Here is a 144179-nt window from a genome sequence, read left to right on the forward strand (position 1 = left end):
TGAAAATTCTGTTTGTTAATACATTAATATTGGTATCTTATATCACAGTTAAGTCAAGTTAAAAGCAATGACGAGACTATAGATTATAACGATTAACCAGTCACTCTATTGTCTTATAAACCAATAACGGCAAATCTCTTTGATCTGGGGGTATATTCTATGCCTGGAATTACTTGCGGTCTGAAACTCGGAGGCGGCTTTGAATATATACAGGGGAATTTGGGGTTATTCTTCTGAAAGTCTTTCTTTAAACCTGTTACAGGTTAGGTTTTTATTTTCCATAAGAAAACATGAAATAAGGGTTTTCTTACTGGAATTCTAGGATATTCTCATTTTACGTACATGTTATGTGGTTGAAGAAAAACTTCAGAAAAAAAACCCCGGCCTCGGTTTTTTCTATTTCTCGGGTTATTTATCTTCAATCTTTCTTTCTCCAGCATAATCGCAGCCTCGTCCTCTATCCTATACTAATTGTATGTCAGTTTGATTAAAATCTAATCCGATTTCGTTTCGTTTTTGTTTTGTTGTTTTTGTTTCTAGTTAAAACTTACTTTCTGTTTACTTGTCTTCACTACACTAGGAATCGTTCGTTAGCTTTGACACAGGGTAATATTGCAGACCAGAGGCGGGTCAAGGCTCGGATGGGATGTTGGCATCTCGACCTGTTGGGCTGTTTCCAAAGCTAGACCGCTGTTATGCTAGATTCCAACTATCAGGACTCGCGCTACGATCGAAATCGTGACTTTAATCGCGGTGATCCTATCAGGTCTGATCATATTTTGAAGTCAGTCGTAGCAATCGTGTTGACCGTATTGAAACGTATCTGTTCATCGAGGACACAATAGGGACTTTCCTATCGTACAGCATCACACGACAGTGGGACTATAGGATAAATGAAATCCCCTGTAGGTGTACAGAAATACTTTATTATATCAGTCGTAACTCGTAATAAACCGGGGGTGGGGGGGGGGTGGCTGAATGATTAGCGTGCGCGCGCTGTATCATAAAGTCTGTCATTAAGTCAACTGGCGTGGTTTCGAATCCCCGGTTGTTCGTGGCAAGGAGTAGGGTCGCCTGTCCAACATCGTGGATTTTCTGCGGGTCCTCCCACTGCTAAAGACCCCTACGCACAATCGAATTATTGAAATAAAATTAAACCATGTGTTAGTCCCGAAATGACCTAGTTTGTGTCGAGTGGACGTTAACCTCATTTCTCTCTCTCTCGTAATAAACCAATCTGATTAAAATACAGATCTTTATTTCGTTTCGTTTTGTTTATACTTTCGATAGCCTTCACTACATGAAGATCTGACAGGTTGTACTCGAAGGTCGTGTCAGGGGTTGCACGAGCGGCTTTTGACCCTATGACGTCAGACATTGATTAATCAATCAGCGTTGGCGTTCCTAGTGGTTTACCCACAGTTCCGTGCATGACATGCCAAGAAGTCGCCGTATCAGACTGTTTCATTGGCTTATCCCTCCCTTCAACCAAAACGTCGGTAATATAACAACTCTTCCAGATCCTAGTGTAGTAAAGACAAGTAAAACGAAATTTTGAACTATAAAAAACGAAATGAAATATGATCTGGGATTTAATGAGATTGGTAATAAACAGAACGTCTATTTCGGAAAAAACGAGAATCGCATCATTTCGGTCATGAACCATGTCATCTTCAGCTAATATCTAAACTCAGAGGTCCCGTGTACACTTTGGAGTGCACGTAAAAGAACCCTTGATAAAATTACCCCCATAGAACACTATATGGCCCACACCCGTCTTCATTAGTCCAGTCGGTTCAGTTTATTTCTAAGTGCAGAATTTTAGGCGATTTCAACCCCTTGCAGTCATCAATGCAGTCTGTTTTGCGAACGACATTAGCATGCATTCTTCAGTCCCATATTAGCTATTGAACTCCTGGTGGGGCATTTTCATTAATTGTAGACGCCAAAAGGACCTTAAGCTTGGCGCAGACGGTCAACTTTTCGTCGCTTGTTGCTGCAATAGGAAACTACTGGCAACTCCGAGCAATTGGCAACTCGAGGTCTCCCGTGTGGGCTGACTGGCAACGAGAAGCAATTTTTCCCCGGATGTATCCGGAATGCCGATATCACGTGATCATTCAAAATGGCGCCGTACATACAACACATGACAGTAGAGCGCTCGCTGATTGGACAGTTAACCAGTTGCTTGTTGCCTGTTGTCGCCTACCGCCGCAGACGAGCAATTTTGAAGCAACAGATGAACAATTTCTCGGCGACGAGCGATTTTCTGTTGTCGAATATCAAACATGTTTGATATTTGGCAACGAGAAGCAACTCGGAGCAACAGCAGACAACTATTGTTGCCCGTTGGCGCAGACGGGCGATTTTTTCTTTCAACGACCAGCGATTTCACTGTTGCCTGAAAGTTGCTCGAAAAAGTTGCCCGTCTGCGCCTGGCTTTACGGTCGAAGTATTTGAAACATACTAAGACATTCGACCGACATATTGGAAAGTGAGATAAATGTTGTGAGTTACCTCTGCATTAGGAAATGCGACCTCTACATTAGGAAAAGCTGTCTCTACGTAATGAAAGAGCGACACAACCTGTTTGAAAATAAAAGCAAAAATCGCTTAACCGGATATAGAGAGTGGCCTCCCATGCTCAAGTTGATCGATCACATGTAGCTTATCTAGAAGGCAAGTGCTAAATGATTAGGGGAAAGCCGTCTTTAAAACAGACAGTTGTCAATTTGAGCGACAGACTTCTCAGCCCCCTAAAAATGAACATTCTTGATAAGGGCGACTGTGAAACTACAGAAGAAATCAAAACGTTTAGGCTAACAAGAGAAAAATTCTGGATTGACAAATTGAAAACAACAGCTCCCCTAGGTTTGAATATTCATACGGCCAGCGAAATAGCCCCTTTTGTAGTTCCATCTAGCGCAACAGCAGCAAGTGCATCTTAAATCATCAGAAAACACTTAACTGATCTCCAGGAAAATCACCCGAAAATATTCACACAGAAACTTATTTTGCATATTCTAAAAATTAAAATCTGAACGACATCCTAGTGCACAGTACATTAGATTAAATAAGACCAATCCCCACCGTAACCCAAAACAAACCATATATCAAATCCAAGCCCTAACCGTTAGTAAATAAAATCAACTAGATATAAGAATCCCTAGCTCTAACCCGGTGATATGGAACAAACACATTTTTAGAAAATCCAATTCGTAGTAGATAACACACTAATGTGGCTCTCCCCCGAGAGCCTCAAATTTATTCTTTTTTCTTCAGAAACAAAAATACCAGAAGCACCACCCAAGGAAGACCACCAACACCAAAAAACAGTGAAATCAGCTTTGTACTTAAATCTAATGTATTGTATGTAATTTTAATAAAACTATGAAATATCACGAACTAACTTTGCATCATCCTAAGTCAGTGCTTATGTGGAGACTTAACCTCTCCCTCAAATTCTTAAACCTAACCTACAATCTTGCTAACAATCACGTGCCATAACCTTATTTACACGTTAGCGACCTTGACAAAAAATGAACTGGCCTAACAAATAGATTTAGCCCACCAGGATCGCGATTGCACGGGTCGTCCCTCGTAATGCCTGATCGATTACACCCACGAGAGATTTGCGAAGCATGACACAGTGATGTGAATAAGTAAACATTATGCAAGAACTAAATCTGCCAATTGCAGGTCTTTCTTTAGGCCTGAAATGTTATCTTAATCATTAATTAGCCATTAATTAAATTATCCAGACCATAATTAACTTTCGATGGCATCGCTAGCCTGCGATATTTACTGGATTAGAACCCGGTCTGCTGCTTCTGATTAAATCAAAAATGGATAATCGCGACTATGTTTTGTTATCGTACCGACTTTAGTAATGATGATCGGGGCTAGGCCCAAAAATCAATCGCTAAATACTCGGTTCAGGGTGGATCAAATCCTTTGAAACTTTCAGCAAATTCCCTTTACATTATGTAGTTTTTAACTATTATAGTGAGAACTACCAGCTCTTTATCTAATTTCACATAATGTATCTTTAAGGTTTAAAATGTCGTCAAATCCTGTTTTTATTCCTTTTTATCGATTGTTTGCTTGGACCGTAGGCAGCTGCCTACGTTGCCTATAGTGTCATCCGTCTCTGTGGCAGACACTACGCCAGGATCTGGAAGAGTTGTTAAATAACCCGGGTTCTGGTTGGTGTGAGGATTAGCCAATCAATAGTCTGTTGAGTCGAGTTCTCCTCGTGTGGCGCGCGGAACAGGCAGTGAACGAAATCAAAACAAAGCACAGGTTGAATTTGGAACACCGACGCTGATTGGTTAATCGAATGACTGACGTCATAGGCCCAGATTTTAATGTAGTGGAGGGCATCGAAAGTATAAAAACGAGATGAATTCTAGATCTGTATTTTAATCGACTACAATGGTGCAACAACAATTTGTTATTATGTGATCGCCTTAAAGGACTTCATTGGTGTCAGTCATTAAAAAAAGTCCGTGCATTACCATGTTTTTATTAAGAATGAATAAAAACAGGAGAATGCACGGGATTTTTCTTTTTTTCTCTTATCTAGTGACAGCCAATTCTATTTTTCATTTGTGAGATATCCTCTCATCGTCTTATATAACAACTTTCAATCTTCAACGGAATTATCAGTGAAATGAAATTCGCCTGTGTGTCTGTTATCGCTCGTTACTTCAGTCAGTTCGCCACTTCCCGTTTATTCAAGTGTTTGTTACACATCTCCCGTAGCAATGATCTCTGTGTTAAAATTATATTTGGAATGTATTTAACCAGTTTTATCACATATGTAATAATGACTGACACCAATATTGTCCTTTAAATGAGAAGTAGGGTCACGTGTACCTTATCCCATTAAAAAAAGGTTCCATCCTTTTTTTTCAGTTTAATACATTAACAAATGAAATGAAATGAAATGGGGTTTAACTGTTCTGCTCCGACTGGGCTATTGAAGCCTAAGAAGAAAATTACATTAACACGCAATATTAATATTAAAATGATAATTGTTTCTTCAAAGGAAGGTGAATTTTGGGGCAGTTTGACACAAATTACAAGTACACCAGAACCTATGTATGATATTCATGGTGCGGTCTGTTAAAGGGCAATATTGGTGTCAGCCATTATCACATATTATGTGATAGAACTGGTTAAACACGTTCCAAATATAATTTTGACACAGAGATCATTGCTACGATAGATTCCCTTGTTTTATTCATTCTATACCTTGTAAAACCATGGTAATGCACGGACTTTTTCTATTTTTCTTTCGTGTTCTCTTATCTAGTGACAGTCAATTCTATTTATGAATTGTTAGATATCCTCTTACAGTCTCACACAACAACTTTTGGTCTTCGAAGGAATTATTAGTGAGCAGAAATTTGCCCATGTATCTGTTATCACTTGTCACTTCAGTCATTTATATGATATGGGATAACTTGTGTTTTCCTTTTGTGTTCGTCACTTCCGATTGTTGAAACCTTCATTACGTATCTATCGTAGCAACGATCTCTGTGTTAAAATTATATTTGGAACGTGTTTAACCAGTTCTATCACATATGTGATAATGATTGACCCCATTATTGTCCTTTAAATCATCAAGCATTTCCTGTGCGCCGTCGTTGACCTCAATGACGCGTACTGGTTGACCTTTACTACGTGTACTGGTTGACCTTTACTACGTGTACAGGTCTTAGTTTAATGACTTGATTAAATATAAGCATGAAGTTAATTTCATTAATTAATTGTAAAAAGGATGAAGTTTGTCTGTATTCAAGTGTTGCATAACCGCGTTATCTTATTGATTGGGGTGGTTGGATGGCCGAATGGTTAGCACGTGGGCGCTTTATTATATAAGGTCTGTCATTGAATTCAACTGGCGTGGTTTCGATTCCCCGGTTCTACATGACAAGGAGTAGGGTCGCCTGTCCAACCTCGTGGGTTTTGTTTTCTCAGGGTCCTCCGGTTTCTTGCCACTGCTAAAGGCCCCTACGCGCAAGTGAATTATTGAAATAAAATTGAACCATGTGTTGGTCCCGAAGTGACCTAGTTTGTGTCGAGTGGACGTTGAACCCCATCTCTCTCCCTCTTATTGATGCATTACAATCTAAACTAAAACAAACAAACAAAAGTAAACAACTAAATAGAAAATAAAACGAAATTAAAAATAAATATATGAAAATAGTCATTGATGAACATGCGCTGCCTACATATCAATATATACGATTGGTATTTTAACTTATCTGAAATCGGAGCCACGGTGGCTCAATGAGTAAGGAAATAAAATGAAACGAAATGAGTTTAACGTCCTGCTATTTTGCTCCAACCGGGCTAATGAAGACGGGCATACGTCATACAGTTTGCTATGGGGAAAATTTTCTACGGGCAGCGACACTACGGCCTACTCCAACTATCGAATTCCAACTGCCTAGGGATCTTTTACGTGCACGCTAAGGTTTACACGGGACCTCTGTTTTTCTTACCATCTAAACGACTAGACATCTGTCCTTGTCAGGAACTTTGTCCTGCACCACTAACAATGGGGAAACCATGTCTGAAAAACCTGATGAATTTTCACGGCCAATGCAGGGATCGAACACGCGACCTCCAGACTAGCGAACCAGCATCCTGCACTACTGACAAGGTCAAAAAACGTGGGAATATCCCGATGATCTTTCTCGGCCAATGAAGGGATCGAACACACGAGTCAGCGTCTTACCCACTTAGCCACGTGGCGCGGTAACGAATAGCGCTGACACATACATTAAAAACACTCCGCGCAGCTGGAATCTGGAGAACAAATAGTAAACCGTAACGAAGCTGAATGGACAGCATTTCCGGCATCGGACAATGTTTGGTGTATGTGGGTTCTTAATAGATGTGATGGCACAGAATAAGTAGGACTTTCAACTCTGCCTTATTTTCATTTCATTGCCGTTTTAATTCCTCAAGAGGCGATAACACTGATAAATATTATGAAATATTATTTCGACATCCACTGACATGCAATTTATAACTTGGGTCCATGGAGAGAAGGCAAAATTAAGAAAAATTATATTACGTGGAATTCTTGAGATAAATAAAAGAAAAGCAGGAACGAACAATCCAAACCATCAGACAAAATCAAAGTCCTAAAAATAAAAGGTTTAGGCAAAATAGTGTAATCAGCAAATGGACTGTTCACCATGTACAAAATACACGACAAACAGTGGTAACAGGTGCCCGGAAGAGTAAGCTTACCCTGCCTGGCACGTCTTAATTGTCCGGGTTATTTTCATATCATTAGTAAAAGTAAGTAAAAATGCTTTGTCGAGACATGGCTCTTCTTGTAGCATATTCGGTCCTTTTGAATAAAAAAAAACACCACATTTTAACCCCATACTTATTATATTTACAGTTGGGGTGTTTCCGGGTCTTCCGGTTTCCTCCTATTGAAATAAAATCCAACCATATGTTAGCACCTAAATTATTTAGAGGTTTACCTCACCCCACTTTCTCACTCAAGGTTCACGGGTTTGATTAGGATGTTGCGCGGCGAGACAACCTGGTTTCCTCTTGTTGTCAGTGGTACGTGACGGGGGGGGGGGGGGGGCTTACAAGATAACGAGTCTATTCGTGCGGACGGGACGAACCACCGAAGTCCACCTATGTATCCGTTGGCGTACTCGTTTAAATAACCGTTGAGGTTAGAATTCATTTCTGAGTAGGGTAGGTGGGAAAAGAAAAAGTAGGATGTTAAACCCCATATCATTTGATTTGATTGAGTTTGACCAGATGCCTGAATCTGCGTACATAGAGAGGGGGATAAACGGGGTTTAACATGCTTTCGACACAAACTAGGTCATTTCGAGACTAACATATTGTTCAATTTTATTTCAATAATTCGATTGCCGATAGGGGTCTTTAGCAGTGGGAGGGAACTGGAGAAATCTCGCGAGATTGGACAGGCGATCCTACTCCTTGTCATGATCAAGCGGGAAATCGAAACCACGCCAATTGACTCAATGACAGACCTTATGATACAACGCGCACACGTTAACCATTCGGCCATCTGAAAGAAAATATATCAAAATCAACAATCATGAGGCAAGAGAAACATCTTCTGTTCAAGATTTGTAGGACAGCTATTGTTTATTTTGTTACCATTTAAAAGTAAGTACACGAGAAACGCACCATCCTCAAATAATACAAACACGCGGACACGACACACCCAAAACTGCAAGCAACATATAATTCAAGTATTATCAAATCAGGTGATTGAATTGTCTGAGACACCACCACTATTGTGGGAACAGACTTCAAACATCCACATGCCCTGACAGTAAGAGTAAGATGAAAAGACACTTTCAAAGCAACATTTCCCCCGTCCTTGCGTTCTGAATGGTGTGTTTGTGTGTGGGGACGACGAATGATTAGCGCGTGCACGTTGTATCATAAGGTCTGTCATTGAGTCAATTAAACGGCGTGGATTCGATTCGAAGGTTGTACGTGACAATGAACAGGGTCGTCTGTACAACCTCGTGGTTTTTATCTTGGTCCTCCGGTTTCCTCCTATTGCTAAAGACCGCTACGCGCAAGCGAATTATTGAAATAAAATGGAACCATATGTTAGTCCCGAAAGGACCTAGTTTGTGTCGAGTGGACGCACGCTCTCTCTCTCTCTCTCTCGCTCGCTCTCTGAATGGGAATGGTGTGTGAACGTCTAGATTCACCCGATTAGATTTTATTACATACTTCGAGAAGGTATTTGTTGAGTAATAAAACCTTCTAGTAGTTTATCGAGGGCTGGCCGTCCTTACCGCACGGTACAAATATTATCACCACTAGAAGCAACAAAATCCGGAACAAGCCAGAACTCATACCAAAATGGCCGCTTTATACAAATGAGTATTTAGGGGAATACTAACCCGAACCCTAACCCGTTTAAGAGAAGTAAAAACTAAATTAGACCCAAGTTCAGTCTTTTAAAAAGGGTTAGGGTTCGGGTTAGTTATCCCCAAAATTCTCATTTATATAAAGCGGCCATTTTGGACTCCGGAAACACCCGAACCTCGATAAACTACTAGAAGGTTTTATTACTCAACAAATACCTTCTCGAAGTATGTAATAAAATCTAATCGGGTGCTAGATTAGCCTGGCTGGAGCCAAACAATTCAAGAGTTAACCTTCAATTCATTGAAAATTCGAATGTCATGGTAAGATATTAAGTGTAGAAAGATGGATACATTTGATTTTTATCATCTCTGTATATGAAACAGGACCTTTGTTTACTGATTTCTGTGATTAATGTCAATAGTCATCCATATCAAGCAATTCCCTAGGGTTACAGTTAAATATTTATCAACAAAACTCTTAGCTCGAGTGTATTGGTTAGTTGTATCGTAACATTCAACAACTCAACTGTATCCAACCAGTAAATACATTAGTTTAACGTCCTATTGTTCTGCTCCGAACGACTAGACATTAATTGGCTAAGCACTAAAATAAATGTAATATTATCCAATCAAATTACAAATATTTGTATTTTATCTTAGCTAAAATTTCGATGTTTAAAGGAGCTAAATCGCTAATATTTGGGACCTAGAAATTGACACAAAGGGGTCGCAAGGCATATAATAATGCAATATGAATGTATATAAACTGTTTCACATTCAATCGTTTCGGTTTTCACTCTAATTTCAAATCAGTTATGTTCGGCGAAATACGCCGATCGAATGGCAATCTATAGCGTCTGGTTATTCCAGTCTACACCGATAGTATTTATTGCGCATGCTCTCCAGATTCTCCAGATAAGAATATGACGTCACCGTTTGAATGACTTCTGGAATATGTCAATCCTCATTCTTTGAGTCCCGTGTTACAAATTGGCGAAATTGCGCTGTAATGCATTATGGTACAAGATTCGTGTACTCATTGTAAGATGTTTATTTTGTCTTAAATATTGGATATCAGACGCCCATCCATCTTTTCCCGGTAAGGTCACAACATCAATGTTGATTTAAATTGACATATAATTCGTGTTTTTAATGTTGAAGACTTTGGGTGATATTTAGTTAGAGACTTAGCTACTTTAAACTGATGGAGTTTAACGTCCTAGCTGTGTGTCATCAGTTGAACCTTGCACGAATGCCAGCAGTAAGGGGTTCTTTTAGGTGCACGACAACGAGTAGACGGGGCAGATAGGGGGCTCGGTATTTCGCCCCATCAGAACTAGACTTCGTTTCCTTGCAAGCCCTCTCGTCTTGTAACACTGACCACGGGCATACGTCATGCACAATCCCCCCCTGCTCTTTATCGAATTCCAACTGCAAAGGGTTCCTTTACGGGTTCTCGGTTCAATCCGAACAACACCGCCCTGCTTTCCATCCAAGCCTTTTAAATCCCGAAGAACAGGTATCATATCCAGGAACCCCTGATTAGTGTATCAGCCCCTAACTCACCGAGCAACCATGACTCTGTATAGCTTACATGAAATTAAAATGTTTGTAAAAATACCATTTTATAGGGACAATGTTTTATGATTCTGGGCTCCAGAATATTATACATTTAAACAGATTCTACCTGGCGGTCCTAACCCACCGGGCACTGCCCAGATGTCCATACGACCAGTCCGCCACGTGATCCCAATTGAGTATTCACTGGTATCTACTGGTAAGTTCATGGCTATATATTTTTCTGTATTTAGGTTTGAGTAATTCTATGTTTCTATGACTAATATGTATCTACGGTTGTATACCGTCTATGATTTGCCATGTTCTTATTTTGCAAAATTCAAATATTTTTCATATATATTTAGCCAGGTGTGCCGCTGTTTTTTCATGTGTTCCAAAGTGTGCCGTTTGCAAAAAAGGTTAAGAACCACTGGATTACTCTAAATCATTTCCTGAGTTATCTTTCCTTCCGTTATGTTCGTACAATGATCATGTCATTACAGTTAATTCAGATTAAGTATTTGTTTTGCCCTTGCGCTATTATCGTATTTGTACTAAGCACTATTACCACGCGATTTTGTCATCGCTTATAATCTTGATTTGATATTGACTGTAACCGCCGACGCTTCCACTGTACCCTCCAATCACTCAATAACCCCGCTGCATTGAATTCTCTCAACTACAAAATTGGCAAGCAATGTTTTTTTTAACAAACTCATTTGTGTTCATTTCATCAATTCGACATTTCCATTTTAAACGCATAACAACAATGAACGATAAAAATCGCATCACAGATCAGGCTAAAATTATGTCATGACACGTATGGCTAGGAAAGGGGGTTGATTGAGTGAAAGCAGTGCTAAAGAATGGCGTTCAGATAGGCGGTTGGATTCGTTTTGAAAACGTTTGCCATGGAACCACAAGTAACTCCCAATCAATGCAGTATCTGAGGTGCATTTACCCGGGGAGCTACGGTGGCTAAGTGGGTAAGACGCTGTAGCTCTCAATCATTGTCGTATCTGGGTTGAATTTACCCGGGCACTACCGTGGGTAAGACGCTGTCTCGCTAGCCTGGGGGTCGCGTGTTCGATCCCTGCATTGGCCGATATGGTTCATCGGGGTTTTCCGACGTGGTTCCCCCTTGTCAGTGATGCAGGACGAAGGACCTGACAAGGACAGCTTCTAGTCGTTCGGATTGGACGAAAAACGGAGGTCCCGTGTATACGTTGGCATGCACATAGAAGATCCCTTGGCAGTTGGAATTAGATATAAAAGTAGGCCATAGCGCCGCTGCCCGGTAAAATTTCCCCATACAACACTGTATGATGTATTTGTTGTCTTCATTATCCCAGTCGGAGCAGAACAGTAGGACGTTAAACCCCATATCAGTAACCAGCTCCGCGGTTCGATCCCGGTTTCGACCTAGAGGGTATCCCTGGATTTTACATCGTTGGTTACAATTGTCAGCGGTGCAGGGCGGGGGCCTGACAAGGATAACGTCTAGTCGTTCGGATATGTATTGGTGTGTACGTAAGAGTATACCGTAGCGCCACTGCCCGGGCAACATTTCCCTCATAGCCCACTGCATCGCTTATACTCGCCTTTATTTACCTTTATTTAAACCCCATTTCGTTTCATTTTATGTCTACCGACTTCATGATCATACAAAAGTAACGAAATTGCGTAGACAAAAAATTACTTTCATTCACACCCTACGCTTCGTCATAGTAGAATCGCCTGTCTAACCTCGTGGGTTTTCGAAGGGGTCCTCTAGTTTCTCTCCACCCCTACGCACAAAATGACACAATCTGCGTCGAATGGACGTTAAACTATCTATCTCTATGCTAAAAACTCCTACGCATAAGCGAATTACTGGAATGAAATTGTACCATATGTTAGTCCCGAAATGACATAGTCTCTGTTGAGTGGACGTTAAACTCTCAACTCGCTCTCTCTTGGTCGAGGGTCAAACAATTCGGGTGGATCCCACCCACCCACTATGTGTTAGTTGACGTTAAACACAATTTGTCTCTCTCTCTCTCTCTTGAAAACACCTGTAATAATTCCGCGTGAACGTCTACCGTTAACACAAGTAAACGTTCAGACATATATACATATACAAAGAACTAAAACTCCCCACCTGCCCATCACCGTTATACTGTATCACGTGACACGCAATACTCTCCTCCCTACACAAAATGGCATGTTGTATTGATTCTGTGCTTCAGTTGCTGATGGAATCTCTGACAGTGAACTTGATTACCACTATACTACTGCACGGTACTACCATACATACATTGTAACATTTCATACACGGAAAGCCTACCAATTAGCGGCAACATGTGTCCGCGCAAGTGAGAAACTTCGTCAAGTTTTCGCGAAGTTGTTAAACATTGTGGAGTCCAGCAGCCACCTGGATTTAATAGGTAAGCTCCTCAAACACATTAATTCGTATTTTTCCATACATATTTTAAATCTGAAATCCAGCGCACGTTTTAAAAACGTATGACTTTGTGACACATTTCAATTTTCAGACGTAGATTTTATTTTTTCATTTTGACTGATATTTTTATACGCACATCTTGACTCTGCTATGGACAAATTTCTTCTCTAGCATTAGTTGTAGTTTTAATAATCTTCAATTATTTTTGAATATTTTGGGTGGGTCGGGTTGGGAGAAAAAAAAAAATACAATATAAATTTTCATATAATTTGAATATCCTTTCGGTCAATGGAACAATTAGGCCTACGCTACTTTTTGAATAGGGGTGGTGTTAAGAACATACAATGATCGTCCGGCTATTTGTTTAAAAATTCAAATTATACAAGAGAAAATTGATGATCGTTCATGAAAAGGTTCATGAAATGAGGAACATAATCCAAAAAATATTGTCAAAATGTTAATTGATTTAAATTTAACTTGCAAGATTGTGATGGTGTTCAATTTGTTAATCTGAATTCTTTGAGTAATTTCGTAGATTGGGGCGGCCAATTTTGTCGCTTTATTTTTGTTTGTTTAACACATAATGTGTGTCGATATTTTTTTACTTTACCTTATTTGGACATTTTAAAACAATTTCGGTGGTTTATGCTCGTTGCTGGACATTTAACCATTATCGGGGTATGTTTGAGCATAGTGCAAATTTTGCGCATTATATGTTTTTAGACCGTGGAAATGTAACGTCCCACTGTTCTACACCCACTGGACAAATGAAGACGGATTTAAGACCGTGGAACTTGTCAACAGTACATCGACTTTAGACTGGATTAAATTTTACGGTCGCGGATATAGGAAATTAACATCTTTGTCGAAGTTAAATTTCTGTTTTGGCTCTTAAGAGTGAATAATTTTGTTGGAAGGAGCTTTGGCATTGACTGCGTTAAAACAAATTGTAACAGAAATGAAATGGGGTTTAACGTCCTACTTTTCTGCACCGACCAATGAAGACGGAAATACGCCATACAGTGTGCTTTGAGTGACATTTTGCCCGGACAGCGGCGCTACGGCCTACTCTTATATCGAACTGCAACTGTCAAGGGTTCTTTTACGTGCACGCCAATATGGAAATTGTAACAGAACAAAAAACAAAACTTTAAATGACAAACCTTAGAAACTAAAAAAAAAAAGATCACGAAGGAAAAGAGAGTTATAGATTTTTATTAGGAAATGTTTTGTCTTTCAATTACATTCTAATCTCTGGTGATATGACCGAGATTGCGATTATCGACGAACATTGAAAATCATCATGTCGAGTCGCAAATGGAGGATTTATTGATGTGATCATATCTGAAAGACTGTTGAAGGACATGCTTTAATATCGGGGAATCAAGGAAGAAATAGACAAAAAGGTTGGTTCGTTTAGAGGTGTGTCAAAACACTTATTTTATCGTAGCTATTGTTCTTATCTGAAAGACCACAAAAAATGCATGTTAGATCTCGTAGCGGGGGATTGGATGATCTTCAATTGTTTATAAGGTCTGTCAATGGCGCCATTTGGTAGCAAATTGTATACGCGTTCTGTGGAACAATCAATTTCATGTAAAAACATTCAGAGTCACATCGAACCAAGGCCATCCATTACCCTTTATTTACCTTAATTTGTCTGAAAAGTGGAAGTCAGTTGTTGTACTGGTAATTATGATTCGTATTAAACATCATTTTGAAGTTGTAATTAAACCCACTCGTTGTTAGTTTCGCGTCGAGCATTCTCGTACAAAAATCTGGTTTGCCCCTTATGTTTTGCCTGGACTCTTCGCATGTATGCGCCCGAGGTAATGAAAATCTGAGATGTGCTCTGAAACAATAAAGAAAAACAGACATTAAGATTGGTTCATTTCGAAATCTGTACGCTCAAGGGGTCAGCGATCTGAACGTATATTTGTCAGCAGATAAGTTTTATGTCCTAAAAGTAGGTATGAAAATTCGTTCATTTAGGAATATGTACGCAGGGGTTTTGAAGATCGGGTCCCGAGTACACTAAACATTCTCAGACTTACATTAAGTTAAGAATTTACTCAAAATTGTTCACCTTATTTTAACTAAAATATAGCCTTTATAAAACTTTCGTTGTTTTAATGTATCAAATACAGCAATAAGAAACTATGTGCAAAGTTTTGTGTTTCTGAATCGAAGAATTTTCTCATAAATAGTGATTGGAAGTTGGGTAAATTATTAACTTAAGTCTGAGAATTCTTTGTGAACTCGGACCTGAACGTATATTTGTCAGCAGATAAGTTTTATGCCATAGAAACAGATATATTAAGTTTGTTCATTTAGAAATCTGTACGATTGAAGTTTTGAAGATATGAACGTAATTAAAGAACACGGTGGTCCAGTAGCTGAGATGGATATAAAGTTACTTGACGAATTCAGTGAAAAGAGTCGATGAGTTAAACCTCCTGGTGCTAAACTTAAGTACGAAAGATTTTCAGCGGATGAGCTAAAAAAAACAACCTCTATTCGGAATGCTAGAAAACCTGAAAATCAGTTGATGTCGATACATTTTTTAAATCCGTTCTTGGATGATCTGTTTACTCTGTGAAGTTTGTTTTGCTCCTTTCAGTGAATGAAAACATTCTCATTCTCAATCAAACTGTTTCTTACTTTCTTTATTCCATGTTATGGCTGTTCTGTGATTCTCTGTTGCTCAGTGGTTGTAAATGCCAGACAAACTTCAGATTTTTACACCGGTACTTGATTATTTCCCACTATGGCGCTTTAGCTGCATTTTTAACGTCATCACGACCCCAGAAAACCATATGCCGGATATATATTACACGGCATATCCCATATAATATTAGGAGTAGAACGGCAAAAACAATCATATTTTGGTCGCCATATTAGACCGAAAGCCACACATTAGGTCGAAAATTACAACGGATTCAGCATCGAATTGCCCCTAAAGAAACACTTGTAGTGGATAAAGAAAATATGTTTACCCTACCCTAATTTAAGATTCAAACTGCCTAATAATCCCTTAGGGAATTTAACTGGTTAATTATTAAACAGCTTTTCTCTATATTAAGTCAATCCTTTAATAAAAGCGCTGATAGACTCTAATGGAAATAGCGAAGACAGTTATTTATTTTATCTACTGACTGGAATAACCTTCCATGAATACAGAACATCGTCGTTTTCAGTTACTTTGATCTATACAGCAGAACTCATGAAGAAATGTTGTTTTTTCTTGTAAATAGTTTTTTCTCTCAAAGATTCTCTATACTGCAGAACTCACGAAGAAACTTTTTGTTTATTTCGTGTAAATATTTTATTTTTTTGTATATGAATTTGGTTCATTTCTTGTAAAGAAAAAATTCTTAAGAATTTTCTATACTGCAGAATACACGAGGGAATTCTGTTTATTTCTTGTACAAAAAAATATATTTTTTTTTTCTTTCAAATAATCTATTTTTCATAAGTATTTTCTATACAGCAGAAGAAATTTTGTATATATTTCTTTTTTTTCTAAAGGATTTTCAATACTGTAAATATATATTTTTTTTCTTGAGGATTTTCTATACAGCAGAAATTTAATTTATTTATTGTAGTTATATTTTTGTCTTTCTTAAGGATTTTCTTTTCTCGAATTTCTATTTTTCTTGAGGATTTTCTATACTGTAAATAAATATTTGTTTTCTTGAGGATTTTCGACACAACAGAAATTTAATTTATTTATTGCAATTATAATTTTTATCTTTCCTACGGATTTTCTTGTCTCGAATTTACAGCCTCCTTTACGCTCAAATCATAAATGATTTCGACTTAATTCAATTAACGTTTATTCATTATTAAGTTAATATTTCCATAAGCATTATTATTTTGGATGTGTCATGATACATGTCCTTCAAGATGTTAGAATTAACGTCGTCTAGCTATGAAATACGTTTTAATGGACTGTTATTGCTCCCAGGAGAATGAATATACATTCCTTGTCGAAGGAAAAAATCCATGTATTCTATTAACTCGCGCCGTTTTCCCGATGGAAAAAAAGAATAAATTGTATTAACGGGTAGACGGGGAAAATAACTCTGGGCGCAATTTTTGCCTAAAATTTATTTTTATTATCTCACGCAGAGTACAGCGAAATGCAACACTTTTTTTTATTATCAAGCTAGTAGCTGCTACGTCAATAAAACTATTAAATAGAATGTTTTATTAATTTTTTTAAGATTTAATGCACGCCAATATGTACTACTATGGATTATGTGATCAAAATTTAAGTTATCAACAGTAGATAAACTCACGACTGAGAATCAGGCGATTAGAAATGGGCCTGTCAAAAGATAAAATGAAATGCAATGTGGTTTAATGTGTTCTGCTCCGAACCGGGCTAATGAAGACGGGCATACGCCATACAGTGTGCTATGAGGGAAATTTTGCCCGGACAGCGGCACTACGGCCTACTCTTATATCGAATTCCAACTGTCAAGGGAATCTTTTACGTGCACACCAATGTGTACACGGGACCTCGGTTTTTCGTCCCATCCGAACGACTAGACAGCTGTCTCTCCATCCTGCATTACTGACAAGGGGGGACCACGCCGGAAAATCTGGATGAACTTTGTCGGCCAATGCTGGGATCGAGCACCCAACCTCCAGACTAGCGAGCCAGCGTCATACCCACTTAGCCACCGTGGCCCCGCCTGTCAAAAGAATTTCGAGAGAGAGAGAGAGATTAACGCCTACTCGACACGCGTAGGGGTCTTTAGCTGGGGGGAATACCAGAGGACCCGGAGAAAACCCACGAGATTGGATAGGCGACGCAACTCTTGTTACTTACAGGTGCGGGGTCGAAAACGATTGATTTAATGACAGACCTTATGATCTAAAGCGCACGCGTTATCCCCTCTCCACCCCCGGATTTACGAAACACTCAATGCTGGCGCCGACTTGTTTATGTCGTCTTTCGAAGAAGCAAAACGTTCGGAAATATTCACATATCTTTCAATACTAAACAAAAAGGAACAAATATCGGGACTGATATGTCGTACAGAGATTCATCTTTGGATTTGGATTACCCAATCCCCCCCCCTCCCCACGCCCCGCCTCCAAACTGACGGTCAGTGACTTAGTAGTTAACATTTTATGTTTCAATAATTATTATCTAGCCTACGAGATATTATGATACCCCCGTTAAAAAGTACAGACATGTTGTCAGAACCAATTCAAACTAATCTAAGTATGATAAACATGAAATATGTAATGGGATGACACGTCTTTATAGATATTTAACATCGAACAAATCAGGACCAATTACAATCTTCTATGGGTGATGGTGGTGTTCAGTCAACCCCTCACACCCACGCATTCTCGTCTTGACTATAATACATAAAAAAATATCACAGAATATCACTGACACAATCAGGGATGTGACCATTCTACGAGTTTTTTTTTCTCCACTTGACTTTTGATAATCAATTTAAAGACCTTTTTGTTCCCACCTGGGAGTTATTAAAATGGGTCCGTCCGTCACACTAATCGAGATAGAATGTTGACAGCTGATCTCGGTATTTCGTACCATCCGAACGACTATAGATTGTCCCTTACCAGGCCTTCTGTCCTGCACCACCGACAAGGAGGAACCACGCCTGAAAATCCTGATGAACTTTCCCGGCCAACACCGGGATCGAACACTGAACTTGCAGATTAGCGGGCCAATGTTTTCACACACCAAGCCACCATGCCCCCCCCCCCTCTCCAGTTGGATGTTTTATGTTAAAGGACAACATTGGTGTCATTATCACATATTATCTAGTGACATTCAATTATCTTTTTTGAATTGTCAGATATCCTCCCACAGTCTCACATAACAACTTTTGGTCTTCGAAGGAATTATTAGTCAGCAGAAATTCGCCAGTGTATCTGTTATCACTCTTCACTTCAGTCAGTTATATAGAAGGTAAACTCGTTTTTTCCTTTTGCGTTCGTCACTTCCGATTGTTGAAACCTTCATTACGCATCTATCGTAGCAATGATCTCTGTGTTAAAATTATATTTGGAACGTGTTTAATGAGTTCTATCACATATGTGATAATGACTAACTTCAATATTGTCCTTTAAATCAACAAGTATTTCCTTGTTGACCATCATGACGCGTACTGGATACATATATTTAAAAGAATGCCGAGTTTCTTGAAAGGACAGCGCCTTGGGCTGCTTTCGAAGGGAACAAGACCAAGATGAGTGGGGATTAAAGACCGGGTCCAAACATGAGAAACGTTAATCACACTTCAGTTTAATGTCTGGAATGTTTCTTGGGATGGTTTTCTAAATCTGAAGCGAACTTCCTCGTTGAATGTCTGGAAAATTTATCTCTGGAGGATTGCTTGTGTTTTGTTCGGTAATATGGTTAAATGAGAAATTAAAACCAAGCCAAGAATTAATCACTTATGTAAGGCATGTCGACAGTCTTAATATAGTCAAGAAAGTATCTTTATTTAGAAGTTTTGTCCGGTCGGTGATTCTCAATCAGTGTGCAGCGAGGTCTTCCTAAATGCGCCGCGAAATTTTAAACGGCACTTTAAGAAAATTTCTCGCTAAAGAAGCCAGCTATTTAACCGATTTTAATTGATGAAATTCGAAACACTGCAATAAAGTAAGTTCATAGCTGTGTATTTAGTTTGAGTCATTCTATGTGTCTATGACTAGTCTCTGTCTACAGTGGTATGCCGTCTATGACTTGCCATGTTTTTATTTTTCAAAATTCAAATATTTTTCATATATATTTAGCCAGGTGTGCCGCTTTTTTCTGCATGTGTTCCAGGGGGTGTCATTGGCAAAAAAGGTTGAGAACCACTGTGTCAGATATTCGATTTTAAAGTCTTACTGTTCCTCGCCAACCAGGAAAGTGAATACAGACACTCGCCACAGAGTGTGCGAGGAGGGACGTTTTGTCCTTACAGCCCATATAATTTTATTTTCAATGGTATCATGAGACCCGGGTCTAACCACCTAAACAACTAGGTCCCTGCCAGGCCCACTGCCCGGCACCATTGACAAAGGGGGGGCGGGGTGGGAGTGGTCGGACCAGACTGAAATCTCGAGGAACTATTGAGGCTAGCATCTGGATAACCTTAGAAACAAATACCGGAAGTTATTGTCCTCAGTCACTATTTCATTTCTTCATTAAAAAAAACATTCATAATTTAAATGCAGGATAAAGTTAAGTTCATCGAATTTCAATAATTACTTTCCGAGTTATGGTCCTTGGTCATTTGGAACACCTTTTGGAACTCACACGGGTTTTATATTCAAGCGACGACAAAGCCCATTGATTGTCGTTGATATGCAATATTCACGCCTAGAGTTACTCTCCTTGATCATGTTAACCAATCTTGTGGACTATCTACAGGCTATATTTATCCTTCGAATGTTCTCAAATTTATACCTAGCGTGTATATTTATAAGTCGAAGAAGCCTTTCCGAGATTGCTATAGGTCCGGTAGCCATCAAGAAATTGAAGCCGTATTTATACAGAGTGCTGAAGAGATTTCCAGGTCCTGTGGCAATCTAGATACTGAAGTTGTAATTTATACTGAGCGTTTATATTTCTATCTTGAAGAGATTTCTAGAGATGATAAATGGAATGATTCCAAATTGATGATAAATCTTGTGAATCATCTGGGGACAAAGCGTATTGTCCTGTTAATTCCAGGTATTATATTGCCCTTGATATCTAGCGTTACGGATGGGACGAAAAACCGAGGTCCCATGTACACGCTGGCGTGCACGTAAAAGAACATTAACAGTTGGAATTGGAAATAAGAGAAGACCCTCACTCATAGCACATTGTATGGCACATGCCTGTCTTCATTAGCCCAGTCGGTACGACAAAGTAGGTGTTACCGTTGCGACTATTTATACAATTTTTTTATGTTGATGATCATACACCGAGATTATCATATTGCGTATGATTAAAACTTTTAAATAATAATAATAATGACATTTTATTCTGAGGGAACATATTTAGCACATGAGTTGCTAATTTAGATTGACTTTCTGATCTTAATGTCATGGTAGATTCGGTAAATTCAGAATTTTCACAGAATGTGTTATATAAATATGATGGTAATTTGTCTCTTAGAATTTTGAAGGTGAGCATTCCTTGAGATTCAGTTTTTTGTGAATAAGTTTTTTCATCAAAAATACTTCTTCCCGCACGCTTTTGAAGTTTATACGGGACCTCTAGTTTACCTGTATTGGCATTACCCCAAACTGTGGAAAAGTAATCTAAGTATGGTAAAATATAGCCGTTGAAAAATAAAATTCTAAGATGGTGTGGTAAATAAGGGTTTAACTTTGTCAGCAGGTAGATTTTGGAGGATATGATTTTGGAAAATTTGTCTTTTTGGAGATTCCATTCCAAACTAAATTTTGGTCAATCAACAGTAAGTCCTGATAACACTGCTTGAGATACAGATTCTCCATTAATTTTTAATGATAAATGAAATGAAATGAAATGGGGTTTAACGTCCTACTGTTTTGCTCCTATACTGGGCTAATGAAGACGGGCATACGCCATCCAGTGTGCTATCGCCTACAATTCCAACTCTTTTACGTGCATTCTAATGTATACACAGGGCCTCGGTTTTTCGTCTCATCCGAAGGACTAGACAGCTGTCCTTGTCAGGCCCTCCGTTCTGCACCACTGACAAGGGGAAACCACGTCGGTAAATCCAGATGAACTTTCTCGGCCAATGCAGGGATCGAACACCTGACCTCCAGGCTAGCGAGCCAGCGTCTTAACCACCTAGCCACCGTGGCTCCCAATTTTTAATGATAAGTTGTTTGTGTTTGTTTGGTGTTTTGAAGCTAATGGCATGGCGTTTGTCGTTTTAGCATTCATTACAATACCATTATCACTACACCAATTAAATACATTTAGTAAATCCTCTTGAAGGGCAATCTCTATATTAGCTAGATTGTTGCTAGATAAATGAAGGATGCTGTCATCAGCAAAAAGATCAATATGTTACGTGATTGACTAATGTGTTGCCTTATCGCTTTGAGTTGAGTTATGGTAAATGATTTCAAATACGTGTGCGTACATGGGTGCCCATAGTACGTTACTTCATATTGTGTTAAAGGAAATGTTTTTAAATATGTAAGCGAGTGACTAGTGTTGCTTCATATTGGCTTTAAGTAGAATAGTATAAGCGATGCTACCTCATATTATGTTAAAGTAACATATGCACTTATAAATACGTACGTGGGTGACTATGGTGTTGCGCCATATTAGGTTAAAGTAGGATACGTACGTGGGTGACTAGGGTGTTGCTCCATATTAGGTTCAAGTAGGATACGTACGTGGGCGACTATGGTGTTGCTTTATATTAGGTTAAAGGAGCATTGTGGAAGATTAGATAAAGAGCTGACAGTTCTCACTATAATAGTTAAATCTAGATAATTTAAAGGGAATATGCGGAAAATTTCAGTCACATTGCTCTAGCGATTGAATTTTAGCCCTAGCCTCGATCATCATTACTAAAGTCGGTAGGATAAAAAAAACATAGTCTCGATTATCCAGTTTTGCATTTAATCATCAATGGGCTTTGAGCAGCATATCGGATTCAAATCCAGTGAAAATCGAACACATAAGATGACATCGAGAGTTGATTATGGCCTGGATAAGTTAATTAATAGTTTATATAGCATTTCAGGCCTAAAGAAAGACTTGCAATAGGCAGTTTTGGCTCTTGCATAATGTATGTTTAATTAATATCTAATTAATAGTTTATATAACATTTCAGACCTAAAGAAAGACCTGCAATGGGCAGATTTATCTCTTGCATAATGTATGTTTAAAGTAGAAAGTGTGCTTTTAAATATGTACGTGGGTTGTTGCTTCACATTAGGTTAAAGTAGGATACGTACGTGACTAATGTGTTTCATATATGTGGATATTATAAATTAATACAAGATGACATGTTGATCCGGCACCAGTTTCATTGCTAAAATTGTTATAAATTGATTCGGCACCAGTTTCATTGCTAACATAAATATTTTCTTAAATTTCTATGATGGTTTTATTAAATATATATCGCTTATACTAACATACTTGTATCACACATATGTACATACAATCCAATGTACTCAGTTTTGGCAAATGATGCTTTTTAGTCCGTGACAAAGTTGTTTTTGGATACACTCGGTAAACTGTTAAAGTTTTTGGCGTGTTTGTGCAAACATCAAATATATCTGATCGCTTATTGTTTCGTAATTATTATAATAATATCTCGTTTGTAGTATAGTCTGGAAAACGCATTAGAAGTTCGGTGATAGTGCCTTGTTACTTTTACCTTCATGTCTATAAATATGTTTTAAAGTGGATAGCTCTGTCGCATAATCTGTGGAATTATCAACTGGTTGATTTAAATGAAATGAAATGAAATGAAAATGGTGATTATGACGTCCTACTTTTCTGCACCAACCGGGATAATGAAGACGACAATGGTGTTTATAACGTCCTACTTTTCTGTACCAAGACAGACAAGCAGTTTGCTATGAGGGGCATTGAGCCTGGACAGCGAAGTTTCCCACTATCAAGAGTTACTTTAAGTGCAAGCCAAGGGGAAACTGCGATGGGAAGTCCCGCGAAAGCCTCTCTCTGTCAATACCGGGATTGAACCAAGGACCCCCTGCTTGGCGATCCCACGTCATACTCACAGAGCCAATGTGGCTCCTATGTGATTCCATTCTGTGGCAACTGGGATGCAACGTCCGCCTAAAATATAACATTTTTGATGCTTACATTTCGACTACACGTAAGTAAATATGGGCTGACCTTAGAGCCTTACCGAGCCCCACCTCTCCTCGACCAGGGAGTCACGGGTTTTCTTCCGGCGTGGTTCCTCCCGTCTGGCCCTTTGGATGGAATGTCTTCGTTAACACCCCTGATGCTGTCCTCGTTAACCGGGTAACTCACATTGAACGAAACGCGTGCTGTCCTCGTTAACCTGGTAACTCTCATTGGACGCGACAAGTGCTGTACTCATTTATCCTTCGTTAACCTGGTAACTCTCATTGGACGAGACGCGTGCTGTCCTCGTTAACCGGGTAACTCTCATTGGACGCGACGCGTGCTGTCCTCGATAACCGGGTAACTCTCATTGGACGAGACGTGTGTTGTACTTGTTAACCGGGTAACTCTTATTGGACGAGACGCGTGCTGTCCTCGTTAACCGGGTAACCCTCATTGGACGCGACGAGTGCTGTACTCATTCATCCTTCGTTAACCGGGTAACTCTCATCGGACGCGACGCGTGCTGTCCTCGTTACCTGGGTAACTCGCATTGGACGCGACGCGTGCTGTCCTCGTTACCCAGGTAACTCTCATTGGACGCGATGCGTGTTGTATTCCTTTTTTCTGGCCCTTTATACCATATTTCCATTGTTTCCGTTTGTCGGAGGGAATCTGTCTTTAAATGTGATGTCAATATGAATTAGTCGCAGTGGATAGAAAATGTAGATTATTCATTGAAACGCCTGTCGCGACTCTTTAATTGATCATATGCATGATTTGGTCCATCTCTTTGTTCATTTTCCTCTGTCTATCTCTATTATAACTACAACTAATACCTAATACCTTTTCTTTATTCAGACATTGTACTAACTTAACCATCTTTGTTCATCTCGCTGTGTTTATCTCTGTAATAATTACATATAATGCCAGGGACTGAAGAAGGAAAAAACGTTTTGACGTATGCGGGTGTTTCTTTGCTCATATCCCATTATCAGACATTGTACTAACATAGCCGTCTTGGCAAATTCTCTCTTCTAGAAACAAGGTTCCGTTTGTTTGCTGTTACTTGATATTATGCGTATATCTAAACAGAAACTCCTTTTTTTTATTCTTTGGCATATAACACGATATCACATATGAAATATAGTTTTAGTGAATTTTTTTGGGTTTATTTTGCAAGGAGTTAATAATAAGTGTACAGTTATCGTATTTGTACGACACGTGACGTGTAGGATGTGAAGCAATTAGCTGGTAAATATACGAGTGGTTACTCAACGACGAAATCTAAATCGCAAATGCAAAAAGAAACGAAGTGTGGTATCAACCGTATGAAAGACACGGCGCTGAACATTAGACAGATATGGACGTGAACGTCCACACGGCATAAACTAGGTCATGTCGTGACTGATATGATTCAATTTTATTTCAATATTTAGCTTCCGGAGAAAACCGACGATGTTGGACAGGCGACCCTACCTGTCACATACAAGCTGAAATCGAAACACAACACTTGACTCTATTACAGACCTTGTGATCTAAAGCGCACATGCCTCCTAGATAGTGAGCCACAGACCTCCTATTTAGAGAGCCAGCGACCTCTTAGTGAGCCACAGACCTCCTAGTTAGAGAGCCAGCGACCTCTTAGTGAGCCACAGACCTCCTAGTTAGTGAGCCACAGACCTCCTAGTTAGTGAGCCATAGACCTAGTTGAGCCACATACCTAGTTAGTGAGCCACAGACCTCCTAGTTAGTGAGCCACAGACATAGTTAGTGTGTCACGGGCCTTCTAGTTAGTGAGCCATAGACCTAGTTGAGCCACATACCTAGTTAGTGAGCCACAGACCTCCTAGTTAGTGAGCCACAGACCTAGTTAGTGAGCCACATACCTAGTTGAGCCACAGACCCAGTTAGTGAGCCACAGACCTCCTAGTTAGTGAGTCATTACCATATTCACGGACCCCCGAGGTTATATTACCATCCATACTGGTATTGTATTGCCTAGCTGTTTCATCTGTAAATATCCATTAGATATTGTAATGGGGAACCATGTGCAATCTGTAAAAGGTTTTTAGAACGTTCCTATTCTTAATGCAACAGTAAGTTCACCAGAGGACCATATTGTAAATATTAATATTGTTGACTTGATCCATGGCTCAGCTTAGTCTACTATATTCCATATGTTTATACAGAATGCCAGGAATCATTTACAGTGGTGCACTTAAGAGAAATTTCTTGAAAATACCAGCAGGCTTCTTGCAACTAATGTAGCTATGATTTTGGTTACATTATGGCAGTTTACTTGCAATGTGAATAATTATAATGTGACATATCTTGAAGCATAGACATCGAATTCTAAAAATACATATAACTCTCAACATGTAGTCAAGAGAGAAATAAATGTGCTTCCCTTAAAGATCATGATTTTCCATCGTGTCATTAAGAGTAGGTCATTGATATAAGATCTGAAATGGCACACATATTTATTCCTTTGAAGTGGTTTTATAGGAGTCTAGATATATTTATTGTTTGTGGTAGATGCAATGTAAGTCGTTTTTGAAATAAAATGAAATTAAATAATATGAAAATACCTATCTAAATGGACGCGGCATAAACTTGGGATCTTAAAATTGGTACATTTCATTGGTACATTTAAGTGATAAGAGTTGTCGTCCCTTGATGAATTAAAACAAATTGAAGTTGGGTTTAGTATCCTACCTTTCTGCTGCAGCCGGGCTAATGAAGAAGGTCATTCGACATGCATTATGCTATGAACGCAGTTCATGTCAAAAAAGCATATGCCGCCACTATGTATGTTTGGAGGAAGTCATACCAAGGAGTTCTTGCGAAAAAAGATTATTTTTGTCTATGACATCACCAAGGAACGTAATCACTCGCACCGAAGTGTACTTAATTCGGCCTTGAACTTCTGATCTTAGGCTTTGTCCTCGCACCACGCTCATTTTAGTTACTGTTTTGCATGAGGAGTTTTATTCCTAAAACCCCGCCAGTTCTCCGCAAGAAAGACGTAAAGCCTCAGTCGTAAAAAGGCGTCTGGTCATGAGAAGTAAGAATGCTAAACCCTTGTCGTATAATAGAAAGGGTTCAGAAAGGAGTGTAAAGTATTGGTCTAAAATGATTTAATAACCTATCAATGATACCGGTGAGTAGCGGTTTTATTTTTCATGATATAGAATTAACCAGATCAGATGATCGCAGCCAATTTTAAAACAAATTTTAAATTCTATTATCGGCAGATGTGAACTTTCTTCACCTTCTTCTTGCCAATGTCCATGATTGCATTATCACGTCCAATAAATTCTCGTTATATGCATCCGCATGGAAACTAGACTTCGAGTTCAAATGCTCAATTAACTGCAATGGTATTCTGTAATTGATGACTAAATTTCAACCAGCAGATATATTCATGTCGTATTTCCGTTTTGTTGACGTCAGCAACATAAATAACGTATTAATGGTCGCTCAAGGCGGAACGCGCTAGTTCATCGACCAGGGGGCGGGGGCATGGTGTATGACCGCCTTCATTAACCGCGTAGGGCGTGGTGTATGACCGCCTTCATTTCCCTCGTAGCGCACTGCATGGTATATGAACACCGTCATTTCCCTCGTAGAACTACAGGGTGTATGACCACCTTCATTTCCCTCGTAGCGCTTTGCATGGTGTATGCCCACCTTCATTTCCGTTGTAGAACTACAGGGTGTATGACCACCTTCATTTCACTCGTAGCGCACTGCATGGTGTATTTCATTACCCTCGTAGAACTGCATGGTGTATGACCGTCTTCATTACCCATGTAGCACACTGCATGGTGTATGACCGCCTTCATTACCCTCGTAGCACACTGCATGGTGTATGACCGTCTTCATTACCCTTGTAGTACACTGCATGGTGTATGACCGTCTTCATTACCCTTGTGGTACACTGCATGGTGTATGACCGTCTTCATTACCCTTGTAGTACACTGCATGGTGTATGACCGTCTTCATTACCCTTGTAGCACACTGCATGGTGTATGACCGCCTTCATTTCCCTCGTAGCGCACTGTATGGTGTATGACCGCCTTCATTTCCCTCGTAGCACACTGAATGGTGTATGACCGCCTTCATTTCCCTCGTAGCACACACGGTTGGTGTAGAAACATAGGAAGTTAAATCCATGACATCTATGCACTCTTTTCTTGCCAAGACTTTTATTCACGCTGAAGAATCTCGAGGGTTTTATATCGAGCAGCATTATCAAATTAATAAACTGTTTCATTGATTTTGGAATTTAAATATGTGCGTAATTGTTGTGAAATTGTGTTATTGCAAATAATAAGCATAAAGGTGGTTTATTGATTATGGTGGCATTATCTCAAACAAATTTTTACAACTAAGTGACTCAGTAGGTAAGGTGTGCTAGCTGACTAAACAGGTTCCCCCCCCCCTCCCGGGTTCCAACCGGGTAGTGGCCGAGGATTTTTCTTTTTAATTTTCCAGGCTGATTTTCTTTTATCAGTGGATGGGGTGGGGGCTGCTGGCAAGTAAAACGTCTAATTCCTCGGTTGCTCGAAAATTCGAGGTCCAGGGTATATACCATTGACTGCATGTTAAAGATCCCCTGGAAGTTGGAAATCGAAAATTATATCGTAGGCCAATCTTAAATGTGCATTATGTTAGAGCCATTCGAATGGCCGAATGGTTAGCACGTGCGCGCTGTACCATACGGTCTGTTATTGAGTCAACTGGCGGGGTTTCGATTCCCCGGTTGTACGTGACAAGGAGTGTGGTCGCCTGTCCAACATCGTGGGTTTTCTCCGGGTCCTCCGGTTTCCTCCCATTGCCAAAGACCCCTACGCGCTAGCGAATTATTGAAATAAAATTGAACCATGTGTTAGTCCCGAAATGACTTAGTTTGTGTCGAGTGGACGTTAAACCCACCTCTCACTCTCTCTCCCCTCTCTCGCTCTCTCCTATTGCAAGACGTTCTTTGGTCCTCAAATTATATATAAATTATTAATTAGACATTTCTTTACATGACAAGGGCAGCTGTGTTTGTTTAAGGGGTTGAAACACGTTCGTCATTTAAAGATACATTATGGGAGATTCGGTCACGAGTTGGCAGTTCTCACTATAATAGTTAAAAAACTAAATAATGTAAAGGGCTGCCTTAAAGATACATTATGGGAGATTCGGTCACGAGTTGGCAGTTCTCACTATAATAGTTAAAAACTAAATAATGTAAAGGGCTGCCTTAAAGATACATTATGGGAGATTCGGTCACGAGTTGGCAGTTCTCACTATAATAGTTAAAAACTAAATAATGTAAAGGGCTGCCTTAAAGATACATTATGGGAGATTCGGTCACGAGTTGGCAGTTCTCAATATAATAGTTAAAACTAGATAAGGTAGAAGGCAATTTGGTGAAAATTTCATTCAAATTGATCCACTATGAACCGAGAACTAAGCGACTGAAATTCCCATAAGCCTCGGTCATCATTACTAAAGTCAGTACGATAAACAGCATAGTCTCGATTATCCTCCTAATCGTTTAATCGAGAAAGAAAGTTATGAAGTAAATCGGCTTACAATCCACTAAAGATCGCAGGCTAGCGCAGCCATCTAGAGTTGATTATGGTCTGGATAGGTTAATTAATGTCTAATTAATAATTTAGATAACATTTCAGGCCTAAAGAAAGACCTGAAATAGGCAAATTTAGCTCTTGCATAATGCATGTTTAATAATTTAATTTTAAAATGGATAACCGAGATTTTGTTTTTATCGTAAGAATGGTAGAAATGAAAATTCGAGACTACGCTATTCTCACCAAAACAGCCGATATTCATAACTTCACTCAGAATAAAATAATTCGACTGACATTTTTAATATATCCATTTTTCATTATCTATTTTAAAGCTATAAGAGCAAGAACGGACAGCTCTTTATTTAAATCTTACAAATGAAATGAAATGAAATGGGGGTTTAACGTCCTACTATTCTGCTCCGACTGGGCTAATGAATTGTTTCACAATAAACAGGTGATAATTCTATGGAATACAAATTCTGTTTATTACTAAGCCACGTTTCGACTAGGATTCTCTAGTCATTATCAAGCAATGAAGACAGGCATACACCATACAGTGTGCAATGAGGGGAATTTTGCCCGGGCAGCTGCGCTACGGTCTACTCTTATATCGAAATCCAACTTCCAAGGGATCTTTTACATGCACGCCAATGTGTACACGAGACCTCGGTTTTTTGTCCCAACTAGTCATCTGTTCTTGTCAGGCCCCCGGTCTAAATCTTACATCAGACATCTTTAACCAGGTTAATATAGAAAACAAAGACGTAAAATCCAATTTCATTTCAAACAACCAATATAACAGTATTCACCACAGGGTTCACATACAAAAAAGTAAATGTGTTTTTTTTTTCCTGTGATTAATAGCGGGTAGATGTGTTAAGTCTGAAATCAGTTAAAATCCTGAGAGATATATATTCCGCAGACAAACAAATCTTTTATATATTACATAGAATCATACGTAAGTAAACCATCGTTAGATGTTCTCAACATGCAATATATCATTCGTCTAACATCGCCTTTAATTGGACTCGCAGTTTAACTCGGTGTGATTAATATGCTTATTTATCATGTTTTTAATAAAATCACACCGTTGCTTCAACTTCAAATAGGTTTCATTTAGAAAACGCCATCATTTAGGAGAAGATATAATCTGCTTTATAATTTATGAAACTGATATTCCTTCCTGGTTTTGTTTACATAATATTTTTGATTTAACTGATATCAGAGATGATTTGGGTTTTTATCTTGGAAATTTGATAATTACAAAGTGTAAAATGAAGTCACATAAAGTTAAGATGTGTGGATAATTGGTAAAGCAAGCTCAGCAGGATATCTCTTCTTTCGTACGGTGTCTGGAAATCATGGAGAGAGAGAGAGAGAGAGGGGGGGGGGGCTGTTAACATCCACTTGACACAAACTTGGTCGTTTCGGAACTAACATATGGTTCGATTTTATTTCAATGATTCGCTTGCGCGTTGGGGTCTTTAGCAGTGGGAGGAAACCGGAGATTGGACAGGCGACCCAACCCCTTGTCACGCACAACCGGGGAATCGAAACCACGCAAGTTGACTCAATAACAGACCTTATGTTACAACGCGCACGCGCTAACTATTTAGCAATCAAACACCCCTGGAAATTATGTAACATGGTCTAATCCAAATAGCGCGCTAGGTGTTCGTGCAAACAGTCAATGATAGAATCATATCAAAACTATAAATAAAATAATTGTTATAGACGGATCTTGCACTCGTCGTACCTAAATATATCTACATATAATACAATGGCATTATTTCTGACGATCTCCCCAGATGAACGAAAAGGTACCTTAAAATGGTAAAACGTTATTAAATCTCATTGGCCGAGAAAGTTCATCAGGATTTGCCTAACCCTAACCCTTTTCAGCAGTGCAGGACGGAGGGCCTGACAAGGACAGCTGTGTAGTCGCTCGGATGGGACAAAAACCGAGGTCCCTTGACAATTGGAATTCGATATAAGAATAGACCATAGTGTCGCTGCACGGGCGAAATTTCACTCATAGCACACTCGTATGCCCTTCTTCATTAGCCCAGTCAGAGCAGAACAGTAGGACGTTAACCCCCATTTCATTTCATGTTATTACCAGTGTTGAAACCAGTTTCGCTAATATTTTCGGATATTTATATATGCGTTTAAAAGTTTTATCAATTGTCGGTTGGTGCCGAACAAAAGGGCGATAAAACACATTTATAAAGGGTCATTAGTTTCAGTTGATTTGGTTTATGCGAGTTGAAGCTCGTAAATTTCACACTAGATGTTCGTTTAAACAGCCATTGTGCGATCTTATCGCGGAAAAACTCATCGAACCTAATAGTAAATGTAGGAGGATCGCAATAAAAACTAACGAACCCGACAATACAAATTATACTCTTTAAAAAAGTACGGGATATTGAAATGCAAATACCTATACAGGTTGTCATATGATAAATAGTCATGGACACTTGACAGGCTTTGAGAGTATGTTCACAGATGAAGAACTTATCGCTTCAACAGACCCACTGAGCTGGGGGGGGGGGGTCATTGTCAAATTTGACACTTCAAAGAAAGAGAAAGAAATGGGGTTTAACGTCCACTCGACACAAACTAGGTCATTTCGGGACTAACAAATGGTTCAATTTTATAACAGTAATTCGCGTAGGGGTCTTTAGCAATGGGAGGAAACCCATTATATTATGTTCTACAATCCGGACAGAATTTAAATACAAAGTTTTTTTTTTATGTTGTTGCTATAGGAAAAACATTTTCTCCATATTTAAGATTTGCTATAGGAAAAACATTTGCTCTATATTTAGGTTTTGAACGGCGTAAAAAGTGTGATATTTCTGTCTGTGGGTTGGGTGTAGGAAGAAACAAGCGGTTGAACTTATAAAATTAAAAATAACTTTATTATATCTTTCCTTATTCAAGAAATTTAATAGTGCTGTTTATTGTGTATCTTGTTCGTTTCACGCGCTGAAAAAAGCCCCCACTAATCTGGGCATTTCAATTTCATATTCGTTCAACTATAGCAGCGTTTAAAAGTTTTATAAATGCACATTATTTTAAATTCCCCGTGCGTCATTTGCATTCTTCGGAAAATATTGAATTTTTACAGCTTAATCCCGAGTAAAATGGACGCAAATTGGTTATTCAACATTTTAAAGAACACGAAATCTAAATATCAATAGTAGATAATTCCCTGGGTTGGATTCCATCGTACAAAAAAGAGACCCATCATATTTCCACAGAGTTTAATATCATACGTTACTGCTCCGGATAGGCTAATGGAGACACGGTGCCATGAAGGGCATTTTACCCAGACAGCGGCGCTATGGCCTCGAGTGTTCGATCCCTGCATTGGCCGAGAAATTTCATCCAGATTTTCCGGCGTGGTTCCCCCTTGTCAGTGATGCAGGACGGAGGGCCTGACGAGGACAGCTGTCTAGTCCTTCGGATGATACGAAAAACCGAGGTCCCGTGTATACATTGGAATGCACGTAAAAGATCCCTTATATGAATTCGATATAAGAGTAGGCGATAGTGCCGCTGCCCGGGCAAAATTTCCCTCACAGCACACTGTATGGCGTATGCCCGTCTTCATTCGCCCAGCATAGGAGCAGAACAGTAGGACGTTAAACCCCATTTCATTTCATTTCTACTCTTTCAACTATCGAGGGTTCTTTTACATGCCCACCAACGTGGAAACAGGACCCCGGCTTTTTCCATACCATCCGAACGAACATACACTCTCTTGGCCAGACCCTGCACCACTGACAAGATGAATCCACCAAACCCGGTTGATATCTATTACATACTATAACCATAAATCAGATGCAAGAAGCCCATCTCTGAAGCTCATCTTTCAACAACTTGTACACTACACTGTGAATAATACGACATCTTTGTTTACTTAGCTATGAATAATGGATATTAAAGAGGGTAGATTATGTGCAGTCATAAGCAACTTGTGTTTATTTTTGGCGAAAGATTGTTTGATATATTATGTGTTACATGTTTGCTAATTAATGAGTTCTTGTGTGATATTCATGATTCTCAGCTTGTTATTTATATACCGTAGGATTTCAAAGGGGTTTTATAAAGGGTTATATTATACCGTTAAATGATTTAGTAAATTGTATTTACTGTATTATATCGGTAGGGTCAATTTATTTTATTCAAATACTTTCACTTGTTTTGATTTTTGTGGGCTATTTCTTGCAATGTCTGTGTAGTTCGTCGTAGTGGCCCAATAAACAGGAGATGAGGGAGAGAGAGAGGGAGAGAGTTTAACGTCCACTCGACACAAACCAGGTCATTTCGGGACTAACATATGATCCCGTAAGGGTCTTGGGCAGTCTGAGGAAACCGGAGGGCCCGGAGACCCTACTCCTTGTCACGTACAACCGGGAAATCGAAACCAAGCGAGTTTACTCAACGACAGACCTTATGATACAGCGTGAACGTGCTAACCATTCAACTATCCAACCCCCACGAGTATGATTAAAAGGCTGGTTAATGACGACAAATTATTCTGACTTGTGTAGAGTTACTGCCGCTTTAACATACTATTATCTGATGCATACTGATGTTATCGGTCGATTAACACCGAGATATTGAAGCCTTGCATCCAGACGAAAAGATCGTACGGGCTGATTACGAAGAATATTAGATCATGTTTTATACCTAATACAGTTTTCTATGCTAGACGACATCCACACATACACTATTTATAAGGATTAATAAGGGATTTAAAGATCACCGGTTATCCAAGAATCGTGTGTTGCATGTGCGTGGGTGGGGTAAATGGTTCTCTACATTCGTGCCAATAGGACCTACAGGAGTTACTGAAGGATTTGGACGTTTTGTCAAGGTTAATATGTCAAAAGATAGTTTGCCCACCACAGTTTGGGGGGTTGGGTGACCGAATGGTTAGCACGTGCGTGCTGTATCATACGGCCTGTCATTGAGTCAACTGGCGTGGTTTCGAATCCCCGGTTGTACGTGACAAGGAGTAGGGTCGCCTGTCCAACCTCGTGGGTTTTCTCCGGGTCCTCCGGTTTCCTCCCACTGCTAAAAGGCCCCTACGCGCAAGCGAATTATTGAAATAAAATTAAACCATATGTTAGTCCCGAAATGACCTAGTTTGTGTCGAGTGGACGTTAAACCCCATTTCTCTCTCTCTCTCTCTCTCTCTCTCTCTCTCTCTCTCACCACAGTTATACCCGGACTACGGGGCATTATAACTACGTAGGAATTTAGGTTGCCGCCATAAAGTTTCAAAGATTAACCCATCCACTCACGCACCCTCTTCCCTATCCACATCAACGGAGTAGAAATATACTTTTCTATGATTGTTGGGATAATGTAACAAATACAATATCTAGTTGTTTGTTTTTATCAATCATTTACATTGTTATTCCATTGAGTGGTTGGGTAGCTTTTAGGTGCCCCAATACACTGCATTGCCCTGGGGGGGGGGGGGTAATGCTGCTAAGACGGTCTGCATCGGGAGAAAATAAAATGGGATTTAAAGTCATTCTGTTCTGTACCAACCCTGGAGCCACGGTGGCTAAGTGAGTAAGACGCTGACTCTGTAGCATGGAGGTCGCGGGTACGATCCCGGTGTTGGCCGAGAAAGTTCATCGAGATTTTCCGGTGTGTTTTCAACTTGTCAGTGATGTAGGACAACTGTCTAGTTGTTCGGGGGGGGGGGGGGCGAATAACCGAGGTCCCGAGTACACATTGATGTGCATATAAAAGATCTCTTGTTAGTAAGCTGTAGCGTCACTGCCCGGGGTCAATCTCCCTCATAGCCAATTGTATAGCGTATGGCCGTCTTATTAGCTCCTGTCGGAGCGGAACAGTAGGAGGTTAAACCTCATTTCATTTCTGTACTAACTGTGTGATTATGAAGACGACCGGACAAAATATCACAATATTAATAATCAACATAATATCAGAAATGAATTTGAGGGTCGGTGTCTTGGGTCTACCTTGCAAGACATTTATCTTAAAATTGTACATATCTCTGAAATCTGTTTTTATGGTACAGTAACCTATCCAATTCCATTAATTGCATGCAACATGTTTTGTAAATGTCAGTGATTTCTCAAGTTTGTATTGGAATAGCACGGGGATATGTCATAGTTCATTTTATCCGATCTTGTGCGTGCGTGAATAAACACCGTATTTCCAGGGCTGGAAATATAACCGTTCTGGACTTCCTGGTTAGCGAGTACTGCTTACTTGTACAGAAATTTGAGAATACAGTTTGACTTATAGCTATAACCTTGCTTAAAGGGGCATTATGTTGGATTAGATAAAGAGCAGACAGTTCTCGCTATAATAGATACAAAATAGATATTGAAAACAGAATATGCTGCTGAAAATGTCAGCCAAATTGCTTAAATTTGAATCGAGATATTAGCGATTCAATTTTATGCTAGGGTTGAACATCATTACTACCGTTGGTACAACAATAAACAGTCTTGATTATCCATTTTTACGTGAAATCATCCATCATAACGCGTATTCAAATCCACTAAATATCGCAGACTAATGATGGCATCGAGATTTGATTAATGTTTAATTAATAATGAAAGACCTGCAATAGGTAGATTTAGCTCTTGCATAATACGCGTTTAATGTCATTTATAGTGGGTTTTTTTTAAGTAGGTGGATTATTTTTATCATATTTCGCCTTAATCACGGTGCCACTGGGTAGTAGTCGTAGTCGTAGTCGTAGTCTCAGTATTAAGATCGCAGAATCAATAATAAAAACAAGTCTACCAGCGGGTCTGATTTCAGTTTGTATTCGTCTTCCCAGGGGGTTATTAAATGGAGAGCGAAGCATCAATTAGGCGCAATTTCAACACGAAATCATTAGTTCAATAAACTGAAATATCCTACCAAGATAAATGTAGCTTGACAAAAAATACCGATTGAAATTCCTGACATTAGGGCTCGGATTGGTTACACTCGGTCGCACCTGTAATTTATGTGCCAATCATAGCCCTAAACGGGGAAATTTGTATTCTGCTGATTGACAGAATGGGGAGAATAATCGATGTCTAATGGCCGTAATGGACAGATAGTCTATATCGCGCACAATCGTAAAAAGAGACAACACTTCCGGCGGTGGTCGTCTTAGACCTATGGCTATAATACTAAAGTAAAATGAATAAAAAAAACTGGGTGTAAGATCCTACTGTTCTGCGCCGATTTGGATAATGCAGACGGACATACGCCATGCAGTGTGCTGTGGGGTATATTTTACGTGTACGTCAATGTGGACACAGTGCCTCGGTTTTTCGCAAAATTTCTCTCATAACACAAAGTATGGCATATGGCCGTTTTCATTAGCCCTGCAGAACAGTAGGACGTTAAACCGCAATTTATTTCTTCGTGGCGGTATGTTATATTTATTTAGAACAATATACTCGTATGTTGATGTACTGTACCATAGATTAGCCATTAATTATAAGAGTGATTATGCCCTTAATAAATGACTCGTCCTCAGGTTCAAAATAATATTTGTAACGGTTATTGACGGTCTCGCTTGATTTTTTATTGTATTTCATCATGTAAGTAAATTACAATCGTTAACTACTCCTCCCGTATAAGTTTCCGTTTTAAAGTAGATGGTCAATTAATTTTCCAATATATTATGCGTCTATTTAACGTGGCTCGGCTGTAAATCGTTGTTGTTAATAATACGGTTGACTAGCATCCATCGTTTTCGGGAAATAAAGAATGAGCAACACGTCGATCGCAGCCCGTAATAGATAAATTACTGTTTAACCCGTATAGTAATTGAACTGGAATACAATTACCGTTTATAACTGAGCGATGTATGTCTAAAGGCCAAGATAAAAATTGTTGTTGGTGTTGTTGTTTAATTGTTTTGTTACCAATTTAACGTCCAATACATGATGCTACTTGTTTTTGTCGGACTAGTTGTTGGACTTTTACTCGTTGTTTTTGTCGCACTTTTACTCGTTGTTTTTGTCGCACTTTTACTCATTGTTTTTGTTGGACTTTTACGAGTTGTTCTCTTTTTTTTACTTTTACTAATTGTTTTTGTTGGACTTTTGCTGTTCTTGTTGGACTTTTTGTTGAACTTTTACTAATTGTTTATGTTGGACTTTTACTAGCTGTTTTTGTTGGACTTTTTGTTGAACTTTTACTAATTCTCTTTGTTGGGCTTTTACTAATTGTATTTGTTGGCCTTTTGTAATTGTTTTTGTTGGGCTTTTACTAATTGTTTTTGTTGGGCGTTTACTAGCTGTTTTTGTTTGACTTTACTAACCGTTCCTGTTGGACATTTTGTTGGGCTTTTACTAATTGTATTTGTTCGAATTCTACTAGTTGTTTTGGTTGGGCTTTTTCAAAAGAGACCGAAGTTTTACCATCAACAATACATTTTCATAAAGTTGAATTCGCGAACACCATATTATTATTTGAGACAAAGAACAGCGTTTTACTTGAGGAGGACAAGGGGTTGGTGTGTGCTTTAGAGTATAGGGGTCTGTCATTTAGTCACGTGGCAAGGTGTTGGAATACCTGTTTATTGAAATGAAATTGAGCCATACGTTATTCCCGAAATGACCTAGTTTGCGCCCAGTGGACATTACCCCCCCCCCCTCTCTCTCTCTCCGTCAGGATGGTGGACAAGAAAAAGACCCATGGCAGGAAAGACACCTGACCTCTATCCCATAGTTACGTACACGTTTATGCTTTATGTGACATCTTGGATAGTTCTGTTGCAATGATACAGCTGAAACCCTTCACCTCTTTGTCTGAATTGAAATTAATGTTTTCAGAAGCTCTTCTGCCATCTTTATGGCACACATACTTTTAAACAATACTACAAAACACAACTGTCTATTGACAACACACAATTGTAGAAGTTCTGAACAAGCTCTCGACCTTTACGTGATTTGCTCGTTCTTGCCACAGTGAAGGAACTGCGCAACATGCGAAGCTGGTGTTCCAAATAGCCAACTCTGTCAATGAAACCCGTCTGTTATTTAATAGGTTTCTATTATCTAACATTAGTTCTAGCCCAAGGCTGTATGTCGTTTAATCCCACGCCTCCGATATGATTGTACTGATCGATTGTTATCGCAGCGCTTCGGTTAAAACAAGCATGGATATTCAATGCGGTTGAGACACTGGCCTTGTACACTCCACGATATGAACAAATATATGTATAATTATCAGGAATATGGCAATTTCTGTCCTGTTTATCCAAGAGACATACGTGTCTAATCTTCGGTGTCATCAATTGAGGTGGTCGTGGTACTTTGTTTACCTTCCTGTCTGTCGAGTATAGTAAAATCCAAAATGGAATTACAACGTGAATTAAATTCGATTTGAATGTAGTTGGTTATTATAAATGGCTACTATTACATAATCGTTTCAATCCATGGCTAAATTATTAGATGAGTGGTGAGAACTTAATGCATTTATGAAGTGGACAGGATATTGTGGTTCACGGCTGTATAAATGCATAAGTGGTTAGCTGAATATGTGGTTTACTAGCGGGCGAGCGAGAGAGAGAAAGAGAGAGAGAGGTGGGGTTTAACGTCCACTCGACAAAACTAGGTCATTTCGGGACTAATGTATGTTTTAATTGTTATTCATTCGCTTGCGCGTAGGGGTCTTTAGCAGTGGGAGGAAACCAGAGTACCCTGATAAAACGCACGAGGTTGGACAGGCGACCCTACTCCTTGTCACGTACAACCGGGGAATCGAAACCACGCCAGTTGACTCAATGACAGACCTTATGATACATAGCGCACACGCTAACCATTCAGCCACCCCCACCCCCCACACACACACGGTTTACTAGCACTCAGGGCATTCAGAGTTATTCGATAAAGAATGGAGATAAATTAATGTGCGACTCACGGGGCAACCTTTATGCCCATCGATAAAATGGAGGTCGCGGGTTCGATCCCTACATTGGCCGAGAAAGTTCATTGGGATTTTCCAACGTGGTTTCTCCTTGTTATTGTTGCAGGGCGGAGGGCCTGAAAAGAACAGCTTTCTAGTCGTTCAGACGGGACAAAAAATCGAGGTCCTTTGTATACATTGGCGTGCATATAAAATATCCCTTGGCAGTTGCAATTCGATATAACAGTAGGCCATAGGGCCGCTGTCTGGGTAAAATTTCCCTCTTAGCACACTGTATGGCGTATGCCCGTCTTCATTAGCCCAGTCGGAGCAGAGCAGTAGGGCGTTAAAATCGGATAAAAATTGAGACTTGTAGAGTGTCCACAAACAAACTGTGGACGGACAGGGGCGACTGCATAATACGTCCACATGAAAGTGTGGGCGTATACAAAACACCAACACCAAGACATCAGGTGACTTTAGTGGCATTGATCAGACGCTAAATGAACTTACTTCATTAAGCATGAGTTTTAATTATTAAAATTATCCCAGCTTCTTAAACAGGTAATTTATAGACACTAATGAGCTAACATAGCGATGTTAGAATAATAAGCCTATAGTAAGCCGAGACCAGTAAATTAAATGGGATTTAACGTCCGACTTTTCTGCACCGACTTGGCCAATGACGACGGAGCAGAAACAAGATCTGAAATCATATGTCAAATTGCAATGGGGTTAACTTCCTGCTTGTATGCTAAGACCGAGCTAATGAAGACAGGGATATCGCTAATAAGTTCCTAAGACGTTAGGTATTAACTATTAGAAACTCACAAATCAGACATTTTGACAGCTTTAGCTTAGGTAAGTCCTACTTTTTATTTCGCCAACTGGACTAATGACACCATTTGTCTGCCATCTGGGGGGGGGGGGGGGGGTCACATAACTGACTCAATTAATTTACAAAAAAAAGAATTTTAAAAACGTCAAAATCGTATAAATTTGTTAAACACGGACGAAGTGTTACGCCGACATTTCCGCCATCACTTGTTTCAGTTTATACAATGCTTCGTAGAGATCGGGCTATTATTAACTAAACTATTCCGAGAGACAACTTCTAGGATGAATTATTAGTATAACGAAAGATAACAATAAAGCATTACCCCTTTGTTTTTCTCCTAGATCTATTTATGAGTTATAATGTAGACTTTTCTTATCTAAACATCGTTATGTATATAACAGATATGGTGTATTATTTGAAGTGATGAAATAACAGAATCATTAATGAACCTCCAACACGAACGATAACAGAAAGACATTTATTTTATTAATGGTTTTAATATAAATAATGTTTGGTCCCTGATCAAATATAGTTTATGGGTTTGTGTATAGGTGTATTAGTAAGTCCTTTTTAGAGTAGTTGCGTCACGTTTTGGAAACTTTCCTGCCCGTTACAAACACTAACGCTGTTTTAAAGTAGTTCAGTCTCTAACTCAAATATCATCTAAAGTCGTCGACATTGAAAAGACGAATTATTTGTCAATTTAAATCAACATTGATGTTGTGATCCTACTGGGAAAAGATGGGCTTCTGATATCCAATATTTAAGACAAAATAAATCATTTGTACACGAATCGTGTACCATAATGCGTTTCAGCGCCATTTGTAACAAGGCATTCCACAAGTCGTGTCAAACGGTGACGTCATATTCTTGTCTGGAGGGCATGCGCAATAAAGGCTATCGATATAGACTGGAATAACCAGATGCTAGGGATTGCCATTCGATTGAGACTTCTGGCGTATTTCGCCGAACATAAATAATTAAATCAGTTTATATACATTCATATTACATTTTTAGCGATTTAGAGATATGTAATTGGCATTTTTCGCTAAAATATCAACTTAATCCACGCTAATAAATACTTATTTAACATTTAATTGCAAAAGCAAAATACCTTAATGTCCTGGATTGGATTCAATAGGATTTTTAAAAAAAGGCCTATCAATAAACTGTCGAGGACAACAAAATGGCTGCCAGCTTATTACATAGCAAGCAACATGTATCGATGACATTTCAATTCCATATATACTGAACGGAATTGAACCATTTATGACTGATAGTCATGTTAGAGGTTCAACCTTGACGATATTGTTTTTTACAACTAATTGCTATTGCGCTTAATGAGGCATTGAGAAATTAAATATATCCTAATATGGTTTAGTCTATCAGGAACTTTAGTTTTTACCGATATTTCGTTCCCAGTAGTTCGTCCCACTGGAAAGGCCAATACGAAAAGATAATTAGGTTTTTTATTAGTTTTTATACAACTTGTTTATAATACAAACCCATAGTTTTTTTTATGATATAACGCCATATAAGGAAAGGTTGTTTATATCACACCATATAAGGAAAGGTTGTTTATATAACACCATATTACGAAAGGTTGTTTATAATATAACACCATATTAGGAAAGGTTGTTTATAATATATCACCAAATGAGGTAAGGTTGTTTATAATATGACACCGTATTAGGAAAGGTTGTTTATAAAATATCACTATATTAAGAAGTGTTGTTTATAATATAACACCCTATTAGGAATGATTGTTTACAATATATCACCATATTAGTTAGGGTTGTTTATAATATGACACCGTATTAGGAAAGGTTGTTTATAAAATATCGCTATATTAAGAAGTGTTGTTTATAATATAACACCCTATTAGGAAAGGTTGTTTTGGATATAACACAATATAAGGAAAGGTTGTTTATGATATAACACCATATAAGGAAAGGTTGTTTATATCACACCATATTAGGTAAGGTTGTTTATAAAATATCATCCTATTAAGAAAGGTTGTTTATAATATAACACCATATTAGGAACGTTGTTTATAATATAACACCCTATTAAGAAAGGTTGTTTGTAATATAACACCATATTAGGTAAGGTTGTTTGTATTGGCGGCTAAAATAACAAGAGCTGTTTTTTCTTCATCCCGTGTTTACATCTGCTGATAGATTCCTAGAACATGCCTTCGAGTGCTGGTTCCATGATGGAGTTTAACGCCCACCCATTTCAGGACATACATAAGGTATAACTTGTATTTCATACTTCTTGCCATGCACAAGCATGGGGTGGAAACCACGCCTCTTGACGTAGTGATAGACCTTATGGCCTAAAGCTTGCAATGAAGTGGTCCCATCATTGAGTTTAACGCCCATACAACAGAAACAGGGTCATTTAGACAATTTGTTTACGGGTTGTGAGTGTAAATCAGGACCCTGTTTCTCGAAATCTTTACTCAAGATAAAATCCAAATTTTAGTGGATACTTCAATTTTGATTGGCTAAGCACTAAAATCAATCTTATATTATCCAATCAAATTACTAAAATTTGGATTTTATCTTAGTTAAAATTTCGTGAAACAGCCCCCAGAGATCCCAGGGAACCATCGAGGTTAGGCAAGCCATCCTACTCTGTTGAGTGGCGAGGTTTCGATTCCCTGCTTGTAGAATCGCCTATCAAACATTGGTCTGAACCGTTTGTTAGTGACCTCTCTCTGTCTCTCTCTCTCTCTCTCCGAATGGTTAGCACTGACGCGTTGTGTCATATGGTCTGTCATTAAGTCAGCTGGTGTAGGGTCGCCTGTCCAACGTCGTGGGTTCTCTCCGGGTACCAGGTTTCCTCCCACTGCTAAAGACCCCTACGCACAAGCGAATTATTGAAATAAAATTGAACCATGTGTTAGTCCCGAAATGGCCTAGTTTGTGTCAAGTGAACGTTAAACTCTGTCTCTCCTCGCTCTCTCACTCTCTCTCTCTCTCTCTCTCTAACTAAATCCAGATCCCCTTACAGTCTAGTGGAAAACAGGATTCTATTTTCACTAGTACTGCATCTCCAGTGCATCATGAACATCTAATCTCTCACGACGAAGATTGCTTTTTAATTTGAGGCAACTTTATCCTTTAGCCATTATAAGGTAAAAAGAGGCAATCGAAAGAGCAGTGTCATTATCTTTTACGGTATAGAAATAATTAGATAGTATCGCGTTGGGGATATTTGCCATACTAGAAATGATAGAAGAAACTGAATCTTATAGGTATATATCACCATCGTCAATTTAAAGGCGAAAACATGAGACAAAACTACTCCCTGGGTTGTCATCTATTATTACATAAAGCTAAAACAAGAAATATAATGAAATGAGTTTACAGTAGGCGATGGGTATTGAGGGAAGGATGATTTACTCAATACTAATTAAATACTTGGAAAGAAATGAAATAGGGTTTAACGTCCTACTTTTCTGTACAGTGTGTTATGAAGGAAATTATTTCTAATTCCAACTGTTTCTCAACCAGTGTGCCAGGGATCTTCAACGGCACACTAAGAAATTGCGAAAAACCATTTTCTTTATTTAGTTTGGGTCATTTTATGTTGTATGCCGTCTATGACTTGCCATGTTTTTATTTTGCAAATTTCACATATTTTTCATTTGTATTTGGCCAGGTGTGCCGCTATTTTATCATGTGTTCCAAGGTGTGCCGTTGGTAAAAAAGGTTGAGAACCACTGGACTAGACACCTTTTCCTCCTTCCTGCACCACTGGAAAGGGAAAACCACGCCGGGAAATCCCGCGGAACTTTCTCGGATAACTCCTGGAGTGAGCTTGAAATCTCCTGGCAAGTGAGCCAGCGTCTCACCCACTGAGCCACCGTGGCTCACCATCTAATTTTTCGATTCCCCGGTTGTACGTGACAAGGAGTAGAGTCGCCTATCCAACCTCGTGGGTTTTCTCCATGTCCTCCAGTTTCCTTCCACTGCTAAAGACCCCTACACGCAAGCGAATTATGGAAATAAAATTGAACAATATGTTAGTCCCGAAATGACCTAGTTTGTGTCGAGTGGACGTTAAACCCCATTTCTCTCTCTCTCTCTCTCTCCATATAATTATGAACAATATTTTTTACACAGTATTTAACATAAAATACAGTGTCATTTAATAATCATATGAAATGGTATGCAGGTCGGAAGTTTTGTTATATCAACCGGCAACGATTGTCAAAGTCAAATTGGGCAATTAAAGTAATTGATCAAATAATTTATGAATAATGAAAGGTTGCAGATGACAATATTCGTTAAAATAATGACTAGTTAGATTATATGAATTGTTTGACGTGTAGGTCATGCATTGAAAAATTATTAGTAATAGTATATTTTTAACCCAACAAGCTGTTGCTTTTGAAACGGATCTTTGGAAACTGAGGTTGACGTCCTCGGTAATGTTACCCCGTAAACACAGTGTTTACGAATAAAGATTACTGTAGTACTATGGACTTCTTTATTTGTTGTGTTTCCTTGTGATCGTAAATAATACTACAGCAATAATAGTTTCACAGCTTTATTGGTAAACTGGAATAACTTTGCAGGTTCTTCGTTCTCAAATATATAATGGCTTCTTGGAATAGTCCTGTGAGATTCTAGTTAAAACTCACATTAACCCTTCAATTTATACCTATCTCATTTCGGCAGGTCCTTGGTACTTTTCTATTGAAAATACGTAATAAACTTGTTTATTTCCCACCACTAACAGAGATAGATATCACCTTATTTGGTCTAACAACCATAGGTCAATAGACAACCAGAATTTGATGGCTATTTTGACAATGATTATAATTTGACCAAAATATCACTGTTTTTTATGTATAACTATACCCACTTTCATTAAGTACGTGTGATTTGACTTTATAGACAAAATTGAAGAAACAATTTTATAAAGACCCAAAAGTGTCTCAAGGGCCAAAGTGTTACATTACATCGTAACCACAGTGTTTACGAATACGGATTACCTCGTAATCAGTGTTTACGGATGACGATTACCTCGTAACCACACTGTTTACGAATAAAGATTACCTCGTAACCACAGTGTTTACGATTAAAGATTATCTCGTAACCGCAGTGTTTACGAATAAGGGTTACCTCGTAATCACAGTGTTTACGGATAAAGATTACCTCGTAACCACGGTGTTTACGAATAAAGATTACCTCGTAATCACGGTGTCTACGAATAAAGATTATGTCTGTATTGCCACTAGTTCCATAAACAAAACTAGATTCTTGGATTGGCAACCAGGTGTTGGCCGAGAGAATTTATCTGCTTCAATATGGTTCAATATGGTGGTGGTGGCTCAGTAAGTAAGAGGTTGAGAGTCCGGAGTTCGATCCCGGTGTTGGCCGAGAAAGTTCCCCTGAATTCTTCATGGTTGCTCCTTGTCACTGATGTAGGGCGGGTGGCCTGACACGAAACGACGCCTTGTCGTTCGGATGGGACGAAAAACCGAGGACCCATAACAGTTGTAATTCGAAATATGAGTATACTGCACCGCCGCTGTCCGGGTGGTGCCTCAAAGCTCACTGTATGGCGTATACCCGTCTTCATTAACTCAGTCGTTGTAGAACAGTGGGACTTTAAACCCTATTTCTTTTCCGGCGTGGTTTCCCCTTGTCAGTGATGCAGGACGGAGGGCCTGACAAGGACAGCTGTCTAGTTGTTCGGATGGGACGAAAAACCGAGGTCCCGTGTACATATTGGCTTGCACGTAAAATATCCCTTGACAGTTGGAATTCGATATGAGAGTAGGCCGTAGTGCCGCTGCCCGGGCAAAATTTCCCTCGTAGCACACTGTATGGCGTATGCCCGTCTTCATTAGCCCAGTTTAGGAGCAGAACAGTAGGACGTTAAACCCCATTTCATTTCATTTCATTTAAACCCTATTTCATTTCATATTATTTCATTGAGTTGGCAAGTTTAAATAAAGCAGATGTAGGGTTCAGTTTTTATGATAAATTGATTGATTCAATTCTGTTTTATGGTGTGTTTTTTTCTGACAAGTTATAACTTAATTGATGGAACTGCTGGAGAAGAAAACCTACGATTTCATCTTCAATAACGCGAAATAAACGTACAATGAATCATACAGTAACCTGCTTATATAATGATTGTGTTTTGGGTTGATTTAATCTGACATCTTCACAAGCATATATTGTGTAGAATTAGATTTGTTGATTTGATATGACATCTTTATGAGCATGATATTATGCAGCATTATATTTCTTTATTTGATCTGACATCTTCACAAGCATATATTCTGCAGAATTACTTGGCTAATGAAGATAGACATAAGCCATGCATTGTACTATAAGAGAAATTACAAATACCAATGTTTCTTTTTCAAGGACACTAACGTGTACACGGGATAATAAAACTGGGGGTGGGGATGGCATGGTGAACGCGTGCGCGTTGAATCAGGAGGTCTGTCATTGAGACAAATGATTTCCTGCTTGTACGTGACACGGAATAGGGTCGCCTGACCAACCTTGTGGGTTTTCTTCGGGTCTTACGGTCTCCGCCCACTGCTAAAGATCTCTACGCGCAAACGAATTATTGAACTAAAATTAAGCATATGTGAGTCCCGAAATGGCCTAGCTCCTCCCAACCCACCCACCCCCTCTCTCTTTCTTAAGTAAAATTCGTTTTCATGGAAACACAAAAAATGAACACGGAAGAGGGTCGCCTGTCCACCTCGGATCCCCCGGTCTCCGCCCACTGCTAAAGACCCGTACGCGCATGCGAATTATTGAAATAAAATAAACCATATGTTAGTCCCGAAGTGATCTAGTTTGTGTCGAGTAGGCGGCGTTAAGCCCCATCTCTCGCCATGTATATTCATGTCTGTCTTCATTAACCCCCTCTCTCTTTCTCTTAAGTAAAAGTCTTTTCCATGGGAACACAAACACATTTTAATACGTAAAATGCTTTATGAGATATGTTCCGAAGGGAAATGAAATGTTTTTAATGTCCCACGTCTCTGTTCTCCGGAAGTACGAACGGAGACCAATTCAGCATCCCACCATTAACTCGATTCCATACAGGATAAAAAACGAAATAAAATGAAATGGAGTTTATCGGCCCACAGTTCGGCCCCGACTTGGATAATGCAGACGGGCATACGTCATGCAGTGTACCACGAGGAAAGGTTGTGCAAGACCACGACGCTACGGCCTACTCTTTTTTAAATCATAATTGTCAAGGTTTCTTTTACGTGCACGCCAATGTTTTTGACAGGTGGATTTCCCGTTATCAGTGGTGCCGGATGGAGGGCCTGATAAGCACAGCTGTCTAGTCATTCGGATGGGACGAAAAACCGAGGTCCCGTGTATACATTGGCGTGCACGTAAAAGATCCCTTGGCAGTTGGAATTCGATATAAGAGTAGGCCATAGTGCCGCTGTCTGAGCAAAATGTCCCTCATAGCACACTGTATGGCGTATATGCCCGTCTTCATTAGGCCAGTCGGAGCAGGACAGTAGGACTTTAAACCCCATTTCATTTCATTCCATTTCCTTGACACGCCCCCGCCCTGCACAACTGATAAGGCAAAACCACGCCGGATAATCCGAGGCGTCCTGGTTAATAAATTAGTGACTTAATCACTAAACCATCACGGCACTCACATGGGATTGAAAACAAAAACAGATCAAGATGGTTGACTTACATGAATTGTTATAGGAGTTATTGTTCCCTTTCTAAATAAAACTAGGCACTAAAACAGAACTAAAATCAGACATCGAGTCGGAGATGTTTTTAATAGCAATGAAATTTAGTTTAACGTCCTACTGTTCTGTTCCTACTGAGCTAATGAGAAAAGAATTTTTAATGGGTTTTATGAACCAGAAACGTAAACTTTAATGATTAGTTCTTTATGTGTTATATACATGGATGGCTAGAAATCAGTTTCCATATTAAAGAAAAACACATTACATTAATATAGTCATTTTCATTTCCAATTCTCTTTACCGTGTATTAACTATTCATCAATTTAACGCTTCGGGACATTGGGTCATCCTTTGATCTGCGAATACCATAACCCCATCTTCGTTTTATTCAAACGATATTTTATTAATATTTTTCATCCCAATGACCTTTTCATCGGCCATTTTATTGCTAGAAGCATGTTTAAAAATCTAATGACGAGTGATTTGGGTTTTTTTCATGTGAAATAAAAGACTGCATGAGAGTTAATAACCCTTCCCAAGATCTTGATCAATTGGCGCATGCCTTTACAGCACATTACCGATCTTATTAAAATATAACCTCTAAGCTAAACGGTTATGCTTTAATAAGCAATCCTCCCACAATAAACACAAGAACTAAAAGTAGCTAAGTCTCTAACTCAATATCATTTAAAGTCTTCGACATTGAAAACACAAATTATTTGTCAATTTAAATCAACATTGATGTTGTGATGGGCTTCTGATATCCAATATTTAAGACAAAATAAACATTTTACTATTGGTACACGAGTGTCGGGATAATAGTTGCCATTAGACTGGGCCATATATTATGCTATGAGGGACATTTTGCTCGGACAGCGGCACTACGGCCTACTCTTACATCGAATTCCAACTGTCAAGGTTCTTTTACGTGTGTCGGGTTGAATGGCCGAATGGTTCTCAGTAATAGTATACTGTATCATAAGGTCTGTCATTGAGTCAACTGGCGTAGTTTCGAATCCCCGGTTGTACGTGACAAGAAGTATGGTCGTCTGTCCAACCTCGGGGTTTTTTTCCGGGTCCTCCGGTTTCCTCCCACTGCTAAATACCCCTACGCGCAAGCGAATGATTGAAACAAAATTGAACCATGTGTTAGTTCCGAAATGGCCTAGTTTGTGTCGAGTGGGCGTTAAACCCCATCTCTCTCTCTCTCTCCCTCTCTGTCTCTCAGATACTTCTCTATGTACAGAATGAATCCAGCATTGCTGATACTGCTCCATTAACCACACTTTAAGTAGCTAGGTCTCTATCTCAGTATCACCCAACGCCTCTCTCTCTCTATTAGTGTTTCGTGTCCAATCTGAACGACTGGCATGGATATATACTCTAATATAAATCGTTCACCCATTCTGAACTCAGAGATCCGTTGCCCTGTTATCAATGAATCTAGAAATCTGTCAAAATGTAAGAATATAAGCATCTGTGACGCTGATAGAAAATTTATTCAAAGCTTTAAACACAACACAATTTCTACGGGATATCAATCACTGCTTTTACTCTAATGCCATGTTTCCACTATCACGATTCACGCTACCATTAAAATAAATTGAGTTTTAACGTGATATCATTCAATCTATTTCACAGAGTATTACGAAAGTTTTCTAATATCTCTGTAAAAGATGACTGCCTTCAACACATGACGTCATATCACGCGGCGTCAATCATTGGCTCAATAGCGCGTGCATTGTTTACATAAGACGTTACTTTTACTCATTTTAATACCCATTTACACTAAAATAGGAAATAATTTTTACCTACAAATACTTCAAACGTCTTTATTTATTTTTCTAATACATAAAAAAATGTTTTAGAATTTAATTTGTCGGAGGAAAAAAGTTAATATTTGTGGATCATTAAGTCGCATCGATGTCATCCTTATCAGTGATTGTCGCAGCCTAGCGAATATTCACTGCAGATCAGTGTGGATATCTTTATGCAGGGAAGTATTATTCGGACAGCGACGTTACGGTCTACTGTTATTTTGAATTTCAATTTCAAAGGTTCTTCTACATGCATGCCGACGTGTACACGGGATCTCAGTGTCTTGTTCCAACCGAATCTCGAGGTCAACACAGGGCTCGACTGGTTGGTAAACCGATGCCTTACTCACTGAGTATTTCTGCACCTATGGCTTCTTCTGTAAAGATTAGTTGTGTGGGGTGGGTGTTGGATGGCCGAATGGTTACCACGTTATTGAGTCAACTGGCGTGGCTTCGATTCTAGGGTCGCCTGTCCAACCTCGTGGGTTTCCCAAGGTCCTCCGATTTCCTCCCACTGCTAAAGACCCCTACGCGCAAGCGAATTATTGAAATACAATTAAAAACCATATGTTAGTTTGTGTCGAGTGGATGTTAAACCCCATCTCTCTCTCTGCACCTATGGCTTCTTCTGTAAAGATTAGTGGGGTGTGGTGGGGGTGGATGGCCGAATGGTTAGCACGTGCGCGCTGTACGTGACAAGGAGTAGGGTCGCCTGTCCAACCTTGTGGGTTTTCTCCAGGTCCTCCGGATTCCTCCCACTGCTAAAGCGAATTATTGAAATGAAATTGAACCATATGTTAGTCCTGAAATGACCTAAACACAATTTCTCTCTCTCTCTCTCTCTCTGTTCCGACTGGGCTAATGAAGACGGAGCCATACAAACGAAGAAAAGAAAAGAGAGTTGTAATCAGTTTTCCTCTACTTATTTTCAGATTGCTATTAAACTAAAACTCTAGCTAGTAAATCAATCGATATTATCGAACTCTCTCTCTTTCTCTCTCTCTCTCTCTTTCTCTCTCTCGCAGGATATTCGTCCGAATACTGGACTATGGGCGTTTTTCTTTTCTACTCCATATATATATTGTAGATTATTGACAAACTAATTATTGTGGGGTTAATTAGCCGGACAAATAGATGAAAAGATATGAAAAGATATGACAATAACGACTAGGTTTAATATCTTAATAAGCTGGCGTGATATATTTATCACCTGGGTGATGTCCATGAATTATTACCTTCAGGACAGGACGTCTTTTATCAGTTCCAATTTCATGGACAAACTTCCATAATTGATCCTGATCACCGGATGTTGACTTTGTGGTAGATTGTAGAGAGAGAGAGAGGGGGGGGGGGGAGAGGGGCGGTTAACTTCCACTCGACACAAACCATGTCATTTTGGGATTAACATATAGTTAATTTTATTTCAATAATTCGCTTCCGCGTAGGGGTTTTCAGCAGTGGGAGGAAACCCGAGGACCAGGAGAAAACCCCCGAGGTTGGACAGGCGACCCTACTCCTTGTCACGTTAAACCGGGGAATCGAAACCATGCCAAACTGTAACCGGATGTGACTTTTAGTTCAGATGAACTAGAAATGAAATGGGGTTTAACGTCCTACTTTTCTGTTCTTACCACTCAAATGAAGTCGAGGTACAAAATTATTATCGATTATACGCACTTTATAAGTAAATTAATATTACTTATTACCATGCTTGGCATAATATAATATAATATTATATTATATTATATTATATTATATTATATTATATTATGCCAAGCATGGTGGTGTAGGGGACATTTAGCCAAGGTAGTAACGTTTCCACCTTTTCATTTAATGGTAAATGCAGAAGGACCGCAAAACAGACCCTGCAAGATGAACCTGCGGTCATTGCAAAACATAAGCAACAACAAATATCAAATTAAGTGTATATCCTATTACGTGCACACGAGTGAACCACGATTTTTGGTCCCATCCGAACGGCTACGGGGTTTGCCTTGCGATGCAGTCCTCCCTACTCAATCAACAAGGGAATCCCGGTTGGAAAATACAGTGGAACTTTCTAGGCCAGCACCGGAGTCCCCCGTTATTGATCGGCAGATACTCAGTAGTAAAGTTTGAGTGTGCCTCGTATCTATATTCCAGTTAGTGAGCCGTTGCGTCTCCGTCAGTTAGACGTTACGGTTTCTGGTGGTTACCCTTTGTCAGTGGTGCAGGACGGAGGCCCTGGTAAGGACAATGCCAAATGGTGTGCAGATAAAAGATCCCTTGACAGTTTGAGTAGCCTGTCCTGAGGAGAAACGTTGGACGATAATCCCGATGTCATTTCATTTTTATCCATGTTAAGGCATCATAAAACCCGTTCAGACGCTTAAGTTGAACTGGTTTTAAAACAAAAAACGGGGATGTTTAAACCAGTTTAACTTTGTCGTCTGAACGCAAGTATGGGGCAAATAAAACCCCAGGTCTCGACCTGTCTTCGGGAAGGATTTTTATTTTAAACTGGTTCATCTTGGCCGTCCGAACGGGTTGGCGTTATTGTAGAACTGGGCATGATAACCTTTTAGAAAATAAGATTGGTATCATATATCCAGCTGAATGAGATGGCTTCTTGCTGACATTAACCGGCATACAAATGTTGACATTACACGATATAGTTGTCGAGAAATGTCATGTGAAGACTGTGTACATTATATTGAGCGAATCGTTTAACGCATGTGTCATAGATCAGGAGTTCTGCCACTGCATCAAATGGCGTGTTGTCGATTCGCAGCTTGTATGCGACAAAGAGTTGGGTCGCCTGTCCAACCTTGTGGGTTTCCTACAGGTCCTCGGGTATTCTTGCACTGCTAAAGAACCATACGCGCAAGCTTTTTGTACCATATGTTACATAGTTATTGTGTCAAGTAGACATTAACCCCGATTTATCTCTCTTTCGCCTTGCCTAACAACAACCTGTCAAGTTTACGGGGGATTGGGTAGCTGAATGGTTAGCGTGTGCGCGCTGTATAATAAGACCTGTCATTGAGTTAACTGGCGTGGTTTTGATTCCCCTGTTGTACGTGACAAGGAGTAGGGTCGTCTGTCCAACCTTGTGGGTTTTCTCTTGGCCCTCCGGTTGTCTCCCACTGCTAAAGACCCCTACGCGCAAGCGAATTATTGAAATAAAATTGAACCATATTTAGATCCCGAAATGATAAAATTTGGTTTGTGTCGAGTGGATGTTAACCCTCTCTCCCTCCCCCCCTCTCTCTCTCTCTCCCCCTCTCTCTCTTTAGTCTACTTTCATATTTAGAAAAGGTGTTTTGCACAGGTCGCCATTCTCAGGAATACAAATACTACTTATTATTGAGACAAGGAGAAAACATTTTAGATTTGTTTTCTGTATATTTCTAGTTCAATTAATAAATACCATGGAAATCATTTTCGCGTGGGTGGTCAAGGTCGACTATCGCGATGATTGGGTGTTTTGTTTCTAATTAGACTTGAAAGAGAAAAGTTTCGTATAACAAGTTTCGTATTTCTACTGGAAACCAGGTAACCTTGTGTAACTAGAATCCGCTACATAGCGTCAGACAATCCAACTTAAACCCTATCTGGGTAGGCTCAGGTTTTGTAGAATTTTCAACCAGTGGACTTCCTTGTTGTGTTTGTTCTCTTCGAATCGTAATGTAGGGGATATTCAGAAACATACAAAACTGCGGAAATGCACTGCTGTTTTTTATTAGAGGTAACCAGTGTATGTTAGTAACAAGCCAATTGCCTACACATGAACATAAACAGTTCATATGGGCGGCTTATCTGACGGCCCCATTTCACTCGCAAAGAGATACACCTTCAAAGTGAAAATGGACGTTTTTGATTTTTGTCTTAATAAAGCAAAGATACGCTAAACAGTAAATCTTATGCAATAACCGATAGGAAAGCAAACATGGATAGATAAACCAGCACGCGGCAGTTTTCATCAACCCTTCCTTAAAGTGTCAAATTTGACAATGAAACCCTCCCACGTACTGTATGGCACTATTGCGTGTCGCATATGGAGCTCAGTGGTTCTGTTGGGGCGATAAGTTCTTCATCTATGAATATACTCTAAAAGCATGTCAAATGTCCATGACTATTTATCATATTGCAACCTCCATAGGTATTTGCATTTCAATATCCCCTACTTTTTTTGAAGAGTATATAACACTACAGGTTAAATGGTTCCTACAATTTTATTGTCAAGCTGGAATGGCTTCGAAGGTTCCTCGTTCTCAATAAATAATAGCTGCTTGGAATACCTGGGTGAGCTCCGACCAGTCTCGCTCAACACCCTCCTTTATAACCCCTTAATTTCTGCACGTTTTAGATTGACCTTGACGTTAATTTCCATCCCAAATATGGAATAAACCTCTCACTTTCTCGAATCCAGGGGGGGAGAACATTACCTTATTTGGTCTAAGGTCAATAAACAGACAAAATTTGATGGATATTTTGACAATGGTTAGGATTTTTCCAAAATATCACTGTTTTTTATATATATAAATATATCATTCGCGTTCATTAAACATACATTATGCAAGAGCTAAATATGTCTATTGCAGGTCTTTCTTTAGGCCTGATCTAAATTATTAATTAGCCATTTATTAACTTATCCAGACCATAATCAACTCTCGATGGCATCGTTAGTCTGCGATATTAATTGGATTAGAATCCGGTCTGCTGCTTCTGATTCAATCAAAAAATGGATAATCGAGACTATGTGTTCTATCATACCGACTTTAGTAATGATGATCGAGGCTAGGCCCAAAATACTCGGTTCAGGGTGGATCAATTTGACTGAAATATTTAGCAAATTCCCTTTACATTATCTAGTTCCGCGCATTGCACCCCAAGAACTCGCGTTTCATTGGCTAATCTCTCACGTCAACCAGAATGCCGGTAAATATAACAACTCTTCCAGATCCTAGTGTAGTAAAGACAAGTAAAACGAAATTTTGAACTGTAAAAAAAACCGAAACGAAATAGGATCTGTGTTTTAATCAGATTGGTATAAAATTAGAGAGTTGAAGGAGGGTGTAGGTTTTTAAAAGGATCCTCGACCTTTGTCTGAACTTCAAAGGTTTTTAATTTACCCCCTTTTTGATTGATAGACATCTATGTTCGATATCTTCATACGAAATAAATACAAGTTGTCTACTTCAAGTTGCCGTTCAATCACGAGAGAGAAAACATTAATTAGAGCTTTGATGACAATGTTTCTTCCAGCAGCTAATCACAGACACGTAGTCTCCTGTTTAATATGGATTGAGGTTGGTAGCTGGTTTCTAATACACCAAGACGAAGACCCACAATTAAATCCTGATTACAAATCAATTATTTTGACGATCGACATTTCCGGAATGAATCGAAAATAGTCACAGACCGTCCGTGTTATTTTCATTAATGACATTATTTGGAATTAAAATCTGTTGGGTTGGGTTGCGAAGTCTGGCACCCTATTGTGACCCTTTTGCGGGTGTGCGTGTTTGAAATACCTTTATTTAACGTCCGATTCCATGCATTTTATATCGCTTTTTCGGATGATTAGCAAGTGCTTTATAAAACCGGGGAGAGAGAGAGAGAGAAAGAGAGAGAGAGAAAGTTTAACGTCCACTCGACACAAACAAGGTCATTTCGGGACTAACAACATGGTTCAATTTTATTTCAATAATTCGCTTGCGCGTAGGAGTCTTTAGCAGCGGGAGAAAACCGGAGGACCCGGATAAAACCCACGAAGTCGGACAGGCGACCCTACTCCTTGCCACGTACAACCGGGAAATCGAAACCACGCCAGTTGACTCGATGACTGACCTCAAGATCATGGTGGGAATGTCCCCGCCCCCCTTAACTCCATCTTCCACTGCAGTCGGAAACTGGGGTCTTAGTAAAGAAAACCTACTCCGTGAGCCAAGCCCTGCAGGTTGTCATCCTGTTGCGAAAATAAAATTAATTTTTACGAAGGGATTGATCTGAGAAGTCGAGAGAAAAATCGATAATATCTTCTACGGCATCAGAACTAGAAAGATGAGATTGAAAGAATATTTGAAAACACTGATTAAAGGCTGTGTTTTTAAAAGAAAAGAAAAGGACATTTTATGCCATGGGGCGCTGTGTATTTTAAACAATATTTTTTATAATAATATTGGTTTTTTTCTTATTATACGCATTTCATCATAGAAAACAATCTCAATGCGGAGTACAAAAACATTTAATAGAACATAAAAAACTAAAACTACTACTATTAATAATAATAATTGATTTATATAATGCCAACAATTCAACTCAGCGAGCTGCTCTCGGGCGCTTTACATAAGTACAACTAATATAAAATTACAACAATCACATCACATTAATCCATAAAATAAAAGACATAAACAAAAAACGGCGAACATTATTTAGTAATTTGATTGGATAATATTAGATTGATTTTAGTGCTTAGCCAATCAAAATTGAAGTATCTACTAAAATTTGGATTTTAACTTTAGTTAAGATTTCGAGAAACAGGGCCCTGCTCAGAACGTTCAGTTTCGATCTGAAGCATACAAGTTTGACAATGTAGTATGTGTGTAGTGAGATGGATGTTGGCGTGTGAATAGCGTTGAAACCCGTAAATAAACTGATTAAATTACAGACCGATATTTCGTTTCGTTTTTTTTATACTTTCGATGGCCTCTACTACATTAAGATCTGACCGGTTGTAGTGGAAGGTCGCGTCAGAGGTCATACGAGCGACTTTTGACCCTATGACGTCAGATATTCGATGAACCAATCGGTGTTAATGTTTCTAGTGGGTTACCCACAGTTCCGTGCACAATACGACAAAAACTAGCCGTAACAGACCGTTTGATTAGCTAGTCCCTCACATCATTGAGAACGCGGGTCACATAACAACTCTTCCATATACCAGTGTACTAAAGACAAGTAAAACGAAATTTTGAACTATAAAAAACGAAACGAAATAGAATCTGTGTTTTATTCAGATTGAACCCGTATAGAATACCAAGTGACTTTTTTTTGTATTTGAAAAGGTTGTGAACAAACATCAAAAACGTAACCTCGTCGGTTTTCTCCAGTTCCCTCCTTATTCCTTTCAAATACCCAAATACGCGCAAACGCTTTATTGAAATAAAACCGTAACATGTGTTAGTCCGGAAATAACCTAGTTGTGATCTCTCTCAAAATATATGACAACCATCTTTATATGACAATTATTTTGTTACTGCCGTGGATGGGTTTGGATGGCTGAATGGTTAGCATGTGCGCGCTGTATCATAAAGTCTGTCATTGAGTCAACTGGCGTGGTTTCGATTCCACGGTTGTACGTGACAAGGAGTATGGTCGCCTGTCCAACCTCGTGGGTTTTCTCCGGGTCCTCCCGTTTCCTCCCACGGATATAGACCCCTACGGGCAAGCGAATTATTGAAATAAAATTAAACCATACGTTAGTCCCGAAATGACCTAGTTTGTGTCGAGTGGACGTTAAACCCCATCTCTCTCTCTCTCTCTCTCTCTCTCTCTCTTGCCGTGGATTGTGCGTCTAATGTGTGATTGACTCGGGATTAAACTCGACGAGATAATTGTCCTCACGTGGTCTTATGCGAACGTCAACACCTGGCAATCGGTGTTTAGACCGTGAAAACATGTTGTGATACAGGGTTGATGTCCTGCATGCTGTCTGGACAAATATTCTCACTCACTGGGAGTGCTCGATTGTCAGGCCAGAACGTCCCGAATTGACTGAATTGCAATCAAGTGATACGGAATTCTGTCCTGTCACAGCTCTGCAACGACAACAAATGAAGAAATAAGAATTAAGGACTAAGAATTAAGAGCACTGAATAAAGGGCTGTTTGGTATTCCATAGTTTTTCTATCGCTCTTGTTGGTCTATGCGAATGTGAATAGTTTCGCCAACATTAACAAAATCGTACGAATTCTAGTACACGGTGCTATTTAAGACTTAAGGTAAAATGAAAAAGAAATCAGTGAATGAACCGTATTTAATGGTTGGGAGAGTAAGTGTTAATAGTTATATAAGTGTTGTTAAAGACAATACGATAATATCGATTGATTTACCACCTAGAGATTTAGTTTAATGGAAATGAAATGAAACGAAATGAGGTTTAACGTCCTAACTGGGCTAATGAAGACGGCCATACGCCATACAGTGTGCTATGAGGAAAATTTTTCCCGGGCAGCGGCACTACGGCCTACTCTTATATCGAATTCCAACTGTCAAGGGATCTTTTACTTGCACGCCAATGTGTACACGTGGCCGCGGTTTTTCGTCCCATCCGAACGACTAGACAACTGTCCTTGTCAGGCCCATCGTCCTGCACCAATGACAACGGGGAACCACGCCGGAAAATCTGGATGAACATTCTGGGCCAATGCAGGGAGAAAACCCGCGAGGTTGTATAGGCGACCCTACCCCTTGTCACGTGCAACCGGCGAATCAAAGCCACGCCAGTTGACTCAATGACAGACCTTATGATACAGCGCGCACGGGTTAACCATTCGGCCATCCAACCCCTTCAGTCAGAACAGAACAGTAGGACGCCAATCCCAATGTCCTTTTCTTTTATTTTTTCCATGGCAACGTCTTCCATTTTTTATTATTTTTTTATTTTTGCATCGCGCCCGGTCGGAGCGGAACAGTAGGACGTTAAGCCCCATTTCATTTCATTGCATTTGTTCGTGGCGGTATTTTTTGCATGGTGCTGTTTATACATGTATATTGCTTAAAGTAGGTACGGAAAATGTGATTACTAAGGAATATTTTGCGGTCGAAAACGACTGGAACAAAATGGGTTACCAACAAGGTTAATGGAGGCCGGTTACGTGTGCCCACACTTCCACTTACAATTACAAGGGTTGTTTCACGTGCATGTGGAAATGAAATGAATGGGATTTAACGTCCTACTTATCAGCACCGACTGGGATAATGACGACAGACGTTCATATGGGAGCTTGGTTTTCGTACCATCATTTCCGCGTCCTCCGTCCAGTACCACTGTAAAAGGGAAAACAACGCTGCAAAATCAGGACAATCTTTTGCGACCAACACCTGGATCGAACCCGTAATCTCGTCTCGAGTCAGCGCCATATTGTATTTTTAATGTCAGACATTTTTTATTTCTTTAAATATCATTTAGTGACAAGTCGCGTGATGGAACCAAACAGCACAATTCGGTTTCCGTTCGAACGCATTTATCAGAAATATAGTATACAGTGCCCAGTGGCTGAGACGCTGGCTCGCTAACCAGGAGGTCTTGTGTTCGCTCCCGGCGTAAGGCCAAGACAGTTCCTCCGGATTTTCCAGCGTGGCTCTTTTTTTTTTAAAACAATATTTTGTTTGTCAGTGGTGCAGGGCGGAGGGTTGGCAAGGACAGTGCCTTGACAGTTGACAGTCGATTTAATACTCGGCTGTAGCACTACTGTCTGGGAATATTATTCATCATGGTGAAGAACTGTGAGACGTTGAACCTGATCTCAGTTCATTTCGCTTATAGATACCAAAGCCGATTACTTTCTAACCGTGTTGACCTGAAGTTGATTATGGAAGATAATATTAACTTAATCTGATGTATCATTGTCGTCGTTGGGTCCCACCGAGAACATCTGCTGGTATAAGTTATCAGTCTGATAGATTAAATAAGCGACGTGAGGTAATGGGAAAATCAACGGAGTCTTAGCCTCGTCATCTGTCAGGTCGTCACATGATATTAAAGAAAGGACAAATAGATAGCTTCTACATAATAATATTACATACAAGGCAATGGATCTCTGAGTTCAGAATGGGTGAACGATTTATATTAGAGTATATATCCATGCCAGTCGTTCAGATTGGACACGAAAAACCGGAACCCGTGTACACGTGAGAGAGAGGGGGGGGGGGGGTAACGTCAACGCGACACAAACTAGGTCATTTCGGGACTAACACTTGCGCGTAGAGGTCTTTAGCAGTGGGAGGAAACAGGAGGACCGGAGAAAACACACGAGGTTGGACAGGTGACCCTACTCCTTGCCACGTACATCCGGGAAATCAAAACCACGCCAGTTGACTCATTGACTGACCTTATGAAACAGCGCGCACGCGCTAACCATTCGGCCATCCATCACCCACCCCACCCTCCTTCATCAACAGGGAGAGAGAGGTGGAGAGAGACTAGAAACTGATAGTGATTAGTAAGCTCTCAATAAAAGGCAAGTAGGAAACGAGGTCTGAAATGCTGTGTTTGTGTTTAACAAGTGATGAGATAAGACTATAGTTTGTGTAGTGTAGCCGGTGGGTTTGTTTTGCCCACATGCCAATAAATTTCATTCAGATAAATCAGCAAGCACATTTCTTAATTGTAACGAATCCTCCAATCTCGATCAAAATGGTGCATCTTTGATGGTTTTGGCTAAGTGTCGGGGGTTATGGAGGTATTCTTAAAATTTTATAAGGATTTCCATTAATACCTCGTAACATATTATGTTGTTTTCAGCAACACCAAATTTAGTAGTCAGGATATTTGCTAATAATAAATGCAGGAGGACCGCACTACACGCAACGAAGACCAATAAGACAAACTACACAGATATCGCTAAAAATAATTAAAAAAATAAAAATATAAATGATTCCCAAGAAAGACGTAACAGAAATAATGCGACCAGTCTTGGCGGTTGTAGCACTTTGGTCCTTAAGACAATATTGGTTCTTTGAAAAATTGTTGTTTCACTGTCTATAGAGTCAAATCACACGTACTTAATGAACGTGAATATATAGTTATACATAAATAGAAACAGTTATATTTTGGTAAAATCATAACCTTTGTCAAAATATCTATCAAATTCTATCTGTTTATTGACCTATGGTTGGTAGACCAAATAAGGTAATTTTTCCTCCTCTGGTCTTGTGAAATAAAGAGGTTTATTCCATATTTGGGGTGGAAATTAACACCAAGGCTATCTAAGACGTGCAGAAATTAGGGGGTTATAAAAGGGGGTGTTGAGAGAGACTGGGCAGAGCTCGCCCAGATATTCCAAGCAGCTATTATTATTGAGAACGAGGAGCCTTCAGAGTCATTACAGCTTAACAATAAAATTGTAAGAAACGTTTAACCTGTAGTGTTATAAATTACGATCACGGAGAAAACAAACACAACAAGGAAAGAAGTCCGATAGTACTACACAGGTCATAAGTTGACAAAGATTTAACAATAATCCGTATAGAATTACGGAAAACGGTACAAATGAATAAATAAAGTGTAGCGAGAAATGATTGTTATGTAGAGATAGTCCATTGAAACTCGCTATTTTAGACGACGTGTTATTCGAGATAGGCTGTGTATACGACCAACAGTAGATATAACTACATTATAAATGTTTCTGTGGATTTTACCGTCAATCTGGAGGTGTCAATGCATTTGTAAAATAACTGTGAAGACTGACTCCCCGCGATAAGTACAGAACGAACAGAGTGCTCTGAAATCCGACCTCATTATCCGACCAGTCCCACGGGAACCGAGACCAACCGATGTAATAAATGGCCTCATCTTGGCATATAACTATATATATATATATATATATATATATATATATATATATATATATATATGGTAAGTGGTTGTTCTAATGTACAGTATCATACATTACAGTATAAAATATAAAATTAACACCAATTTGCTTCTACATGTTTCAATATAATTTCATCAGAAAGCCAATGGAGGTACATTACATTGCATGAATGAATGAATAATGAATGAATAGTGGTGAATGAATAAACAAATATAATATGTATACACTAACTATCAAATTAGCTACTTGTCAAATGTGGATCAATTAGGCTATTTTATTTGTTTAGCAGAGGTCAAAATTTGTTTATGAAATATTTTTCTTTAAACATACATTATGCAAGAGCTAAATATGTCTATTGCAGGTTTTTTCTTTAGGCCTGAAATGTTTTCTAAATTATTAATTAGACATTAATTAACTTATCCAGGCCATAATCAACTCTCGATGGCATCGGATTTCTCCGATATTAAATAGATTAGAACAGTTCGGCCATATTTTGATTTAAGCTAAAAATGGAGGAGCGAGACCTAGCTTCGAACAATAAGTACGGTGGTTGAAATTATTGCACACGTCTTGTCAAATCTTCAAAGGCTAATATCTTTGCTCGCAATTGAGTAATTTGAATGAAATTTTCAAATTATTCATTTTACATTATCTCTTTTCGAACTATTATATCAAGAATGGCTAGCTCTTTATCTAAATCTTACATAATTTATCTTTAACTTTTCATTATCTGCTGTTTAACTATTATAACGAGAATGGTCAGCTCTTTATCTAAATCTTACATAATGTATCTTTAACTGTTCTCTGTTTTGCGCAATCATTTAGGAGCTGTTAGTGAGATCACGAGTTTCTGTACACAAATTACAGATAAAAAAAATCCAGAATATCTCTGAGCGAGCATTTGGACACGTGTGCACACAACTTTAATACAAAATTCAAAATATTCCCGTTCTACCAGCTCCTAAATGATTGCGCAAAACAGAGAACAGTTAAAGAAGAATATTTGTTTATTCATTCACCTTGCAACGTTAAATATTATCAATAGCTTCCTGGGCCCTTATTCACGAAAACTTAAAACTAAGATACAATCGAAATTTTAAGAAATACTGCAATTCGATTGGCTGACCAGTAAAATCAATTTGCATATATCCAATGAAGTTGCAGTATTTCTTAAAATTTCGGTTGTAACTTAGTTTAAGTTTTCGTGAATAAGGGCCCTGGTGAAATTATAGGAGAACGCTAGATCGGCGACGGTCCTTCAAATTTTAGCACATATGACATCACATATGGATTGTGGGTTAGGGTTAGGATAGGGGTTAAGACATGCAGATTTCGTCAAAGCCTCAAGATGTAAACAGGACTAGCTCCAACTCTAACCCTAACCCTAACCTACAATCCACATATGACGTCAAATGTGCAGAGACCGTCTCTGATCTAGCGTTCTCTAAAATTATATTAAAACATGTAGAAGCAAATCGGTGTTATTTTTATATTTTATACTATAATATATAGCGACAAATAAATGGATTACACGTATATATGGATTTGGTTAGTAGTAAATCTGTAATCAATATAACGTTGCCAAGATTAAGGAAGCTTTCTATTTAAATCGTGTATATGTATCTATGGATCTGTGAGAATTATTCACAAAGCTTAACCATTATTCCGGTGGCTTAGTCATAATATAAATCAATGATAGAATATAGACTGTCCGATTTCTAACTAATTCAAACGTATAAATAGCTACACAGCATGCCTGATAATGTTTCGCAGTGTTTGGTGCATTAAGGAAAAAGTTGGAGCAGAACAATAGGCCGTTAAACCCCATTTCATTTCATTCATTTCATTAAGAGATCACATGCGGATTTCAGTAGAGTCCTCAAGACAGTGTAGAATCATCAGTGACCTTTCTTAGCCTATGATATAATTAGAGAGGGAGAGATAGAGATGGGGGTTTAACGTCCACTCAACATAAACTAGGCCATTTCGGGACTAACATATCATTCATTTTTTTTCAATAATTCGCTTGCTGGGTCCTTAACAGTGGGGGAAACCGGAGGACCCGGAGAAAACTCACAAGATTGTGCACAAGCGACCAAACACCTTGTCATGTACAACCGGGGAATCGAATCCACGCCAGTTGACTCAATACAGCGCGCACGTGCTGACCATTCGGGGGCGGGGGGTGGGGGTGGATGGCCTAATGGTTAGCACGTGCGTGTTGTATCATTAGGTCTGTTATTGAGTCAACTGGCGTGGTTTCGAATCCCCGATTATACGTGACAAGGAGTAGGGTCGCCTGTCCAACCTCGTGGGTTTTCTCCGGGTCCTCCGGTTTCCTCCCACTGCTAAAGACCTGTACGCGCAAGCGAATTGTAGAAATAAAATTGAACCATGTGTTAGTCCCGAAATGACCTAGTTTGTGTCGAGTGGACGTTAAACCCCATTTCTCTCTCTCTCTCTCTCTCTCTCTCTCTCTCTCGCTAACCATTCGGCCATCCAATCCCCCGGTATAATTATAACGTATTGTCGACATTCATCTGATATAAAGTTTCATAAACGCCAAAGAAATGACGTCTAACGATAATTGGCATCGTAGCAAATTAATGGATGTTGATAAATAACATCCTATCTCGATTCCGGTTGTCGAACAGTAATTTATAACCACTCGTTATCTTCCATTAATCTCAAACAGAAATTATGAAATTTCCCGGTTCTTCAAAGTAATGGTGTCGTATGTTTATATCAGAAATATTAAACCCAAATATAAATATATAGCAATGACACACGAGGGTCGAAATGAAATGAAATGGGGTTTAACGTTCTACTGTTCTGCTCCGAACTGGGCTAATGAAGACGGACATACGCCATGCAGTGTGCTATGAGGAAAATTTTTTGCCCGGACAGCGGTCTACTCTTATATTGAATTCCAACTGTCAAGGGATCTTTTACTTGCGCGCCAATGTGTATACGGGACTTCGGTTTTTCATTCCATCCGAACGACTAGACAGCTGTCCTTGTCAGACCCTCCTTTCTGCATCACTGACAAGGGGAACCACGCTGGAAAATCGGGATGAACTTTCTCGGCCAATGCTGGGATCGAACACCCGACCTCGAGGCTAGCGAGCCAGCGTCTTACCCACGTAGCCACCGTGATCCCCCACGAGTGTCGAATGATGGGCGAATGTCCTGAACGGTTTTACTTTAACGTCCGGGCTAGGTTAAAAGAGAGACAGACAGATGGGTCGAGTGGACGTTAAACCTCGTGGTAATGCCCGTGGGACGTTGCAACAGTAACGTCCTCACCACGTGAAGTATAAATATGATATTACCATTAAACTGCCTCGCTTTAGACCACTAAACTACAAATAAACACACACCAGACCTCCCTCTGGCCATCTCACACCCTAATTCCCTTTCCACATGTCTGTCGGGCAGGATTAAATCATATCATGCTATAATATGTATAATTGTAAGAGACGAATCTCTACAGACCAGCGTCAATGAATATCTTATTGCGGGGGAATTAGTGTTGTTATATAATTTTGTTATTCCTCAACAGTCGTAACTGGAATGCTTAAAGAGGCATTATGTGAAATTTAAATAAAGGGCTGTAATATTTCAAAAATTAATAATGCAAAATGAATATATTGGAAATTTCATTCAAATTAGTTCATTTTTAGCCAAGTTATCAATAATGGTTGTAGCAAGATGAGTGCAATGATCGTAACCACCATACCGGTCGTTCACGTCTTAGCTTCTCCATTTTTAAATTAAATCGTTAAATGGCCGAACCGGTCTAGTAAATATCTCCAGCATCCGATGGCATCCAGATTGATTATAGTTTGGGGAAGTTAATTAAAGATACATTATGTAAGATTTAGATAAAGAGCTGACCATTCTTGCTATAATAGCTTAAAAATAGATAATGTAAAATGAAAATGTTGATAATTTTATTCAAATTACTTTGAGCCAAGTTATCACTGTTTGTAGTTTTGACAAGATGTTTGCCTTGTGGCAACCAGGGCACTGGTATATTCGAGACTTGGCCTCGCTTTCCCATTTTTAAATTAAATTTTAAAATGGCGAACCTTTCTAATCTTGTTAAAATCTCGAGTATCCGATGCCAACGAGAGTTGATTATGGCCTTGTTTTGTTAATAAATGTCTAATTAATAGTTTATATAACATTTCAGGCCTAAAGGTAGATTTAGCTCTTGCATAATGTATGTTTATTGTCTAATTAATGATTTATATAACATTTAGGGTCCAAAGGAACACCTGCAGTAGGTAGATTTAGCTCTTGCACAATGCCTGTTTAACCAGGTGGGGTTTGACGTCTTTAAGTTCTTCACCAACAGGGATAGACGAGGATTTACACAATTCACAGTGAAATTTTGCCCAGGAAGCGACGTTCACACCCAATCAAATGTCAGTGTAACGCCAACACCTAACCTGGCTCATATTCCCGAAGCAATGGTCCGAGAAATCCCTCTCTGGCCATTGCTGGATTGACTTCTGATACTTGAGCTTTTGAGGGCGTTTGTCTATTCTTCCCGTTCAATCAAATCTATCCCAAATACAGCAACATGACAGTCCTTCGTTTAATCTGGAGTCTTCCCTAAAACTTTGGACAGTGATTTAAGGTATTAAAAACAGTGTTGTTTACATTGTATTCGTTTTGATAACCTCATTTGTCGCGCAATTAGTTTTACTGCAATATTCGGCTATGCACTGGTTAATTGGGCATAATAAAAACGTAACGTTATAAAAACATATTTGGTCCAATTTGGAGTTCTGTTTAAAGCGTAATGATATTGTTACGCAGTTAGCTATTAGTTGTTAATCGGACTATTGACCAGTCATAATTTGGAACAGAATTTGCTTCCTTTACAGCAGTGTTAAGTGGGATTAGATATAATCAAACGAAACACTGCGACCAGTATGAACCTGGCTGTGTGTAATAAACACGCGTGTAGTGTTATTTTAAAATATCAATGGTTAGCACGTCCGCGCTGTATCATACGGTCTATCATTGGGTCACCTGGCGGGGTTTCGATTCCCCGGTTGTACGTGACAAGGAGTAGAGTAGCCTGTCCAACCTCGTGGGTTTTTTCCGGGTCCTCCGGTTTCCTCCCACTGCTATTGAAATAAAATTGAACCATGTATTAGTCCCAAAATGACCTAGTTTGTGGTGTCCAGGGGACATTAACCCCCCTCCTCTCTCTCTCTCTCTCTCTCTCTCTCTCTCTCTCTTTAAAATATCGTTAGAATGAGTAAAATCATATTAACCCAGTAGAACGTTATACCTATTTCACACAGAGTCCACACCTACTATAAAGTGCCAATGTTTTGAAGTACCACCCTTCCAGATTTCAAGAACATGGACTACCGAGAAAGTACTTGTTGCTACTTAACTAGAAGGATAATTTTTAAAAAAAATGAAAACATAATTATTTTGAATATTAATTACGACTTGCTGACGACAAACATTGCTATTTTAAAAGCGAATTACGTCTACATCGTGTTCAAGTAACATTGCCATATTGCTTCACTCACTAACTATTCTTGGTATCCAGAGCGGAATCTAAAAAGGAACTTTACTACGATTGTTTTGGACACATTAATGTTAAAAGGATGTAATAGAACACTCAATAATGTCAAAAACAATCTAAAACAAGTTACCTCAAGTCATTTACCAATGAATCTACACGTGTTTAGGAAATTTAGCCATATTTTAAGTAGCTGTATGTTAGCGTTTTACTGCGTTAATTACATTAAGAACTATTTTAAAACACCATAGATCACGAGAGGGGTAATATAACTGTGAAATACTATACTGTTCAACAAGTCTTGCTTCACTTAGTTAAATATACAACCGTGAAGTAATCAGTCAACTTCCGATTCATCTTCTTATCTAATTAAAACAGAGCTATTACAGATTGTTGATGTTGCGCATGACATAAACAAGATGGTGTCAGTGGGTAAACATATTATGATTGTATTTTGTTTTAAGGGTTAGATCTAATTAATAAGGCCAACTTCAAGTTTGGTCAACGGTCACGAGATGTAAACAGGGCTTGCGCTAATCCCAACCCTAACCCTGGACCTAATGCTTACCTTAACCCTAACCTGGGGGGTTGGATGGCTGAATGGTTAGCGTGCGCGCGCTGTATCATAAAGTCTGTCATTGAGTCGACTGGCGTGGTTTCGAATCCCCGGTTGTACGTGACAAGGAGTAGGGTCGCCTGTCCAACCTCGTGGGTTTTTTCCGGGTCCTCCGGTTTCCTCTCACTGCTAAAGACCCCTACGTTGGTCCCTAAATGACCTAGTTTGTGTCGAGTGGACGTTAAACCCCATTTCTCTCTCTCTCTCTAACCGTAACCTACAATTTCACCAACAATCACATGCCCTAACCTTATTTACATCTCAGCGACCTTGAAGAAAATTGAGCTGGCCTTAACAAATAGATTTAGCCCTGATTATGGCAACCATGAGTTGACTACGAGGTTGTCAATGAAAGCACACATTTCAAACAACCATATATCATAGTTACTGTAAATGATAAAACAAATTAGTACGTGCATGAATAAAATGTGTGAAACGTAACAATCCAGTCCGATGTATTTAATCTATCGTAGTCTACAAGCATTGAGTGTTTAAGATACTGGATATATGTATTTTACGATTTTATTGATAGTTTTTAGCACTTGAAGGCATCCTAAATATTGATGTCTAATATTTAGGATTTTGAATTTATCCTGATATTACATGTATATATGTCTTTGTAGCTTAGGAAAGATTAGGGTTTTTTTGCAAACTAAATAAGTAGCCTCATTAAATAAAGTTTATTTTTATGTCTGGCGTAAGAACTGGAGAAGAACATTAGGACGGTAAACCCCATTTCAGATTCTCGTCATTTCCTAGTGAACATGCTAGCTGTAACATTGTTGTCAATATGTATGTTATTATCATGAAGTTTTAATTTAAATATACAAGATAAAAACCTCTTGATATTAAACGATCGACTCGTCGTTTATCTGAACTTTTGCCGAGAAAAACAAAAGTAAAAAAATAAACCAGTTTACACTTAAGTCCGTACAAGATCGATTATTTAATAGAATTTTCATGGTACGCGGGATTGAAGAGGCGGTAGGACGGTGTATTATTTATCGCCCGCTAAAACCTTGGCAACCAGCTCTCTAGTCTTAAAGATTAACAATGTCTTCACAGCAGAGTCATTGTTCTTGAGATTTGCTTTTATCCCAAACATACTTATCACCTTGTGAAGAGTTTCTTAAGAAAAATACCACAATGGCTAAGATTTAGATTTCTATTTCCTGACGCTTTCATTCATATTTACTTAGTATTTTAAATGGTTACTTTTTAACGCATTAAATGTATGCGGAGAGTTATTATTTTTTTTATTTTTTTTTTTTTTGTCGTTAATAACGTTTGAGAGATAAATGGGGTTTAACGTCCACTCGACACAAACTAGGTCATTTCGGTACTAACACATGGTTCAATATTATGTTTCAATAATTCGCTTGCGCGTAGGGGTCTTTAGCGGGGGGGGGGGGGGCGGAGGACCCGGAAAAAACCTACAAGGTTGGACAGGCGATCCTACTCCTTGTCACGTACAACAGGGGAATCGAAACCCCACCAGTTGACTAAATGACAGACCGTATGATACAGCGCGCACGTGCTAACCATTCGGCCACCCAACCCGCCAATAATAATTTGTACGACATCGGCTAAAGCCATTCATTGAACAACTTTATTTGTCGTGGTTTTGTTATGTATGAAAAGTGTTTACAACAACCCATTGAGGGAGTCGCAGTGGCCCAGTGTGTAAGGCGCTGGCACATTAACCCTGAGGAGTTTCGGGTGAGATCCTGAAGAATATTTCTCGCAATTTTTCAGTCAGTAGGTTTGTTGTAAACCCGAAATAAAGAGTGACCTGAAACGCTGCAGGTGTCCTGATAAAATGCCCCCCCCCCCCGTAACACACTGCAGTGTGTACGCCCATCTCCATTAGTCCACGTGCAAAAATCCGATTGTAGATGTATCAACAACAGGGCCGCCTAAAATAGCGATTCACGTGGTTTCCCCTTGTCAATAATGCAGGACATAGGGTCTGACAAGGATGGCTGTCTAATCGTTCGGATGGGACGAAAAGCCGAGATCCCTTGTATACTTTGGCGTGCACGTAAAAGATCCCTTGGCAGTTTGAATTCGATATAAGAGTAGGCCACAGTGCCGCTGCCCGTGCAAAATTCCCCTCACAGGACACTGTATGGCGTATGTCCGTCGTCATTAGCCCAGTATAGAAACAGAACAGTCCGACGTTAAACCCCATTTCATTTTCCTTGTCGGTCCTGTGTCCATATTGGCCTGCACGTAGCGTTCGAAATAAGGTTAGAGCGTTACACCGCTGTCGGGGCAAAATGTCACTCATAACAAACAGCATGGCATATTATCCCAGTTGAAAAACAATAACTGACTATTCAGCTGGTGAATTGACTCATCGACGCAGGTGAATACAAAAATCGTGCAAATTAATTGTAGGCGTGTAGCTGGAGATTCTTTGTTTTTTAATTGGGTTAATTGAATCTCCATCGATTTCCTATAAAAGACGTAAATGAATCAGGATATTTTCCCAACAAACGGAAATAATGATTATCTGGAGATTTTATGATATTCATTAGAATAAACTGTAACCCTTTTTACGGTTTCACAACGATCAACCTCTTGAGAGTTTTTTTTTCGGCTTAATATTATTATTTTTTTTTCTATTTTGTTAAGGTTTCACAATGGCGACCTTCTTGTGAAACACTGTCGGTTTTGTTTGGATTAGTCTTATCATTATCTTGTTCAAGAAGCGTTATTTTAATTGGCCACAAAAACCTGGTGCTTGATATCGACATGAGAAACTTTGCTTCTCCTATTAAATTCAGTAATTTTATATTGCATAACATATTGAATTTTGGCTAGGTGGGTACGACGCTGGCTCGCTATCCTGGAGGTCGGGTGTTCGATCCCTGCATTGGCCGAGAAAGAACATCCAGATTTTCCGGAATGGTTCCACCTTGTCAGTGATGCAGGGCGGAGGGCCTGACAAGGATAGATGTCGAGTCGTTCGGATGGTACGAAAAACTGAGGTCCTGTGTACACATTGGCGTGCACGTAAAAGATCTCTTGACAGTTTGAATTCGATATAAGAGTAGGCCGTAGTGCCGCTGTCCGGGCAAAATGATTTCCCTCATAGCACACTGTATGGCGTATGCCCGTCTTCATTAGCCCAGGTCGGAGCAGAACATTAGGACGTTAAACCCCATTTCATTTCATTTACATATTGGTGTCTCAGGAACTAGGTACAGGATGGATTTGAAATGTCCAGCGTTCATGAAAGACTGGCAGAGCCATGCGAATCTTTCGGCTCTGGCAATTTGCCGTAACTCAAAATGTTATTATCCAAATTTGGAAAATATTGGTTTCCAATATCTAGTACTAGAAGAATGCCCGGCTTCGCTCAGGGGTCATAACTCCGAAACCGGAAGTGGTAGACTAACGCCACCTGGCCTATGTTATTCCCCGGTCCGAGCTACCCCTATACCCCAAATTTCAGACTCGGGGCAGACCTAGTGTAGCCGCCAAGCCCGAACAGACAGACAGACAGACAAACAAACAGACAGACAAACGACAGTCACAAATATTAGTAAAGATTTGAGTCATATTTCTTTATGTGACATTTTTAAAACAATCTGGTCGAAAATCTGTGATGACCTATCTGTCAAGAATGTCCAATAGTTGGTCTCAGCGCGCTGTCCTGCCAACAAATTTCCCGCATAGCAAGTTGCATGGCATAAGTCAGACTTCATTAGCTCGGCCAATAGGCCGTTAAACCCCATTTCAATTCATTTCCCGTCCGTGCACATCCGCTAGACACTGTCACTGTTCTTTACTATGCCCCCCCCCCCCGCTCCTCCCCCGTTCTGCACTATTGCTATGACGCTGGAAATTCGTGAAGATTTTTGTTCAGCCCATAACTAGATGAAACCCTGTGCCTTTATACTCTTCGCAGTGTTTTATTTGATTAGACCAAATCCCACCCAAACACTGCCGTAATCCGCGCAAATTTCTGCCCCAAATTATGACTAGTTAACAGTCCGATTAACCAGTACGTCACGACGTAACAAAATCAATCGAGATTAACCAGAGCTCTAAATATGTTACCGTAAAGTGTCTGGTGACAAACGCGGCTACATTACGTCAGAACGCGCGAAATGTATTACGCTCAATTAACTAGTACATAACAGATATTGCAGAGAAACTAACTGTGTGATAAACGAGGCTATCCAAAATAGCCACAATGTAAACATTTGGTAATCGCCGCGCACCTGAAATCTTTTGGGCTACACAGCAGATGAAAGAGAAGGGCTGGCATGTTACGTATTGTGTTTCAACAAACTGGATAGAAATACATGTGCTTTTTTGATAAAATGAATAATTCATGGATTTTCTTCACAAAAATGGATAAATATTATCGAGGCAGTAAAAACCGGTACACGTTTATAGAATATTTATCGGAGATTTGAGTCAAAGAATTTTTGGTCCAATAGCGAGTTTCAGCGACGGCCAAATTTACCTATGCGAGTATTATTGTTTGTTCCCGATGCATCTAAGGGTAAAATGAAAATGTTCTTGAATCAGTACTAACAAACACTAAGATTTTTTTGTAAAGAGGTCACCCAGGTTACGTCTTGAAAATCGACTATATTTTACTCAGGCGAGATTTGATTGGACGATGGGAATGGACATGCTCTGTCAAAGACTCAAGTTTTCAGTCTCAATACAGCAATGGCTACAGGGTGATTTCTCGGGTCATTGCTTCAGGAATATGCAGCGACTTATTCGCTGATCAGCAGTGAATATTCGCTAGGCCGCTACAATCACTGACATGGACGAAATCCCAATGATCAACAGTGGATATTCACTACGCCGTTACAATCACTGACAGGGATGACATCGGTGCGGGTTAATTAGCCGCAAATTAAATACTAGAACTTTTTTTTTTGTATAGAAAATAAATAAAAAGTTTTTGAAGTATATATCTGAATAAAAAGTATTCCCTTTAAATATTGGCATCTTTAAATATATACAGAAAAATAGAATCTTAAACTTCATTTAATTCCATCCATGACGTACGTGTAACCTACTAACATTATTGGTTTAGTTTTTCAATTTAAACAAATGTCTAATCACTAGAAATATCCCGATTGAGACGACTATTACAATACATTTCCCTAATAGAACTTACATCGTCCCCTAGGGGGTTTAAATTGTAAATAACGATGGTCTATTCGGTAATAACATGTCCATGGTGACCATAATATCATCATAAGCCTTGTTCCAACATAACTGACATGATCCCCGCGGGTGAAATTCTAAATAAAATTGGCTACGTTTTCTTCAAACTCTCCGGAATGGCTGATTTTAATACGTAATTTTGGGGAAAGGTCGGGGGCCTTCTGGTCCATTCTTACTAACCATGAGGTCTCCTGTTTTAAAACCTGAGATGGTGGTGCCCCCCCCCCCCGCGCCTAGTTTTTCCTATCCAACCCAATGTGTTCTCCTCCGAGTCTAAAAATTTATCCGCTGCTAAAGACACCCACGCGCAAACTAGTTATTGAAATAAAATTGAACCATGTGTTAGTCTCTTGAATGCCAGAAAATATTTCTACCATTAGACGCGCTGATAGGATTGTCTATTTCTGCGTACATTGGTTGTGGGTTTGAGACGTAGATCAGAATGATTAGCCTCGTACATCATCAGTTATGTTAAATACAAGATTAGGTTGATGATATATTATTTGTAAAAGGTATGTTAAAGTCTGTATCTCCCTGCACTCAAGAGATAGTAGATCATCTTACAGAGACGCCTAGTTTGTTGTTGTTAATTCACGATCAGCGAGTAACATAAAGTCTACAGAATTTTCCATCATAATAACTAAGTCATGATTTATAGTTCCTAGATTGGTACAAAAGATACGAACCATATCATTTGCATTCAACAAATAACCAACGATCTAGCATCGATAAGATCTGTAGGTGTTACGAACAATAAGATACCGGAGATAGTTGAAAAACGTGGTTTATATTCGTGGGTTATGGGGCCACAATCGTGGTTTATATTCGTGGTTTATGGTGGCACAAACGTGGTTTATATTCGTGGTTTATGGGGGCACAAACGTGGTATATATTCGTGGTTTATATTTGTGGTATATGGAGGCACAAAAACAGAAAGCATTTTCCGTTACTGATTCTCTGAAACAAATTTGGATTTATGTTTTCTTAGTGGGGATACCGACCATCTTAAAATTAACGAAACGTTTCATATTGTATCATGACAAGAAACAGAACTTTATAAAACTCTCTCTCTCTCTCTCTCTCTCTCTGCACCAGGAGATAGTAGATCACATTACAGAGATGTTTATTTTGATGTTGTTGATTACGATAAATCATTCGAACCATAAAACCGACATGCATGGGTCCTTTTCTAAAATTTCATTAAAGAAATACCATAAAATATGATAACAACATCGCCGATTATATCTTTAATTCCAGTTTGTGTATTATTATGTATATTTAATATCCATAGACACAGACATACAGACATAGATATCGGATGATCATTCAATGTAATATTCTAACAAAAAACATAAAAAATGAATTTTCAATCAATTGATAACACAAAAGAAAGTCTCACATTTTAAATGTTAGTTACTAGTTTGATATGAATCGCATCCGACATCAAAGGACCGGAATGTGTAGATATCGAATCAGTTGACATAGATAGAGATCTTGATTGAAATTTCATTTGTTTAAGTGCTTACAACAAATATGCTTAACTATTACGTACTGTTGTAAGATGAAATAAAATGGGGTTTAATGTCCTCTTTTCTGCTCTGACTGGGCTAATGAAGAAGGGCATCAGCGATACAGTGTGCTATAAGTGAAATATTGCCCGGACAGCGGGGCTCTACGGTCTACTCAGAGTCTACTCTTATTTCGAATCCCAACAGTCAGGGGTGCTTTTACGTGCACGCCAATGTGTACACCCCTATTTTCCGTCTCATCCGAATGTAAAAACGCTGCCCATTACCACCCCCCAACCACCTCCTGCACCACGGACAAGGGTAGCCCATACCAGAAAATCCAATGAACTTTCTGGGCCAACACCGGCAGGAGCGAACACAACAGCTGTTTAACCAGCCAGAGTCATCGCTACTCTCCTGATGAAGAGAGGGAGAGAGAGAGAGGGATGGGTTTAACGTCCACTCGTTACAAACTAGGGCATTTCGGGACTAACATATGGTTCAATTTTATTTAAATAATTCGCTTGCGCGCAGGTGTCTTTAGCAGTGGGAGGAAACCGGAGTGTATTAATACCTGGATATCGTATGGCTATCGGGAAAATGAGTGTATACAGTCCTACCTTACATTATAACACCTGAAGCAAAACATAATATTAATCATACCTTTCAGGTGTTATAGAAAGCTATTAACTTAACGGTTAATTATCGATTCTCTTTATACAGGTAGACGGAGATTACATATTACTCCTTATCTTACTTATTGCTAGGGTTGACTGGCTGAATGGTCTAACGCATGCGCTTTAGATAATAGGATCTGCCATTGGGTGTCCAGTCCCACACTTGCACGGTTCAAGAAATAGGGTCGTCTGTCTCAGCTACTGGGTTCTAACTGCGTCCAGGATTTCCCCATACCGCTTAAGACCCCAACACGCCGGGGAATTAAATTTAATTGTAGCTGTATATGTTAGTCCCGAAAGAACCTAGTTTGTGTCAGCGTCCGGGCTCCCCAAATAAACAATATTTATGTGTGTGCGGGCGGGGGGACGTCCCTCCCGGTACCGACGGGTAATATTGGGCTGTGTGGAACATTTGTGTCGATTTGTAGCATATCTGACCCACGGTATATGTTTGACACTGGTTAAGCATTATGATTATAATGTTGAAACCGCGTGATTTGTTGCCATTTGCGAGAGGGTACAAAAACTCAAGGGGGCGCAAAAACTCAAAACCATGACGCAAAGCTCGTCATTACGTCCCTCCCTCTCAGCACCTGGTTTGTGTCGAGTTGGCGTTAAACCACCACCCCCTCCCCCCTCTCTCTCCCTCTCTCTCTCTCTCTCTCTCTCTCTTGGGAAGCAATGAAGCATTCCAAAATCTGAATCTGTAATGTTCTGAAACACAGGAGCTCCTACAAATATAAAAAAAAAGAAAAAAAGAGAAATCGTTGATAAAAAAATCTAATGATTAATGACCGGAAACTTTACTCCATCAGTCTCTTCATTTTTTTTATTATTTTATTTTTTTTTTATTTATTTTTTTTTTTCGCCCGTCTTCGGTGGAAGCTTGATTGACATCAAATGAAGCATGTACTTGGTTTCTTGTGTCTAAACTAACACAAATTCAAATTTCTTCCACACCGTCTTATTGCAAATCACACTACGTGATTATTCCGCTGTTCATTTATATAGATCGGTTGGTTAGCCGACGATCGAGTGGCACTTCATGTACGTATATTCATGCTTTCTGTTCGTCTCTTCACATCAAGACGGGCGGGTAATAGAACAAGTAAATGTACAAGGCTTGAATAGTATACACAAGAGCCTTATCACGTCTTTGGCAATTCACTGATGGATGATGGTATAAATAAATTCAAAAAAAGAGCGAAATGGATTAGTGGGATAAGAAACACGCATTTCATCTGCATTGATGAGACGCTTTAAGAGATTTAGTCGTCTGTTTCGCAAGATCATTTAATGCGTTTTCTGAGTAGATAGCAATCGGACACGGACCTTCTTTTGTCTACATTGGATGTTACGTTAATTTGACATGACCAGAAGCACTCAACGATTAAAACTCTTGGCTGTTCCATCAAAAGACGTGTATCGGTAAAGCCTCATCCATCAATACGGATATCATCGATAAACAGTCTGGGTATCAATGCCTACTTCCTGCTTATTTATCAGTAACGTAAATCTTAGATTAATACGTATTAAAGTTAGCGACCCACGTGATGTATTTTATGTTCTGGTATAGGAATGCTCGCCCAATTCTCCATCAATAGAGATGTCTACGCTATAATCGACCATGGTCAACATCTTCAAAAATACACATTCCAGAGATTTGGCTAATATCCATTTTATCGGATTACTTCCAATGGCACCATTAATTGTAGACAATATGTCATTCTCTGGTAGCCACGATGCTTCGGTAGGGACTTATTTCTAAATAAAAATTTCAAGGGATTTTACAAGGGTATTATGTTGGCTAATTTCAAGTTTATCGGAAGTCTTCTTCTGGTACCATTAATTGTAGACAAAATGTCGTTCTCTGGAAGCCGCGGTGGGTAAGGTGGTGGCTGGCTATCTAGGAGTAGCCATGTTCGATCCCAGAGTTGGCCGAGAGAATACAATGGATTCCTCGTAAATATAAATTTCAAGGGATATTACTCGGGTATTATGTTGACTAATTTCCAGTTTATCGGATTGCTTCTTCTGGCACCATTAATTGTATACAATATGTATTTCTGTGGAAGCCGCGGTGTTGTCTCGGAGAGTAAGCTGCTGGTTCGTTGCCAGGTTCGATCCCGGTGTTGATCGTTCGGATGGGACCACAAAAATGCGCGGTTCACCCATATATGGGTTGGTCTGCACTTAAAAAAAACTTGATACAAGGACGGCGAATCTGGCAAGGAACGTTGTCAGTCGTTCGGATGGTTACAAAAACCCGCGGTTCACCTGTGTATGTGTTTGTGTGCACGTAAAAGAACCCTTGTAATTCGACGAAGAATAAGAGGCAACGCTGTTATACGGGCAAACTTTCCCTCATAACAAATTACATGGCATATACACGCCCTCATTAGCCCAGTTGCAATTCGACAGGGGGTAAGCCTTTTAAGCGGTGTAGACTGGTAAGGAACGAAACGTCGTTCGGATGGGAGGAAAAACCGAGGTCCCGTGTAGATTTACATGTACGTAAAATAACCCTTGGCGGTTGGAATTTGATATAAAAGTAGGCCACAGCGCCGCTTTCCGGGAAATTTTCCCTCATACCACACTGTATGGCGTATGCCCGTCTTCTTTAGCCTAGTCGGAGCAGAACTGTAGGACGTTAAACCCCATTTAATTTCATTTTGTAATTCGACGGGTGAATAAGCGGGAAAAATGCTATCGGGGCAACAATGCTATCAAACCACAATACTGCATGCACGGCGTGTTTATTAGCCCGGTCGTAGGTGGTTAAACTCCTTGTCATAATCTTTCATTATATCGATCTAAACCCTGGGAACCCTGGGTTCAGGTGTTCAACATCAGACAAACAACATTGTTATTAAAGACAAACACCGGAACACTGTTAATTAAAAACCAAAAGAAGAAAAAAAAGACAATACAACAAATTAGATTGTCTGATTATTGTTTTGAGAGCAGACGACAGAAGATATAAACAGGGTCTTTAAGATAATCTTTAAATGGCATTGTTCGGTTGAACATAATGGGGGTGCTCGATTGCCAATACGGAACTTCCCGAATTGACAGAATTGCAATCAAGTGATACGGAATTCAGTCCCGACAACTGAGGTGGTGTGAATAGAATCGTGACGTATTTTAAGTAACAAATATGTTTCAGCTGTCATGATTGGTTGAGATATTTTTTTATGCAGTCAACACATGCGTTATACTCAGAAATTTTCCCTTTCACTCGATTAACACTATTTTTGGAATTGAGAAAATTTAATTCCAGAATGTTTAATCGAGTATACCCATAGAGAATCTCCTACGAGTCCCAACACAAGTCGATCATGTAAAAAAAAGAACGAGGTTTTGCCGAGGGGTGGGGGACGATTGTTTAGCGCGTGTGCGTTGTATCATAAAGTGACAAGAAGTAGGGTACTTATGTTGAACCATATGTTAGTCCCGAAATGACCTAATTTGTTCGAGTGGGCGTTACCCCCTCTCTCTATTTCTTTCTTTCTCTCTCTCTCACTATGTAACACATCTACTTTAGCTATTTAAGGACACGTTTGCTGTAATAATCTTCATCATAGACGAATCAATATATCTATTAAAAAAATAATAATAGTAAAAATATTTTTTTATTTAAATTACTTTTTTAATGTGTGGAAATCAGGGTAGAATATTCCTGAATGTTTAATAAAGTTCTGTTTCTTGTCATGATACAATATAAAACGTTTCGTTAATTTTAAGATGGTCGGTATCCCCACTAAGAAAACATAAATCCAAATTTGTTTCAGAGAATCAGTAACGGAAAATGCTTTCTGTTTTTGTGCCTCCATATACCACACATATAAACCACGAATATATACCACGTTTGTGCCCCCATAAACCACGAATATAAACCACGTTTGTGCCACCATAAACCACGAATATAAACCACGATTGTGGCCCCATAACCCACGAATATAAACCACGTTTTTCAACTAACTACCATCGGTATCTTATTGTTCGCAACACCTACAGATCTTATCGATGTTATATCGTTGGTTATTTGTTGAATGCAAATGATATGGTTCGTATCTTTTGTACCAATCTAGGAACTATAAATCGTGACTTAGTTATTATGATGGAACATTCTGTAGACTTTATGTTACTCGCTGATCGTGAATTAACAACAAACTAAGCGTCTCTGTAAGATGATCTACTATCTCTGAGTGCAGGGAGATACAGACTTTAACATACCTTTTACAAATAATATATCATCAACCTATTCTTGTATTTAACATAACTGATGATGTACGAGGCTAATCATTCTGATCTACGTCTCAAACCCACAACCAATGTACGCAGAAATAGACAATCCTGTCAGCGCGTCTAATGGTAGAAATATTTTCTGACACTCAAACCCAAAACATGTTTAAAACTTTTCGTCTTAAAGACATGACTCAATCTTGTCTTGTAGTTAAATTTATCCTCTTTCAATCTTTCATCTGGTGTTCTGGCGCCTTTGTTTAAGAGAGTATTATGGAAGATTAGATAAAAAGCTGGCAGTTCTCCTTGTAATAGTTCAAAACAAGATAATGTAAAGGAAATTTGCTGAAAATTGCAGTCAAATTGATCCACTATGAACCGAGATTTTAGTAATTGAATTTTCCGCCTAGCCTCGATCATCATTACTAAAGTCGGTAGGATAAAAAAAAACATAGTCTCGATTATCCATTTCATGATTAAATTATGAATGGAAGCCGAACAGCAAATCGGAACCTAATCCAATAAACATCGCAGGCTAGCGATGCCATCTAGAGTTGATTATGGTCTGGATAAGTTAATTAATGTCTAATTAATAATTTAGATAAGGTCTCAGGCCTAAAGAAATACAAGCAATAGGTAGATTTAGCTCTTGCATAATGTATGTTTAATTTTTTTCTTTTTCTTTATTAATGTTAAATAATTTATTTCAGTATATTTTAGCGTGGACTAGCGTGGATATTTTCCTAAAAATGTAACAGATAAAAATGCCCGGCAAAATGTCATTGTTAATGAATTCCTTATATTTTATGTGACATCTCTTCTCAGAATAATATTGTAAATCGGCTTTTATTATGCTGTGCATTCAAATTTCGAAGTTCAAAGTTCGATTTTATACCAAGTTGCACATAAATATTTGGATTATATTGTCGTCAAACCAGACAACAAAACTGATTATTCTTCCGAAATAAAACATCATATTTTATTATACTAAAAAAGTTGCACATAATTCTGGATTAAAATGTCCTCATACCAGACGTGACAATGGACCAAAACAACTTTCAAATTCCTTTTTATCTTCGATGTCAATATGGTGTGTCGGATAAAAAAAGACACATGATTAATAGTATGGCATAAATGTAATGGGAGAGCGAGCCACGGTGGCCCAGAGAGAGAGAGAGAGAGAGAGAGAGAGGGACGCTAAAACAACTTTCAAATTCCTTTTTATACGTCCACATTCATAATGTGAACGTATTATGCCGTCGCCCCTGTCTGTGTGTGTGTGTGTGTGTATGTATGTATGTGTGTGTGTGTGTGTGTCTGTGGTTCGCCTACAGGGCGCAATTCTTCATGGATTTTCTTCAAACTTGGTATACTTATTCCTTATACCCCAAGGAAGATCCCTATTGTTTTTGGTGCATGCCCGACCCCCCGGGGCAGAGCCACGCCCATTTCTAGTATTTGTTTGTTTGTCGTCTACAGGCCACATTTCTTAACTAATAATCTTGAAACTTTGCATACACATTCTTTGTACCCTAAGGAACATCCCTATCGTTTGGGGTGCATGCCCAACCCCCAGGGGCAGAGCCACGCCCATTTTCTTTTCGTGTGTCTTTGTGTCGCCTACAGGGCGCAATTCTTACTGGATTTTCTTCAAACTTGGTATACTTATTCCTTATACCCCAAGGAAGATCCCTATTGTTTTTGGTGCATGCCCGACCCCCAGGGGCAGAGCCACGCCCATTTCTAGTATTTGTTTGTTTGTCGTCTACAGGCCACATTTCTTAACTTATAATCTTGCATACACATTCTTTGTACCCTAAGGAACATCCCTATCGTTTGGGGTACATGCCCAACCCCCAGGGGCAGAGCCACGCCCATTTCCCATTTTCTTTTCGTGTGTCTTTGTGTCGCCTACAGGGCGCAATTCTTACTGGATTTTCTTCAAACTTGGTATACTTATTCCTTATACCCCAAGGAAGATCCCTATTGTTTTTGGTGCATGCCCGACCCCCAGGGGCAGAGCCACGCCCATTTCTAGTATTTGTTTGTTTGTCGTCTACAGGCCACATTTCTTAACTTATAATCTTGCATACACATTCTTTGTACCCTAAGGAACATCCCTATCGTTTGGGGTACATGCCCAACCCCCAGGGGCAGAGCCACACTTTATATACTTATTCTTTGTACCCTAAGGAACATTCCTATCATTTGGAACATCCTTATCATTTGGAGTAGGCCCTACATGCCCAACCCCCAGGGGCAGAGCCATGCCAATTTTCTTTTTGTGTGTCGCCTACAGGCCACAATTCTAAATCGATCATCTTGAAACTTAAAATACATATTCCTTATACCCTGAGGTTGGTCCCTTTTCTTTTGGGTGCATGCCCGATTTTGGGGAGATAACTCCATTTAACAATGTCAAACTCCATTTAACAATGTCAAACTGACGTGATATGCTTTAAATAGTTGTCACCCATGTAACATTCGGGTTTTTGTGAGTGGTTTCTGAGAGCCTTTGTTCAACTTATTTTTCAGAACGCTTTGTAAGTGTTAGAAGTATTTATACCGGTTATTTGTTGACGTTTCAAACCACCGTTTTCTCCCCCTTTCCTCCCACTGCTAAAGACCTTTTGGTACTGCAATGACAATGTCTCTCTCTCTCTCTCTCTCTCTCTCTCTCTCACACTAAATAAATTATAAATTCATGTAACTGCAAGTACATGTGCGTTTTCAGGATGTACATTTTTAAAAAGTCTTATGTTTGGGTGTCATTCGTTATTAGAATTTGTTAATGAAGCTGATTCTTTTAAACTTCGTTTTTTATTTTTGAACTCTACTTGGTGTAGGTGTTCATCAGGTAATACCTCGACTGAGTTCAATATAGAGATTAGCCGGTTGATTTGTTGGATATAAACCTTTGAATAATAGCGCCTAACAGGCAGCTGTGTTTAATTATGTTCTCCTGATTTTGATTGTTTCTGTGTGTTTGAAGTATATGTTTGTGATATGCGCTTAGAAACACTTCACGTGTAATGAAGCGCTATATAAATCGAACAATAATAATAATACGTTATACCCTAAGGATGACCTCTATTTTTTTGGTGATTGCCCAACCCCCAGGGGCAGAGCCACACCCATTTTGTTCTTTGTGTCTCTGTGAGTTGCCTACAGGCCACGATTCTTAATGGATTGTCTTTGAACTTGGGATATGTTTCCTTATAGCCTAAGGACGACACTTGCATGTCACAACCCCCAGGGGCAGAGCCACGCCCAATTTTTATGTTTATCGTTTACAGGCCGGAATTCTGAATGGATCAACTTGGTATTTGGCATATGTATTCCTTATAGCCTAAGGGCATCAACTATTGATTTTGGTGAATGCCCCGACGCCCAGGGGCAGAGCAACGCCCAATTTTTGGCTTTAACGCCCAAAGGCCACAATTCTGAATGGATTATCTTGGAACTTGGTATACTTATTCCTTATACATTAAGGACGGCAACTATTGATGTTGTCATTTCAATAACAGGATGGTACCTATTTATATTGTTTCCATATCCAACCCCCATGGGCAGAGCCACGCCCAGTTTTTGTATTTGTGGTCTACAGGCTGCAATTCTGAATGGAACATCTTGGAATTTTGCATATTTATTCCTTAAACCATAAAGACAGCAACTATTTATTTTGATGCTTGCCCCGACCTCGTAGGGCAGTGTCACGCCCACTTTATTGTTAGTATTTTGTCTGTAAATTTGGCAAAACAAACCCGACGCCTAGCCTTCTTGGCCTCTGATCATATTACAGCCATTTCATATTTCATTCTCTTCATTTTAAAAAGTACCATATCAATCAAAACTGGAATGTGGACGTATATTGCAGCGTTAGCGATGCTCTTGTTATCTTCGATGTCAATATGGTGTGTCGGATACAAAAAGACACATGATTAATAGTATGGCATAAATGTAATGGGAGAGCGAGCCACGGTGGCCCAGAGAGAGAGAGAGAGAGAGAGAGAGAGGGACGCTAAAATAATAACTGTAGTGAGCGAACAGGAGCAAAACCCAAAGGAGAACATTCTGCAGTACGAAGGGCTAAAACTCCACTCTAATAGTAAGAGAGATACATTGATTCACTATCCAGATTGTTCTAGGACGTGACATCAGGTGTTCGAGAGAGAGAGAGTTGGGGGGTAACATCCACTCGATACAAACCAGGTCATTTCGGGACCACCACATGATTCACTTTTATTTCAATAATTCGCCTGTGGGTAGGGGTCTTTAGCAGTGGAAGGAAACCGCAGGACCCGGAGAAAACCCAGGAGGTTGGACAGGCGACCCTACTCCTTAATAAGAATATGAACATGTTACCACGTGACAATCTCATTTTTTTCCCCAATATTAATAACCAATTGCAAATCACTTATAGCCCTAGCACAATTCCAATCTCGTGAATACGACTATATAAATCTACTTAACTTACAAACAGAAGAGGGTGTTATAAATGGAGGTACGGACTATTTCCTCGTCTGTAAGAATTAAAGTCTGTCGCTTGAACAGGTAATGATATCCCTCGGAGAAATAATGTCTTCTTGCAGAGAAATAATGTGGCTAATATATTGTAATCTTGTCGGAATCTGTCTGCCGCGTCTCATAAATATGTGACCCTGTGAACTGGAGCTTGGTAAACGCCGATATGACGTAAAGAGAGAGACAGAAATGGGTTTAACGTCCATTCCACACAAACTAGGTCATTTCGGGACTAACATGTGGTTCAATTTTATTTACATAATTCGCTTGCGCGTAGGAGTCTTTAGCAGTGGGAGTAAACCGGGGAACCCGGCGAAAACCCACGAGGCTGGACAGGCGACCCTACTCCTTGTCACGTACAACCGGGGAATCGAAACCACGCCAATTGACCCAATGACAGACCTTATGATACAGCGCACGTGCTAACCTTGGGCATCCAGCCCCTCCCTCCTAAAATCGGAACCCTAACCCTGGACCTAGCCCCAATGCTTACCCTAACCGTAACCTACAATCTCGCTAACAATCACGTGACTTGGCCTTATTTACATCTCAACGACCTTGACAAAAATTGAGCTGACCTTAACAAATAGATCCAGCCGTGTTAATAGTGCGAGATATTTAGTAATACGCGTGGCTATGAAATGAAACGGGGTTTAACGTCATAGTGTTCTGTTCTGATTGGGCTAATAAACGTGTCCCTGAAATGTTTTTTTTTTTAACTGATCGATGTATATATACATGTGGATATTGTTTCGTTACTAATGACTTCCGTTTTGCTCCAGCCACAGTAGTGGATCGTAGGTGTTCCTTTGTCATCATTAAATTTGATCACAAAGGGGGGGGGGGGGTCCATCCTAGGTCCTTATAGGCGTGGGTCCAGGGGCCGCAATAACCTGGAGAAAAGAGTACTTGCGGCCAAATTATTGGGGGGGGGGGCTAAATCCCCGCCCCCTAGCCCCAAACTGTACTGCACATAGCTTAACGTATAATAAACCAATTACCATTTAAATAAAGGTGAAACTTTACCACATAAAATCGTGATTTAATAAAATCCAACGGCTAAGTGATATTTCTGTCGTTTTCAAAATGACCGTCAAACCAGAATCAGAACACACACGTGATAAAACTGTTCGGTAACTATATCAGTGCCCCACTCTTCACTATTAGTGATATAATAACTTATTTCCATGCAAACGGCGATGAGATGTCTTGAGAATTTTGCATTTGAAGTTATTTTTACTTGCGCAAAGCCTCAAAGACTGTATCAAGTGTAGCGTCACACAAGGCAACACGCCGATACAATATTGCAGCTAGAATATGTAAGTGTATAGGAGTGCACCATACACAAACAATTATCAAGACAAATATACGGACAAGACATAATACGCAGAAATCACAAACAAACGTACGTATCAGATCAAACACACAAACACATAATGGTTCATTCTTAAAGTGGCAGTTACAGACAAACAAATAATGGTTCATTCTTAAAGTATCAGTTACACACAAACACATAATGATTCATATTCTTAAAATAGCAGTCACACACAAACACATAATGGTTCACATTCTTAAAATAACAGTCACACACAAACATATAATGATTCACATTCTTAAAGTGGCAGTCACACACAACCACATAATGGTTCCCATTTTTAAAGTGGAAGTCAATGACAAACACATAATGGTTCACATTCTTAAAGTGGCAGTCACACACAAACAAATAATGGTTCACATTCTTAAAGTGGCAGTCACACACAAACACAAATGGTTCAGATTCTTACAGTGACAGTCACACACACACACACATAATGGTTCACGATATTTAAAGTGGCAGTCACACACATACACATAATGGTTCACATTTTTAAAGTGGAAATCATACACCAAGACATAATGGTTCACATTCTTAAAGTGGCCGTCAAACACAAACATAAAATGGTTCACATTCTTATAGTGGCAGTCACACACAACCACATAATGGTTCACATTTTTAAAGTGGCAGTCACACACAAACACATAATGGTTCACATTCTTAAAGTGGAAGTTAAAGACAAACACATAATGACTCACATTCTTAAAGTGGAAGTCACACACACACATACAATAGTTCACATTCTTAAAGTGGCAGTCACACACAAACACATAATGGTTCACATTTTTAAAGTGAAGGTCACAGACAAACACATAATGTTCACATTCTTAAAGTTACAGTCACACACAAACACATAATGGTTCACATTTTTAAAGTAGCGGTCACACGCAAACACATAATGGTTCACATTTTTAAAGTGAAGGTCACAGACAAACACATAATGTTCACATTCTTAAAGTTACAGTCACACACAAACACATAATGGTTCACATTTTTAAAGTAGCGGTCACACGCAAACACATAATGGCTCACATTCTTAAAGTGGCAGTCACGCGCAAACACATAATGGTTCACATTCTTAAAGTGGCGTTCACACACAAACACATAATGGTTCACATTTTTAAAGTGGCGGTCACACGCAAACACATAATGGTTCACATTCTTAAAGTGGCAGTCATACACCAAGACATAATGGTTCACATTCTTAAAGTGGCAGTCACACACAAACACAAAATGGTTCACATTCTTAAAGTGGCAGTCACACACAGACATAAAATGGTTCACATTCTTATAGTGGCAGTCACACACAACCACATAATGGTTCACATTTTTAAAGTGGCAGTCACACACAAACACATAATGGTTCACATTCTTAAAGTGGAAGTTAAAGACAAACACATAATGACTCACATTCTTAAAGTGGAAGTCACACACACACACACACACATACAATAGTTCACATTCTTAAAGTGGCAGTCACACACAAACACATAATGGTTCACATTTTTAAAGTGGCGGTCACAGACAAACACATAATGTTCACATTCTTAAAGTCACAGTCACACACAAACACATAATGTTTCACATTTTTAAAGTAGCGGTCACACGCAAACACATAATGGCTCACATTCTTAAAGTGGCAGTCACGCGCAAACACATAATGGTTCACATTCTTAAAGTGGCGTTCACACACAAACACATTTTTAAAGTGGCGGTCACACGCAAACACATAATGTTTTACAATCTTAAAGTGGCAGTCATACACCAAGACATAATGGTTCACATTCTTAAAGTGGCAGTCACACACAAACACAAAATGGTTCACATTCTTAAAGTGGCAGTCACACACAACCACATAATGGTTCACATTCTTAAAGTGGAGGTCACAGACAAACACATAATGGTTCACATTCTTAAAGTGGCAGACACACACAACGCACGTAATGGTTCACATTCTTAAAGTAGCAGTCACATACCAGTGGCAGTCACACACAAACACATAATGGTTCATATTCTTAAAGTGACAGTCACACACAAACACATAATGTGGTTCACACACAACCACATAATAGTTCACATTCTAAAGTAGCAATAAACCAGCTGTCTTTAATCATACTTAATGTTGAAAATTAATTTAGAAATTCATAAAGTTTAAATGAAATGAACTGAAATGAAATTTAACATCCTGCTTGCCGCTGTTCGAACAAAAAGTTGCTCATAGCACACTGGCAAGTTGTATGCCCGTGTCCGTCTTGATTAGCCTGGTCTGTTTAGTACAATACCGCGTTAAACCCAATTATTTTTTTTTCATGTACTACATTTTGACCTCCGTCTTCATTGGCCCAGCCAGCACAGAATAGTAGAATGCAAACCTAATGCTCATTTTGACCTAAATTTAAATTCTGTGTTTTGAAATAACATGGTAATTAATTAACGTTTAACTCGGTATAACGATGCGTTGGTATTAAAAAACGAACAATTCATGCTTGCACTCGAAATAGTTGTTTGAGATTTTTTTTTATCAATCCAGTGTTTTTTCATCTATCTATTTTGATTTCCTTCCAATTAAATTATTCTACATTTTGAAGAATGTGGATTTTTCTTATGACATCTCCCATTAGTTTATTTTGTCGTAAAATTTTAACGATTTTTTCTTCTTCATCTTTTTTTATTTTCGTCCAATACAAAATAATTTAACAAGTAATTTCTAATTAATCTACATCCAGAAGCTTAAAAAGATGATCCCATAGAAAAGTAAATGAATATTAACACACAAAAATGCTCGGCCTTAGGTTGGTTTTAGAAAAATAATTTCACATTAATACAAAATAAAATGTTCGGCCTTAGGTTGGTGTTTTAGTGACTAATACAAGTAAATAATACCCGTTAATAAAAATGTTACAGTCGACATACAAAATTCTCAAATATGAACAAATAAATCCAGTCCCTTGAGCTGATAGTATGTTTATACAATATGTCGCTATGCAATGGATTTAGTCAAGAGTTCGGCAATTAAAACAACTCAGAGAGCTTTAGGGTAGGTTTCTTCTTATCATTAATAAACGTCATCCGATGTCGTATGCCTGGTAGCTGGTGTAAGGCTGTTTATCTTCGTCGGTGGTTAGTAAAAGTTGATGTTACTTAGATGATTTCCGCAATAATAATAACATCATCTTGCTCGGGGCATTTAATATACTTTACAAGGTTGTTCATGCATTCACTCTCTCAATTCATACTTTAATATAAAATCTAGAAGTACAGTTTTAGACATTCTGAAAGATTATTAAGCAGGAGTCATCAAAGTCATCTTGAAATCGTGCGTCGGTTGTTTTTTTTTTTTGGGGGGGGGGGGGTTATATTAATTTACATCTTTGCTCAGATTGACTTTACTTAGAACAGTGTCTAGTACTTCGGGTTGTCCAAAACAAAACGTACACGTCGACGTGCACGTAAAGGAGTCCTTGGCAGTTTGTTCTCGACAAAGAGCCGAGGCAAAATGTCCCTTATAGCCTATGCCGAAAAGTAGGGCGGTACGCCCCATTTTATTTACTGGGGCAAGTTAAAAACAACCATTTTATTTACTCAGTCAAGGGGATGGGGCAATCTGATTTAAACACAGATCCTATTTCGTTTTGTTTTTTATAGTTCAAAATTTTGTTTTACTTGTCTTTACTACACTAGGATCTGGAAGAGTTGTTATTCTGAATGAAGTGGTGAATTATCCAATGAAACGGTCTGTTACGGCGAGCTTTAGGCGTGTTTTGCACTGAACTGTGGGTAATCCACTAGAAACATCAATGCTGATTGGGTAATCAATTGCCTGACGTCATAGGGTCAAAAGCCACTCGTATGACCTCTGAGGCGACCTATCGCTACAACTTGCCAGATCTTCATGTAGTGTAGGCCATCGAAAGTATAAAAAAACGAAACGAAAAATAGATCTGTATTTGAATCAGATTGGGGATGGGACAATCTGTTGACAGATACTACTGATCGCTATAGGGAGGTTAAAATCAACCATATACCATGGCTGAACACTAGCAATTCAAATCTTTTATTTTCGTTCACGCATTGTCGGTAGAAATCTCCTTTTAAGTCGGCTGGATACAATATTAATTGGTTTCTGAGAGAATTGGTCACGGCTTTATAGCGTTATAAATACCTGACAATAAAAAGGCCATCTTCAGTAATTGTTAGAACAAGTTAAACTAGCAAACTCTTATTGTTCGCTTAATTACTGTGTATAAATATATATCACTGTGGGCGGAAATACTACGATACAGTTGAAAACATCCTAGGAAAGCAGGCGTATTGATTCCAGGCTCACCGCCATGTTTGTATATAAGGCCAAAACATAGATTACCCGTGTTTATGGTTAACCAATCGCCCATAGCCTAAGTCTCCGACTCTAAACTCGTTTTTCTCATTTCCCAAGTCCTATAATATCGGTATTATTGGACTTTGAATCAGTACTAATTTACAGAACCTTACTCAGTCATAATAAAGTTAGAAATGCTAGAGATTAAATAATGACATCACAAACGCTGTAGACGGCAATGTGGTTATTAAAATATTAATTTATTATTTCACTTAGTTCTCTCTCTCTCTCTCTCTCTCTCTCTCTCTCTCGTGTAGCCTACAGATAAAAGAAAGTTGGAATTCGAAATGAAAGTAGACCGTAGCGCCGTTGTCCGTGTAACATTTCCCTCCTACCACACTGCATGGTATATGCCTGACTGGGCTAATGAAGACGGGCATACGCCATACATTGTGCCATGAGGAAAATTTTGCCCGGGCAATGACAATATTGCCTACTCTTATATCGAATTCCAACTGTCAAGGGATCTTTTACGTGCACGCCAATGTATACACGGTACCTCGGTTTTTCGTACTATCCGAATGACTAGACAGCTGTCCTTGTCAGGCACTCCGACCTGCACCACTGACAAGGGAGACAAATAAAAAGTTAAACCCCATTTCATTTATTTTTTATTATTATTATTATTATCTTTATTTCAGTAATCTAGGCCTCCGGCCCATAGTACATCTAAATACATTTGGTAAAATATACAATATGAAATAATTAACCGTGCAATGTTTAGAGTGAACAACATAATGATAAACATAAACCTATAACAAAACAACAAGATAGGTTATAAAAATAAATAGCAGAATCACCGTATTATACATAATTCATTTGATTTATAAATTTTTACGATACAAGAAGACATTTTGAGTAAACATAGCTAAGTTTTTACATATATTCATATTTGTCATGGTGTTTATAAAAATACTCTTACTCGTTTTATAAAGTAATATTCATTTATTTTAATAGGAAACTGAATGACAGGACGTCTTGTGGCAGATCAAACACAGAACCAGCGCCGACGATATTCGTGATCCGTTATAAAATAACTCGTACAGAAATTGATAATTGAAGAATGGTTGGAAATGCAACTGTCTGAACCCTGAGAGAAAGCACGAAGAGGGGTAGGTAATTCACTCAATCAGCTACATTTGTTCTTCTATCGTACGTGGGGATCACGTGGCTAAGTGGGTAAGACGCTGGCTCGCTAGCCTGGAGGTCGGGTGTTCGATCCCTGCATTGGCCGAGTAAGTTCATCCAGATTTTCCGGCGTGGCTCCCCCTTGTCAGTGGTGCAGAACGGAGGGCCTGACAAGGACAGCTGTCTAGTTCTTCGGATGAGACGAAAAACCGAAGTCCCGTGTATACATTAGAATACACGTAAAAGATCCCTTGGCAGTTGGAATTCGATATAAGAGTAGGCGATAGTGCCGCTGCCCGGGCAAAATTTCCCTCATAGCACACTGTATGGCGTATGCCCGTCTTCATTAGCCCAATTTATGAGCAGAACAGTAGGACGTTAAACCCCATTTCATTTCATTTCAATCGGGAAGACCAGGTGTCAGCAATGAACTTCATTGAGTCTTCGTTATTGTAAATTAGATGAACGGTATATAGCATCAAAAGAATCTAGAATCTTAAACAATGGACACATATGTATTGACCAAGATCTAATAGAACTGACTTTCATAATTTTATATCCGACCTTGTATAAATATAAAGGCTTAATTGTCAATCAAAAATGACTCGCACCTGAAGCACAGCCATCGGTCTTGTATTTACCGGTTGTATTTCAGAATCTCATGTGTTTATGTATGATGTTTATGTGCTCATTAGTAGAACTTTTCCTTTTCAAACTCGCTCAATATTTTGATTTAAAAAGAATGGCTGCTTTCACCAAATATTGTACGTAATGTACTGAAGCAAGTTCAACAATCTGTTCTACATCAGAATGGCAAATTAAAGAAAATTGTCTATGGGCTTCTAATATGAAATATTATTTAAAGATACATTATGGGAGATTAGATAAAGAGCTGGTAGTTCGCACTATATTATTTAAAAACTAGATAATGTAAAGGCAATTTGCTGAAAATTTCAGTCAAATTGATACACTCTAAACCGTGAATTTAGCGATTGAATTTTCAGCCTAGGCTCGATCATCATTACTAAAGTCGGTACGATAAAAAGCAAAGTCTCGATTATCCATTTAATCGTTATATCAAGAATGAAAGTTGAACAGCAAATCGGATCCTAATCCAGTAAATATCGCAGGCTAGCGATGACAACGAGACTTGATTATTGTCTGGATAGGTTAATTAATGTCTAATTAATAGTTTATAACATTTCAGGCCTAAAAAAAGACCTGCAATATGTAGATTTAGCTCTTGCATGTATGTTTAACGTTATACGTTTCTGAACCAATAGAGCTAATGAAGACGGGCATACGTCAAACAGTATGCTAGGAAGTCGAATACCAAATTGGGCTTTTCGTTCCATCCGATTGACTAGGCGCTGTTTCTTGCTATGCCCTCCAACAGCGGGATCGAACATAAAACCTCGCAATTCCTTAAAATGGAAAATATCAAAGCTATATCTGTGGTTCTATTTTTTGGAATCCGTGAAATATATGAAAATCATTTTAATAGCACATATTAATAGCACATAATATGAATGTATGTAAAGTGATTTATATTCAATTTGTTCCCAACAATATCGTGATATTTAATCAATTATGTTCAGTGGAATACGTGAACAATTCAAATTGAAAGGCAGTCGTTTACGCTTGCTTAATCCATTCTACACGTTTTTTTTTAAATTATTATTTTGTCATTTGTCGAACAGCCTTTACAAATTACTTCCACAATGCCTTGTTGGATATTGTTTAAAGATGAGTTCCCAGAAAAGTATTTATCGGGTGGTTATTTCCAATAAAAGTATGGTAATTTTGGTATATATGGAAAGTAGAGATATCCAATCTTACTAGAAAAATACTGGATTCCCCAAAAAACACTCCATGGAGCGTATACAGGACAAAAATGTAAGGGTTTCCCTAATCAACAACCCGACAATTAGGAATTTCTGCACGCGTGATGTCAAAGGTCACACGCGAACATTGAGTGCTTGATGTACAAGTTGATAAACTTTATGAAGAGTTAGACGTACAACACTTTCTGAGATAAAAATGACGGAAAGAGACGCGGGTAGTGGATAATCCGAGAATTTAATTAGGATTCGATATTTGTAATAAATAGTAAGCGATTAAAGACAACATCGTCTTATGTATGCAATGAATTCTCCTCTGACTTCTAAGAGAGGTAAGTCACGTGGCGTAAACATGGCCTGATTTGATCGAATTTTTATAGCAGGACATTCCTTCGCAATTACAATGTTTGAGAAAGATTTGATGCAAAACTATGACAAATTAATTAGTTTGAATATGTTTTTAGTCCATATATACCATTAAAACACCCAGTTAGTACGCGGGAACCCATCTTTAATTGTAACACTTTGGTCCTTGAGACAATTTTGGTTCTTTGCAAAATTGTTACTTTACTCTGTCGATAGAGTTAAATCACACGTATTTAATAAACGTGAATATATAGTTATACATAAAAAAAACAGTGATATTTTGGTTAAATCATAATCATAGTCAAAATATACATCAAATTCTGGCTGTTTATTGACCTATGGTTGGTAGACCAAAAGTAGGTAATGTCTCCTATCTTACTTGTGGGAAATAAAGAAGTTTATTCCATATATGGGTTGGAAATTAACGTCAAGGTTATCGAATACCTGCATAAATTAGGGGGTATAAATTAGGGTGTAGAAGCGAGTTGGATCAGAACTCATTAAAAACTTCCTAGCAGCCATTATTATTAAGAACGAGGAACTTGCAAAGCCATTATAGCTTAGCAATAAAGTTGTGAAACTATTTTATGCTGTAGTCTTGTTACGATCACCAAGAAACAAGCACAACAAGTAAGACGTCCTATAGTACTACATAATCTGTACATTACAAAATGGCCGCCGAAACCATAGAATACACGACTCGTGTACTGATTATAAAATGTTAATTGTGTGTTAAATATTGGATATTAGGATCCTGTATTTTCACGGCAAGATAACAACATCAATATAGATTGAGTTTTTTTTAGTTTCGAAAAATTTGTAAATATATGAGCCCCCCCCCCCACACACACACACACACATCACACACACACACCCATACACACCCACAAATATCCCATCCTTGCGACTACAGGACGGTGCAAGAGTTTTTCAAGCACAACTGAGCAAAGCCGAGGATGATGACGGCGTCTCCCAATCCCCTAGCCTCACATATATCTTAAGCAATGGCCCGAGAAATCACTCTCTATAGCCATTGCTGTATTCGTATCGTCCAATCAAATCTCTCCTGAGTAAAATCGAGGGAATTTTCATAACGCAACTGAAGTGACCTCTTTTAAAAAAACTATCCCAGTGTTTGTTAGTGCTGATTTCAAGAAAACTTGGATGCATCGGGAACAAACATCGATACTCGTATAGGTAAATTTGGCCGTCGCTGAAACTCCGATATAAATTCTCTAAACGTGTACCAGTTATTACTGCCTCGATAATATTTATCCATTTTTGTGAAGAAAATCCATGAATTATAAATGTTATCGAAAAAGCACATGTCGTATTTCTATCCAGTTTGTTGAAACACAATACGTAACACGACAGCCCTTCTCTTTGATCTGCTGTGTGCTGTGTGGTCCAAGAGTTGATAAAAAGATTCCACGTTTACTAAATGTTTACATTGTAGCTATATTTGGATAGCCTCGTTCATCACACAATTAGTTTCTCTGCTATATCTGTTACTAGCAGGATACCCGGCTTCGCTCGGGGGTCATAACGCCGAAACCGGAAGTGGTAGACTAACGCCTTCTGGCCTATGTTACTCCCCGGTCCGAGCTACCCCTAGACCCCAAATTTCAGACTCGGGGCAGACCCAGTGTAGCCGCCAACCCCGAACAGACAGACAGACAAACGACAGTCACAAATATATATATAGAAGATGTACTAGTTAATTGAGCGTAATACATTTCGCGCGTTCTGACGTAATGTAACCGCGTTTGTCACCAGACACTTTACAGTAACATATTTAGAGCTCTGGTTAATCTCGATTGATTTTGTTACGTCGTTTCGTACTGGTTGTTGATCGGACTGTTAACCAGTCATTATTTGGGACAGAAATTTGCGCCGAGTATGGCAGTGTTTGGGTGAGATTGGATCTAATCAAACGAAACAGTGCGACCCTCACGACTACAGGAAGATAAAAGTGTGTTTAAACATAATTAAGAAATAGCGAAGAGAGAGAGAGAGAGGGAGATTAACGTCCACTCGACACAAACTAGGTCATTTTGGGACTAATATCTGGTTTAATTTTGTTTCAATAATTCGCTTGCGCGTAGGGGTCGTTAGCAGTGAGAGGAAACCGGAGGACCCGGAGAAAACCCACGAGGCTGGAAAGGCGACCCTACTCCTTGTCACGTGCAACCGGGGATTCGAAACCACGCCAGTTGACTCAATGACGGACCTTATGATACAGCGCGCACGTGCTAACCATTCGGCCATGCAACCTCCCAAATAGCGAAGAAGATGAGTGCGTGTCGGAAAGACTTATAACAGTGTCAAAAATATTAATATACATTTGCCGGATGTGTTGTGTTGTGAAAATAGAAAGTCTGTCAGTTTGACGGAGTACTTTCTATTTATACTGAATGTTTCTACTCGGTTAAAACGTTTAAGTATCTGTTTCGGTAGTAATTTAAATGCCAAGATAATTCTCTTAGAAGGTCGAGAGTAAGTTGCATGGGGCTTTGTTTTCAATTCCTACATTATTCAAATGATCCATTGACCAATATGATCTGTTGACTTCTTTATTTTGGAAACACCGAATGGTTGATTATTCCTTATTATTTCTTAGCCTAGAACTAAAATTTGTAATATCCAATATTTAATACACAATTAACATTTTATAATCAGTACACGAGTCGTGTATTCTATGGTTTCGGCGGCCATTTTGTAATGAACAGATTATGCAGTATTATAGGACGTCTTACTTGTTGTGCTTGTTTCTTGGTGATCGTAACAAGACTACAGCATAAAATAGTTTCACAACTTTATTGCTAAGCTATAATGGCTTTGCAAGTTCCTCGTTCTTAATAATAATGGCTGCTAGGAATTTCTTAATGAGTTCTGATCCAACTCGCTTCTACCCCCTAATTTATACCCCCTAATTTCTGCAGGTCTTCGATAACCTTGACGTTAATTTCCAACCCATATATGGAATAAACTTCTTAATTTCCCACAAGTACGATAGGAGACATTACCTATTTTTGGTCTACCCCCCCCCCCCCAAAAAAAAAACCCAAAAAAAAACATTCTCGGTTAAAATATTATTTGATGTTTATGGTCAACTACTCCATTTATCAGATAAAGTTGCGCGAATACAATATCACCAGTTTTATAGCCAGTGTCCCGTAATGAACAACATATTAATAATAATATAACAATTACGTAACTAGTTTTTCTCCTTAAGAGCCAGACGACACATTTATTGGTGGATCGATATTTTATCGATATCGATATTCACCCACGGTTTGATTGATTGATTGTCTAGCTTTGTTCCTTGCCTAAACAAGTTCCATATATAATCATCGCACCACTGTTGACCATTACTCAAAGTCGGAAATAGGAAATCTTATTTTCTGAAGGTTGTGTAATAATAAATGCTAATGAACCCTTCAGGTAATTTCCACTCGATCATTTCAACGAGACATTTTAGTTTTAGATCAAGATTATAAAGAGAAGGCAAACTCTTCAGACGCACACTTGACTTCAATCAGGGACGATTGATGGAATGAAGCGGATATTGAAACCATAAACAATGGCGACTTCTAATTTCAGTATACCCGCAAGTAGGGGGTTATAAAGTTAAGACATTGCCATGATACGTTGCTAGACGTTATTATTATGATACATTTATACGAAACTAAGATATTATGATACATTTATACGAAACTATAATTATGATACATTTATACGAAACTATTATTATGATACATTTATACGACACTAAGATATTATGATACATTTATACGAAACTATAATTATGATACATTTATATGAAACTATTATTATGATACATTTATACGAAACTAAAGATATTATAATACATTTATACGAAACTATTATTATGATACATTTATACGAAACTAAGATATAATGATATATTTATACAAAACTTAGATAATATGATACATTTATGTGAAACTAAGAACTCGTCAGACTTTATTATGATACATGTATACGAAACTAAGACGTTACCAGACGTTATTATGATACATTTATACGAAACTAAGACATTATTATATTCTATACGAAAATGAGACATTGGCAGGATTCATTATGCTACATTTGTTCGAAACTAAGACGTTGCTAGACTTTATTATGATACATATATATATACGGAACTAAGACATTGCCAGACTTCATTATATTACGATGCTAGATTTAAGGAGCGTATCCGTATTACACTTTAGCTTGACATATTTATACGAAACTAAGACGTTGTCAGGTTTTATTATGATGCATTTATACGAAACTAAGATTTATACAAAACGAAGACATTGCCAGATTTTATTCATACCCTATATCTAACCTTTGCTGTATGAAGAATTCCGCCAAGTTTCAAGTTCCCGGATTAAAATTGGCGGCGCCCATGAAGACACATCTGAAGAGTGTTTTATTTCAAGAAACTGTATATTGTTCGTTTTTCTTTCAAGTTTATCCGATTGTCTTTAAACAAAGGGCAACTTTGCAATGAAAAGGCGAAAAGTTGTCCTAATAAGTAAATCGGTAATCGCATCACAATTGTATGGGTGTAGCTACATATCACTTACGGTCATACAGCCGAGGTTAGATGTAGGGTACCGGGGTTTGCGGAGGCTTGCCGAATGAAATTTTATTATGATAAATTTATACGAAACTAAGACGTAGCCAGACTGGATTAGGGTAAATTTATACGAAACTAAGCCATTTTCGACTAAAATCGTCATCATAGAAATAAAAATGTCTGTTCTCAAAGGAAGTTTAGTATAGGCAGACAGCGTAAGATGCGTATGTTTCAGTTGCATGAAAACGGCGAGTGGAATCATGTTGAAACGTTGCAGTGTAACCAGTTGTAAACTTAAAAAACATGGGGTTTAACGACCTACTTTTCAGCATCGACTGTGCTTTGTGTTATACCAATGTGTTGCGAGGGAAATCTTTGTTGGACAGCCGCATTACGACCTACTCTTATTTCGAATTCCTACTGTCAAGGGTTCTTTTACGTGCACGCCAATGTGTACACGGGACTGCTGTATTTTCGTCCCATCTGAACGACTAGACACTGTCCTTGCCAGACGCTCCGTCCTTGCCTGCTCAATCTCGTGGATTTTCTCCGGGTCTTCCGGTTTCCTCCCACTGCTAAAGACCCCGACGCGCAAGCGAATTATTGAAATAAAATTAAATAAATGTTAATCCCAAAATGACATGATTTGTGTCTAGTGGATGTTAACCGCCTCTCTCTCTCTCTCTCCAGTCTACCATATGTTAGTCCCGAAATGACCTAGTTTGTGTCGACTGGACGTTAAACCCTATTTCCACTCTCCCCTTTTGTTGTGGAATCGAACAATATCTGGCTTGGGTATCCATAGTGTATAAAAACCAACAATTACGTTGACTATAAATTATGTGCTATTAAGTGTAATGTTGTACCCATTTCCCCGTGCGTATAGTAGTCAGGTTACCTTGAAGGACATTCCATTTCAGTTTGACTTTCTGAAAATAGCAGTCCCCAACATAGATTCCCATCATGCTGTCACTGTAAAACTAAATAAAACAGTATAGCTGACAACAAAATTATATGATAAAAATTGGAGTAGATGATGGCGTGCTGAAAGGCATCTTAATCATGGCGTGTATCTAGAAAATAAACACGGGACAAATTAACATCAACCCTCTGTCAATTTCTTTCATGGGGTCTTTATTTTTTTACCAATTCACTGTGGATGTTTTTCTTGTGGTGTATGTTTAAGTGGCTAACGGATTTGTATTCAATTTGACCTTTGATATGTTTTATTTTTGTTTTTTTCACTTTGTAAAAATGCTTGGGGAATATTGTGACAGGGCGCTTTAATTTTCAGGGGTTTGATACCGGATGCGTATGTGGGTGTGTGGGTGTGTTGGGTGGGGCACAGAGAGAGAGAGAGAGAGGGAGAGAGAGAGAACAGATTAATCATCATGTGATCTGATGCTTTTACTGAAATAAACATGTTCTTTTACTAGCGATGTTAAAAATGAAATGTTCTACTCCGACTGGGCTAATGAAGACGGGAATACACCATACAGTGTGCTATGTGGGAAATTTTACCGGGAAAGTGGAGCTACGGTCTACTTTTATATCGAATTCTAACTGCCAAGGGATCGTCTATGTGCACGTCAATGTGTATACGGGACCTCGGTTTTTAGTCCTATCCAACGGCTAAACAGCTGTCCTGAGAGACCCTCCGTCCTGACAAGGGGAAACCACGCTGGAAAATCCTGATGAACTTTCTTGTCCAACACTGCAGGGAGTGAACCCACAACCTCCAGGCCAGCGTCTTACTCACTTAGCCAGTGTGGCTCCGGGATGTTAAAAGCCTGATTTGTTAGATCTCTGGGAACTAATTCTAAGTGGTTGGGGTTTTTTTGTACCAACACCTTTTTTTATACGAACACAATACAAGTGGTGGTGACACAGTAGCAATTCGTTGTGCCACCCCAATTCTAAGTGGTTGGGTTTTTTTTTACTAACACCTTTTTTTTTTTTATACTAACACGATACAAGTGGTGGTGAAGCGATGGTAATTCGTTGCGCTACCCTAAAGAAATTTCCACAAACCCAACTTGATTAAGACAGTTAATTAACGTCCTTATCATCATCTCGCTGATCAATGAACCAAAAACAACCCAATCTTTGATCTCGATGATGAACACTGAAAAACTGTCGAGAAAAAATCAAAGCGCTCTATTAGCAAAAACCCCTCACTACATTAAGTATAAAATAACTATTGATGTGGCCAATCTTGAACGATTCTCGTTCAGTGGGATAACGAGTGGAGTTTAGGGTTACGCCCAAAGGCAATCCGAGTCTTTATGGTTTGTCAACAACCACGAATACAGTAGACAAAACGGGAAAAAAATTTAATTGCTACAGAATTTCATCTCATTGAATCGATTTTAATTAAAGTGAGTGTAGTTGTATTATTAAAATCTCATTTTTTTTTTGGTTATTGTTAAAATTAATCGCTAATTCATTTTCCTTGTCAGAATTATCAGGAATTTGTTTGACAAAAAATGTTGCTTAGTTACAAAGTTCTGAAATGTCGAACGTTTGCTATAGCAATCATTGTTAGAACAATTCTTTTAATTTAGTGGAGGGTTGGGTGGCTGAATGGTTAGCACGTGCGCCGGCTGTATCATAAGATCTGTCATTGAGTCAACTGGCGTGGTTTCGATTCCCTGGTTGTACGTGACAAGGAGTAGGGTCGCCTGTCTAACTTCGTGGGTTTTCTAAAGACCCCTACGCGCAAGCGAATTATTGAAATATAATGGAACAATGTGTTAGTCCTGAAATGACCTAGTTTGTGTCGAGTGGACGTTAAACTCTCTCTCTCTCTCTCTCTCTCTCTCTCTCTCACACACACTCTTTTAATTTAGTTCGGTGGGGGCTGAATGGTTAACGCTTGCGCGTTGGGTCATAATGTCTGTCATTGAGTCAGGTGGTGTGGTTTCGATTTCCAGCTTGTACGTGACAAGGAGTAGGGTCGCCTGTCCAACCTCGTGGATTTTTTCGTGGTCCTCCGGTTTCCGCCCGCTGCTAAATGAGCCCTATACGCACGCCAATCTCGAAATGACCTCGTTTGTGTCGAGTGGAACTGTTTAAGACAAGGTCACACTAGTTGTCTGGCAATACTTTTGCCCCGGCGTCCAGGTTTTATTACCGGGGTGTCCACGTCTACGATCCCTTGCCATTTGCCATTCGATGACGAGTAGTCCGAAAGGCCGATGCCCTGGCCAAATTTTCTTCTTTGCACAACGCATGACGTATGCCAATCTTCATTCACCCCCTTTTCAATTCATTTATCTCAATCTGGTTAAAACACAGATCCTATTTCGTTTCGTTTTTATAGTTCAAAATTTCGTTTTACTTGTCTTTACTACACTAGGATCTGGAAGAGTTGTTATCATTGACGTGTTCCGAATGGTGTGAGGAATTAGCCAATGAAACGGTCTGTTACGGCGAGCTTTAGGTGTGTTTTGCACGGAACTGTAGGTAATCCACTAGTAACATCAATGATGATTGGTTAATCAAACGTCTGACGTCATAGGTCAAAATTCGGTCTTTTGACCTGTGACGTGACCTATCGCTACAAGCGGTCAGACCTTCATGTAGTGTAGGCCATCGAAAGTATAAAAAAAACGAAACGAAATATAGATCTGTACTTTTAATCAGATTACCCGTTTTCAATTCATTTATATTGATATCCAAGGCTTTCGTGATATCCTTGTTCGTTATAAGGTCTATTTTATCTTTTCTAATAAACGCATCAACAACTAATATACAACTATCACCACTGATAAGCCTTGTTCGTCTCTTTTATATTTTTTCCCTTCCGTTCCGCAGTGAAATCAATAAGGTTAGATATACTGTACGATCAAATCGAGACTAGATTCTAATGACATCGCTACTAATTATACCGCTTCTCGTTCCGGTGTACGGATTGACATTATTGGTCCTGCTTAATTTTCTGTATAAAACATCGTATTCCATTAAGGGGATCTTAACGACGTTGTCGGATTGGGTGACTAGCGATAGAATGGTTTCCGATCCGGTCAAGTTTTATTGTTTAATAGATAGAAAAGCGCTAAATGTCAGGAAACTGTAAAACAGTCATGTCAATGGGAGATCGTCCAGACAGAAGTATACCGGAGAACATTTCAGACACCACAACTATTCTAAGACAGATCTAGACATATTGCCACTCGTGTTTAGTATTACATACACCTATCATCCCCATTGTTCGCACTCCTCAAATTACACCCAAATGTATTTTGACGCTCTCGTTTAGAGCTGATGGAAATGACGGGTTGTCGGTGGTCTGATTCACTTGACAAACAAAACGACTCATATCTGGTGGTTATTACCCAGTCAACTCAGACATATTCCATTAAAAGTAATACTTATCCTAGCCTCATGTTCTTATATTCGTCTTCCAGGACTTCTTCTATTTAACGTTATAATTTGTTAGCCAATATAACAAGACACCAATCGTTTTCAAATCAATTTAAGGACTAGTAATAGATGTTGAGTATACATAATCATATAGCCCGTTCAGACGCTTATTTTTAAACCAGTTCATAATCGCTGGGGTTTTTTAAGACAGCATCGTGTTGCGTTCACAGGTACTATAAGCCAAACCAGTTTAACTATTCTGACCTCTTCGGTCGGAGATTAGAGTTAACTACGCATGGGTATATCTTCATATTCTTTATTCGCTTTCGATAACATTGGCACTGTCTGACCCCGATATTTTCACAGGAATGTAACTAACTGCGTACTGCGCACGCTCAAAGCAAGCTGGAGCCGGGGGTTTTAAGCCAGCCCGTTCAGACGGCTAAGATGAACCGGTTTAAAATAAAAAGCCTTCTCGAAGACAGGTCGCGAGCATGGGTTTTTAAACTGGTATATTTACCCCACATTTGCGTTCAGATGCTTAAGATGAACTGGTTTAACGATTCCCGGGGTTTTTAAACCAGTTCAACTTAAGCGTCTGAACGGGCTAATACACTCATACAACCAGAGAGAGAGATAGAGGGGGGAGAAAGAGAGAGAGAGAGAGAGAGAAAGAGAGAGAGAGATTAACATTTGATAAAATATTTGAATCCGGAGGATACGGAGCAAACCTACGAGATGGTACTCCTTGTCACGTACAAGCTTGGGGTATAAACCACACTACTTGACTCAATGACAGACCTTATGATCTAAAGCGAGTGAGAGATGGGGAGAGATAAAGATGAGAGAGAGGGTGTTGAGAGCCAATCAGACAGACATGGCCGGGGGTCAGCTATCTACCCAAAGAATAGATTTCAGCCTTGATTGGACGCCATACTGAACACATCATCCGGTTCTAATTCGTTTCTGGGGGGTTGGATGGGCGAATGGTTAGCGCGTGTGCGTTGTATCATAAATTATGTCATTGGGACAATTGGCGTGGTTTCGATTCCTCGGTTTTACGTTTGACGAGGTGTAGGGTCGCCCATGCGCAAGCGAATTGTTGAAATAAAATTGAACCATGTGTTAGTCCTGAAATGACCTAATTTGTGGCGATTGGACGTTAATCCCACCTCACTCCCCCCCCCTCTCTCTCCCTCTCTCTCTCTCTTAATTAAGTTAGGGGAGGGGGCTGAATGGTTAACGCGTGATCGTGTGTCGAGTGGGGTGGTGTTAAACCACATCTCTCTCTCTTCCCCCCTCTCTCTCTCTCTCTCTCTCTCTCTCTCTCTAATAATGTAAGTAATAATTAAAACCATCAGGGGAGTCCGTCTGAAACATTACCTACCATATTTTTATAGCAACTGATCAGACACACTTGACATTGATGAATATATTTTTATATATATTTCCACAATAACGACGATGACTTGAATAAATAAATAATTCAAGTCGACGAACGACATTTAAGTAATTGATAAATATTGTATAGGTTTGATTCGCTTAGTAGATAAACATTCCTATAATGTTTCAGTTCAATTTACTATTGACAAAAATGTGATGAATCAAAATTCGGCATCATCTACAAACGGTATATAATCTATGGCGCGATTTAAGGGCCACAACTAAATGTGTGTTGTAAGTGTTGTTATGCGTCGTAGAAAATATTTAATACCTAAGAGAAATGAAAATGTAATGAGGTTTAACGTCCTACTGTTCTGCTCCGGACAGGGCTAATGAAGACGGGCATACGCCACTCAGTGTGCTATGAGGGAAGTTTTGCCCGGAAAGCGGCACTACGGCCTACTCTTATACCGAATTCCAACTGTCAAGGGATTTTTTCATCCCATCCGAACGATTAGACAGCTGTCCTTGTTAGGCCCTCCGTCCTGCATCACTGACAAGGGGGAACCACGCCGGAAAATCTGGATGAACTTTCTTCGGCAAATGCAGGGATCGAACACCCGACCTCCAGACTACCGAGCCAGCGTCTTACCCACTTAGCCACTGCGATCCCCTAATATCGAAGATGCCAAATACAAATGTCGTTATAAAAATACATAATATAAAATATTATAAAAGTCAAATGTCAAATTACATTTATATTTTGAAAGAAATCCACTAACATAACCTGTTCTCATTACACTTCAACAAAGCAACTTTGCCAATTGACATTTTGTCTTTTCACACATCCTGAGTTCTTGGGGTTAACGGTCATTATGTCTATCATGCCATTCACGTCTGTAAAATTCCTGATATTATCCTCGACCATTAATTCCTTTTATTAGGTCATTTTGGTTGTCTGCGTATGATCAGTCTGCCTTACTGCCATCACGATATTTGCTATTTGCTGTCAGTTTATGTCCTTTTAACAAGACATTCTGATTATACAGAAGCAATTTAAGTAAAATTTGTCTCGCTTCAAAGTTTAACTCGCTTTTATCTTTTATAATAGATTTGCCTTTGGTTTTTGTTTGAGTTCTGTCATATATATATCGTTAGAAATAGATTTCTTGATATGGTGCTCTACCCTGCCATGGGTTAAGCTCTGGCTGTGGACACAGTACAACTGTACTATGGAACCTTTCAATATACGAAAGTTGATCGAAAAGTCCATATTAATTGAATATATAAACTCCCAATATATAGCATTAAACACCTGATCATAGAAACAAATAACGTCCACTCGACACAAATTAGGTCATTTCTGGACTAACATTCGGTTTAATTTTTTTTTTCAACAATTCCCGCGCGCTTTAATCCATTCGGCCACCTAACACCACAACCATTTATAGATGAAATAGGCATGTATGATATACCGTCTGGACACACCTCAACAAATATTCTTACCCCGTCACCCACGAAACAGGGGTCAAAGCTATTTTTAGTTCTTCTCTCCCTTTCTCCCCCCCCCCCCTTTTGAATGGCGATCTTTGTTGACTTTCTGATGTAGAATCGAAGACAATGGTTTGAAAATACATTTTCTGCCAGGTTTTGGTCAATATTCATGATTTTGAGGCGAACGGAAATCATTAGTGATCTGTGGCCATCTGTAGAAGATGCCGGATAAAGCGACATTTTTTAATTCATTATTTCTTTCTAAATACTGAATGCTATCGAAGCATTTTCTGGCCGATGTTCGTTTTAGAAAACGTCAATGCTGATTGATTAATCATTTTCTTACGTCATAGGGTAAAACGTCGCTCGTACGACCCCTGACGCGACCTTCTAGTACAACCGGTCAGATCTTCATGTAGTAGAGGCCATCGAAAGTATATTTAAAAAAACGAAACGAAATATAGATCTGTATTTTAATCAGATTGGTTTGATTACTACCGTATGACGTCAGACATTGATTGATCAACCAGCGTTGACGTTTCTAAGGGTTTTACCCACAGTTCCGTCCAGAGCACGCCAAGAACTCGCCGTAACAGACCGTTTCAGTAGCTAATTCCTCACATCAACTAGAACGCATGTTATATTACAACTCTTCAAGATCCTAGTGTTGTGAAGACCAAGTAAAACAAAATTTTGAAATATAAAAAAAACCGAAACGAAATAGTATTTGTGTTTTAATCAGATTGTTTGTCTTGTGTAATTGTTTAAGTGTGATGTTGTGTGAACCAAATGCACTAACCATAAACAGTTTAATGAGAAAGACTGTGGCGTTGTCAAGCATTCTCAACTAGATCAATATTAAAGTTCCTTCCAGAAACAAAATCAAGGCAATTTCCGGTGATAAAATGCGCGTTTTTGTATGGATTAGCAGATTTAAAAGTGGGGATGGACTTCATTGCTAAAACATTTTAATCAATGGCTTTTAATTTTATTTTTGCATTGTCACGCGACTTGGTTTAAAGTTCATCAACCCTGTTCTACAGACTTTAAGGCTTCTGTGACTGGAAATGAAAGATTAATGTTCATTCAGTATATCACTTAACAACTGGTTACAATGAGAATCCATATCATATAATCCTGTTTACGGTGGAATTTGTCTGTGTCATTACAGTAGTGATTTCCCAGTATGACTACACAGAGAGAGCGAGCGAGAGAGAGAGCGCGCGATTACAGTAGTGATTTCCAAGTATGGAGAGAGAGAGAGAGAGCGAGAGAGAGAGAGATTACAGTAGTGATTTCCAAGTATGGAGAGAGGGGGGGGAGAGATTACAGTAGCGATTTCCAAGTATGGCTACGAAGATAGATAGAGAGAGAGAGAGAGAGAGAGAGAGAGAGAGAGAGAGAGAAAGAGTTATACATACATATGGTTTGGGAATCGGATTGAAGCGATTTGTTCTACGTCTCCTGTCTTGTAATGAACATGAAATGGGGGTTTAACGTCCTACTGTTCTGATCCGACTGGGCTAATGAAGACAGGCACGCACCATGCAGTGTGCTATGAGAGAAAATTTGCTTGGGCAGCGGCGCTACAGTCGACTTCTATTTCTAATTGCAACTGTCAGGGGGTCTTTAAGTGCACGACAATGTGTACACGGGGCTACGATTTTCATCCATCTGAACGACTAGACGAACGGGAAACGTTCTCGGACAACACTTGGAGCGAACCCGGGGCCTCTTTGTTGGATGGCCGAATGATTACCGCGCGCTGTATTATAAGGTCTGTCATTGAGTCAACTGGCGTGGTTTCGATTCCCCGGTTGTACGTGACAAGGAGTAGGGTCGCCTGTCCAACCTCGTGTATTTCCTCTGTGTCTTCCGGTTTCCGCACAAGCGAATTATTGAAATAAAATTGAACCATATTTTAGTCCCGAGATGACCTAGGTCGTGTCGAGTGGACGTTACCCCCACCCCTCTCTCTCTCTCTCGCTCTCTCTCTCTCCCTCTCTCTCTCTCTCCTTGTTAGCAACATACTGAACGGATCGCGCCTTCAGTCAATAAACAACCGTTACGTAATTGCTCGACAAATCGAGTCTCTCTACCATCAAGTTCATCGATCATTGATTCCAGTAAATGGGATTATACTAGATAAACAAATATGTTTGTGAACGATTTGGCCCACACCGTGCGTCTAATAAACCCTAGAAACCGTTTCACCCGATTACCCCTTTAAGAGTATATCTGTCGATATGGTTAAACTTGATGTATGAAGAAATGTATTTTGCAAGCTCCACAAGACAGACACGGTATTATTTTATTGATGTTTAAGTAAAAGCCCTAACAGGATGTGATCGCTTAATGTACTGGATGATTTGTTTATCTAATGTAAACATTAGTAAAATAAATAATAATTATATTCCGGAACTAATTCAATTAAAACAGGTTATTAAAGCTATCAGATGTTTTAGAATACGTCATGTTCTTCTAACGATGATTTGTTTCAGGAGTCAGAGAGAGAGAGAGAGAGAGAGAGAGAGAAACTAGGTCATTTCGGGACTAACATATGGTTTAATTTTATTTCAATAATTCGCTTGGTCGTAGGGGTCTTTAGCAGTGGGGGCAAACCGGAGGACCCGGAGAAAGCCCACGGGGTTGGACAGGCGACCCTACTCCTTGTCACGTACAACCGGGGATTCGAAACCACGCCAGTTGACTCAATGGCAGGCCTTATGATACAGCGCGCACGTGCTAACCATTAGCCCCCCCCCCTCAATGAGTAAGACGATGGCTTGCTATCCCGAAGACCCCGTGTTCGATCTCCGCATTGGGCGAAAAAATTCATCTAGATTTTCCGGCGTGGTTCTCCCTTGTCAGTGGTTAAGGACGGAGAGCCTGTGGTTCGGATATCACGATAAAACGAGGTACCGTGTACGTATTGATGTGCACGTAAAAGAACCCTTGACAGTAGAAATTCAAAATAAGAATAATCGGCAGCGCCGCTGTCCGGGTAAAATTCCCCACATAGCACACTGCATGGCGTATGACCGTCTTCATTAGCCCAATAGGAGTAGAACAATAGGACAATAAACCCCATTTCTTTAACAATTTTTAACGAATTCATTACTCGTATTGATGCAATATTTTAATAGGGTTTTTAATGTTGTATAGTTCAGGGACCGATCATGACGTCATCGTGTGTGGTTTCGATTCCCCGGTTGTACGTGATAAGGAGTAGGGTTGCCTGTCCAACCTCGTGGGTTTTCTCCGGGTCCTCCGGTTTCCTCCCACAGCTAGAAACCCCTACGCGCTTGCGAACTATTGAAATAAAATTAAACCATATGTTAGTCCCGAAATGACCTAGTTTGTGTCGAGTGGACGTTAAACTCTCTCTCTCCCCCTCCCCCTCTCTCTCTCTCTCTCTCCCCATCCCCTCTCTCTCTCTCTCTCCCTGATACAGTAGTATATAAACGTTTATTCAACGATGCTGATCTATAAGTATAGCTGATAGACCCTATCCACGACGAAATCTGGTGGTTTTATTGAGTAAAGCCTTGGTATAATAATAAACAGTTTAATCTAGAGATCTGTGTCATGTCAGAATTTATTTTCTTATCAGCTTCTGTTACATCCAGAGATATACAAGATAAATACCATACGTCTCCTGTCTTAAACACATATATATCTCAACTCTCTTCTTGTACTCGTGAGAGACAGAGAGGGGGGAAGAGAGGGAGAGAGAGGGGGAGAGAGACAGATAGGGGGAGAGAGAGAGAGAGGGGGAGAGAGAGAGGAGAGAGAGGGGGAGAGAGGGGGAGAGAGAGGGAGGGGAGAAAGAGGGGGAGAGAGAGAGGGGGAGAGAGGGGGGAGAGAGAGGGAGGGGAGAGAGAGGGGGAGAGAGAGAGGGGAGAGAGAGGGGGAGAGAGGGGAGAGAAAGGGGGAGAGAGAGAGAGGGAGAGAGAGGGGGAGAGAGAGGGGAGAGAGAGGGAGGGAGAGAGAGGGGGAGAGAGAGGGGGAGAGAGAGAGGGGGAGAGAGAGGGGCGAGAGAGGGAGAGAGAGGGAGGGAGAGAGAGAGGGAGAGAGAGAGGGGAGAGAGAGAGAGGGGGACAGAGGGGGAGAGAGAGGGAGGGGAGAGAGAGGGGAGAGAGAGGGGGAGCGAGAGGGGGAGAGAGAGAGATGGGTTTAACGTCCACTCAATACAGACGTAGGGTTCTTTAGCAGTGGGAGGAAACCGAAGGACCCGGAGAAAACCCACGAGGTTGGACACGCGAAACTACTCCTTGTCACGTACAACCAGGGAATCGCGAAACCACGCCACTTGACTCAATGACAGTCCTTATAATACAGCGCACACGCACTAACCGTTCGACCGTGCAGGGAGCCACGGTGGTTAGGTTAAGTGGGTAAGACGCTGGCCCGCTAGACTGGAGGTCGTGTGTTCGATACCTACATTGGCCGAGAAAGTTCATCAGGATTTGCCGGCGTGGTTTCCCCTTGTCAGTGGTGCAGGATACGGAGGACCTGACCAGGGCAGCTGTCTAGTCGTTCGATATTAGCAGTTGGAATTCGATATAAACGTAGGCCGTAGTGCCGCTGTCCGGGTAAAATTTCCCTCATGGCACACGATGTGGCGTATGTCCGTCTTCATTATCCGAATCGAATAGGACGTTAACCCCCATTTCATTTCATTTCCTGGCACAATTTCCCTCATAGCACACTGTATGGCGTATGCCCGTCTTCATTTGCCCAATCGGAGCAGAACAGTAGGACGTTAAACCCCATTTCATTTCAATTCCATTTCCAAATCGTGCTATCAATAAGTCATCATCAACTGTTCCTAAATTGGTGGTCACTGTTTCTTTCAACAGATGAAATTTTAAGTCATCATTTTTACAATGCAGACTTGACGGCCCGAACGGCTGTAAAACCAATTCTGCTTTTAGAATGTCATACGATCCTTGGGGATGATCACGATAGCTAGTAGACGACAAACACTGATAATTGATTGGATATACAATGTCGTCTGCTAAGCCGGAAACCAAATATGTATTTCTAGACAAGCCTCAACTGTCAGCCAATTGAAAGATTCTTAAAAATTCCAAATAAAAGATGCAGAATAAAAATGTAGAAATATTAAAATGTTTAGGAGGTTTTGTACACCAATCGTTTATGTCATCGTAAATGTATATCATTATGTATGTTTGAGAGGGGTAACGCCCACTCGACACAATTTAGGTCATTTTGTTGAGACTAACATATGGTTCAATTTTATTTCAATTATTCGCCTTTAACAGTGGGAGGAAACTGGAGGACCAAGAGAAAAAAAACACGATTTTAGACAGGCGACCCTACTCCTTGTCACGTACAACCGGGTAATCAAAACCACGCCATTTGACTCAATGGCAGACTTTATGATAGAACGCGCATGCGCTACCCGTTCGGCCATCCAACCCCCTATATGTGTTTGTTTGTTTCATCTACTTCCGGCGTGGTTCCCCCTTGTCAGTGGTGCAGGACGGAGGGCCTGACAAGGACAGCTGCCTAGTCCTTCGGATGAGACGAAAAACCGAGGTCCCGTGTATACATTAGAATGCACGTAAAAGATCCCTTGGCAGTTGGAATTCGATATAAGAGTAGGCGATAGTGCCGCTGCCCAGGCCAAATTTCCCTCATAGCACACTGTATGGCGTATGCCCGTCTTCATTAGCCCAGCATAGGAGCAGAACAGTAGGACGTTAAACCCCATTTCATTTCATTTCATTTCTGTTTCATCTACAGTTTGTTATTTATATACATAACCCATAAACATACTAATAATATAGACTGATAACGTCATCAGATCATTGACGTCACTGTCCGCCATATTGGATGAAGCAGTCTATATTTTTAGTATGTCTGTGACATAACCTTCTAAGATTTTTTTATGAAATAACATTTCTCCGTCTTCTATTACTGATGTAAAAGATCCCTTGACAGTTGGAATTTGAAATAAAGAGTATAAGCCGTAGAGACGCTGTCCGAGTGTGAAATAGCTTTATTTAACGTCCGCTTCCACCGAGGTGATATCGCAAAATATCCCTTTTATAGCACCCTGCCCGTCTTCATTAGCTCAGTCGGTGTAGAGAATTATGACGTCAAGCTCCCATCATTCCATTTTAATTCATATTACTAATGAAATTTTCTCTGTATATATTTTTTAAGGAATTGTGTAATAACTTTTATTATTCCTCTTCTATTGGCGTACACGTAAAAGATCCCTTGACAGTTGGAATTCGATATAAAAGTAGGCCGTAGTGCCGCTGTCCGGGCAAAATTTCCCTCATAGCACACTGTATGGTGTATGCCCGTCTTCATTGGCCCAGTTTGGAGCAGAACAGTAGGACGTTAAACCCAATTTCATTTCATTTTATTTCTATTACTAATGAAATTCTATGTTTTTATATTTCCAGGGAATTATGGATACAGGTTATAACCTCAGTAATATAGTCGACTGCAACAGTAGCAACCCCTCTTGCCATGATCCCGTGGATGGCGTGGAGGAAAAAGCGACAGAATTGTACATCGTCGTGGCCATCCTCACCCTCTTCAGCATCGTCGGCACCATCGGCAACGCAACCTCCTTTTACATCTACTTCAAGCGACGCGACAAGTCGACCTCAGTGATTTTCATTCTAGCTCTGGCCGGTACGGACTTCTTGACCTGCCTCGTGATTATTCCCTATACTATTATCTTTGAACTAGTCAACTATTACCTGTACTATGACATCCTGTGTAAATTATACATGTTCCTCATCACCTCCAATATACCTTTCTCGGCATTCATTATGACGGCCATAGCATTCGACAGGTATTTATGTATTTGTCACCCGTTTCTACACGCTTTGAATGTGACGAGAGCCAAAATTCTTGTGCTGTGCCTTGCTTTTTTGGCACTTACTTTTGGCATGATCACCGGTTTATCCTATGGTACTTATTCAAATTATTTCGGTCCAGAAGAAATGGAAGGTATGGTTTCACCGGATTTATTTTACAATACGACAGAATATGACGTAATGGATTACCCGGATGCCGTAGCCAACAACGAGACAAACGAAACAACAACAAACCGCGGGATTTATTTCCATGGTGATTGTGCTCTGAACAAATTAATTATAAGTGATGAGTTTTTAAACGCGTATCAGAAGGTTTATACCGGATGTTTTCTAGTTTCATTTGTGGCTGTCGTAATCTTGTATTGTATGATATACCACTCGATCCTCGCGCGAAGAGCTAAGAAAGCCAAAAGAAAGCGGAAGAAGTATTATACAAGTGTAGCAGGAACTGAACGGGAGGCCAACACAATGAATACCCTAACAACGACGGTCAATGGCAATTCGGGAGTGCCGGTCACAGATAAGGTTACCTCCCAAAAACCGGGTAAACGGCCAAGCACTGTCCGAGATACGACACTCTACGCTAACATAAAAACTGCTTTGATGTTGTTCGTGGTGACCATAGTTTTTACCATAGCTTTTCTGCCTTCTTGGTTGATGGCTCATCAGCTATTGCCGTTCAACATGATTGTATTCTACATGTATTTCTCTTATAACCTGGCTAATCCTATCATATACGCCTTTATGAATCAAACATTTCGAGAGGATTTAAAGAACATTGTTAAAATATGTAAATAGGTCAAAAAAAATAATAAGACTCTTTCGTTTTGTTTGTATTCTGCCCTTTGTGTAAATATCAGCAGTTTTTTTTCTCAATTTGGAATTTCCTTTCTCTTTTATTTCCATTTTCTCTTATTTGAATAAAAATCATTAAAATGTTCCAAATGTTTTTTAATTAAGAATGGCTAAAAACCACATCTATTGTCCGAAAAATGGCATATTAAACAGGCATTATGCAAGAGCTAAATCTGCTTATTGCAGATCTTTCTTTAGGCTTGAAATGTTATATAGATTACTAATTCGACATTAATTAACTTGCTAAGGCCATAATCTCCGATATTTAGAAGATTCTACAGTTGATAAATAACCGTAAAATGGATATTCGAGGCTTCGTTTATTAATTATCTGCACCGTGGTAGCAATGACAATCGAGGCTACAGTGTATATTGTATCGCCAATATCTCGGTCAAAAGTGAAATAATTTGAAATTTTCAACATATTCCCATTTCATTAACTATGTTTTAACTATTATCGCTCTTTATCTAAGCTTAGCTAATGATTTTCCGACGTGGTTTCCCCTTGTCAGTGATGCAGGACGGAACGCATGACAAGGACAGCTGTATAGTCGTTCGGATGGTACGAAAAAACCGAGGTCCCGTGTTCACATTGGCGTTCACATAAAAGATCCCTTAACATTTCCCTCATAGAACACTGTGTGACGTATGCCCCTCCACTTTAAAGGCCCTGTGTGTCAATTTCTCGGCCAACGCAAGTATCGAACACACGACCTCCACTCACTGACCCACTTTGGCGACTCTTTTTAACGTCTTATAAAAACGTCATATTTTAAGCCGCTGTGTGGATTTTGACGGAAATTATCAATTTGTAATGTTCTACGATTGATTATTTTACATTTAATTATACAAACAAAATCAAAATATCAACGCTAGATAATCTCCCGTTTTGAGTTCAACTGGATTAAACACACATTATGCAAGAGCTAAATCTGCAAATCCCAGATCTTTCTTTAGGCCTTAAATGTTATCTAAATTATTAATTAGACATGATTAACTCATCCAGACCATAATCAACTCTCGATTCCATCCCTAGCCTGCGATACTTACTGGATTATAATCCGATCTGTTGCTCAACGCTCATTCATGATTAAATCAAAACGTGGATAATCGAGACTATGTTTTTTATCGTACCGACTTAAGTAATGGTGATCGTGGATAGGCCCAAAATTCAATCAATGAATTCTCGGTTCAGCGTGGATCAATTTGACTGAAACTTTCAGCAAATTCCCATTACAGTCTCTAGTTTGTAACTATTATAGTGAGAACTGCCATCGTTTTTATCTAATCTCCCATAATGTACCTTTAAAAAGAGGCAAAATTCATGGAAGGCGTTGCCTTGTGTGTGATATAGCTTTTATTTTCGACGGCTTCCACCGAAGACAACCGTTGACTTGTGTTGACTTTATATCCTTATTTTTCGCCACAGTGGATACCAGAAATAATTTGGTCAAAACGGATATAACCCGTTAGTCAAAATAATTATTGCTTTTCACAATCTGGTTAAAATACAGATCTATATTTCGTTTCGTTTTTTTATACATTCGATGGCCTCAACTACATGTAGATCTGACCGTTTGTAGTGGAAGGTTGCCTCAGAGGTCATACGAGAAGCTTTTGACTCTATGACGCCAGACATTTGATTAACCAATCAGCATGGGTGTTTCTAGTGGGTTACCCACAGTTCAGTGCACCACACGCCAAAAACTCGTCATAACAAATCGTTTCATTGGCTAATCCCTCACATCAACCAGAACGCAAGTTATATAACAACTGGGGGGTTGGATGGCCGAATGGTTAGCACGTGCGCGCTGTATCATAAGACCTGTCATTGAGTCAACTTGCGTGGTTTCGAATCCCCAGTTGTACATGACAAGGAGTAGGGTCGCCTGTCCAACCTCGTGGGTTTTCTCCGGGTCCTCCGGTTTCCTCCCACTGCTAAAGACCCCTACGCGCTAGCGAATTATTGAAATTAAATTAAACCATATGTTAGTCCCGAAATGACCTAGTTTGTGTCGAGTGGACGTTAAACCCCAATCATCATTGATGTTACTAGTGGATTACCAAAAGATCCGTGCAAAACACGCCTAAATCTCGCCGTAACAGGTCGTGTCATTGGCTATTTCCTCACACCATTCAGAACACGCCAATGATAACAACTCTTCCAGATCCTAGTGTAGTAAAGACAATTATAAAAACGAAACGAAATAGGATCTGTGTTTTAATCAGATTGAAATATCATTCGATGGTTGGAATTCGATGAAGGGTAGGTTTAGACAATGGAAGTTAAACTCCATTTCTTCTTCACAAATTCTAGCTGGTTTAAATCAGCATACCAGTTGGGTTGTTGTTAATATCTAAAGAGTCATCATAAAATATATACAGACTGAGTGTCCCAAAAGTTTCCTGTCTCGCCATGATGAACGGATCACCCAATCACAACCAATCTGCATACTAAACTTCGGCTGTCTATCTACAGTTAGCTCCGCTTGAGAACAGACACTAAGCTAGTTGACCGACATTTTTTTAAGTACTAAATCGACGATTTTATTCGAAAACACTAAGTATACTTCGAGAATTTTGAGAAGTATTTATTCTGCTTCCATTTAATGGAATTGAATAGGTTTATTTAGTCCTTATGTGTATGACAGATGTGAAACGGAATAGAACCGCATTACATAACAATATACTAATATTTGGATATGGCGGCCATTTAGGGCAGAGATCTATTCTCGGGGAATGAAGTAGAGTGCAGAATGAGAGAGAGAGAGAGAGAGAGAAATGGGGTTTAACGTCCACTCGACACAAACTAGGTCATTTCAGGACTAACATATGGTTTAATTTTATTTACATAATTCGCTTGTGCGTAGGGGTCTTTAGCAGTGGGAGGAAACCGGAGGCCCCGGAGAAAACCCACGAGGTTGGACAGGCGACCCTACTCCTTGCCACGTACAAGAGTGCAGAATGAACCAATCTGTTCATGTTTCTAGAATGAATGAATGAAATGGGGTTTAACGTCCTACGGTTCTGCTCTGACTGGGCTAAGGAAGATGGGCATATGCCATACAGTGTTCTACGAGGGAAATTTTGCCCGGGCAGCGGCACTACGATCTACTCTTATACCAAATACCAACTGCCAAGGGATCTTTTACGTGCACGACAATGAATACACGGGATCTCGTTTATTCGTCCCATCCGAACGATTAGACAGCTGTCTTTGTCACGTCCCCTGTCCTGCACCACTGACAAGGGGAAACTTTCTCGGCCAATGCAGGATCGAACACGCGATCTCCAGATAGTATAAACTTGGCATTGAAAACATGAATACAACGTGCTTTAATTTCGATATATAGCCATCCAAAATGCTGGAGAAACGGTTGAAAAAATTGCGTGGGGGATATAGATCGCATATTACTTTTTGGACATACATCGTACATGCTTTAAGTTGCTGATTTGGGATTAAGCATAACAACCAGTAAGTACTAATAATAGATTTTTAAATTTTACCCTCGCCATTCTCATATGCTCGATCCACGGCATCCTTGTCCCTGACGCTAGTACGCCACACTACACCTTTGGTATGGACTGTCGTATAATCGCTCCCTAGTTTTCTTGACTAGGTTAGAGAACCGCGCTGGCTCAATGAGTAAGACACTGGTTCGCTAACCAGGGGCTTTTCGCGTTGTTTATCGGTTTCCTGGTGTCTAGTCGTTCGGATAGGCGAAAAACAGGGATCCCGTGTACACATTGGAGTGCATGTAAAAGATCCCTTTACCCTTGGAATTTCCCTCATAGCACACTGTATGACATATGCCCGCCTTCATAAGCCCAGTCAGACCAGAATAGTAGGACGTTAAACCCCATTTCATTTCATTTGGACCAGCTTAAACATTACCCTTGACGATAGATATAATCTAAAATGACCACTGAATCTTACAGTTATTTAGATTGAATGAAATTATGACATGTAACCGAGTGAACTAGAATGGTTTTGATTTGATTCCTGTTAGCGGGTTCCTTTATACGGTAAGGCTAATAATAATAAAAAATAAAAATAAAATGAAATGACCCGGGTATTAATGTTATAACCTTTCTATACCACCAAGGTCACTAAAGACGAGCATACCCATACAGTGTTGCTAGGGGGACATCTTGATCGGAAATAAAATGAACTGAGGTTTAACGTCCTACTGCACCGACTACTCTTATATCGTAAAAGATCAATTGACAGTTGGAATTCGATATAAGAGTAGGCCATAGTGCCGCTGTCCGGGCAAAATTTCTCTCACGGCACACTGTATGGCGTATGCCCGTCTTCATTAGCCCAGTAGGACGTTAAACCCCATTTCGTTTCTATCCGGGTGTTGGTCTAGAAAGTTCGCCAAAATTTTCCAGCTTGTTTCCCCTTGGCAGTAAAAAATGTAGGACGAAAAATCTCATTTCATTTCACCATATATAGAACAATGTAGAAGTAAATCGGGAAGTCATTTAACGTTGTTGTTGCCCATTTACATACAGAAATTGCCAACTTCCCGCCGCGTAGTAATATACCACACTCACGTAACGGTAATTATACATAATAGTCCTACACCAGCATTTAAATAAACAATTACAGTTGAATTGTCCAGGCATGTTTTTCACCTGATGTGGAGACGAAGTGTAAATGGTGGATAAAAATGGGGTATCCTAAAATAATAATACGCCATTAATTACCTGACCCGGAGAGGAATCCATGTTGGGGTAATATTCACGAAAACACCATTTCTCTCAAAATCTATTTTAACACCAAATTATATAATTTTAAAAATGGCAGCTGTTTTTATTTTAGGCCAAAGTAAAGACGTTGAACTCCAATTCACGGATAAATGGAAGATAGAGTTTTTAAAATTAGGGTTGCTGAAAAACATTAACTTATTCCATGTGTCATTTTGTCCGGGACATTAATAGTACTGTGGCACCATGCATGATAGAATAAACATCAACATTAACCAAATAAATAATATTCTTGCGTGATGCCAGAAAGATAATCATATTGCGGAACATCAACAATCACTTCACAAAAACGAAACTTGTGTAATTTCTGGGTAGTTTTTTTATATAATTTTTTTTAGAATATTTGATGTAATTCGAGCAATTATAAACCTCGTGCAATTCATGACTTGTTTTTAATATTATTTTATTTTAGAATATTTGATGTTTTTTCCAGCAATTATAAAATGTTATTCGTTAAACACGAGAGTGGAACATGAATAACGTGTATAACATGGACTATCGGCTTAATATAACTTTTTGATGATTCTTCAGATTAAAGGGTGGTTGGGTGGCGGATTGGTTTAACGCGTGCATTTTAGATCAAAAGGTTTTCAAGTTGATAAACCTTTTTTCTCAAATTGAGGGGGGGGGGGTCATAAGTTCTGTCATTTAGTTGAGTGGCGTGGTTTCGAATCCCCACTTTGTAGTCTATGTGACAAGACGTAGGGTCACCTGCCCAGCCACGTGCGTTTTTTTGCGGATCCCCCGGTTTACTCCCACTGTTAAAAGACTCTAGGGCGCAAGGGATTTATTCAAATAACATTAAATCATAACACTGAAATATCCTGGATTGTGTCAAGTAGATGTTTAACCTCCCTCTCCCTATCTCTCTCTCTATCAATGATATTTAAATAGAAAAGGCGAATAGTGCTCGATGTATACACTTAGTGACAGAAACCACGCAAGCCATTTAATGTATTTTACTCCTATTAGAGCAATTCGTCAAGTTTGTAATACACTTTTTTTTTAAATTTTAATAATCGAGCTGTTAAAAGCAAGGTTGCTGGCCTTGTTTATTTGTTCAACATTGCCTCGATTACCGATGCGTGGGTTGTGTGTCATTAGTTTAGCGGAAGATTTAAAGATTCATTCCCACGTAATGACCTTGTTATTTGATGATACATTTGAGCTACAAATACATCTGAACTAATTTATCAATCAAGAGTTTGCTTCCAATCCCTCTCAAAACATTTTAATCTTTGAGAGAAACCGAGGTACCCTATAGGTTATACGTTGGCGTGTACGTAAACGAATCCGCCTTGACAGTTGGAATTCGAAGTAAAAGTAGGCCGTAGCGCCACTGTCCGGACAAAAATTATCTCACCGCATAGTGTGTGGCGTATGCTACGCCAGTCTTCATCATCCCAGTAGGTGGACAAAAGTAGGTCGAATCCCATTTCCTTTCTGTTACATATTTATGATGCAGCAGCCTACTTTCCACACTAATAGATAACTCGAGGTCTTGTCATGACTTATTTTATCGAACACGCTATAACTACATCAATATCTAAGATACCTTCAAGGTTTAAAAAAAAAAACCAAAAAAAACACCGATAAAGTCGTAAATTACAAATATTGATATCCATTTTCGTTAGCAAATCTGCTATTTACGTAATCAAAGCTACCACGTCATCAGTGTGGAACGGTTTAAGAGTTATTCCATGAGAAAACCATGCAGAAGGTGGGGGTCGGCAGATCAAGTTCATCTCGGGTGATTTTATGGACTCCTCAAGACTACTTCACAACCGGGAGGGCCGATCTCAAAATTTCACCGTTATTGAGAAACAGCCTCTGGGTGATTTTTGGCCAATTTGGCCATTTTTCAGGTCATTTTTGGTCAATTTTCAGCCACCTATTGTAGCGAGTCTAGGGTTTGGATGGAAATGGTGGTGATTGGTGATGTTAGTGGGGGCCTTCCTGTGCCCCAGTGTGAAGACCATGAAGTCGCATCTATCCTCTAGGCTATTCATTGGCCGCAGATTGGAAAAAACAACAACTGACCTATATTTTTTTAAAATAAATAAATTTCATCTTCGCATCAACTGAAAAATATAATGTCTAAATCCGAGGAGCAAAATGATATAGGCGTATGAGTTGGGTGTGGGAAAGGTGAAATCAAGCTACATGTAGTTTCCTTTCCTCGTCATGTCACGTATTCTTCGCTGCGATGGAGCCAGAAATCAGGCCGGAAAATCTGGATGAACTTTCTCGGCCAATGCAGGGATCGAACGCCCGACCTCCAGGCTAGCGAGCCAGCGTCTTACCCACTTAGCCACATGATCCCCAGATCCCAATGAACTTTCTCGACCAACGCAGGTATTGAACACGTGACCTCTAGGCTAGCGAACCAACGTCTTCCCCACTGAGCCATTCAGCTATTTCATAGAGATATAGCCTATACCAGAAAAAATAATCGTTAAATAATCCGTTTGAGTAATACGGTATATCCAATATATTTATCAACTGGCGTGGTTTCCAATCCCCGAATGGGTAGCGCATGCGCGTTCTATCATAAAGTCTCCCATTGAGTCAAATGGCGTGGTTTTGATTCCCCGGTTGTACGTGACAAGGAGTAGGGTCGCCTGTCCAACTTCGTCGGTTTTCTCCGGGTCCTCTGATTTCATCCCACTGCTAAAGACCCCTACGTGTAAGCGAATAATTGAAATAAAATTAAACCATATGTTAGTTCCGAAATGACTTAGTTTGTGTCGAGTGGACGTTAATCCCCATTTTTCTCTCTCTCTCTCTCTCTCTCCAATATATATATTGTTTTAAAATTTATAAATTATAGCTTTGTATCCACGACTTCGTCAAACATATCCCCCAGTAATCTATCTTCATTAAAGACTAAACAAAATAAAGTAAATCTGTTAAAAGCTTTCTATTCCATGGATCCATTAAAATCTCCAATTCCAGGAGAATTATTTTACTTTAAGAGAACCAAAAATAGATTCTCGCCATCGAAATGTGATTTTCATAAATGTTACAAAGACTTGTGATATTAGAAATGTATTATAAATTTGTTTCACGTTGCTTATATTTAAATTTAACTATATTAATCCCGCAGTAAACTTTCGCTTGGTCGCTTCTTTCACTGAGAGGAATGAAAAAGGGCCAAGCTAATGAGGCGTCAATAACAGCTGTTTACTCATTGTCAATAGAATTGTGAAACTATTTTTAAAATTATTTTTTAATAAATAAAGTAGATTTGAAGCAAACATAGATCGTAGTTACATTAAATAATAAAACCAATTAGTCCGCGCAAGCATAAAATGTGTAAAGAGTGACAATTCAGTCCGGACTTGTTACTTGTATTTATACGCCTAAACAAACCAATTTATGATGATTGGTTTAAACAGTATATATTTTAAACATATTGTACAATTTAAAGACATAAAAAAAAACAGAATACAAAAACAAGCCAGGTAGGCTTATATTAATTTGTTTCCTTGTGTGTAGGGTGTGTAATATACTAAACAGCAAAAAAACCCACCGTCATTACGATTTTAAAATCAGAGAGGCACTTTAATCAAATCATTCTAGAAAACGACTTACTAAGTGGATCAAAACAATTTTTTGTGAACAGGATGGTGACACATTAGTGAATAATTCATCACAATCCATGACATTACGGGAAGGTTAAGAGTAAAGTCTATACATCTGCTAATAATCTTAATCGGGAGCTAATTTATAATATCGTTAATAGAAAAAGGAACGGTCCTAGTACGGACCCCTGGGGTACCCCAGAATATATAATCTTAAAAGCCAAGGAATCATTAATAGTAACTGATTGCTTTCTTTAGGATAAATAACTTTTGGGGAGATTTAAAACACCATTTCTAATTCCAAGTTAGTTTAATTTGTGTATTATTATATATATACTATTAAGCCACGAGGCCATAACCTATCAAATGCCTTTATTCGTATAAACAAAGGTAGCTTTTACCGTACGCCCTTTTTCTAAACAGGAAGAACCATGGTTATACATATCGGCCAGTTGGTAAACAGCACAGTCATTTTGGCGAAACTCAGTCTGTTAGATTATACACAAAAACACATACTTATTGAAAAACAGCTACTTATTTTTTGGGGCGACGTTTCGAAAAGTATTCTCTCGACGGTTTCGTATTAGCTTGATAACGTTGAGAGAATACTCTTCGAAACGTCTCCCAAAGTAGCTATTTTTCCATAAGTATGTGTTCTTGTGTATTGCTCTATCCAGTTACTAAATGCCTCTAAAGTTTATTGTTAGATTATCATGTTATTAGTATCAACGAAGTTATAAATATGGTTATATATTATTTTAAAACATTACTTTACCCAAGGAACTACGGTGTGATATTGGTCTGTAATTAGAACATAAATGTCTTTCTCCTTTTTTAAAAAAAAATGCTATAACGTGTCCCAATTTCCCCGTGAAAGATGGATTTTTTTTTGTTCGGGTTTTCGGATCGGCTGGTCGTTTATACATATAAACATACAATGTGTTTGTTTTAATTCTAACTGCCTGATTTGTTAGGCGAGGAAAAAATGCAAAAGGTCGCCGGCAAACGTGAACGCAACGCGAGAAAATGTCCAAATAAATTACAAGCTTGAAAAAAGTCGCGTTCCCACAGTTTTCCAGTTCAGATTGCATAATCTTGGCTTTTTTTTGAACATGCTCAAAACAAACGTCGTTACTTTGCGATTATTGGCGACCATGGTGAACACAGCACGAAATCTGGCGGTTCCACGACGCTATTTCCACGATCTTGACGTGCTCAGACACCATTTCCGTCGCCGTAGCAGGGCAGTAAGGACGTCACCCCAGTCTGATGGCGGTATTTGGACAATACTGGTGTCAGCCATTATCACATTGTCAGACATCCTCTCGAAGTCTCGTATAACAACTTTTCTTCTTCGAAGGAATTATCAGTGAGCAGAAATACGCCTGTGTATCTGTTGTCTCTCGTTACTTCAGTCAGTTATATAGAGTTATATAGAAGGATAACTCTTGTTTTCCATTTTTTTTTTGGCGTCACTTCCGTTTCATCAAATGCGTTACGCATCTGTTGCAATCTGTGTGTTAAAATTATATTTGTAACGTGTTTACCCAGTTCTAATCACATATGTGATAATGGCTGACACCAATATCGCCTTTAAATTATACCTTACATATGGAATAACATGATGTACGTGATGTTTTTAATTCTTTTCTCGGTCTATTTTATACATGTCACAATTCAAATTATTTATTACCTTATTGACATTATATACTGGGGTATTTAAAGGAACCAATTCTCCATTCTCTGGCACCTAGAATAGGATACAAATGAGAGAGGGGGGGGGTTAACGTCCACTCGCCACAAACTATGTCATTTCGGGACTAACACATTGTTCAATTTTATTTAAATAATTCGCTTGGGGACCGTAGGGGTCTTTACCAGTGGGAGGAAACCAGAGGATCCGAAGAAAGCCTACGAGGTTGGACTGCAAGCGACCCTACTCCTTGTCACGTACAACCAGGGAATCGAAACCAACCCAGTTGGGACACAAATGGGTCGCAAAGCATATAATAATATAATATGAATGCATGATTTACATACAATCGTTTCTGTTTTACTGTAATTTATAATCAGTTATGTTTGGTGAAATACACGAAAATTCTAAATTGAATGGCAGACGTTTGCGCTTGGTTATTCCAGTCTGCACCGGTAACATTCTCCTGTGGGATATGTTTAGCCTCGTTCATCAAGTCGCTTAATTACAAATGGCGATTCGTGTGCCAATTTTTTAAATTTTCATTTTGTCTTAAATATTGGATATCAGAAGCCCATCTTTTCACGGTAAAATAACAATATCAATGTTGATTTAAATTGACAAGCAAGTCATGTTTGCAATGTCGAAGACTGTGGATGAGATACTAATGTAAAGATTTGCCCCCTTTAAATGATATTTTACATATTGTTTAGCTAACAGTTCAATGATTATAACAATATATGAGGAAAGGGCGACTCGTTAAGTTTTTCAAACTTGCGCCTACTCATTTTTATATGTGTCAATTATATTTCGTTATCTATTAGGACATTGGATATAACCAACTTCTCTCCGTACTCTTGTTTTAAAGTACATGATGTTAGAAAATATATATCAACTGCATTTTTATATGCCAGCCACGGTTCATAATAATTAATATTGCAACAGTATCTCGAACGTATTATCAAAGTGTCGTATGAATCATATTAACCATGGTCGAGGGGGCTATCATTCATTTTTCTGTATGATTAAAACGTTATCGTTGCATGACAATACATCTAAATTAAGTTTTGTGAGGAATCACTTTCAGGTTTATTCCCACGAAGGAGCAATTATTGACCGTAACGGATTAAAGCAAGTTGTTTTCGATGCCTTCGTTGGAATCCAGCTTTTAGGGATTAAAATGGATTAAAAATGTAACAATGGTGTTATAGATTGTTATGATAAGAATTAACACTTTCACAATTCCTAATATGGTTAATTAACTAACATTTTAGCAACATGCTTGACATATGACTTTCCGAAATAAAAACTTAACAAATTTAATTTCGCCAAATAAGACACCCTGTCTAAATACTCGACTAAAGTTCATTCTTCTTCTTCGTGTCTTCTTTTTAAATCCTGGGTCTGAATACAGTACGATTCTTATTTCAATCATATTTTGCTCTTGTTGTAAAAGTACGATCATTTCAAAAACATTCGGATGAGCTTTCTAAACTAGTTTCTTGATCCTTGAATGCCACCCCCTTCCAGAGTGTTTTTGGTTCTGTGTTCCCCTGTGTCGTAGTGGTTCCACTGATGAGTAGCATATTCTCCTTTGAACCATTGGTTTATTACGCAGTCGGCCAATTCATTTATTTTTGGATCGGTCCGTATACATATAACCACCTGAACAATGATATCGTCCTCCGCGACTTGTAGGTACAAAGCTGTGCGTTTGTCATTGTAGAATATTATCTGAATTTCGGATAGTGTTTCGGACTTTTATACATCTTTAAAAATGGCACTGATTGAGAGTGAGCGAATGTGTGAACACTACTTGGATGTTTTGATGATATTTATTGTTAGTTGCCAATTGATGATTAACAAAATCAAAATATCAAGGGTCGAGAAACTTCTAACTCGGGTTCAATCGGATTACAAAGAGGCCCATCAAAGGATTTAAGCGAAGATTAAAGGTGGCGCTTTGCTCATATCCTGTTTTAGAGGAAGCCGAATTTTCACGATATTCCGTTTATATCGTTTGAAGGGGATAGCGAATGTTGACGATATTCCGTGTATATCGTTTGTAGAGGGTATACAGAACTAACACAGTTATATGGAACAAACATCAATGGTTTATTATACATATGTTTTTGGGGACGGGATTTTCCAGCGTGGTTTCCCCTTGCAAGTGGCGCAGGACCTGACAAGGACAGCTGTCTATTCGTTAGGATGGTACGAAAAACCGAGGTCCTGTGTATACATTGGCGTACACGTAAAAGATCCCTTGGGATTCGATATAAGAGTAGGCCATAGTGCCGCTGCCCGGACAACATTTTGCTCATAGCACACTGTATGGCGTATACCCGTCTTCATTAGCCCAATGGGAACAGAACAGTAGGAGGGTAAACCCCATTTCATTTCCTTTTCATACCCAACTTTATTTCATGTAATTTCCTTGAAGGTAGAAAGACCATGATGTAGTGACGTGGGGAATAAAATAACCAATGCAATTGATCTACTTGTGAACGTCTGTATATCGGGCCATCTTCAGAGCTGTTTCATTAATTTCTCTGTTTCCATGTCAGAAATTGACATTGAGTAAAGTAGAAATTGAATGAAACTTACATCTGGATTATCAATCAGTGAAAAGATTGTAGAAGTTGGAGGAGACCATTGGCTCATCTCGCAATAACTTTCTTATAACCCATTTCCTGGAGAAGGTCGTGCCCAGTAGAGGATCAGAACTATATCGATCTCATTGATTGATCACTATAAACTCTCTCTAGCGCCATGACTCGACGATAGAAATCAGTTAGCAGGCAATACAATAAATATTCTACCTCCATCTATTCCGCCATGTTATTAAACGACATATGTAAAGCCCATTGCTTGATGGATAGCCGTGTTTAGAACAAACTTATTAAAACATCTATTACCAGGACGACTTCAGCTGGCGTCTCTTCTACCATATTGGTAACAATTTTCCTACTTATTATTAGTCAAAATCTCGTTAGATCTAATAAATAATATAGTTTCGCCGTGGGCAAGCTTAGACGAGATAAAGCCCGACGTCGCCTCTTCATCAAATTCTACTTAGTTTTGGTTTATGATAGTAATTGTGTCAGTTTTCACCAAATCAAACCACAATTGTGTTAATCTTGTCTGCTGTATCGAGTAGATGGAGCAGGGTATTTTATTACTTTATCGTCTGTTACACTTTTACAATTTTAAGTGGTTTTCAGCTTTTACTAACTAAATTCTAATTCTTCAACTCTTTGCAATATCAGTGTGTTGGTGTTTTAACTTAACCCGAGTAATGGAAAAATAAATCGCGAACGGCGAGATGTTTTAAAGAATTAAAAAAAAGGGAAAATCTCTTTAAAAGGTGATCTTTGAAAAGCCGTATCTCTAAGAAAGTCGTAATGATTTTAATGGCGATGTGTTTTTAAAAAGACGGAATCATTAATCTTTGAAAGTTAGAATCCCTTTTAAAAGAAAGGGGATTAGATTTTTTAATGTAGGAATTTCTAAAGTTTGGGTCTTTGTAACCAGATAATACTGAAAGTAAAATCTTTAAAAGTTGAGCTTTAAAGGCTATGCGTGATCTTAAGAGTTAGGGGCAATCTCATTAAAACACTGATCTATATTTCGTTTCGTTTTTTATACTTTCAATAGCCTCTACTACATGAAGATCTGACCGGTTGTCGCGGGAGGTCACGTCAGAGGTAATACGAGCAGCTTTTGACCCTATGACGTGTCAGACATTTGATTAACCAATCGGCGTTGATGTGTCTAGTGGGGTACCCACAATTCCGTGCACCTCACACCAAAAACTCGCCGTAATAGACCGTTCCATTGGCTAATCGCTCACATCACCCAGAACGCGGGTTATATAGCAACTCTTCCAGATCCTACTGTAGTAAAGACAAGTAAAACGAAATTTTGAACTATAAAAAACGAAACGAAATAGGATCTGTGTTTTAATCAGATTGCGTAAGAAGCTGCTCTTACTATAGTATTGTAAAAGTGGAATCTCCGGAATATCAGTCCTAACGTTGTGTTCACGTTTGCCGGCGACCTTGTGAATTTTCTGGTCGCCGTACGGTCGCCGCGCAGTAAGTACGCCACCCCGGTCTGACTTGGCATTACAACTTTCAAGGTTAGATCGCAAAGTCTTAGCGTTTGTTTTGAACATGCTTAAAACAAGCGCGTTGACTAGGCGATCATTCACGACCATGGAGACCACAGCACGATATCTGGCGTTTCCACCACGCGTTTACCGCGCTTATGGCGACCTTGACGCGCTCTGTGATCATTTTCCGTCGCAGTAAGGAGACACCCCGGTGTGACGGGGGTAGTAATTACAAAGATATGACGAATTGAAATTTTCATCGATCTATCCTACGCCCTAATATCTGTCCTAACGTTGCCCAGATCTGTTCAGTAATTACAAAGATATGACGAATTGAAATTTTCATCGATCTATCCTACGCCCTAATATCTGTCCTAACGTTGCCCAGATCAGTTCAGTAATTACAAAGATATGACGAATTGAAATTTTCTTCGATCTATCCTACGCCCTAATATCTGTCCTAACGTTGCCCAGATCTGTTCAGTAATTACAAAGATATGACGAATTGAAATTTTCATCGATCTATCCTACGCCCTAATATCTGTCCTAACGTTGCCCAGATCTGTTCAGTAATTACAAAGATATGACGAATTGAAATTTTCATCGATCTATCCTACGCCCTAATATCTGCCCTAACGTTGCCCAGATCTGTTCAGTAATTACAAAGATATGACAAATTGAAATTTTCATCGATCTATCCTACGCCCTAATATCTGTCCTAACGTTGCCCAGATCAGTTCAGTAATTACAAAGATATGACGAATTGAAATTTTCATCGATCTATCCTACGTCCTAATATCTGTTCTAACGTTGCCCAGATCTGTTCAGTAATTACAAAGATATGACAAATTAAAATTTTCATCGATCTATCCTACGTCCTAATATCTGTTCTAACGTTGCCCAGATCTGTTCAGTAATTACAAAGATATGACGAATTGAAATTTTTATCGATCTATCTCACGTCATAACATAATAATAATAACAATTTATCATTTATATAGCGCCGACTATCCAACACAGGTGTTGCTCAGTGGCCTTTACAAAAACAATTTGTAAAATATAAAAAAAAAGAATAATAAAATACACAAATCATTGTAGCGCAAATAAATATAAAACACTCAATATATATATATATATATATATATATATATATATATATATATATCAACACTTAAAGGCACAGTGGAAAAGAGCGGTGTTAAAGATACATTCCCAGAAAGGTATTTATCGGGTGGTTATTTCCAATAAAAGAATGGCTATTTTGGTATATATGGAAATTAGAAACATCCAATCTAAATAAAAAAATACTGGATTCGAAGAAAAACACTCATGGGGCGTATACAGGACAAAAATGTAAGGGTTTCATTAACCGGCAACCCGGCGATTAGGGTTGTCCGCTCGAGTGACGCCAAAGGTTGCACGCGAAGATTGCCTGATCTCCCAGCATTATATGTTGATAAACTTGATAGGGAGCTTAAACGTACAAAAGTTTCTGGGATAAAAACCACGGAAAAAACGTGGGGAGTGGATAATCCGAGAATTTAATTAGCGATTAAAGATGGGTTCCCGTGTACAAACTTGGTGATTTAATGGTATATATGGACCAAAAACATATTCAAACTAATTAATTTGTCATAATTATGCTTCAAATCCTTCTCAAACATTGTAATTGCGAAGGAATGCCCTGCTATTAAAATTCGATCAAACCAGGTCATGTTTACGTCACATCTTGGGAGTCAGAGGAGAATTCATTGCATACATAAGACGATGTTGTCTTTAATCGCTTACTATTTATTACAAATATTGAATCCCAATTAAATTCTCGGATTATCCACTACCCGCGTCTTTTTCCGTCATTTTTATCTCAGAAAGTATTGTACGTCTAACTCTTCATAAAGTTTATCAACTTGTACATCAAGCGCTCAATGTTCGCTTGTGACCTTTGACATCACGCGTGCAGAGAAGTTCCTAATCGTCGGGCTGTTGATTAGGGGAACCTTTACATTTCTGTCCTGTATACGCTCCATGAGTGTTTTTCGGGGAATCCAGTATTTTTGTAGTAAGATTGGATATCTTTACTTTCCATATATACCAAAATTGCCATACTTTTATTGGAAATAACCACACGATAAATACTTTTCTGGGAACCCATCTTTAAAGACAACGTCGTCTTGTATATGCAATGAATTCTCCCCCGGCTTCGCAACCGTTGCTAGGTACCGCGTCAGTCAAGTCACGTGACACAAACATGACTTCTTTTAATAGATTTTTTTTATAGAGGGGCATTCCGGCAGGCAATACAATATATATTCAACCTCGGTCTGATTCCAGATTTACATATTTTATATTTTACATATTGAATATATTGTGTTTTAAACATAAACAGCGTCAAACATATACGTGGATCAGATCTACAACAAATCGAATTTAGCATGTTCCGAAAGGTCAATAGATAAATCGCGCCATCTTTATTCAAATAAGAAGAGACGTAATTACGAATAAAATCAATGAAAAGGGAAACGAGAAGCCGAACAGATCGGTAGCAGGATAAAATCTAAATTAGAATTTAATTCCACCAGTCAAGTATTTGTAAGGAACCTTTTGAGCTACCGATGCATGTAATGGAATTAGCCAGGAAGAAATATTAATTTCTTTACCATTTCAATTGACATGCTATATCCTATATTTAAATTTTGAATGTTCCAATATTTAGTCTATCTTAGTGAAAAGAAATGATCAAACCACAGAAATTGATTTTTATCGATAATATTAAGATGGAAAATATTAATGGCGGAAGCAAAAACTTGAAGAAACTTAAATTCATTCTAGATTGGAATCTTAAATTACACGATATTAATTGCTCTGTTCAACCATTTTCCCGCCTTTTAGAATTTTTTCTAAAACCATGTTGGCAGTAATCATAGTGGTTTGTGTAATTTTAATTTGGCGAATGATTTTGGAGCCGCATATTGCATTGTTCAAGCTGTTTAACTTGTTTTTCGTAAAATAGGGGCGTCTATTCTACAAATATTTCAAGGGGTCATTTTTTTATTTCATGTGTTTATACGCGTGTTACACGTAAATATCATGGAATAATTTTAGATTTTATGAACACATGGGCTTTGCAAAGGTTGTAGAAATTCATGGTGTAATTGCTTGCACTATGAAATGACATGGAAACAGAGAAATTAATGAAATAGCTCTGAAGATGGCCCGATATACAGACGTTCACAAGTACATCAATTGCATTGGTTATTTTATTCCCCACGTCACTACATCATGGCCTTTCTTCCTTCAAGGAAATTACATGAAATAAAGTGGGGTAGGTAAATGAAATGAAATGGGGGTTTAACGTCCTACTGTTCTGAACCGACTGGGCTAATGAAGAGGGAAATTTTGCCCGGTCAACGGCACTATGGCCACGCTTATATCAAATTCCAACTGCCAAGAGATCTTTTACGTGCATGCCAATGTATAATCGGGACCTCTGTTTTTGGTCCCATCCAAACGACTAGACAGCTGTCCTAGTCAGGCCCTCCGTCCTGCACCACTGACAAGGGGAAACCACGTCGGAAAATCCTGATGAATGTTCTCGGCCAATGCAGGGATTGAATACGCCACCTCCAGGCTAGCGAGCCAGCGTCTTACCCACTTAACCACCGCCTGTCCAACCTCGTGGGTCTTCTTCCGGTCCTCCGGTTTCCTCCCACTGCTAAAGACCCCTAGCGAGCCAGCGTCTTTCCCACTTGACTTCGTACCTGTGACAGAAATGAAATGAAAACAAACGCGGGTTTTACATCCTGTTTGTCAGCACCGACAAAAAGAGAAATGGGATATAACTTCCACTCAACACGAACCCGGTCATTTCGGGAAGAACATATGGATTAATTTTGTTTCAATGATTCCCTTTTATAGTTGGGGATGGGGAGGGGGGTAGGGGGGTTTAACGCCCACGCGATAGTCTAGGTTATTTCGTGACTAACGTATGGTTCAGTTTTATTTCAAAAATTCGCTTGCGCGTAGGGGTCTTTAGCAGTAGGAGGGCCATGAGAAAACCCACGAGGTTGGACAGGCGACCCTACTCTTTGTCAGGTACAAATTTGAGGGTTGGGGAATCGACACCACGCCAGTTGACTCAATGACATACCTTATGATACAACGCGCTAACCATTTGGCGGTGTGTGTGTGTGTGTGTGTAGGGGGGGGGGGGGTGACCCGGAGGAAACCCACGAAGTTGGAGACGTGATCCCCGTTAATTGATTTTAATTTCATGAGATCACACAGGCAGGAGATAATTAATTGTAAGCTGTGAGAAGTCGTCAGCAGTGCCAGAGTTACCTCCTGGCTTGGCAAGCTGACTGAAGCCTAGGGGTCCCAACACTCCTCGCAGTGTTCCTTTTGAACATACCCAATACCACTCAAGCACTGCTATACACAGCGCATATTTCTGTGTCAAATTATGACAAGGATACTTGTCGAAACGTCGTGCTTCATGTGTATAAACCAGTTATTGCTTTTCATATAAATTGTGTTTTATAATAAAATACATTTATACATATTCGTATTTAGAAATGATGTTAATATATTCTTTGTAGAATAATTTAATATACATTATTATCTAAACCAGTTGAAAATCGGAATAAGACTAGCCTCATGGCACACTGTATGACGTATGCCCGTCTTCATTAACCCAGTCGGTATAGAACAGTAGGACGGTAAAACCCATTTTATTTCACCTTAATGACGTTTATTTATGTTTTTAGAAGACTAATTCAATATACATTAAGATGAAAACCATTTGTCAGTGGATTATAATGCTGTCGTTATAAAAAAAATTTTTTTAAAAAAAAGAAATATCAATTCATTAATCAACTAGGAGAATTGCATCAATTATTATCGCTGTGACGTAACTTAGACATGTTATCTTGACGTTTAGCGGAGGTTGGGTGGACGAATGGTTAACGCGTGCGTCACAAGGTCTGTCATTGAGTCAACTGGCGTGGTCACGATTCCCCGGTTGTACGTGACAAGGAGTAGGGTCGCCTGTAAAATCTCTGGGGTTTTCTCCGGTTCTTCCCACTGCTAAAGACCCCTACGCACAGGCGAACTAATGAAATAACATTGAATCATATGTTAGTCCCGAAATGACCTAGTTTAGTGTGTGTGTCGAGTGGACGTTAAACGCTCTCTCTCTCTCGCTTTTCTGGATATGCTGAACTTTTTGCGTCGAAAACTTAATAAATGTCTAATTAATGATTTAACATTTAAGACCTAAAGAAAGACCTGCAATAGGCAGATTTAGCTCTTGAATAATGCATCTTTAAAAATTGTCGGTTTTAACAGTCACTTGATGTGGAATAATATTTACGTAGCTAACAGATTTGTGTTTGTATACTATTCAAAAAAAGTAGGGGATATTTGATTTTGGGGGCATAATACTAAAATATGCAAATGACTACGAAAAAAGTCACTATAGAACCTAACAGAAGAAACATTTCCAGTTACATGTGACGCCCAAACGCACCAATAGCTACCGCATGGAATGCAGGTGATGCTTGGGATCATCATGGGGGTCCAACCCAAGATTTGCACGACTCTGACTTTGAATGTTACAGTCATTGTGGCATTGAATTCCAGGGTGGAAACATCAGTTTAATTGTTTTAGTGACCAGAAAACAAATTTTGATATGCGTCGGCTTACCCAAAATGAAAGGTTACGTGCCCTTGGCATGCTACAGATCGGCACAACACAGGCGGTTGTGGCGCGGACGATGAATGTTTCTCAGTCTGTCATAAGCAGGCTATGGTCCAGATACCGTGATACACAATCTGTACAGGACAGACCACGCTCAGGTCGACCAAGGGCGACAACTCAAGCCCAGGATCGATTTATCCGTACCTTGGCCTTGAGAAATCGTGTCATCACAGCAAATCAGATCAGCGCTCGTCTTCAAACAGACACTGGTGTGAGAGTGAGTGGCCAGACGATTCGGAATCGACTGCATAGGGGTCACCTTCGCGCCCGACGTCCTCGCGTGATCCCTTGTTTGAGAGATCATCACATTCAGGCAAGACGTCAACACTGGGATAATCGACGCTGGAGCAATGTGATGTTTTCAGATGAGTCAAGGTTCACTTTTGATTTTTTGGACAGACGTAGGAGGGTGTGGCGTCGTCGAAACGAGCGCTTCCAAGACGTTAACGTCATCAGACATGATCGATTTGGGGGTGGTTCTGTTATGGTGTGGGGAGGCATCACTGTTGCTGGAAGAACGGCTTTACATGTTGTTGCAGAGCGTGTTACAGGCCAGTACTACCGGGACAACATCTTGGCAGTCCATGTTGTGCCGTTCGCACGACGTCATGGCCGCCGTTTCATCTTCCAGGATGACAACGCAAGATGTCACAGGGCCAGGATCGTTACAGGTTACCTCCAACAACAGAACATCACCACATTACCTTGGCCAGCACTGAGTCCCGACCTCTCCCCCATCGAGCATGTCTGGGACATGTTTGGACAGAGGTTACGTCAACGTCAACAACGTCCTGCCAATGTCCAAGAACTTGCTGCTGCGTTGCAACAGGAATGGGACAATCTGGACCAAAATGACCTTAGACGTCTCATTAGGAGTATGCCACGTCGGACCAATGCTTGTTTGGCAAACAGAGGAGGATTTACCCGTTACTGACTTGGTTGTGATGCTGTGGTAACTTTGCTGTTTGACCCCGGGTATCATTTTACCCTTATAATGGTCAGTCTGTGCCTTACTTAGTCTAACGATCATTTGGAATAAATCGATGAATGTGAAGTTCATTTCATTTTGGCATTTGTTTCTTCGTCAGTTTCATTAGGTGACTTTAATAACACTTAAAAATCAAATATCCCCTACTTTTTTTGAATAGTATATTACAATTCGGCGCTTATTCTGGTACGCTGTGGATTATTTATTTCTATGTTTAAAGGACCTTGACCAAAGCCGTATATAGATAAAGTTGCGACATGAAAATATGACGTCAAGTCTTAGTGTACAAAGACGCCATCTTAGGTCCCAAGTATTTGTACCTACTCACTATCTATTTTATGTTCTATCATACTGTTGTGTCGAACTTAGCTGCACTTGACAGGGATGTAGATGGATATGTCATAGAATTCCACGAAAAACAGATAAAACATACATTTTTTAAACGAAAAGTATAGCTATTATTATTAGTATTATTATGCAAAAAAACCCCGCACATTATTGTTATAATAATATAGTCTAATTCATAAGAAAATGAAATAAAAGATACACCAGATAAAAGCGCTATTAAATATATTTAACTTGCATACGCTTTTAAAAATCAGATTTTTTTGTGCAGACGGATAAAGTGAAAAATGAAACTTTAAATTGTAATTTGGGAGATAAAACCTTTTTACTTTCTAGTCGGCAAAATAAATGCCTGAAATTGCATGATGTTTTGGTCTAGAGCCATTCCGGATTGTGTGCCAGTTTTCGAAAATAGAAATTTCTTTAAATTGACTAATGGATAAAACATTTAAAATCGGCAAAACCTTAAAATCAGTGTGAAATCAGACTTATTTAAATAAAAGGTGTCTAGCGTGACATGTGTTTCATCCGTGACATGTGATACGAGATATCGCTCTCTGAAACTTTCTGGTTTCTTTTGCAATTTGTTTGGGGTAAGACGTTATCATTCCCCGCCCATATGTAAATAATAATATTAATCTAATATATAAACCGCACAAATTTAACAGATACAAATAATGTACATGTTATTCCACAGGTAGACAGGCACTGAAGGGGCCCAGTGAAGGGGACACAGTTGGTTTAGAGTTTGTCCGACTCGTTTGGGTATTTGCGCCCCTTTTCCAATGAAATAATCATGTTGTTCTGATGCTCAACTAGTATCAAATATATATCGTGTCTGAGATTTGTTACAAATCGCCTCAAGCATGTTCCACACATCGCAACATTTATCAGCTTTTTGTTCAATCTATAAAAGCCGACATTCCTACAAAATGTTTTGTTTAGTCAAGTCAATCAAGAAAATGCATAGGCTAAATGGAACAATAGAACAAGCACACCTTAATGTCGACAAACTATGAAATAAGATACTTCTATGATATGATTCAACCGAAAGGTCGTATATGCAACACGGATACATAATATCTATAATCAAGTTAAACGAACAGGATCTGTACATTTTAAGTATTATGTCGACAAATACGTAAAACTATGAAATAAGATTATGATATGATTCAACCGAAAGGTCCGATATATGCAACACATATAGATTATATCTACATAATAATCAAGCTAAACGAACTGTATGTACTCATTTTAAGTCTTGCGCCGAGCTGAATAAAGTATTTGAATTATTGTCATTAAAACATCTATTGGTGGTTAACAGCGCGGTGTACCAAGAATTTTCTACACCAAGTCTCTTGCATCCAGATATTTTTTGAGCGCTAACAATATATTCATTTAAGAGCAACTATGTCATTTCGCGATTAACATATCGGAAAATTCATATTCATTTGACGATCGACCTCCTTATTTACAAAACTATGGTACATAATGGTTTAGATATCCTCGACCCCCGGTCTGTCTCGGGTAGCATCAAGGCCGATAATTACCACGGGTTGATTTCTGTCATTCGGCCACAAATCACTATATAATTATTTCCCCATTGACTTTAATGTTAATTCTCGTCTCTTAGACCGGCTCTAACTTTTTCCCAAATTTTCGTTGGGTAGAACGATTTCTGCCACAGATGGAGCAACATGTGGCAAACTCTTGCCCAAAAGCATGTATGAGGTTCACCATGAAAAACTTGAGATACACAAGCTGGAAGTAGAGACAAGTAAACATGCAATTTCCGGCCCTACATTTCAACGTAACCAACCTAACAACTCTTGTATCCTTCCGCCTCAAAATCATGAATATTCACCAAAATCTGGCAGAAAATGTATTTTCAAACCCTTTTTTTCGATTCTACACCAAAAAGTCAACACAAATCGCCAAGCAAAAGGAGGGGAAAGGGAGAGAGAGACTAAAATAACTTTCGCCCTACATTCGTCACCCAGAAATATTTGGTGATCTGTGTCCATTCATTTCACGACAGGCTCTTGTGATTTCCACAGTAGTACAGTTTTTCACAAGCAAGAGACACTAGGGCTTTGACCTTGACCATCGTGACACGTGACAATTTTATGCTGATATGCAATTCCCAGGTCATTACTCCTTTCTATATTCCATAACAGGATGTAAATACATAAGTAGAGTAGGTTTCTAAAAATGAAATACTGACATCTGTTATGACCATGTACGACGAAAACAGCATGTTTGAACCTTAACCGAGGTTCACGGTGGCTAAGTGGGTAAGACGCTGGCTCGTAGCCTGGAGGTCGGGTGTTCGATCCCTGCATTGGCCGAGAAAGTTCATCCAGATTTTCCGGCGTGGCTCCCCCTTGTCAGTGGTGCAGGACAGAGGGCCTAACAAGGACAGCTGTCCAGACAAAGAACCGAGGTCCCATGTCCACATTGGCGTGCACGTAAAAGACCCCTTGACAGTTGGAATTTGATATAACAGTAGGACCTAATAATTTGAATGAAAATTTCAAGCACGGCCACCTCTTGATCAAACGCTGACATAATGTATCTTTAAGTTATCCGTTTTCAACTTTGATGTGAAGCACCAAGTTATGAGAGGACACACTCAATCGATATTAGCGGGGTTGGATGGCCGAATGGTTAGCACGTGTGTGCTGTATCATAAGGCCTGTCATTGAGACAAGTGGCGTAGTTACGAATCCCCGGTTGTACGTGGCAAGGATTAGGGTCGCCTGTACATCCTAGTGGGTTTTCTCCGGGTCCCCCGCTTTCCTCACACTGCTAAAGACCCCTACGCGCAAGCGAATTATTGAAATAAAATTAAACCATATGTTAGTCCCGAAATGACCTGGTTTGTGTCGAGAGGACGTTAAACCCAATTTCTCTATCTCTCCCTCAATCGATATTAAGCGCTCCAAACCTTTCTTTGTCGTGTCTGTAATATTTATCTACATGCATCATCTATATATGACCAACCAACAACCATGTGTGTTGAAGACTTTTTTATTCTCCTGGTGCATTCACTCGTGCAACCTCAGGTAGTGTCGGGTGTCGTGTATCTATATACCATCCAGATTACCCAGACCCTTGTTGTTCTTAGTGTTTAACGTCAGCTTCCACCGAAGGTGATATCGCAGACAAGTTGTCTTTGTTTTCATTTTCATTGTCTTAGCGTACGCGCAGTGGTCTTTCCTGTGGGAGTAAACCGGAGTACCCGGAGTAAATCCACGAGGTGGAGAAGGCGCCCCTATCTCCAAGCCACATACGCTCACACCAGGGATCGAAACCACAACCGCAAGCCAGAGGTCACCGGCTAGTTAGACGTCGACACGTGACACTCTAGACCACCACTAGCCCCCCCCCACCCCCGAATCACTTGATGAGCAAATGTTATATAATCAAGATACATGTAGTCTTGATTATCTGAACACTATATTACAGTGTCAAGGGGAGATTTTGACTATCAATCGCATAACCCGTTTAATTTTAAAAATACACTTAAATACAAACGGTGTGTTTACAGTCATTCATTTACATATTGTACGGTTTGCTCTGATTAACAAGCGTGTGGTTTTATTTTCATATAAAAAAGCCCTGAATTACAAAGCATTTTGACAGAACGGTATCATATTTAGACGGGGTAAGTACAACGTAACTAATATTTTGTTTCATTCATTCATATATTATTAAACTCAATGCATGCTATTTAAAAAAAAAGGGTTAGTTACAATATGTACTAAATTTTAAATTTTCGTTCATATGTTAAAGGTATCAGGTAAACCTAAAGAAATCACTGGCGGCGTATATAAACATTTATATTTTTCAGGTAAAGCAGTTTGAATTGATTTCTATAAAGCAAAATGGCGGTAAAACTACATTTGTTAGTTCCTGGTATATTTTTTGTATTGGTGTGTGTTATTGGGACAAAGGCATTTGGGTCATACACTGGTAAGTAAACATATTTAACTGATATGATATCAAATTAATAATCCTCCAATCGAAACAAACTAGGTTATTTCGGGACTAACATAATATGTTTTAATTTTATGTTAATAATTCGATTGTGCGTAGAGGTCTTTGTTTGGCAGTGGGGGGTAAACGGAAGACCAGGAGAAAACACACGAGATTGGATAGCCGACCCTACTCCTTTACGCGGGGAATCGAAGCCATGCCACTTGACTCAATAACAGACCTTGTGATCTTACACGCACGTTTAGTGCAATATAGCCCGGTTCATTCTTACACGCACGAGTTACTCGCATCCGCCACCCCCGTGGCATTTCTTTAGTTATAATTAACTTGACAAGTGTATTCTTCATGTGGTGTAGTGGTTATATGTAGATTGAAATTACTCTACTATTTGGAATTCAAAATTAATTTACGAGGTTATTGTATAACATTTCATTCAAAAGTTTAGTACAAAATTCAAAATTTTAGTACAAAATTCAAAATTAATTTACGAAATTCAAAATCTATTACAAAATTCAAAATTATTTTACAAAATTCAAAATTATTTTACAAAATAAAAAAAATTATTTTACAAAATTCAAAATTTATTTACAAAATTCAAAATTTATTTACAAAATTCAAAATTTATTTACAAAATTTATTTACAAAATTTATTTACAAAATTCAAAATTTATTTACAAATTTCAAAATTTATTTACGAATTTCAAAATTGATTTACAAAATTGAAAATTATTTCACAAAATTCAACATTATGTACAAAATTCAAAATTTATTTACAAAATTCAAAATTTATTTACAAAATTCAAAATTTATTTTCCAAAATTCAAAGTTTACAAAATTCAAATTTAAAATTTATTTACAAAATTCAAATTCAAAATTAATTTACAAAATTCATTCAAAATTTATTGACAAAATTCATTTAAAATTTATTTACAAAATTCAAAATTTATTTACAAAATTCAAAATTTATTTACAAAATTCAAAATTTATTTACAAAATTCACAATAGATATATTGCAAATTCCTGATTATTGAAAGCGTTAAATTTTAACATCCAAATGTTAGAGATTGTCCTCACCAATAATTGACATTAGATACTTGAGTCTAGATATTATTTACTGTTTTCAGCTGTTTGCGGTGGAAGCACATATGACACCAGATTCAGAATATGTTGCGAGGGACGACTTAACATCAGATCCGGCATCAGTCCAGCTTGCTGTGGTACAACCAGTTACGATTACAGCACTAGAATATGTTGCGGGGGACGAATTAACATCAGATCCGGCATCAGTCCAGCTTGCTGTGGTACAACCAGTTACGATTACAGCACTAGAATATGTTGCGGGGGACGAATTAACATCAGATCCGGCATCAGTCCAGCTTGCTGTGGTACGACCAGTTACGATGCCCGCTTCAGGAATTGCTGCGGCAATAGGGTGTGTTAATTGTTATAAAAGGGCTACTATCTGCCCGGCGATTATGAAGAAATCTCCAGTGCAAAAGGAATTTCATTTTAGTATGAGAGAGCAAAGAGACGTTATAAAGATATGGAATTGTTATACATGTACACTCCGTGGCGAATCAGCCCCCTAACACAACAAAACTACTTAGTATCTCCACGTAAACTTAAAGCTGTGCTTTCGTAGAAAAATAAACTGATTTACATTTAATCGTTTCTGTTTTTACTGTAATTTCTAATCAGTTATGTTCAACGAATGGCAATCTCTAGCGTCTGGTTATTCAAGTCTACACCGATAATATTTATTATGTTTGTCTCCAGATAAGAATATGGGGTCACCGTTTGGCACGACTTGTAGAATATGTCTAGCCTCGTTCTTCGAGTCCCATGTTACAAATGGCGCTGAAAATGTTTATTGTGTCTTAAACATTGGATATCAGAACCCCATCTTTTCCCGGTAAGATCACAACACCAATGTTGATTTAAATTGACAAATATTTCATGTTTGCAATGTCGAGGACTTTCAGTGAGAGTTGGCTACTTTAAGTGTGTAAGAAAAGTATGTAAATATCCCTATGACAACCCGTCAGCTAGCCTATTCCCAGCACAACCCATAACAGCCAAGCAACCGAAAACATTGCAAATTGAAATGAAATGGGAATTGCCTCCTACTTTTCTGACGAACATGACAAATTAATCGGCTCACAGTCAGGTGTTATGTCGTTCGAGAACGAAATACAATGGGGTTTAGTGTGCTACCATTCTGTTCCGACTGGGCTGGTGAAGACGATCATGCGTTATACGGTGTTCTATGCCGGATGTTTTTCCCGTTCCGAACATTTCATTTTCTTTCTGGGGGTAGTTGGATGGCCGAATGGTTAGCACGTGCGCGCTGTATCATAAGTCATAAGGTCTGTCATTGAGTCAACTGGCGTAGTTTCGATTCCCCGGTTGTACGTGACAAGGAGTAAGGTCGCCTGTCCAACCTCGTGGGTTTTCTCCGGTTTCCTCCCACTGTTAAAGACCCCACTGCTAAAAGAATTGAACTATGTGTTGGTCCCGAAATGACCTAGTTTGTGTCGAGTGGACGTTAAACCCCCCTCTCTCTTTCTCTCTCATTTTCTTTCTGTGTATCCAACCGGTGTAGGACGTTAAACGGCTTTTCACTTTTCATTAATATTCATGTCGATGCAGTGCTCTTTAATCATAGCGAATCCATATTATAAGAGTTGTTCGGGTGGGGCGAAACATCCAGGTCACTTGTATACAGTCAAATTGTGGTGAAAATTGAGTTAGACTTGGTATATAATATGGGTTTTTCTCCTTCACCGAAAAGGCTTGTTTTATAGCCAGTAGCTTAATCCTGAAACAAAACAGTTTCATCTTGTTTTCTCAAATTTGCATTCTAAAGACTTTCCAGATTACAGGAGATTGGTGTGGCCTTGCCAGTTGGAATTCGTAGCTCTATTGTCTTCCATAGCACATTTGGGGGGCGTATGTCCGTCGTCATCAACCTAATCGGTTCCGAAAAGTGAGTCGCTAACCGCCATTTCATTTTATTTCATTACAAGAGTTGTTCTTAGTAAAACATGAGAGATTATAATTTAATTCTTTATTACGTGTTTGTGGCTTGAAGTTTGCTCTACGGGGATAAGAGAGTGAAGCGGACGTCCTGTCTCTACATGATGCTGTATTAAACAAGTAATTGATGTCATTGTCAGATATTGTTGTGGTATTTATATAAAGATGAACTGTCTCTTCACTTCCACACGCCCCGAGCAACAGATCAGCTTAAACCACAAGGGTAATCAATGTCTACTAAAAATGGAAAACAAAGTTGACTGAAGATATTTGATTGTCAGAAGATATCTGGTATTAGTTAAAGTTCTAATTCCCTGCATTTGATTTATCAATCTTTTATCGATTGACCATTTCATAGGGTGTTCTTGGGCGGCCCACGCTAATATAGCAACCGAGGTTACATTTCCATTTTTATTATGAACGAGCTCTAATCGGAAGATTATTAATAATATCGTTGTTTATGTTCCTAAAGATCGGTAAACCCAACTTTCAGGAAAGCCGGACTTAACCCTTTGATGGTTTTTATTTAAATTTTTCTGATTTTGACATATTGTAGAATTCAGGATTAAAATACCATTTTCAAACCATTTCGACATATCTTCCATAAACCTTTCTCGTGCTTAATCCCGTCCCAATAATGGGTCGCTGCTTATTGATACAGTATTTTACAAGACATTATAAACGATCTTCCATAAACCTTTCTCATTCTTAATTCCGTCCCAATAATGGGACGCTGTCTATTGATACAGTATTTTACAAGGCATTAAACGATCTTCTCATTCTTAATTCCGTCCCAATAATTGGACGCTACCTATTGATACAGTATTTTACAAGACATTAAACGATAAACTGATAGAAATAAATACATAAATATCTGTAGCATCTATCGCGTTCACAAGGTCTGTGGACAAGGGAGATTACTCCGAAATGGAAGGCTACTAAACACTGAATATCAATAATGTTTGTACACTCATGACCCCAATGGTTGACACAAAATTTGAAATAAATCCGGTACGGAAAGTTCTAGAACGCCGAATTTCAGCAGTGATCATCCTTGGATGAGCCCAGTGCTTCACACGAAATTTGAAAACAAAATATGTTAAAAATAATTGGCTTTATTGCGTTCACATAAGGTTTCACTAACTTCTAATAACAAATCAATAATCTTAAAATGAGTTAGTGCACAAATTATCTAAGTGAACACCGCGGTGACATACATTGAACAATTTTCTAAATAAAGAAAAAATCAATACGACCATTAATGTGGTCTTTCGTGGGCAGCGTCCCAATGGGACGCATATTCATTACGTTATAGCTTATGAGCGATTACACATAAATAAGCTAATTGTGTATTTGATAAAGTAAACAATGCATTTATTTGGCCAATGCAAAAGTTTTATTATTTAAACAATGCACAAAATGTTTAATTCTTTGTATTTTTGGCGACATGGGTCCGACTTGAGGACGCTGACATTTTGGTAAAGGGAAGTAACTCCTCAGAGCTGAATTTTCCTTGAATAAGAACATCTAGATACGTTCTTATGGCTGATAAATTATCATTATATTACTATATTCAATTCATAATTTATGTTTTGGAACCATGTACCAAAAATGGGTTAATGGAAAATTAAGTTACAATTCCACTTACAATATGGACTAGCTTTATATTAATCGCTATGATTATTGATACCTATTCGTTTCGTCCATCCAACGTTTAGATAATGGTCAGGTCTAAATATTAAGGCCGCTTGCAGATGTCAAGGTCAGGAGATGTAAACAGGGTAGGGCACGCGATTGTTGCCGGGGATTGTGGCTTAGGTTTAGGGCTATGTCTAGGGTTAGGGCTAGCGCTGTTATCATCTCGTGATCGTTACAAAATCTGCAGCTCGCCTTAATATTTAGACCCAACCTTTAGATAAGAGGTGACAGATACCGCCCTCAAATGACGTCACTCAAGACGTCGCGTCACAAATTGTCCATCCCAGAAATGAAATGGGGTTTAATGTTCTGCTTTTCTACACTAATCGGGAATCAACAAGTTTCGCTAGTGTGAACTGCAAGGGATGACAACTATGCTTGGGAGAAGGTCTCAGGCTAGTAATTATTTGCCCATTGACTTCAATGTTAAATGGCTGTTACATCACAGGCTGTAGCTTTTTGCTCAACATTCCGTTGGTTCCAATCTTTATAGGCACAATGGGGACCACATTTGGCAATATCCTCATCATAATTTTGTAGGGGGTTGACCGTTTAGATTTTTTGATACGGGGATTTGATGTTGACTGGGATGAAAATCTCACTTCCGAAACAATGATTGCTCTGCAGAAAGACACTTTACACTCCCTATTCCTCCGTGTAATATCATCAGTATTACCCAAATATGCTGTGAAATTGCAAATTTGATCCCTTTTCTCCAATTCTAGACCAAAAAGCCAACCCAAAAATGCAGGAAGAGTGGAGAAAAAAAATTATGGGAAAAATTGTCCATTTATAAATAAGGGGATATAATTATTAGTCTGGGTCCTGTATACCTCACATGTTGCTGCTGTCTGAACAAATCTGTTGTTATCTAATAAACAAATATATATGCAATGCCCTGGCCAAAGATTATGAAAATCCATGCATTTTCAGATGAGCAGTGCGGCATTCTGCAAACACTATAATACATCAGAATTTTAGACAGAAATATAAAAGCTCATGAATTTTGAATTCCACACAACATTTTTATTTTTGAACATAAATGCTTTCTGTAAAAAGATGAGATAAATTCAATATAAATCCAAATTCAACGAAAATACTTTAAAACAGTCATCATGATGCAATATTAGACTTTTTAACACTTTCATCGAAAACCACACAGTTTTTCTCTGTTAACGTAGTTTCAAGTGCCAAATTGTGGTCAAATCTAAGATGTTGAAACATGCCTATCAATTTTAAAATATCACCTATATAGCTGTATTTCCATAGGATAAGTAAGTTAAAATAACCTGATTATGTAACACTGCAACAGCTTTATCATCCCCCCCCCCAGTATGGAATCTGATAATTTAAAAGCACATGAATTTTGAATTCCACAGAACATTTTTATTTTTGAACATAAATGTATCCTGTAAACTTTCTAACACTTTCATCGAAAACCACACAGTTTTTCTCTGTTAACAGTTTCAAGTGCCATGAAATAAGGGGAAATAATTACTAGTCTTGAGTCTAGAATGACCATGCACATACGAAACTTAGGCTGCCTGTCTACAGATCTATTCTCGAAGTATGAACCTCTCTAGATGTAGAATGGCACCATACAGAATACTAAATAAAAGGGAAAATTTGCCCAGACAGTGGCGTTTCCGCCTCATCTTCATCGAATTCAGGTGACCGGGTGTTTTTCTTTTTCACTTAAAAACAATGTCCACAGTACTAAAACTCGGCACAGACAAATAGCACGTTAAACCCCATTTCACGTCCATATTAAAGATATAATTTTAAACAAACATTATGCAAGAGCTAAATTTGCCTTTTGCAGGTCTTTCTTTAGGCCTGTGATGTTATATAAACTATTAATTAGACATTTATTAGCATTAAAAGGCCTTAACCAACTCTCGGTGGGTGCCATCTTATGTGTCGGATTGTCACTGGATTTGAATCCGATCTGCTGCTCAAAGGTCATTGATGATTAAATCAAAAAATGGATAATCGAGACTGTTTTTTTTTTATCGTACCGACTTTAGTAATGATGACCGAGTCTAGAACGAAAAATCAATCGCTAATATCTCGGTTCAGATATT

General features: G+C 39.0%; 1 protein-coding gene and 1 long non-coding RNA gene across 3 annotated transcripts; both read left to right on the forward strand.

Moving 5' to 3' along the window:
- The first annotated feature begins 12687 nt into the window (after positions 1-12687).
- Positions 12688-112201, forward strand: LOC126827136 (neuropeptide Y receptor type 4). Of its 2 annotated transcripts, XM_050556366.2 has the most exons (4): positions 12688-12886; positions 18747-18859; positions 90180-90334; positions 110834-112201. In XM_050556366.2, the coding sequence occupies exon 4, from the start codon at positions 110840-110842 to the stop codon at positions 112052-112054; it is 1215 nt and encodes a 404-aa protein (XP_050412323.1). In that variant the 5' UTR covers positions 12688-12886; positions 18747-18859; positions 90180-90334; positions 110834-110839; the 3' UTR covers positions 112055-112201. The 2 variants fall into 2 exon arrangements, with proteins under 2 accessions (XP_050412323.1, XP_050412322.1); XM_050556365.2 differs by lacking the exon at positions 18747-18859.
- Positions 112202-136908: 24707 nt separating this feature from the next.
- On the forward strand, positions 136909-139027 carry LOC130013633 (uncharacterized). Its single transcript, XR_008788845.1, has 3 exons — positions 136909-137029; positions 137216-137337; positions 138486-139027. It is a non-coding gene; the product is annotated as an uncharacterized LOC130013633 (long non-coding RNA).
- The last annotated feature ends 5152 nt before the right edge of the window (positions 139028-144179 follow it).

Source organism: Patella vulgata, chromosome 7 (genome assembly GCF_932274485.2).
Source record: "Patella vulgata chromosome 7, xgPatVulg1.2, whole genome shotgun sequence".
Lineage (NCBI taxonomy): Eukaryota > Metazoa > Mollusca > Gastropoda > Patellidae > Patella > Patella vulgata.

Excerpts from the sequence above, each read along its gene's own strand:
- LOC126827136 (XM_050556366.2), top strand. The coding sequence starts at position 110,840 with ATGGATACAGGTTATAACCTCAGTAATATAGTCGACTGCAACAGTAGC.